A 131979-nucleotide genomic window follows, 5' to 3' on the forward strand; every position below is an offset into this window, starting at 1 on the left:
CAACGTAAATTCTAATTTGTCGTGATACGTGAATTGCCCTAATAGTGTCACGTGTCACAATTATAGAAAAAAATGAAATTGAGAAACTTTGAAATAATATAATATTGTTCTTCTTTAAAAAAATTCCAATTTCCCATAAGTAGAAATTGTTAAAAAAACAAAACTGAAATGCTATGAGGTTGGCTCAATTAGGAAGCTATTGTAAATAGCCCAATCTTCTTAAACACAAGCCCAATTTCTCTCCCGCTTGTTAACATACTACAATTTATTTTCATTTTTTAAATACTAACAAATAAGGTATCATCGTACTATTAGACTTGTTAAATTATCCAAAAACAAAGGGAAAAAACTATTCAACCAGTAACCCTATAAATAAACCGAACGCACACAAACGGATGTATGTTTATGTTCGTTTATTTAATAAATAAACGAATATAAATAAACACGAACATAACGAACAATTTTTTTTTGTTCATGTTCGTTCATTAAGGAATATAGCTTGTTCATGTTCGTTCATTTAATAAATAAACGAACATAAACGAACACGAACGAACGAATATAAACGAACACAATAAACGAACAACACAAACACACACAAAAAAAATTTATTCGACACAACAAACGAATGTAAAAAAGTAAACAACAAGAATAAAAATTTAAAATTCATTAATAACCTGTAATTTTAGAGTTAATTTGTTCGAATACGACAAAACATACATAAATCATAAATAAGCTATATGAACATAATAAAGTCTTAAAATTAATTTATTCAACAAAACAATATTCTCGAAATCCAAACAACTTCAATAATCTTCGTAATATATTCAACTTGCCCTCTGTTCGAACATAAATGAACGAACATAAACGAACATATAATCGAACGTTCACGAACATAAATGAATGAACGAGCCCTTTGTTCATGTTCGTTCATTTAATTAAACGAACGCAAAATCTTGTTCATGTTTGTTTATTTAATAAATAAACGAACTTCCCGCCGCACGATTCATGAACGGTTCACTGAACGTTCAGTTCATTTACAGGCCTATCAACTAGAAATTCTTTAATTCAATATTTTCCCAAAAACAAATGATTTTCATTTCATTTTTCTAAAAAAAATATTTTTTCCACTTTACCCTTTCTTGTGGGTTAGAATAGGTTGTAAATAAGACGAGATCGATCGTAAGTTACTCGAGCTCAAATTAGTTAAAATTGGTCAACAATCAATTTGACTGGACTTGATTTAAGTTCTTAACAAGTCGAAGTGAACTACATGATACTCGATTCTAAAAACTCTCAAGTAAATACAAAAAACAATATACTAATTTTTTAATATTTTCAACTAAATTATTAATAATATTAACATTTACTTTTTTTTAAATATAATATAATATTTTCATGTATTTAAGGTTTATGTTCGAGTTTGAGTTTGAACTTGAGTTTAAACTTCAATCGAACTAAGTTTGAGAATTTTTTGAGTTCAAGTTTTTTCGAACTCAAGTCAAGCTTCAATTTTAAGCTCAAGTCGAGTGGAATTCAGTTTTCAACCTTTTGAAGTTGAGTAAGCTCAACCAGCAATATAAAAATGGTAAAAGAAAAATGGGGAGGTAAGGTGGTGAGTATCGTGAGCCAGCAAGCTGGCCTCCACTGCCACTGCCTGTTGTATTGGAAGCCTTGGAATTTTATGTGCTTAAATTAGGTAGTAGTTTCAAACTGTTGGGCTGGTGATTAGTGTTGTTAACAACTGAATTGATGACAATTATAAGTAACTTGTTCTGGGCTTTGTTTGTTAATTACAGTGGATCAACGATGGGATTGGTAGCTATGACCCTTTTTGCCGAATTTGATAGGGCACATGCATCACACAACATTGTTGAAAAAGTTGCTCTTTTTGGTTACTGCTGATAGGATTTATCGAGAATGCTTTGCATATATTCAATGCAGCTTCTGTGAAATTAGAATTTCCCTATAAAATAAATAAAGCACGTTACACCTTTTACCAATATTATTTTTAATAGTTTGGGTGATTATAAGATAGTATCAACTTATATTTTTCTTAATCAATTGATAAAATATATACCTTGTTGGTGCAACTGTCCCAATTTGACTTAAAAAATAAATTCTTCACCTGCACTCGACCCAACTCGATCCTAGGAGCACTCCATACGACCCTAAATTTAATATGATCTTTGAGGTGAAAATCTACATCCAACTCGATCCGATCCAATACACACACATATATATAATTCTTATTTTTATTAAGTACAATAAGGACCTAAATGAAATATATATATATATATATGAGTATTATTGTAATTAATTCTAAATATATAAGAGATAATTATAATATTATATCATATTAGATTTTTCGCCCTAAACATTAAATTGAGCTGATCCCATCCATAATTAGTGAGCACACATCAGGGACCAATACTGAAGAAGAAATATAGCATGAATGGAATGCAGCTATGCTTGACTATCCCCATAATTATAAATCTTTGGATACAGCTTGGAAACTCCATTGGCAACTCAATATCTAGTTCTCTGCTTTCACATTTTTCTTTCTTTTCTGTATATATTGCTGGTAAGATCTAACAGCTTGAAGACCCAGCTGGCCACAGATTCTTGACATATATATAATACAGACCGTTGAATTTTGACCATTCCTACCCACCCATGCATGCAAATCCATTCATGGTTTTATCATATATCCTCACGTTTATTTAATATTTTGTTTAAAGATTGAGCGATAAATGCATGGAAACCTCGATTTAAAGTGTGATATGTAAAGCGATAAATGCACGAGGGTTGGCAAAGACCTAATTCCTCATTGATGAAACCATTCCCTTTGAATCCAATAAAAAAACATAAACAAAAATGTTCCAAGAAAGACATCTGCAGCTACCCTGTAGTTGAGCATGTGTGTATGTCGGCTCTGTCAGCCATGCATGGACATAACATTTGAATTTATGTGTGTATATAGATAAAGATGTAAATGAATCGAGTTTGAACGAATAAAGTTGTGTTTATGTTTGAAAGTGTATAAAGATAGGGGTGTAGATTCACCATTAGGCCTTATGTTTCCTAGACTTCATAGTTTGAACTTAAAAGTTTATCTTATGTTCAATTTAGTCTCTATCTTCACCAATATTAAAAATTTAAAAGAGTAAAAGGATAACTGAGTAAACGAGGTTATAAACGAGTCAATCAACTAACTTATAAAAGAGTCGATAAATGAGTTTGTTAATAAACATAAATGAACCGAATACACATCTATTTGTATTCGTTCGTTTATTAAATGAATCGGTACTTTTATTGTTTTTATTTTAAAGAGAGCTTATAATTGGTTTGTTTGTCAGTAATTTATTGGTTCAGTTAAGAAATAAGATTCTTAAAATAGACTGTCCAAACTCCCACGACAATTGCAGCTCATAATTTCGGACACAAACAAGAAGGCAAACGCAAAGACAAACTACTTAGTTTATTTTTCTATCGGTTTTTAAGTTAAATTATGGCATATATTTTTGATCCTTCAACATTTAAATTTGAGTTTTTTTATACGTGGATCTATATAAATTATTTTAGTTTTAAATTTATCTATTTGTGCTTTATAATTGTTGTTGAAAAAATACCTCTGATTTTATATATTATCAAATGTATACAGAATACATATATAGTATTAACACTAAGGTAACTGCTCCTAACTAATTTCTAACTAATCTCTAACAGCATAACAATATTTTTCAACTAATTTCCTATGCTCAACACTCCCCCTCAAGTTGGGTTGTAAAATACATCTTTTACTCCCAACTTGGATAAAAGATATTCATGCTGTGAAACTCCAAGGGCCTTCGTTAAGACATCTGCTTGTTGTTCTGAAGTTGGAATGAACTCTGTCCGAATCAGTCCCTTTTGAATCTTTTCCCTTATAAAGTGACAATCTATCTCTATGTGCTTTGTTCTTTCATGAAACACTGGATTGGCTGCAATCTGCAAAGCAGCCTTGTTGTCACTGTAAACTTTTGTTGGCTGATCATTGTTAATTCCAAGTTCTTTTAGCAGCCCTTTCAGCCAAACAAGCTCTGAAGTTGTCATGGCCATACTCATGTATTCAGCTTTTGCTGATGACCTTGCAATAGTGCTCTGTTTTTTTTTTTACTTCCATGACACCAATGATTCTCCTAGTTTAATACAGAGTCATGTTACTGACTTTCTTGTCATGGGACAAGTTGCCCAGTCTGAGTCACAACTTGCTATAAGCTGACAACTGCTCGAAGCCTTCAGCATAATCCCTAAACCAAGATTCTTCTTAATGTATCTCACCACTCTAAGAGCTGCTTCCATGTGCTCCCTTTTGGGTTGATGCATAAACTGACTTAAATGTTGAACTGAAAAAGTTATGTCTGGTCTTGTATGTGTTAAATACAACAACCTTCCAATAAGCCCCTAAAATTCTCCTTTATTAGCCAGCTGATCCTTTTATTGATTCTGATGTTGCTGAAATGAACTATCATAGTCAACTGTAGTAAGCTTGGTATTCTGCTCCAAAGGTGTTGCTGCAGGTTTTGCACCACTAATTCCAATATCTTGAATAAGCTCAAGAGCATATTTCCTCTGATTTGGAAGTATTCCTTCCTTTGATCTCAAAACTTCTAGACCAAGAAAGTACTTCAACTCACCCAAGTCTTTCATTTTGAAACTTCTATGCAAAACCTTCTTCAATTTTGCAATCATCTTTACATCATTTTCAGTAATCATCAACATAGACTAAAAGTACCACAATATTATACCCATGCTTCTTAGTAAACAAAGAATAATCATATCTACTCTGATCATATCCTGCTAAACTAAAAGTAGAGATTCTGTAAGTTTAGCATTCCACTGTCTTGAGGCTTGCTTTAAACCATGAAGGGACTTTTGTAGTCTACATACCATATTCTCCCCCTGACTACAAAACCCTTGAGGCAATTCCATATAAACTTCTTCATGTAAGTCCCCTTGCAGGAAGGCGTTATGAACGTCCATCTGCCATAAGGGCCAATAAAAAATGGCAGCAAGAGCAAGGACAAAACGAACAGTTGTAATTTTAGCAACATGTGAGAAGGTTTCTACAAAGTCAACCCCTTCTCTCTGATTATAACCCTTAGCCACAAGTCTTGCCTTGAACCTCTCAACTTCTTCTGAGGCTTTGAATTTCACTCTAAACACCCATTTACATCCAATGCACACTTTTCCTGGAGGAAAAGGAACAAGAGACCAGGTTTTATTTAATTCAAGAGCATGAATTTCCTCCTGCATTGTTTTAACCCATCGAGAGTCGGTTTGAGCTTCTTGAAAGTTTTTTGATTCAAGAGAATGAGAAACAAAAAGTATAAAGGATTGTGTATGAGATGGTAAATGAGAGTAAGAAACATGGTTAGATATAGGATACTGACCTGGAAGAGAAGTGGATTGGCAGGTATGAACAAAATCATTCAACCAAGATGGAGGTTTAGAAACTCTAGAAGACACCCTAGTAGAGACAGTACTAGGAACAGAAACAGGAGGAATAATGTCTGTAGCTATATATGCTGAAACATTAGGAAGATCTGCTGAACTAGAAGATAAATGAGCAACAGAAGATTCTGAAGAATGTTGTGATAGAATTGAATCTGAAGAAGAAGATGGACTAATTTGTGAAAGAAATGAAAGTTGTAAAAAATCAGAATCAGAATTGTAGGATTATGAGGGAAAAAGAATGATCAGAAGATGCAAACTTAAAAGGAAAGACATCTTCATGAAAAATAACATCCCGGTTAACAAAAAAGGTTTTTGATTCAAGATTAAAGAGAATGTAACCTTTTTGAGTAGCAGAATAACCAAAAAAGACAGAATGAATAGCTTTTGAAGAGAACTTGTCACTATAGTGTGGCTTAGTTGCATAACATAAACAACCAAATACTTTGAGATGAGATAGATTTGGGGGTTTTTGATAAAGCATTTCAAACGGTGTCTTCTATTGAATCACAGAAGATGGAAGTCTGTTGATGATGTAACAAACAGTAAGTACACACTCACCCCAAAACTTAAGAGGTACACTGTAACACCCCCAACCCGTACCCGACCCGGATATGAGTCCGAGGTGTCACATTAACTTTTCAAACTTTAACTCTTGACAAAATTCAAAGAAAATTTAAAACTTTCCTTAAAGTAAAAGCAGTTTAGTTACGTAATTTGACCACAATAACCAAAATCGATCAGAGCATATTTAACTCAATCAATTAGTACATGCCAACTATATTCAAAATAACAAAAATCATTTAACTCATCTATTTTCTGATCTGAAATATTGTAAGGGAGATGCTGACCTGTATTACTCTTCTTCTCTTCTCTTCTTGCTTCTGTACCCTACGTGTGAAACAATCACACGCTAAGTCGAAGACTTAGTGAGGCATAAAAACTTATAATGCACTTTATAACATATATCAATACATGCATGTTCTGTTCTATCATGTTATACCAAATTACATGATTTCCTCGTATCATATAAAATCATATCAGATTAATTACAGTAAATACATACATACACATAACTCATCATTAACAGTTCATCATGTAATCACATACTTTTATGCTTAGCCTTTTCAATCAAACACTACACACACACAACATCATATCATTTCTATGACATTTATCATATCACTAACATATATTTGTTTATATCTCTTGATTAGCCCATGTACATATGTGAGAACTATAGATATGTGAGTTTATGGAGGTTGTGCACTAATGCTGTCACCACAGCTCATATAAATGCACCGAAGTGCCACATAGAATTGCACCGTAGTGCCGCGTAGAATTGCACCGTAGTGCCATATAAAAATGTCCATAAGGACCACATATCATTCCTTAAGAATCATATACATATACTAGAGATCAAGTATGTGTCTCACCAGACTTCACACATGTTCCAAAGAATACATATATGTCCCGAAGGACCACATATCATTCCTTAAGAATCATATACATATGCCAAGGATCAAGTATGTGTCTCACCAGACTTCACACATATTCCAAAGAATACATATATGTCCCGAAGGACCACATATCATTCCTTAAGAATCATATACATATGCCAAGGATCAAGTATGTGTCTCACCAGACTTCACACATGTTCCAAAGAATACATATATGTCCCGAATGACCACATAGACCCTCGACTCTTGGCATGCCAACTATACCCCTAGCTCTCATGACACATAACATGGGCATTGTCATTTATATCATTTCACTTCACTTATTCATATCATTTCCTTTCTGTCACGTACCACATGTACGTGTAATCATTGATCTTACAATCACATATTTCATATAGTCACTTGGCTTATTTCATTTCACATTGGGCATGTCTCATAGCTATATCACATGCATATAATCATGTAACATATATAATAACCTATATCCATTTCATGTATCCATGCACATATCAAAATCATAAATCAAATAACATTGTATTATTACATACTTTGTTCCATAGCCATATATTTACATATCTTATACTTACCTAGTTTACTCTATTTCACACATAGTCACATAATCACGTAATTTACTTACGCATAGATCATTTTCATACCTAAATCATATAACACCCAATTCTTCCTCATAAAGTTATATATTATATTCATATAATATCATATTATCCTATAAGTAAATACTTATCTTATGGTTTGGTATCATCATTTATACTCAATTTCCTTCACTAATATATTATTCTCATATTACTCTATAGTCTAATCTTATTTAACTCATCACCTTTCTCATGTAGTCATATAAATCTATTATATTAATTCTTATAATTGATCATGTATACTATTAACATGTATGGTCACCTATCATATAACCTATTTCACATTCCCATGCAATCATATAGACCATTCATATTAATTCCTATACTTATCACAATACATGTATTCACACAATTATTTAACACATATTGTAATATATATCACATACCCAAATCAAACATATGCCTATGATCATAAATTAATGCATTCTAATATAGGAAATAGACTTGTCGCAAGTCTTATTTCCATTAAACATCATAAACTAACTTGTATGCACTCACCTGGCCTCACTAGTCCATTTCAATCTCTTATCTTCCCTTTTTATCGATCTTACTTGTCAATGATTCCGGAACTCGTTTAGGCTCTGAATCTATATAATTATACATTTTAAGACAATTATTAGATACCTACACCTTGTAATTTGATACTAGCAACTTAAACGAACTTATTAAACCAATATTTACAATTTTCTTTTAGGGGGAATCGGTTCCCTACTATGGGGGTATCGATTCCCTCATGACATTCTGGAATTTTTTGTTCGTTTGAAGGGGTATCGGTTCCCCTTGAATGGGTACCGATTCCCCTTGCCCAGAAATCATATTTTTGAGCTCGAAATTCACTTTATTTCAGCTTAAACCTTCATATTTTACTTCCTTTAATATTCCTAACTTCCATACACATTTAAACTCATTTCTATTCCATAATCACTTCTTTAAACCCAAATTTCCATCATTTACATGGCATTCAAGAATCACACTAAATTTTCAATGTATTCTAATTCCAATTCTAACTCTTCATACTTCTTAATTAGATTGATGACAAGTCAAATTCATCCATAAAACTTCAACAACCATACCATATCAAAATTTCATCTTAAAACTCATATTACTAATTCCTTCTTAATTCCTTTATCTTATTGTTTAAATCCCATATAAGCTTTCCTTAAGCTTATTTAATACCCAAAGAATCAAAACTAATTTATAAATTCAAGAATTAAGAAGCTGAAATTAAACTCACCCTTATGAAGTAAACCAACGGGAAGAAGAAAGAAGAAGAATAAAGCTTTCTAGATACTTCCTCACCCATAAGCTTCTCTCTTTAAATAAGAGATAAATATCTTTTACATAAAAAGACCATAATACCCTTTAAATTCTTCCATAATTACCATTTAATCCACTATCAAAATATTACACTTTAAATCCCTAAACTTTTCAATTTTTCATAAATTGATCACTAAATTCTGAAACTTTTCAATTTAGTCACTAATCTGGTATTACGGATGTTACATACACTAGATTGAAAACGTAAAGCACGGGTAACTTCTAGAATATGTCTATGTTTTCTTTCAACAACCCCATTTTGCTGAGGGGTGCCAACACAAGAACTTTGATGAACAAGTCCAAGAGAGGAAAAAAAATGAGAACACTCAGAGTTAAAAAATTCAGAACCATTGTCACTCCTAATTATTTTAACTGAAGCAGAGAACTGAGTTTTAACTAAAGAAAGAAATTGTTTAAGGGGTGAGATGGCATCATTATTATGCTTCAACAGATACAACCAAGTCATTCTAGAATGATCATCAACAATAGTTAAAAAGAAACGATGACCACTATATGTAGAAACCCTATATGTACCCCACAAATCAATATGAATAAGCTGAAATGGAATATATGACCTAGAAGTACTCACAGGGAAAGGCAACCTAGGTTGTTTAGCTAAAGGACAAATAGGACATTTGTGAACTAAATCTTGCTGAAATTTAACAGATTGCAGAAAACCTATTTTATTCATCTTAGAAAAGGCAGCATGCCCAATCTAGCATGCCAAATACAAGTATTTGATATGTAAGAAGCCATACAAGAAGCAGTAAAAGAAAGCTTATTCAAAGCAGAAGACAAACCAGAATCAAAAGAAGACTCAAAAAAATATAGGCCTCTAGATTCCCTACCAATCCCCTTCATCTTTCCAGTTGAGAGATCATGCAGAAGACAAAAGCCAGGATAAAAGGTGAGGCAACAACCAAGATCATGAGTAAGCAGAGACACTGAAAGTAAATTATGTTTAAATTATGGAACAAACAAGACATTTTCAAGTTTATAGTCTAGAGTAAGAAAATAGGAACCAAGGTGAGTAACAGGTACATGTTTACCATCAGGAAGATTTATGAAACGTGTGGAGGAATCACAAGGACTGGGACAATCCAAGCTCTTAAAATCATATAAAATATGGTATGTTGCCCCTGTGTCAATAATTCATTCAAGCGAAGCATTAGATTGCAAGTAATTGTTAGGAAGAATACCTGCAAGATTAACAGCAGAATCTGCAGAGGATGACTTGTTCAAGAGCTGCAGAATTTGATTATATTGCTCTTGAGTAAATACTGGAACAAAAGGAACATGAACAGAACGATTAGGCATAGAGTCAATAGAAACACTCGAATTTGCCTTAGTACTGGAAACCCCCTTCTTTTTTGTGAACTTGTAATTTGGAGGAAATCCGATCAATCGATAGCATTGATCATTCTTATGACCTTTAACTTTGTAGTAATCACATATTCCAGAAAACCGTTTGCGTTCAGAAGAAGCAGTAGAAATAAAAAACAAAGCTACCATATCATGCGCATCAACCACATATAAATGGGACCTTTGAGACTCTTCTTGAATCAGCATAGAATAGGCTTGATTCACTATTGGCAGAGGTTGCATGAGAAAAATCTGACTGCGAATCGCCGAATAGGAATCGTTTAAGCCCATCAAGAACTGAAATAGATTCTGCTGAACGAGATGTTTCATGTTCTGCTGGGAAACTTCACAATCACAGGCAGTGAAGGGAATCAAGGACTCGTACTCGTCCCATAGCATCTTCAAACGAGTGAAGAATCCAGAAACAAAGGATTCACCTTGACACATAGTGGCAATCTCGCGATGCAAAAAAAAGATACAAGAGCCATCTACCTTATCAAACCTTTCTTGTAGATCATTCCAAACAGAGGCCGCACTGGAAGCAAACACCAGCCCAGCCGATAAATCTTCGCTGACAGCATTCAGAATCCAAGACAAAACCACAGCATTGCATCAATCCCATTGCACATGTAAAGCATCGATGTAATCACTACGCTGACAAGAACCGTCAATAAACCCTAACTTGTTTTTGGCCAGCAATGCAATCTTTATCGAGCGACTCCATATGATGTAGTTATCTAATCCAACGAGAGGCTGAGAGACAAGAAGAAGCCCAGACATATCGGACGGATGGAGGTACAACAGATGAGTGAAATCGATCTCCTAGGCAGAAGGCATTTTGAGAGAAGAAAGAGGAAATGAAATTGGGAGAAAAAATGAAATAGATCGAGAGTGGGTAGAAAGAAAAGAGAATAACAAGAGCGTGCCCAAAAAAGAAAAAAGTAAAAGACGGAGGACCGAGATTAGGCTGATACCATGTTGAAAAAAATATCTCTGATTTTATATATTATCAAATGTATACAGAAAACATATATATAGTATTAACACTAAGATAACTGCTCCTAACTAATTTCTAACTAATCTCTAAAATCATAACAATATTCTTCAACTAATTTCCTATGCTCAACAATTGTTAATTTTAATTATTGTTACATAAATTGCATTGATTGTAATTCCATTTATATGTTGTATTTATTTTTGCAAAAATATATTTACAAATATACATTTAACCACTTTAGCAAAAATACATTTAATTTGAAGGTATGATTTTTAGTATAAAACCGAGATATTAGTTAAAATTTCATCAATTTATAAATTAATTTTTTAAAAAATATATAGATTGAATTAATTTTGCATACAAATATATTATTATTTTTATTCGACCAATCAAACTCCAGCCCAATCAATATTTTATTCAATGGTTTGGATACGTCAAACGACTAATACCATGAAGTGAAAGATTAATCATTTGTACATGCACGAGTTATTTTCATTAATAAATGTAAAACATACACAAAAAGATTACGATTTGACAAGCAACAAATGCGTAATTTGACTAAAGATATACAGTTTAAGAAATATAATTCTTATCAACAATCAGTTGATTTAGTGAATAAGACACTAAGTTCTTTAAGTAAGGTCAGGGGTTCGAATCCTAGCGTTTGTGAATGTAGCAAACTGGGTTGGAAGGGTTCATCGTCTCTGTAGTACCCAATCTGAACTAATCGGTCAATAGATCAAATACCAATGATTAATTTAAATATATATATATATATAAGCCTCATTCAACCAACATCTTTTTCCTAAATGTGTATAGTACTTTTTTAATATAAAATATTATATGTATTATATAATACATAAATGCTAGTGGTTTAAGACTTTAAGGGTAATTTTACTCTTATAGTCTATCAAAATTTTAAAAAATTATAATTTTTTTTAAAAACCGATAATTTAATTGATTATATAAAAAATTTGAGATTTTACTTAATTTTTTAAAATTTTAAAAATCTCAAAAATATGAATATTACAATATTACTAAAATTAAAATGCTATTAAAACTTCCAAATGCTAAATTAAAAAAATAAAAATAGAGAAGTTATAGAGAAATAAATTATTAAAAGTAAATTTTAAAATATTAAAAAATAAACATTTTTATATTAAAAAAAATCTCTGATGATCCCTTGTTAAACTGAGTCACTTGAAAATATATTTAAAGAATAGTAGTAAACTTAAGTTCTTGAGCATCAAAGATTTTTCCGTCGAAAGTGTTTAAATATTTTTTAAGTTTTGATTTTTTTGATAATTTTTAATCTACCATATCATTATGATATTTTGAAAATTTTGATATAATTTCACAAAATGTCCCCCAAAATATAGACCTATCTGAATTGGTCGTTAAATTTTAAAATATTTTGTACCAGTCTTCAAATTATGAAAATATTCTAAACTAGTCCTTAAACTTTAAAACATTTTGTACCAGACATCAAACTACCAATATCGTTCCATTTTGATCCTTTCGTTAACGTGCCATTGACTCTACGTGTTAAAACGATTTAATCTATTCTTGAACGTCCTAAGAATTAAACTTGTGATCTTCTAAAAAAATTGCAGTACTTTAAAAAACTTATTAATTTTTTAGGTCACATTTGGTTTTGAGGATGTTAATGGAATGGTCAAAGTAGAATGATACTGATAGTTTAAGGATTGATAAATAACATTTTAAAGTTTAGCGACCAATATAGAACGAGAGCATAGCTTTGAAGACCTCATGTATAATTAACTCTTTATTTTTCAAAAATTTTAAATTTGTTTTTATTTTTAATATCTTAACAATTTAAACTTTTAATAATTTCTTAATTTTATTTTTTTCTTAAAGATTAAATATTATCTCGAATTTTCTAAAGCAAACTACTTAAGCCTTCTAACTTTATAAGAAAATCTACTAAACCCCTATGCAAAACCATCAATCACATGAGGACCACAACGTCAACATTCTGGACCGTCTCGTAAGCATTTTGGATAATCACGTAAGCACAATTAACTGTTATATCAGTATCTTCCCATTACCATGCATCATCATTATTATAAAATATTTATCAAAAGAAAAGCATATTAATTATTGTAAAAGGCAAGGGGAAAACAATAAGAAAAACAAGTATTGTTTTACATCTATATAACTCCATGGCAGCCCAACCCAATTCTCCCCCTTCCTCTCTCTCTTTTCCCTTTGCGTTTGCTCTTCATTTCTTCACCAAATTTGTGTTCGGCCTTACCTTTCCTCTCTAACCACCTCTCTTTTATGAAAAAAAAAGGCAATCATTTTGATTCCACACTTCATCCATTCCCACTTATTTGACTTTTGGATTTATAAAGAATCCCAAGTTACAAAAAATATCAATCCGGAACTTCCTTTCTTTTGTTCTTCAAATTTCCCATTTTTTTAATTTGGATTTTCACGTTGAATTTAATAAATGGAGAACCAGTTTTTCATTAATGCGGGAATCCCACCGCACGCTCCGCCATTGCAGTTTGGGTCGTCTTTATCGTCGTCGCCGATGTCAGGTTGGCAATCTCTGTCTTCAGCCATGGAAATTCAGTCTCAAGATTGTTTCCCGAGTACAGATTATGGTTTACAGTACGAGTCAGCCTTGAGTTCCATGGTGTCTTCCTCGGCTGCTTCGAATTGCAATATCTCCGGTGAGAGCTTAATGATCAGGGAATTGATAGGGAAATTGGGGAGCATTGGTAACTCCGGTGAGATCCCCCAACATTCTCAGCCAATGTTGGCGGCTTCTTCTTGTTACGGCACTCCATTGAATTCACCTCCCAAATTGAACTTGCCATTGCCAACATCAATGGGGTTGAATTCCAGTGTGGCGGATTTCTCAGCTGATCCTGGATTTGCGGAGAGAGCGGCGAGATTCTCTTGCTTCGGAAGCAGGAGTTTCAATGGTCGAACGACTCAGTTTGGACCCAATGGTGAAATCGCTGCTTATAGATCTAATCCGTTGGCAGCAAATGCCAATCTACCGCGTGTTTCCAGTAGTCCTGCTTTAAAAGCAATGGTATCTCAAGTTGGCGGCAGCAAGAAGAATACCCCATTGCAGAATCGATCCGAGTTAGCCAATTCTCAAGAGGAATCCACCGTTTCCGATCAAAATCCTGAGCCTGGCTTGAAAGGTTCGAATTCCAGGAAAAGAAAAGCTGTTCACAAGGCAAAAACAAAGGAAACTTCACCGTCCCCATCACCAAATGCTTCAAAGGTATAGAATTTAAAAAGAGTTCCAAATTGCAACTTTCTTTGAAGAGAACATTCTCTTTTAACATTCTGTAATTATCCATTTCCAGGTGATTGAACCTAACGAAGCATCAAATGAAAAACGATGCAAGTTATCCGAAAGCAACGGAAACGAAAATGGCTCTGGTAAAGCAGAGGAAGATGGCAAAGGAATAAATACAAAGGCTCCTGAGCCTCCCAAGGACTATATTCATGTTAGAGCAAGAAGGGGTCAAGCTACTGACACCCATAGCTTAGCTGAAAGAGTGAGGATCATACGTTATTCGTTTTTTTTATAATCTGGGTTCTGTGGCATTAACACTGGTTATCAATATTTGTCACTTTGATCAGGTCCGTAGAGAGAAAATCAGTGAGAGAATGAAGCTTCTGCAAAATCTTGTTCCCGGCTGCAGCAAGGTCTGAAACAAAATCTGTTCTAAATCAAATAAAAAAATGATTGCTTTAATTCTTAAAAATAAAGGGTTGTTGAGGGGTTTCACATTGTAGGTTGCTGGAAAAGCCTTGATGCTGGACGAAATTATAAACTACGTTCAATCATTGCAACGACAAGTTGAGGTGAGTTTATTAAGTTTTTATTGATGAACGTGTGGTGATCAATTTCTTGGCATACAAGTTTTCATGGTTTTTTTATTGGCAGTTCCTGTCAATGAAGTTAGCTTCAGTAAATACCAGGCTGGACTACAACGTGGAGAGTTTAATGTCAAAGGAAGTAAGTCTAAACCTCTTATTTCAACAGTTCATTTTTTAGAATTAAATAATGTTTCAAATATTTGAAGTCTCGAGTTCCGATAACTGCGTCTGCATGATATCTGTTCATTCATTGTCAATTAACTAAAAAAATTACCATTTTTTCCAGGTATTTCAATCAAACAACACTCTGCAGCATCCAATGTTCCCGATGAATTCAGCAGCATCAGCCTTTTTAGGGCACCAAACCCAGCAAAATCCACCACTACAGGCCAATACTGCCATCTGCCCCAAGCTTAACACCCATTTGCCTCAAATTAACCAGTTTATTGAAACAGTATCTGGGGTGAATTTCTTTTCATATTTAATCTATCTTTTCCATATTCATAGACCTAAACATCTAAAAGTACGGGTTTCAAAATGTTTCAGTACCCAGCATTTTGTGAAGGAGACCTGGAAACCCTAGTTCAGATGGGGTTTGGCCAAAACCAGATCCAAGAAATGGCATTCCATTCACAAAACTTCCAGGGTAAGGAAAGAAAAAAGAATCAAAGAACTGCGAAATAAGAAACCAATTATATCTGACTGATTAATTAATGGTTGATTATTCTTGTAATTGCAGGGTTAAATCAAGTGTCTGACATGAAAGTTCGGCTCTAATAACACCATTCTTTGGTCCTGGATTAAAGGTTTAAAGCAGAGAATTGCTGCTGTATATACAAAAAAAAAATGAAATTATTAGACCATGCATGAACTACCCCATAACTAGGCTAATAGCCATTTATGCTTAGGTTTAAAGAGGGTGATTCTTTTCCCTTTTTCATAATATTTTTATATTAATTTTAGGGTTCTTTTTTTGAACTTGTAATATTTTCTTCTTCTTCTTTTCTTACCAATTAATCCAATGTAAAATCTGTGTATTCATGGTGCAAAGATCTTTATAGCAGAAGTGCACCAACATTTGTGAGATATAGTATTTTAATCAATTAATGCTAATTAAGCAGCTTTAATTTTCCACACCATTGGTCATTCAACTTCATTAATTTGAGACATAATCTTAATTTGAAAACAAAGATTTCCCATGATTCTCTTGAAGAAACTTTTGCATGGGGTCACCATCACATTAAGTTTTTTTAATGCGTTGCTAGATCTTGTAATCTGCTTGATTTGATCCTTACTAGTGTTTGTAAGTGTTAACTAGCTGTATTTGTTGGCTAAAAATTCTCTCTAAAAAACAGAAATGAAAGTGTAATTTAGAATGATTAAGACATTAATGATCTTGAGCTTAGCTGGCTTCAACCCCTGATTCACGGCAATTTTCCACTATTTTTTCAATTAAAACAAGGATAAACTACACGTTTAGTACACAACTATCACTTTTATTATATTTTGACCCCAACTATTTTTTTAAATCATATCTAACTTTCAGTTTTGATTTCATTTTGGCCGCAGTTAAAAAATTAACGTTGATGTTGATATACTACCATAAGGTAATATTATGTCATCATTGAAAAAAAATATGACATCGGTAATTCCGTTAATTTTATAATAGTAGTTGACAAAACGAAAACAAAATGTAACATCATGTACGATTTTAAAAAAAAATTATGTGATCAAAATGAAATAAAAATGATAATTTTAATTCTAAACGTGTAATTTACCCTTAAAACAAAGATAGATCCTCATGTCCCTTTCTTCTTCTTTTTTTAGTACACATAGGTAGAAAAGATCTAAGATAGTTTACTATGTTTCTTCTTCGATCATTCATCCGTAAGTTTCATATCTTTGTCGGAGGGTCTTTAAAGTTGTGGAGTCCGAATGAGAGATTCTGTGCCATCTTTACCAATCCGTTGGCAACTCCTTTTCGTTCTCTCGGAATATGTTCAAAATGTAACTACCATTTTTACTAAATTAACCAGACGACATGTGGTACCATCGGTGATACTCTATCTATCAATGCACCTTGTATCAAAAGTTTGAATACTTCTTTTTCTTTTTTATTGTGAAAACAAAAAATAAAAGGAAAAAAAGTAAATAATTCATTTAAGAATAAGCAAAAGATTAAAAAGTTATAACCACCCATTTGATTATATATAAGTTTTGTTTTTAATTGATTCTTTACCTTATATTATTTTATGCATCGAAAGAATCCCAGGTCGGCATTGCTGAGATTCTGACTACACCCAATGAATCATTCTCACCAACTTTCAAAATTATTACTATTTATTTTATTAAGAAGCATAAAAATTAGTTATTTATATTGGAAAGATGCTTTCACACAAATTTAAATTGATAATTTTTTTTATTTTCTATTTAATATTTTATTCAAGGGTCAATAATTGGGTTTGCAGATTAGACTCTGTTCAGTTACCGGAAAGATGCTCAAAGTAAAATAAAATAGCCATCAAAGTTGTTCACATGACCGTCTTTGTCACTGAAAAACCATTTTTAAACAAAATTAAAGCTAATAACCAATCATTTAGCGACATGTTGTATTGCTCTTTATTTTTTAAATGTAATCATATATGTATTAAGTATTAGCATTTATGGACCATCGAGGGGTATTAGATGATACAATCATATTTTTTTTTAAAAAAAATCAATCTTTATATAATTTAGATATTGTTTTTATATGTTTATTGATTATTTAATTTCGTAGTTTATGATATTCTATAACTTTACATTTTTTAAGCTTGTAACTTTAATATAAATTTCTTTGTTCATCGCGCTAATACTCAATTAGGTTAACTCTTTTAACGGGTCTACACTACTAGCCTTCTGCACGTATTGATCCGAGTTATTTATGGGAATTTGTTGGTGCATAGTCTAAATCAAATCCCCAAAGAGAAAATCGCCTCAGTGACAAAAAATGCCTTATAATATACGATTTTAACCAACTTTTTTTGGATTTGCCAAAATGACCAACAAAATCGCAACGCGAAATAAAAATCGCAACGCGATCCCCAGAATCGCAAATCAGTTTCCAAAATCGCAACGCGATTCTTGAAAATCGCAATGCGATAGTACAAATTCGCATTGCGATTTTCCAGAATCGCAACGCGAATATGAAAATCGCAACGCGAACACATAAATCGCAACGCGTATCCGTAAATCGCAACGTGTATCCGTAAATCGCAACGCGTATCCGTAAATCGCAATGCGTATCCGTATATCGCAACGCGTATCCGTAAATCGCAACGACAATACGTAAAATCGCAACGCGTATCCGTAAATCGCAACGCGATTTTTAAAGCGCCATTATAATCGCTACGCGTATTATATTTTCAAATTACAAAAACGAATATTAAGACAAAATCCCGTAATCGCAACTCATAACCTAAACCTAAAATCACAACTCAGTCCCATCTCCATCTCTCACTCTCTACGGCGAAATCCGTCCCCATCTCCGAAGATTTCCGTCCCCATCTCCGGCGAAATCCCTCACAACCATTCACGGTCAGAAATCCCTCACAATATTCAGAAATGGAAAATCAACCTCCGAGGGTTAGTTTTTTTAATTATTTTTATTTTGAAATTTTGCATTATTGTAGGTTTTTCATATTGAAACTGATGATAAGTTTACTGGTCATTTCAATAATAGATTAACCATTTCACTTAGATTTCATTTCGCGTTACGATTCTCTCGTTGCGATTTTCATTTCGCGTTGCTATTCTCTCGTTGCGATTTTCAAGTTAGTATTTGTCTTTGTCTTTGTTATGTCTTTTGGTTGAAGTAATGCAATCCATTCAAGTTTCAATTTGCAGAAGAGTCGCAACGAGATAAATGAAAATCGCAACGTGAAAATGACTATCTGCAACGAGAAAAATGAAAATCGCAACGAGAGAATCGCAACGCGAAATGAAAATCGCAACGAGAGAATCGCAACGCGAAACCAAAATCGCATTGCGATTTTCATTTCGCGTTGCGATTCTCTCGTTGCGATTTTCATTTCGCGTTGCGATTCTCTCGTTGCGATTTTCATTTCTCTCGTTGCGACAGTCATTCTCTCGTTGCGATTTTCATTTCAACCAAAAGACAAAACAGTGTTGCAAATTTTAGTTTCAAGAATAAACTACTACTTTTTATGTTTATTGTTTTTGGTATATCTTCACAGTGTAGTTTTTGGTATATCTAACTTGGTATGTTTATTGTTTTGTAGAAATTTTTTTCGGCTTCATTGACATTAAGGAATAAAGTTAGCCTAGCCACTACAATTGCTTCGAAGCTTTCACCTGCACAAAGACAATTGTTTGAGGAAACCTGCTTCGGGCCATGGCTGAGAGTACAGCATCCGGGTGGAGATGCTAATTTGACCCATTTGTGGCTTCAGACCATGACATCAAATCTACCCGACAGTATACAACGTGGTGAGGAAGAGATATGGTTTCATTTTCCACCAGCGTATACTTGTTTGGGCGGAAGGAGTTCTGCTTAATCACTGGTCTACGATTCGGACACGATGATGTAGGCCGGTACACTCGTCATATCGCCCGCCCATCATGGTTATCCCGGGTTTTTCCGGATGAGTCAATGGAGAAGCCGAACCTACACGTCGACGACCTGAAGAAATTGTTTAATAAGAAAGCTGGTTTCACTCGGATGGATGACGTTGATGTTGTCCGAGTATGCCTTCTACTACTTGTGTATGCCGGCTTTTTAGGCAGAGAGGCCAGACAACCTATTCCTCGGGAGCTAATAATATTGGTAGAGGACCTGAATGCATGGAATCTGTTTCCGTGGGGTTCGTATATGGAAAGCTACCTGGACTAAGTTGTCTACTGCCTTTGATGACCGCAAAAGTTTGCGTGCCGATGGGTCGAAATACACTTTGTCAGGCTTTGTTTGGGCCTTTAAGGTAAGAATTTCTATATAATGTTTCTAAAATTATAATTAATTATTTAAAAATTACTAATTTTGTTATTATATTGTTTGTAGATTTGGATATTCGAGGCTTTCCCCAGCATGCGTACATATGCAATAAAAACGTCAAATGATATTCCCAGGGCTATTTCCTGGAAGAGGAAAAATCTGTTGGATTGGGAAGACTTAATACCATATGCGACAATAAATAATGTAAGTTAACACAAATACTTTCATATAATATATAAACAAGTTATTAATAGTAGACGTTTAACTTTGTTTGAGTTTTTATATTGTTAGGAGGCCAACATTCCATTACAAAGACTGACACCCACGGAGGAAGAGCTTGCCACTGATTGGTGGCAAGCTAGTCAGAGTTTTTTTGATGGCACGGATGATGAGCAGCATCCACTTCCTCCAATTCGAGAGCCATCACCTCACCCAGAGCCATCACCCGATCGACCCGACTATACACCTCTAGAACGAGAGCCATCACCTATCCCGTCACATCATCGAGCCTCTTCTCCACCATCACCTCATGATAGGCGACCGGTAAAGAGGCCACGACATTTATCTCCTTGTTCTCCACCTCCACGGGATGAGTTACGTGATGAGGTCAATGCCTTGCGTGAGGAGATCGGTACTCTACGCGATAACGATGGTGCATGGCGTGTGGAGGTGTCAACTTTACGTGGTGAGGTTGCCGCTCTACGTGAGATGATAGTATCGTTGCAGAATGAGGTTCATACTCTACGCAACGAGGTAAGTTTAAGATTTTCCATATTTAACTTAATGATAAATTTACTCGTAATTTCACTTAGATTAGCCATTTCACTTAGATTGCTTAGTAAATTTATTTGGTTGCTGCCAATTCTGCTAAACTGTGTATTCTTTAACACTGTGAAATAGTATTTGTCTTTGTTTTGTCTTTTGGTTGAAAGTAAATTTGTTCGGTTGCTGCCAATTCTGCTAAACTGTGTATTCTTTAACACTGTGAAATAGTATTTGTCTTTGTTTTGTCTTTTGGTTGAAAGTAAATTTGTTCGGTTGCTGCCAATTCTGCTAAACTGTGTATTCTTTAACACTGTGAAATAGTATTTGTCTTTGTTTTGTCTTTTGGTTGAAAGTAAATTTGTTCGGTTGCTGCCAATTCTGCTAAACTAATACCCTGAAGTCAGTATTTGTCTTTGTTTTGTCTATTGGTTGAAGTAATGCAATCCATTCAAGTTTCAATTTGCAGAAGAAGAAATAGTTTACTTTCGCAACACGAAACTTAAAATCGCAACGAGAGAATCGCAACGCGAAATGAAAATCGCAACGACAGAATCGCAACGCGAAACCAAAATCGCAACGACAAAATCGCAACGCGAAACCAAAATCGCATTGCGATTTTCATTTCGCGTTGCGATTCTCTCGTTGCGATTTTCATTTCGCATTGCGATTCTGTCGTTGCGATTTTCATTTCGCGTTGCGATTTTGGTTTCGCGTTGCGATTTTGGTTTCTCGTTGCGATTCTCATTTCGCGTTGCGATTTTAAGTTTCGTGTTGCGAAAGTAAACTATTTCTTCTTCTGCAAATTGAAACTTGAATGGATTGCATTACTTCAACCAATAGACAAAACAAAGACAAATACTAACTTCAGGGTATTAGTTTGAAACATATTTTTCTTTGTTATCTGATGCATTTTGTGAACTATGATAGAATAATGACTTGGGTGAATACAATACAAGTTTGAAACATATTTGTCTTTGTTTTCACTGTTTAAATATCATGTCTGTTTATTTACTGATTTTTGTATTTAATTATTTAGCGGCCCGATAGAGTGGATGCTTTACGTCGGGTTATGCTTGCACGACGGAGTTCACGCATCAGACAGCGTGCACGTGCTATTAAGTCTCCGTACACCCCAATAGTGCGAAGACACCGCAAGAAGAAGCCCGACTCGCCTGTCATCCCTCAAGAGTCCACTCCTATCGTTGAAGAGGCCCCCCCTATCATTCCTCGAGAGTCCCCTCCCACCGTTCAAGAGGCCACTGTCATCATTGAAGAGGTCCCTCCCACCATTCAAGAGCCCGATTCACATGGCGTCATATGTAGGCTTCTTGAGAAACCCTCTGATGTGCCGGACATGATGGATTCAAGTTGGCTCTCGTATGAGTTACCGGCCAGTACCATACCGGTATCTGAAGAGGAGAGGAAACAACTACCGGACACAATTCTGGATAACACCCTTTGGGCTAAGACCGCAGTTGATTTTTATCTACATGAGCGGAGCCAGGGGTGTTTCACTGACATATGCAAGCTCACCGATGATATCTATTTGTTGCTTGATCGGTCTTGGTGGGGCGTATTATTAGGGGTCGAAGACAATGGCTATTTCGATGGGGGGGTAAGTCTTATATTTTTCTTATATTTCAATTTGATTAATTTTTTTTTTAAATTTATGTAAGTCACTAATATATGTCTTTTTTTGTAAAACAGCATATCGATGTGTGGGTGACACGTCTTCTAATAATAAGAAAACTTAAGAAAAATAAAAATATACGATATACAATTATGCCGACGTCTTTTAACGCCGTTCACTTGAAGAATGCACGAGATGAATCATTTGATTTGGGCAATGGACAAGCTAAACTTTATCCTGCATGGTGGGAGGTCGATAAGGTTAGTATTTATTTTAGATTGAGTTTAAAGGTTTTATGAAATAAGTGCGCAAATGAATGAATTATTACTTATGATTGTAGGTGTTTATCCCTGTTTTGGAACGTAAACATTGGATTCTCGTCGAGCTTTCCCATCCCTTAAGACAATAGTGTATGACAGCATGATAAATTACATATCATTGGCTGATTTAAGAGATATTATTAAGGGATGGAGCTCTCATTTGGCTAAATTCTTGGATGCGATCAATTATTGGACTCGTTCTGGAAACAAGAAGCCAAAGAAGCTCAATATTACAGTTATTAGAGACGAGACCGCGCCACAACAAACGGGAGGAGCCAGAGGAGATTGTGGTCCTCTCGTATGCTTGGCGTTGGAGCGTTTGACGACGGGAAGCACCAAGTATCTACCTCCCACTGATAGAGATAGAGCTGCAGTAGGCTTGTGGTTTCGGCATTATATGGCTAAATCGATATATACGAGACGCTGCCTACCTGCATCCGTGTTATAAAAATGTCCATAAACAATTGGTAAGTTTATAGACTTTTGGTTTGAAAATGTTTGGTTAAGTACCTAGAATAGAATAATTTACTGTTTGTAGGTTTTAGATGTGTAGAAAGTGTTGTTTGAGCAAATGTTTGGTTTCTGCAGGTTAATCTCAGAAGTGAACTGCGTGAAAATGATGTATGGCTGCAAAAGTTGATTCAATAGTTTAATTGATTGTTTTTTGATTGTTTAATTGATTTGTAAAAGTTGATTCAATAGTAGATGATTGGAAATAAGAATTATTGCTTATTTTTTTATTGTTTAATTGATTTGTAAAAGATGATTTGTAAAAGTTGATTTGTGTAATTGATGCGAACATAATTCTTATTTGTGCTTGTTTAATTGATTGAAATGTAATGGTTGATTTTGTTGATTTCAATCTGCATTATGTTGAAATGAAAATCGCAATGCGAAATGAAAATCGCAACGAGAGAATCGCAATGCGAAATGAAAATCGCAATGCGGAAATGAAAATCGCAACGAGAGAATCGCAATGCGATTTTCATTTCCGCATTACGATTCTCTCGTTGCGATTTTCATTTCGCATTGCGATTTTCATTTCGCATTGCGATTCTCTCGTTGCGATTTTCATTTCGCATTGCGATTTTCATTTCCGCATTGCGATTCTCTCGTTGGGATTTTCATTTCGCATTGCGATTCTCTCGTTACGATTGTAATTTCCGTGTTGCAATAGTCAAATGCATGCCTAATAAGTGATAACAACTGAATAACAAGAGTTGGTTAAGTCAAAATGGTTGGCCTGAGTCATTAATTCAACTGAAAATGTTAAAAGTTCACACATAAAATCCACATAATACAACGTTTGCATTTAAAAATCACCTAAGTTAACAGTCCCAAAAGGTGAAGCCAATTGTGATTGGGATTTTAAAGATGATTACCTTTTGCTTGACACCATATGAGCTTTGTATTTTGATGAGGATCCATATTTTGGTAGAGGAAAAGATGATTTTGATGGCACTGGTGATCCACATGTCAACCTTGTATGACCACTTTCCTTGCACCGACTACATGTCGATCTCTTCTTCTCTTCACCCTTAGAAAGTATACGATCGTGACTTTTTGGTCGGCCAGGTAGCCTTCTTTCAAACCCGACATCTTCTAGTGTTTGAGCACACTGAGGCAAAACACGTCTTAAACAATTTATATGCTTATTGAAATCCACTTCCCGATAAGCTTTTACAGCCTTCCAGTATGTCCATTTGTGCTTTTTTATACCAGCAGACCTTGATTTTAGATTTCTATACAAATGAACACTACAAAGTCCATGAAAAGCATCTGGGAAACACCTTCTAACAGCGTTGTCAATTGAGTTTGCCCTATCGGATATGATTGTCAGATTGCTAATAGGACCTATGCAATCCCTAAGATGCCCCATAAACCATGTCCATGAATCAGAGGTTTCAGATTTGCCAACCCCGTAAGCTATTGGCAATATCCCATTGTTAGCATCCATGGCTACTTCTAATAAGTTTACTCCAAGGTATCGACCTTTCAAATGTGCTCCGTCAACTATAATAACTGGGCGCATGCAAGTAATAAACGAACGAATCTACAAAATAATATACACAAGAAATATAATCATTTAAATGTGAAATGCATGTAACTAACAAAAATGAGTCAACAAAATTATATTGATTTACTAACCGTAGCACCAATGGCGATAAACAGCAACTCAAAGTGTCCATCTCTATCTGTTTTGATATGAGTTACCGACCCAGGATTTTTCAGCTTTAAATTGTGACAATAAGCCGGCAGTTGGGCAAACGATGCTTCTGGCGACCCCCTCAACAATTCCAAGGCATAACATTTGGCTCTCCAAGCTTGAGAATATGATATACTAATCTTGAATCGAGCATTCATGTCAGTCATAATTTCATGTCCCCGATATACCCTGCCATTCAAAAACATTAACTCAGCCAGAAAACCACCCAACACCTTTTTGTTTGCTTGTCTATGGTGAGGAAAAACTTGGGTTCTTGAACATGTATGTTTATCAATAAAAGTCCTAACTTGAAACATTTCGCAATCTTTTATTCTCTTTGCAATCATACGCCACGTACAGTTTTTGTCAATCATACACCTTGTTTCGAAACGATCTTTGCTTGATTTGTTAACTTTTAGTTGATAGCCATCTTCCACACATTTCGTATACAAAGCTATCTTCAAGTCTTCCTTTGTATCAAAACAATCATCTTTCTTGATACGAATAACTTTTGTGTAACAATCAACTGCTTTCTTTACCAACTCTTCTTCCGGTATCTGAAGTAATTCTGACATATTCCAGTTATACGCCCGTGGCATTTTCTTTTCTTCGGGGACTTTTTCTTCTTCTTTTTCTTCTTCAGGATTATATGAATTACAGAATGGATGTTCAACATGTTCATTCACAGTCGTAACTTCCTCCTCATTATCATCAACAATACATTCTTCGACAACGGCTGTTTCATCATCAAAATTCGGGTATTGACCAATATCAAAATCATTACACGCAGGGTCTGTTTCTTCTTCTGAACATCATCAAAATCCGTGTATTGACCAATATCAAAGTCCGGATATTGACCAAGACCAAATTTCAAATACTGACTAGTACTCACAATTTTTTCTGTTGGCTCATCATCGTCTAACTGGTCAATACGAAAACCGGAATTTGGTGCTGAAAGTTGATTGGGAAAAACTTAGTTGATTACTACCCGCTACTGACCCAACAATACTACTTCTAGGTTCAACAACATACAATGTAACATCATCTTGTGAAACACTAATGTAAGCAATGAATCGTTCAACATCTTCATTGTCGGTTAACAAATAAACTTTACCATTTCTCTGATAAGATAGCCTAAATCCACTTAGGGGCTCTAAATTCAATTTATTTGAAACACGTAGCATTAGAGTTTCATAAGTTAACTTTTGTAAAGACAATTTTAGTTGAAGATTCATGGGTAAAGGCATATATTGTAAAACACCATGAACATTATCCCATGACCCTCCAAAACACAAATCTATCCAAACATGATCAACATTAGATGATTTCATGGTTGTAAATTAATTTACTAAACAGACGAGCTGCGAAACTAAAACCTGTTGCCGGATTGGGAAGGATGTCGTTGGATATAGGAACGGATGTCGCCGGAGAGAGTGATAGATGGAGATGGAATGAGTTGCGATTTAGGGATTTAGTTTATGATTTGCTGCTGTTGCGTAGTTATATACCCAAAATTTCAGTGTTGTGATTTACAGATTCTCGTTGCGATTTACGGATTATCGTTGCGATTTACAGATTCTCGTTGCGATTTACGGATTATCGTTGCGATTTACGGATACGCGTTGCGATTTACGGATACACGTTGCGGTTTACGGATACGCGTTGCGATTTATGTGTTCGCGTTGCGATTTTCATATTCGCGTTGCGATTCTTTAAAATCGCAATGCGAATTTGTACTATCGCATTGCGATTTTCAAGAATCGCGTTGCGATTTTGGAAACTGATTTGCGATTCTGGGGATCGCGTTGCGATTTTTATTTCGCGTTGCGATTTTGTTGGTCATTTTGGCAAATCCAAAAAAAATTGGTTAAAATCGTATATTATAAGGCATTTTTGGTCACTGAGACGATTTTCTCATCCCCAAATCCATGTGCTCACCACACTAAGATAATGCCATTTCAGAGTCTTCCACAACACCTAATTAACTTTTTTTTAAAAAAATTAAGTGATTGGAATTAGGACAGATACTGCCTCGGGAGCCCATTTGGTTGCTATTTTAGGGTTTATTATATGGTTGATTAGGGTATGTCTCCCATTAACATAGTAATTATTCTTTCACTCGTTAGATAACTTTTTTAGTTTTATGATATATATATTTAAATAGTTTGAGTGATAATAAAATAATATTTATTCAGAATTTTTTTTAATTATTGATGACGTATATATATCAACTGTTTGAATCTAAGACCTCTACAACGCATAGTACTCTATTTTATAATATATATTTATATTTAATATTAAATGGTCACTAAATTAAAATAAGAAATTTTAAAAGAAAATAAATTAGTTGAGAAGAAAATTATTATTAATTGGGTGTGAAAAAGGAAGACTAGTAGTAGCATCCCTCCCTGCAATGATTTGTTTCACCAGCCAATGCATGATTTCATGCCCTCCACCTGTAGGCGTGTTTATGTTTTTCCTGCATTTCCTTTGCCTTCTTTTTGTGTGTATAAAGTTTTTAGCTCTTAAAATGAATAGAAACAAATAAAATCATTTAATAAGATCATTCCGTGTCCTACGCTTAATGCCTGTAGGAATAACTTTTAGATTTTGAAATTAATCGATAACTATCAACGGTGTTGAAAAAATTATCTTCAACTGTCCAAGAAACACGTCATTACTTCTAAACAACTCTGGAGCTCCATACCCGTTTGTAGGGGTGAATATTGAGTAAAAAAAAATTAGGTTATTCGAGTATTATTTTATAATTTAAATTTTATTTGAATTTTTTAGAGTTAAATCGAGTTTATAAAATTCAAATCAAGTTGAATTGAATTGTTTGAGTTTTTATTTAAATCTAATTATAAATTTTTATAATATTATGTTACTATTTGATTTTAAGTTAAACGATTTTCTATAATCATATAATATATATATATATATATATATATATATATATATATATATCTTCATATTTTTCTATATGTGATATTCATACATAATTGAAAAACTAAACTTAAATTTAATATATTTTCGAGTATTTTGAATTGATTTTTTAATCGAGTAAAATTAAAAAAAAAATCAAAATTTTCAAGTCGGACTAAATTTATTGACCTTTTTCCGTTTGTGGGAGATGGCCTCACTTGCTGACGACTTTGGGAGCCCTAAAAGCTCCCTAATTGGCAACCAATGCAGTAGGTGTGATGCTCGACTCCCATTGATGGCATTTGGATGGTCGAGCAGGTGAAAAGAAAATAAGAGGAAAAAAAAATCTGGGGGCACGATTGCTAATATATATACCAGCCATACTTGGAAAAAAAAAAGCTATCCTTCCTCAGATTTTATTTCAAACTTCTCTTAACCTTGAGGTCGTGGGATCGAGTCCCATGGAGGACATTTCATAATTTGGAGGTCTCCTACGGAAGCTGTTCTCAACCTAGTGTTGGGGGCAGCCTACTATCTTACCTCCCCCTTACCCCATACATATGGGAACAAGGGACAGCCATTTTCTTAAAACTAGTCTCAAAATACCTTTTTCAACCATTTTGTTATCATTACATTCAAGAAGACAATAAGATCTCTCAACATTTTTTACTCTATTGCTATTACAAATCTTTGTTTTTTTTTTCTCCTAATTTTAAGGTTTAACTTTGATTAATTCAGGCTGACCAACATCACACTCCTAATTTTGATGGGTGAATATCCCAATAGAGATTTTATTTAATTATTTAAAACTCGAACTTGAGACCTTACTTAAACGATATCTTACCACTTAAACCAATCTCTGTTGATAGAAATCTCTGCTTTTGATTTTGTTGAACTCACGAAAGTATTTATTTATTTATTATATGATTTTTAAATTTTGTCTTGTATTAAGTTGGCACTTAATTTTAAGTGGAGTTTATTGCCCTTTTAAGCTATAAATTATTACATTTATATTAAAGTTAGTTATTTTTCTTTCAAACTTTCTTATTTAACGTAAAAAAATTTATTAGAATTTATTTATACTGATGTAAAAGAACTTGATATATTTTTCATTTGAACCAGACACTGAAAAAAAATCTAAAATTATAATTACATCAAGATAAACACATCCTAAGTTGAAAAAATTAAAATTTTCAAAGTTTATCATTAAACCACCAAAACAAGTTATACTAGAGCATAACATTTCATATTTCAATTTAATATGTTCATAAATCATGCTCTGAACATAGATTATATGACAGCAAAAATGCTTATTTGATAAGTTTTCATACATTTGTGTGTAGGCATATGTTGCTTGCAACATACTAAGACAATCAATATAATTACTCAGAGTATTTAATTCAATAAATCAAGAATTATTATAAAATCTATATTCTTATGAAAATAAAATATATTTAATACCTCGTAAAATATTTTTATGAAAATATTCTTATGAAAATAAAATATATTTAATTTTCACCCCATCTTTCTTCTATATTCTTATGAAAATAAAATATATTTAATGCCTCGTAAAATATTTAACGACCGTCGTGACTCATTTATCTCCATCAACTGTTTATTTATGGGAAAACAAAAGTGACCAAAATTAAACTTTAAACTGATAATCAAGATCAAACATATCAAAAACATAGGACCAGGTGTTTACCCTCCTTCGAGGAGAGGAACGGTGGTTTGTTGTTCCTGCCATTCTTATGAAAATAAAATATATTTAATGCCTCATAAAACATTTAACGACGGTCATGACTAATTTATTTCCATCAACAGTTTATTTATGGGAAAAAATCAAACTACGAAAATATACCAAGTTCCAACGACTACCAATTTCACAATCTTGTTTTGGCCAGTGAACCAGAGTCAAATTTATAACATCAGCATACAACTACAAGCACAAAAGCAAGCCAAAAGTTTTCCCCCGTTGGGCAATCTCCTTGTATCGAATATGATTATTTTTTCAGCAATAAACATTTTTAACGTTAACAATTCTCAACCCCAAGACAGAAGAATCCGTTATAATCCAATTCTCACTTGTCAAAAACATGTTTGTCCTACAAAACAAAAGTAGGCATTAATTGTTGATGCCATCATCCAATTGTCCCGTGTCCACCACTTATGCCTTGCTATCTATGCTCGCTGATGCAGCTTCTTTGGCAGCTGATTTCTGCAGCAAGAACACACAAAATCAATGAATCAACCACTTCATCAGAGCAAGTATGGCCAAAATCCATACCGGCACTTCAACACCTACATTGGCAGGCTCCACTTTATTCATCTTGGAAAACATGTTGCCAAAGAATTTGGCTTCTTTCTTATTGTACTCCTTAATCTTCTCCTTCAAAACTTTGTATTCCATCTTTTTTTTAATAGAAGTTGGAGGTTTCATTAAAAACTCCCTTCGTATTCGTCTACATACTAAGAAGTATGTTAACGAACATAGGAAGAAAGAAAAGAGTACCTCATAATTCATTGAATAAAACACCTCATTACAATGAAAACACGAAATACCCTCAAACGAGGATAAACGCCATTACAAAATACATAATCACCTAAAACTCTCGCCTTCTCGACCACAAAAATCAAGAGGCAATCACCCTATACCTAAGATAAACCTCCATCAATAGGAAAACAACCCAACATTTAATGACATAACATACATGAAAACAACACCTAAAACCATTAAACCAAAAACATCCGCCTCTGAAGGGAACTTCACAAAATACCAACATGTATCAAAATCACCAAAAAAATCAGCTCGATAAATTATCTTAAATGAACCAAAACCACACTACCTTCCCTTCAATCAATGTTTCCTTGCCACTTAATTCATAACTCTTTTCTTTGTCTTGCATTTCTTCGCCACACGTTTAGTTCTTAATTTCGCAGGGATAGGGGACACCATTGGGGTATCTTCCTTTAATTGAAATGTGTCAGTAGATGAACCATGAAAAGTAATGAGACCCATCATAAAAGCATCTTTCGAGGTCTGAGGCTAACACCATCAAATTGATCAACTGATTTATCAGTTAGATGTTCCACGATATTTAATTTTGGATGATCTACATTCTCCATTATGTGCAACCCCAATTTGTTACTTGGATTCTTATCGCTTTTGACACTCTTTATGAGTGAAACCTTTTCTAAGTGGGGACCTTCAATTACAACATCTTCGACGGGGCAATTTAAACCTGGGGATGACACTGACGCTCCTGATAGAGAATTCTCTGACGTTACCACGAGAGAACAATTTCGATATGGAGAATCATCGACTTCCTCAGGGATCCAAGAGTTTGGTTTGAAAGAATACTCAACTTCATGCACCATGATTTCAAAAGAATTAAAACCAACCTTCAAACTCAAGGACTCATCAATCCTCACTTTAGTCTCTGTGAGGATTTGAAGTTTTGCACGATCAAAAGATGAAGGAAACTGAGAGCTTTCATCAATTGATACTAATTTGCCCCACCTAGCCGCAATGTTCTTGAAAGTACCCCAATTCCACGCATGAAAATGAATCCCTTCGCAAACTACCCATACTCAACGACATTCTACCACTAGACTCTCCGACCAAGCTTCAACTCTAGAAAACCACCCTACAAGAGTCTCTGATTGTTCATTCTTAACCCTTCTCAACGCAACAGAGTCCTTGAATATCATGAGAACTACATTCTCAGCAGCTCTCATTAACGATAAACCGTTGAGTCCTTTGTCAACAACACCATTTACTGTATAGAGATTATTGCTTGTAACATTTTCCCTCTCGGGCTTTTGGTGGACAACTGGCGAAGACTTTCTCCAAAAAGAATGTCTTGTGTTGTATTTAGAAAAAGACTCTAATTTTACTACCATCAATGCGAGCGACATTCATCTTTGAGATCGCTCTCCGAGCTTCTCTAATTGTAGCAAAGCGAATGAAACCGAAACGTACCCCCTTTGAATTTCTTTTAGTTGGAATATATGCGTCAATAACCTGACCATATGGGCAAAATAACGATCCAAACCGCTTCTGATGGATCTTCTCTGGTAAATTATCAATGTATAACATAAAGCAACCATTTCTAAACCCATTATTGATTCTTGGATAATATTTCTTCCTCCAGTAGTTAAAAACGTGGGAATCTTGTGGTAGGATTTCCGCCTCAGAAATCTGCGCAATGGCCCCTTCCACACTCCTTGCTTCAACCAACGAATCATCTCTATTCTTGTTTGTCACCAACACCATCCTCTCATATTCTTCCGCTGCCACTGTACTACTCAGCTTCTTCCTCGCCTCCTCTGATTTTTGCACAGTCTTTGTCTGCTGCCTATCTCTCTGATTTTGATGCTCCGCTTCAGTCACCTTCGATAGTATAGAATCCACCTATTTCACCTTAATATCTGGTTTTTTTCATAGGTTTTGCGTTCTTCTTTTCCTCTATCTCGGACTGACGATTATTCTTAGTCTGGCGAGCTGAGGTTTCAGCCCATTTCTCTGATGCTTCATCGCAATTCTTGAACGTCATTTTGAATACAGAGGCTTCCGAACTGTTTAATTTTGAATGAAAAAAACCAGAGATGTATAAGTTTATACCAACGAACGTGAAAACCCAGAACCAACAACAACGTTATGGAAATATAGCTCCTAAACAGTGACGTAATTTTACACACTAAAATTTCGGTGAACGGCAGTGGGTGTTCATAGTTTAATACTTGGGTTTTTGTCACGAGCTTCCGATGTGCACAGATGAAACAAACTTTGAAGACTGCTGGTGGAAAAATCGGTGAAGAAATACGTTTAGATTTGCTCCGATTGAATGGGAATCAATCAAAATAAACCAAGAAAAACGGCGTCAAAAGGAGGTCGGAGTACGGCGATGGACGATGGTCGGAGTACGGCAGACGGTAAGCTACGGACGGTAGATGGCTAGCGACGGATGATGATGTAGAAGGCTGTTAAACATCACTCACATTCTCTCTCTCCCTCTGCCCCTGGAAGTTTGAAATTTGAAATCTCCTGGGTTAGAGAGAAACTGGAGCTTCTCTCACTTACTTTTTTCACACGTGCTCTGTCCAAAGTTTTTTGTTTTGGTTTTTTACTTTGTATTCCATCTTAATCTCTCTGATAGCACACATCTAGAAAATGAGACATCCGACAATTCCAGACAGGGATAAACAACGTCAAGCAACCTATAAAAGAAAACTACCTATTATCAGGATCAAGTTCAAGAGCCTTCTTGATATCAAACTCTGCTAAATCTAAATCTATCAGATGAGTGTATGCTTGAGCCCTTCGATACAAGGCTTTCACATTCAAACATTCTAATTCCAAAACCTGTGTAGGTGCAACAGTTTATTTCACTACAAGATCTAGCTAATTGTTGTAACGACAATTGTGAAAGATAATTCAAATCTTGGTGCACAATTTCTCAGCTTCCTTGTAATCCTTTAGCTTCAACTTACAAGCAACATTGTTCAGATTGCAAGCAACCTTGAATGCCTTGACTTGTTTTTTCTCCTCTTCACTGAAAGAAGCATCGTAATCGATGCACTTTACAAACACCAATTAAATCACAAGATATTGGAAGACAAACTTTCACAAGCCAATATAATTGGCATTGTACTATATGTCTTTTCATATCTCTTAGAAGCTCTCACATATTTACCAGCCTTGAACAATACATTTCATTCTTTCTTCTTTTTACCTGCTGCTTCAATATTTTCTAGAGTATTCATATACCATGATTCTTTATCCTACAAAAGCAAATTATCAAAACCAGTTTTAATTCATTCCCAAATAGGTACCTTGCAGATACAAAAAGAACTATAATCACCCAAGCACACTGATCCACTAACCTTAACAAATGATACCATCTCAATTTCATAGTACACAGTTGAGTTAGGGGGTACAACAGCCAAGACATGTTTCGACTTGGATGACCGAAAAGCATACTCAGGTGCAATAGTCAGCAACAATACTTTACCCTTTTTCATTGTCATCACAGATTTATCAAGACCATCAATGATTTGGTCTGTAAAGAAAGTTCAATGAGACTGTTAAGCTAAAATCATTAATTTGAGTCTGAGGGAGGAGAATGATGGAATCTGTTACTTCGTTACCTTAATCTGTCTTGAATTCAAACAACTCTTCTCCTTCAGCTTGACATTTCTTTACGAAAACAGTACCATTTTGTAGTTTCTCAATCAATTTCACTGGAAAATGGTTTATACAAATCAGATTTTGAATGACAAGTTTCTAGCATACTGCATGCAGCGAATTGCAATTTCTTTTTCATAATATGACACCAACCTTTGACAACAGCCCCTCATTCGGGCGTTCATATCCCTCTTATTCCTTCAAGATCTTCTTTATAACCTTCTTGTCATCAGTGACCTCAGCAACAATTTTCCATGAAACCAACTCCAGTGTAATTTGGAGTGTAGCATTTGGAGGCACATCACCTTCAACGCCCGTGGCTGGCTTCCCCTTCTCACCAAAGCCAGCTTTATCATAGAAAATAAGGTTAACAACAAGAAGAAACCATATTTACCATAATTCTTTGGATGAAATAGATGAGAATAACTTACATTGTGGCTTCATTGTGAAAAGTACCTTCTCCCCTTTCTTCATATTTTTAACAACCTTAGACAATGCGGTACAGAAATAGCCTATTCAAAGAAGCAACCACGGGAACCAATGAATTAGACAAGACAAATAACAAACAAACTGAAGAAAAACAGCATCAACACTACGAACCATCCTTAATCGTGAACTCCTTACCGTCAATTTTTGCAACCACTGTTCCATCCTCAAGCTTAGCTTCATAGTTAACTGGATTCAAAATACAAACCTAGTTCAATCAAACAGCCCCTAATACAAAAATAATATTATTACAAATGTTAAAAGAAGGGAAAGAGTACAATACATAGCACTTCATCAATGTCATTTGGATTCTCCCACTTTTCTCCTTCAGACAGTATTTTCTTAAATAGCCCACCATCTTTGCAAATACCCTTGACGCTAGTCCAAAATAGCAATTCAACATCGAATTGAAGGGTTGGTGGTGAGCCAGACTCACCATAAGCCAGCTGGGGAGGGATGGTAAAAATATCAGTTTCTCCTTTCTTTATTGTCTTAATACCTTCTATTGCGGAAACGACTATCAGACAGAGCAAAATCGCAACTGATAATTTGAAAAAATAAAGATGATAAAGAAGACACAAATTTTAAGTGAAACCCCCCCTAAATAATATAAGGTAAAAACCACGGGCAACGATAGAAAAATTTCACTATAAGAAAATAGGAATTACAACTTCTCTTGATCTAACAAAGAGAAAACAATAACAATTCTTTCTTGATAAAAAGGAGAAAATAACTCTCAAGAAAACTCCCTAATTTCTCTAGTATTGGGAGGAAACTAGAATGATTTAGAATAGTTTTGAAGCTAAATGAGTTAGGATATTTATAATTGAAGCTTAAGAACTAATCTTATAAATACCATAAAGTATATTGACTAAATTTGCACTTTTCTTATTACCCAATTTCAACAATTGTTGCATCGAATTTAACCATTTCACATTTCTACCAAAATCATCGAAAGTGGCCAGCCAAGTTAGCCACTTGTTGACTTTTCAACAATCTCCCACTTGAAGATTTGATTGAGACAATCATATCTTCACATCTTTATTTCTACCTTATACCATCAAATTGCTTACGTTTCTGATAAGCCACAAGAGAATCAACACCGAGTAAATATATCAGCATTTACCGCATTTGTCATGAAATCTGCTATGTTATATTTGGTATGAATTTTTTGCATATCTATCGTCCTTCTTCTATCTTTTCACGAACGAAATGATATTGAACTCGTATGTGTTTTGTCTTTGAATGAAATGTTGAATTCCTTGCTAGATGTAAGGCGCTTTGACTGTCACAAAACAAATAAACATACTTTCGATTGTGCTCAAACTCCTCCAATAACATCGTCAACCAAATTGCTTCTTTACTAACTTGTGTAGCTGCTACATATTTTGCCTCTATTTTGTGGATGTACATAACTGAATGCAATTTTAAAACTCAGCTTACAGCTCCACCAACAACTTTGAACAAATATCTTGTAGTAGATTTACTTTTATTCAAATATTCTGCATAGTTAGAATCTACATACCCATTTGTTGTCATATTTGAAATCTATCGGTCTTTCACTGATAGCTATTAGACAACCGTCTTTCCTTAGGATGGTATTTATCTTTAATTTCCATAATGAGAAATTTCTCTCATTTAACTTTTCAATATCAAATTTCGTTGTCATAACTTCTATTACGGATAACTCTCACTATTTCACTATCGTGAATAGTTCTCTGGAACCTTCAAAGAATGAGTAATACATTCTTACTTTCTTATGTTAGATGATCTACCTTTTAATGGCAACCACAAAGACAATAAATATATATTAGACACTCTAATCTGACTTTAAATATCAATTGTTGCGTAATACGACTATCGAATAGAGTAAAATCGCTATTGATAATTTGCAAAAATAAAGATAAAGAAGACACAAATTTTACATAAAAACCCTTAAATAATATAAGGTAAAAATTACGAATAACGATAGAAGAATTTCACTATGAGAAAATAAGAATTACAACTCCTCTTAATTTAACAAGGAGAAAACAATAATTCTCTCTTAATAAAAAGGAAAAAATAACTTTCAAGAAAACTAGTTAATTTCTCTAGTTTTGGAAGAAAACTAGAATGATTTGGGATGATTTTGAAACTAAATGGGCTAAGATATTTATAGTTGAAACTTAAGGATTAATATTATAAATACCCTAAAGTGCATGAATTAAATTTATAATTTTCTCATTACCTAATTTCAACAATTGCTGCACCGAATTTGACAATTTCGCATTTCTACCGAAATCACCGAAAGTGGACAGCCAAGTTAGCCACTTGTTGACTTTTCAACAATCATTTTAGTTGTCTTCTTCTCCTCGATGCTTGACAATACTTCATCTGCTAATGCTAGATGAAAGTTTGTCATATCATTCCTGTCAAGTGGGATACTATTGAAAAGTCAACAAGTGACCAACTTAGCTGATCACTTTCGATGATTTCGGTGAAAATGTGAAATGATCAAATTCGATTAGGGATGATAGAATGACCCGAACTCAAAGGGAAAACCCGGTCAAGTTCGGGTCGGTTTGAATAATATCGGGTCGAGTCGGATATCAGGGGAAAATTCGGGGATTTTTTCGGGTTTGAGGAAAAATATCCCCGCCCCGCCTCGATATATATATATAATATTTTTTTTATTTTTTATTAATTATATATATAATATTTTATATATTTTATATTAATTATATATAATATATAATATATAATATATAATATATTTTTAATTTTTAATAAAAAATACGATTTTTCTCGGGATCGGGTCAGGTTTGGGTTCGGGTATAATATTTTGGGTCAGGTTTGAGTACGGGACAAAAAAAATCCCCGACGGGACGCCCTGATAAAAAACCCGACGGGAATCAACGCAGGGACGGAGATGGGGATTTATTTCGGGGATGGAGACGGGACAAACAAAACCCGCCCCGTTGACATTTCTAAATTCGGTGCAACAATTGTTGAAATTGAGTAATTAGAAAATTACAAATTTAACCACTCCACTTTAAAATATTTATAAGATTTATCCTTAAACTTAAACTATAAATACTCTAACACATCTAGTTTCAAAATCATCTTAAACCATTTTAACTTTCTCCCGATATTAAAAAATTTAGAGAGTTTTCTTAAAATTTGTTTTCTCTTTTTTATCACAATAGAATTGTTATTGTTTACTCATTGTTAGATTGAGAGAAATTTTAATTCCTATTTTCTTATAGTGAAGTTATTCTATCGTTGCTCGTGATTTTTATCCTATATTATTTAGAGATTTTTCACGTAAAATTTGTATTTTTTATCTTAATTTTTATTTTTTCAAATTATTAATTACGATTTTACTCTATCCCATAACCGTCTTTCATACCACTTCATCCCACCTGCAAACATTAAAGTAGAAAATTCATATTAATGCGGAATATCAATTAGAAGAGATTCTCACTAACAAAGTCCCTTAAAGTCCAATATAAGCAGAAACTTTGCAGTAAAGGTTTCAAATTTCAAATGCACCGCCCTTTTCATGCTCGAGATTTCTTGAACTTACGGAGATCTGGCCCTCAATCAACCATAAGTCCATAACAACTCGTTGAATCAACCAAGTTAACTACAATAAGAAAAATCTATGAAACTGATATTTCCATGCTACCGATATCGAAACGAAACAAACACGAAGATTCACTGAAACTCCTTTATTACAATCTAAATGAGCAAAATTCTCAACACTTGGCCATAATTAGAAACTAGATAAGCAGGAATACAAGTTTTACGTAAGAAATTCAAAATGGTTTTAGCATTAATCCCACATGTTACTCAAAACAAATGCTTTGGACTCATGTTAATTAATACTGCAAAACGATAAAATCAAATTTAAAATTTTCAGCTTCACCACTTTCCTTCCGAATTCAACATACACCAGATTAAAATTGATTTCAGAAATTTCAAAAAGCTAAAGTGAATATCTTCATTTACCTTGACCAAGAGTGAACTTGAAAGGAGTCCCCCTATCACGGCTCGAATCGAACTGAGTCCCATCCAGCAACGTCCCCGTATGATGAACTGCAATAACAACAACCAATGCATTTTCAGAAAATATTTTTTTTTCATTTTCATTTGTATTTGAGCTTCTTCCTCGTTTAGAAGTACAAAATATACCTTCAACTTCATCGCCGCTTTCAGGATTCTCCCAACCTTCACCTTCCTTAACAAGTTTCTTCTTCAATCCTTGCTTTCCGATCTCCTTCTCTTCTCCGACATTCATAATGGGAGCTTTGGCAGGTATATCCATGTCGTCGTTCATCATATCGTCCTCCGCCGGGATATCGAAATCCTCATCCATTTTGAGTAGAGGAATCTAGAGCTAGCTAGAGAATGAGCGCGTGGAAATTGAAAACGAGAGCCTGAATGAAAAGCTTTGAGAAGCGAAGAAACGAATTGCGATGAAAGGGAATTTAAGAGAGAGAGTAGGTTCTAGAGGCTTCCAAACTAAAGGCTTCCAGATTCTCCTTTTATTTAATTCAAAAACATTTTGTTTTTTCTTTTCTTTTTTGGGATAAAGCAACTTTAAGTGCCAAAACTCAACAACTTTTACTAATTCTATCCCTGAACCCACACAAATCCATGAAATTTATAACTTTTTCTCATTTCTAATCCATTTCATGACACATAACTCTCGCAGTATCGTAACATCAAAATAAAAAGAACCAAGTTTCAGAAACTCATGTGGACAAAAAGATTATGGACTAAGTTGGAAATTTCGTCACAGTTAGGGATTAAAAGTTGTTTTATCCCTTTCTTTTTTAATAATTTTAAGGGTAAATATGCATTTTTAGTACTTGTTCTTGGTTTCACAGTGTAATTTTATACTATTTTTTTGTCCAATTACATATCTAAACTTGACCTTTTGGTTCAAATTGATACACAAACTTTCTTTGTTCAAATTAGATTAATTTAGATTTAAGTTGATAGAACGAACTTAGGCAAATTCAAATAATTTTAAAATTTTATAAAAAAATATATTTTTTATTTCAAATGTAATAATTAATTGGGCCCAAAAACCTAATTACTAGTTGAACTAAGATACAGAATTAAAAATAATAATCAAATAATGAAGTTGTAGAAGTTAGGAAAATAACTTTTCCACTAATTTACCAAGAGAATCCCTTTTCATTATTTTGTAGGAAAACAACGGCCTAAGAAACGTAATAAACAAAATTGTAAAATCAATTTCTTGATTATAAAATAAAACAAAATTAATGGATTTTAATCAAATCATGCTCAATTTTTGTGAACCTTGGAAGTCGTTAGCGATTGAAACGGAAGCTTGTCATCGATAGGGATCGCCGACCCAACCCGAAAATTTTATTTTCTTCATCCGATCCAATCCAAAATAATAATAAAATATTATTTTTATTTAATAAAAATAGTGATTTAATTGAAAAAAATAATATATAGAAGGATATTATTGTAATTATTTATAAATATATAAGGTAAAATTATATTTTTTCAGGTCGGGTATTTGTCACATGAACCCGACCCGAATATCACTTTTAAAAACCTGACCTGAAACCAAAATTAAAAAAACGACCCAATCGGGTTAGGTCGGAATCCGTCGGATTCGGTCCCATGCCCATCCCTAGTCATCATCCTTTGAAAATGCCAATTATCAAAAATGCACAAGTTTGTGTTATTAATGTAATCGTTCATTTAAACTCATTCATCTCCAGCTAAGTATTTTCTACAATCTTGTGCAAATATTTAGTAAATCCTAGCCCGAAGATATAAAAACGTAGTAAGATGTAAAAAAGCTAATGACTAATCTATAGCTCATCGTCAGTTGTATCCCCACCACTCGATGGCTTCCCATTCACTGAAACAAGCTCTGTTTCAAATATTAGCGTTGCTCCACCTGGTCAGTTTGGCCCACAATCACAAATATGTCATTCTTTCCCATGGAAAAACAAGCAAAAGCAGACGTCAACTAAGCCCCAAGTTTACTAATGAGAGACATACTATAGTACCGGTTGACATTAAAGTCCAATGTTCGATCCCGAACAACCCCTTCTCTGCGATAAAAGAATACGAACAAAAATTAACTAATACCTGGGATGGTGGGTGGGGAACCCTGTTCACCATATCCAAGCTTTGCTGGTATTTTCAACTTGCGCTTCTCACCAACGCACATCCCCAGCAGTCCTTGGTCCCATCCTGCACACAGCATATTTTCAGGCATCAACGAACTCCATGCAATGTAATATAATCAACAATCTTTTTCAGAGTGATAGCAAAAGGCTGGGAAGTTGTTAAGGGGAGGGAATTAACCTTTGATGACTTGTCCGCTACCAAGCTCAAATTCAATGGGATCGCCCCTTTCAAAACTGGAATCAAAGACCGTTCCAGCAGTGAGCTTCCCCTGCAAAAAAGGAATGATATTTTATGTGAACCAAGAAACTCATGCAGTTAACGATTAAATCTGTAATAATGTAAGCAAGATAATAACAAATGAAAAACAATCAAAAAATAAAGAATACTAAGATTTAGTGTGAAAAAAAAATCATTTTGGGAAGAAAAGCACGGACATGAGAGAAAAATCACAATCTTGAAAAATAGTACAAGAAGATTTGCATCTAAACACGATTTAAGACTTAATTAACTTACTTTTAAACCTTAATCCCTAGTATCTATTTAAAGAAAACTTGTATAAAAAGAAATCTACTCTCAAACTGAATTTCTTACTCCACCCACCATCGCTGATTCCCATTTTAAGTGAATTTCTTCCTAATCATCTTGGGCTGATAAAAATGAATTTGGGTCACCAGCTCTAACAAAATCTAACCATAAAAGGTTTTGAGAGTAGTACATCCTTAACCCCAAAAAATACACAACAAATCATTTTCTTTTCATTTTTGTTCTTAAACCCTTTATGCAATGATTAGAAATAGAATGCACAACAAGGTGATATTCATAACAGGGATAAATCCATATGTATATATATCCCGATAAGTAAATCCCACAAAACTATACAAGTTAGTGGACCCTTATTATAATAAAAGTAAATAAAATTATTTAAACCGAGCTCTTATATCTAAAATCAAACGAAGGAACACGCTAGAGAGTTGAAACCAGTCGACATAAAGAAACCTCAATTGTTTGGCAGGTGGAAAAGGCACATTCAAATATTCGTCACTTATGCTTAAGGGTCAAGAAATATGATAGAAAACTCATGATCCTGCCGAAGCTATTAAAACATACCCGATAGTGTACTTAAACTCTATCACCTTTATGAGCTTGAAATTCACATGATGGGGGCTTATACTGTGAAGAAGAAAAACATATAATAAGATCACAAAAGCAAACAGAAAAGACATCCCAAATAAAGCACAAACAAGAAATGGCAGTCAACTAATTTATCTGTACAATAAATTTAACAACATGAGCGAACTATGAATTGACGCAAAAGGTTATGAAACGGCACTAAAATCATCAAACTTAAAGTTAAAAATTAAAACCTCATTCTGCATTTGAACTCTGCGTCTCCTTAGTTTTCTAACAAGGTCCAAATTTGTAGATAAACGGCCATGAAAAAACAGACATTCATATATATATATATATATATATATAGTGTAAAATTAAAAAGTTTTAAACTGATTTAGGATTATTAGGTGAGTGTTTATTAATTAATGAGATTAAAAATTGAAAATGAGTAGATTTTTATAATAAAAAAATTAATAAATCTCAATTATCAATTTACACTCATCCAATGATACCAAATCGGTGTAAAACTTTTTGGTATATTATCCACTTCTTTTTTTATCGATTTTTTTTTAATTTTCAACTTTTGATCTCAACCATCAATTTACGTCGATTCATTACATAGGGAGAGGATCCAATTACACAGTGTAAATTTTTTTAGCTTTACATAGATTTAAGACTATTAGATTAATGAAAATATATAGATGAGATAGTAAATGAGAATATATTCATTAGAAAATAAAAATAAAGAGTTAATCTCGTTTGTTTCTACTCATCCAAAGGTATTAAATTTGTGTGTAAAACTAAAAAAAACATTACATTGTATAAGTGAATCCTACCACTATACAGTTAACAAACAAATACTACCGCTCAGACCTAATGTAATATGTGATATTAAAGCTAATGAGGACGCATATCACAAAGTTTGATTTATCTCCAGTCTGTTAAGAGTAAAGAAAATGTTTGTACAGTTAGGGGTTAGTTAGAGAATTAGTTAGGCAGTTATATTGTAACTAATTCTATTATAAAAACTATATAAGTGGTGCATATGAAGTAAATTAATAATAGAGAGGCATTTCAGTAAACTTACAGTTTTAACATGGTATTAGCCAAAATTTCGATCCATTCCATTTCATTTCGTTTGACTTTCTCCTTGGGCCTCTCTGATATACTCCTTTTCCTTTTTTCATCTAAGTTTCTCTTTTTTTTTCTTCCTTTCTGGATTCACGATGCCTCTTGCCAATGAAATGCTTGGTTTCACTCATCCTTTATATTTGCATCCCTATGATATGCCGGGCTTATTGCTTGTTTCTCAACCACTAGTTGGATTAGCCAACTACAGTGTGTGGAGCCGCTCGATGAAAATTGATTTGCTTGCAAAAAACAAACTAGGGTTTATTGATGGTTCTTGTCATCGGAGTACATACGACGACGATTTGCAATTACAGTAGGATCGCTGCAACGCCGTTGTTTTGTCGTGGATTCTCAATGTAGTCAGCAAAGATTTATCAACTAGGTTTGTCTTCTCTTCCAACGCTGCTTCAGTTTGGAATGATTTACAAGAACGCTTCGATAAGATCGATGGGTCGCGCATCTATTTCTTACATCACGAAATTGTTACGCTCTGTCAGGGGGATTCCACGATTTCTGAATTTTTTACTCGCCTCAAAATGCTATGGGATGAGTATGAATCCCTAATTCCATTCACTGCTTACGAATGTGCAGTGTCTCATCAGAATATGAGGCATTTGGTTCAACAGAAATTATTTCATTTTTTGATGGGCTTGAATGATTCTTATTCAGCAATCCGAAGTCAAATCCTGATTATGCAACCTTTGCCAACGGTTAATCAAGCGTATTCAATGTTACTTCAAGAAGAGTTGCAGCGTTCCCATCTTTCTATAGTTGTTGTGCCAAACTCTATGGCTCTGTTTTCCAGTTCGGGTAGTTCATCTAATCGTAGGCATTTTGCTGGAACCTACGATTATTGCAACGTTAAGGGGCATAAAAGGGATCAATGTTATAGGTTGATCGGGTTTCCTCCAAATTATAAGTTCCAAAAGAAGAAAGGAGTGTCTGGTGATTCTGTTAATTCCAGCATGTCTTCTGTTTCTACAGTTCTACAAGCTTCTTCCCCTTCTGCTCTGGTTTTTACTCAAGAGCAGTATAACCAAATCCTGCAGCTGTTGAAGAAGCCACCTTCTGCTGAGTCTGCTATCAACCTTGCAGGTATCTTGGCTTCTGATTCTTTGTCTTCTAATAATACACTTCAATGGATTATTAACACAGGGGCTACATACCACATTTTATCCGATTCTAAGAGCTAGCATTGTCCTGTGTTTTATGATTCTCCTACGCGTTTAATTCACCTCCCTGATGGTAAAACAGTTCCTGTAACTCACCTTGGCTCTTATTTTCTTACCTCTGAATGTAAATTGGAAAATGTTCTATTTGTTCCTCAATTTCATCACAACCTACTTTCCATTTCTAAACTAACCCGTGACCTTAATTGTTTTCTCACTTTTTATCATGATTTTTGCCTTCTTCAGGATCTCTCTACTGGAAAGATGAAGGGGATTGGTAGGCAGTCTAAAGGATTGTATTTCTTTGAATCATCTTGCTTTAAGTCTGGTTTTTCTGTTCATTCTTTACCCAATGTAATGCATTCAACTAGTGACGTTTCTTGTATGTCTTCTATTAGTTCAGCAACTTGTCTTTGGCATGCTAGACTAGGACATGTTGCTTTTTCAAAGATGAATAAATTGAATTTTCTGAGTACTGTTAAGCTTCAGCAACATTGTGTTCATAAATGTTCTATTTGTCCGTTAGCTAAATAAACTAGGCTTCCTTTTCCCCGTAGTATATCTCGTTGTCCTGTACCATTTCAACTTATTCACATAGAACTTTGGGGTCCATATCGAGTATCTACACATAGTGGTCATCGTTTTTTTAACCATTGTTGATAACCATACCCGGATGACTTGGTTGTATCTGTTGAAGCATAAGAATGATGCCCTCTATAATCTTAAACAATTTCTTTCTATGGCCAAAACCCAATTTTATGCTTCAGTTCAAATCATTAGAAGCGATAATGGTTCTGAGTTCTTTAATTCAGTTTGTTCACCTTTTTTTCTTCCATTGGCCTTATACACCAAAGTTCATGTGTTGGTACTCCTCAGCAGAATGGGGTTGTCGAGAGAAAGCATAGACATGTGCTTGAAGTTGCTCGTGCCTTACGATTTCAGTCCAAAGTCCCTCTTAAATTTTGGGGTGAATGTGTCATTACTGCCTATTACATAATTAATAGATTGCCTTCCTCTGTTATTCAATGACAAACACCCTTTGAGAAACTTTATCATAAAACCCCTCATTTGTCTCACCTACGAGTTTTTGGTTACTTGTGCTATGCTACTAAACCTAAATACACTGATAAATTTTCCTACAATGTTATTCCCTCTGTGTTTGTTGGTTATTCATCTACTCAAAAAGGATACATACTTTTTGATCTTGAAGCCAAAACCTTTTTTGTCAACAGGGATATTGTTTTTCATGAAGATGTGTTTCCTTTCAAACTGGCTTCTCTTAATTCTGTTTCTTTTTCCCCCTCCAATCCTCATATTTCTGATTCAGATTTCTTGAATATTTCTTTTCCTGACTTGTCACCACAGCATCTCAAACTCTTTTTCCTGAACTTTCATCTGAGTCTCAACAATAACTTGTCCCTGATTCTTAACTTAATCCTCATTCTGCTTCCAGTGATCCTGTAGATAATCTTCTTAATGCTTCAACAGATGGTGTTACTATGGAGTCTGATCCTATGGTTTTTAGGTCTCAATCTAATAGAACTTCTTCTCGGGTTTCTAAACCTCCTTCTTGGTTGAGTGACTACATTTATACCTGCCAATCCAGTTCCTTTCCAGGTCAGTATCCCATATCTAGCCACATTTCTTATTCTCATCTGCCATGGCGTACACAATCTTTTCTTTTTTCTGTTACTAATTCTGTTGAACCTAAAACCTTTCTTGAAGCCAAGTCTGATCCTAGATGGGTTAAGGCAATGCAGGAAGAAAATCAAGCTCTTGAGTTGAATAATACATGGTCTCTTGTTCCTTTGCCTCCAAGAAAAGTGTGTATTGGTTGCAAATGGGTCTTTAAGGTTAAACTCAAAGCCTCTGGTAAAGTTGAAAGATTTAAGGCTCGACTGGTTGCTAAGGGTTATAATCAAAGGGAAGGAGTTGATTTCGTCGATACTTTTTCTCCTGTTGCCAAGCTTACCACAGTTAGGTTTGTTCTTGCACTTGTTGTAATCTTTGATTGGCCTCTGTGGCAAATGGATGTTCATAATGCTTTCTTGCAAGGTGATCTACTCGAGGAAGTTTACATGGAGTTGTCTCAAGGTTTTTGTAGTCAGGGGGAGAATGTTGTGTGTAGACTACAAAAGTCTCTCTATGGCTTAAAACAAGCCTCGAGACAGTGGAATGCTAAGCTCACAGAAGCTCTTATCTCAGCAGGTTATGATCAAAGTAAACATGACTATTCTATGTTTACTAGGATACAAGGGGATCATATTGTAGTACTTCTAGTTTATGTTGATGATCTGTTAATCACAAGGAATGATGCTAAGATGATTTCAGAATTAAAAGATGTACTATATAAGAACTTCAAGATGAAAGACTTGGGTGAACTGAAATATTTTCTTGGCTTGGAAGTTTTAAGAACTAAAGAAGGGATTTTGTTAAATCAGAGGAAGTATGCTCTTGAGCCCATTCAAGATACAGGAATAGGGGGTGCAAAATCTGTTGCAACACCCTTGGAACATAACACTAAGCTTACCACAGTGGAGTATGATCGTTTCTTGCAACAAAAAAAATAAAGGTGAAGATTATTTAGGTGACAAAGCAGAATTTCAGAGATTAATTGGTAGGCTGCTTTACTTAACACATACAAGGCCTAATATAGCCTTTTCAGTTCAGCATCTTAGTCAGTTTATGCATCAACCAAAGACAAGAAAATCAGTGACAGGTTTCTGTGTAAAGCTAGGAGATTCACTAGTTTCATGGAAATCAAAAAAACAAAGCACCATAGCGAGGTCTTCTGTAACATCCTCCATGCCGGGTTAGTGATTAATTTGCAAAGTTTCAATATTTAGTGATTTAAGTAAAATGATGGAAGAGTGTAATGATCTATTTGAGTTATTTGGTGTAGGATGTAATTATAAAGAAGGGGAATTAAGAGGGTAAAAGAGTAATTGAGTAAATGAAATAATTAAATATTCCTTGGGGATTATATTAGAAATCACGTGGGTATTAGGTTTCCAGAATACTCTCATTTCTTCTTTCTTATCTTCTTCTCTTCCTTCTCCAAACGTGGAGCTTGCAAGTAAAGGTAAGAAACTGAACCGTGGTAGTTTCTTTGATTTTTAAGATTGGAAATGAAAGTTTGTATGTTATATAAGCTAAAGGAAAGCTTATATGACATTAAAACTACAAGATAAGTGTTTTAGAGATAGATTTGGAAAATGAGTTTTTAGATGAAATTTTGATATGGATGAGTTTTTGATGTTTGAATCAGATTTTTGACTTGTCAATAAGCTAAGTAAGAAGTATGAAGTAATAGAATTGAAATTAGAACAAGTTGGAATTGGAGTAAGATTCTTCAATTCTATATGGATGAGTAGTTTTCTTAGTTTTAGAGGTATTGAATGGATAATAATTAGTTTAAGTAAGTGTATGAGAGCTAAGAGTATTAAAGGGATTGAAATATGTATGTTTGAGCTGAAATGAGATGATTTCCGGGCTCAAAATAGGATTTCTGGGTTAGGGGAATCGGTACCCATTCAAGGGGAACCGATACCCCCTCAACGAATATGAATTTCCAGAAGACTAGAGGGGAATCGATACCCCCGGGGGGAACCGATACCCCCTCATCGTATATGAAATTCCAGAATGCTTGAGGGGAATCGATACCCCCAGGGGGGGAACCGATTCCCCCATGAGAGAAAAAAAAAGAAAGAAAAGAAAGAAAGACTAAGCTATAAATTCCTTAAATTAGTAAGCTATTAAAGCTTAATTTCAAGACATAGACATCTGATGATCATCTTGAAAATTATGTTTATGTAGATACCGAGCCTACTCGAGTTCGGGAACAATCTACAAGTAGGATCGATCGAGGAAAAGGCAAAGAAGTATAGGTGAGTGCATATGCATAGCATGATTATAGAAATATCCTGCATTCTAGACTTGTGATAAGTCTAGATTTATATCTTGATACATGAGCATATTCTGTATTATGAGACATGACATGAATTCATATAAAATGCATTATATGACATGAATATGTGGGAAAAATTATGAGCTATGTGAAAAGGTAAGAAATTACATGTCTACGCGATATAGACTACGTGAAATGTAAAAGCCCATGTTATGTAGATGAGAACTATAGGTATAGTTGGCATGCCAAGGGTAGAGGGTCTGCGCGGTTCTTTAGGACATATGTATATCCTTTGGAACCTGTGTGAAGTCTTGAAAGACACATACTTGATCCATAGTATATGTATATGATTCTTAAGGAATTCTATGTGGTCCTTATGGACATCATTATATGGCACTACGGTGCAATTCTACACGATTCTTTAGGACATATGTATATCCTTTGGAACATGTGTGAAGTCTTGGAAGACACATACTTGATCCATAGTATATGTATATGATTCTTAAGGAATTCTATGTGGTCCTTATGGACATCATTATATGGAACTACGGTGCAATTCTACGGGGCACTTCGGTGCATTTATACGAGCTGTGGTGACAGCATAGTGCACAACCTCACATTACTCCGATACCTTAGGTTCTCAATATGCTATCATGGGCCAATAAACTTATTAATACAGATTCATGAATGTTACAGTCATACGCTTACAGGTATGGATATTGATGATGTATACTACATTGATTAAGTACATGTTTGCATCTCATCTCATATGATCCTGACATTTTCATTACATTACATTGCCTTGTTATTATTATTGCCTCACTAAGTCGATGACTTAGCGTGTGAGTGTTTCACACGTAGGATCCGAGGAATTAGACGAGACAGGTGAAGCAGCTTGACAGCATTACTCCTGCAACCACCAGATCAGAAGCAACTTAATCAGTAGGTCATTTTGTTATGTAAATAGCAGTTGGCATGTAATTAAAGGGTTAAGTTGTGTATGCTCTGAATATTTTGGTAAACTTATATTACAGTATGTATATTATTGTATTTTCTTAATATAAGTTCAAATATTTTACTATTATTTATTAAGAGTTGTGTTTTAAAGTCAATGTAGTATCTCTGACTCATATCCGGGTCGGGTATGGGTTGGGGTGTTATATTTAATGGTATCAGAGCTATGGTTTAGCCGATTCTAGGCATAAACCAGAGTCTATGGAGTCTTTAAATGGAATACATGCCAACAAATAGCGAGAACTTCTGATCTGGTGGAGTATGAGTATGTTGTTTTGCTAATAGAACAATGTGTTTATTCTTATTAGATGTCCGGACATAATAGCTCCCGAAGTGAAGCGGGAGAAGATAGGCATGCTGAAAGCAGTAATTCACCTGCCCTGGCCAGGCGGAGTGAAGAACAGGCATCTCAAGGAGTGCCTGTGCAAGATCAAGATACGTTCTTCAGAACGTTAGACGCTATTCTGACGCGTCTTCAACATCCTGCTCCACTAACTCCAAGAATTAATGTAGCAAAAGAGTTGAGAAGTTTAGGAGCTCCCGAATTTAAGGGAGAAGCTGAGGAAGGTCCAGTGTCAGCGGATCTTTGGTTGAATGATTTGAAAATCATGTTAGATGGTCTCCACTGTTCCGAAGTGGAGAAATTAGATGGAGCTGTGTCTTTATTGAGGGGTCAGGCGAGGATATGGTGGACGAACGTCACCATGAGGATGTCAACCGACCAGTTGACTTGGTCTTTGTTTTTAGAGGAATTTAAAAACAAGTATATTGGAGATCAGTTTATCCGACAAATGAAGCAGGAGTTTATGAATTTGAAGCAGATGAGCCGCTCTGTATATGAGTACGAATGTGAGTTTAATAAGCTGAGCAGGTTTGCAGCTGAGCTTGTGCCTACTGAAAAAGATGCTTCCGAATGGTTCGTGGAGGGCTTGCGCCCTAGACTTAAAGAAATGTTGATAGTATTAAACTTGTCCTCGTTCCAGGAGGTGATCAATCGTGCAAAAGCTCTTGAAAGGGCTCAGAATGAACGATTTGGGGACTCAAGAGTTCAGACATCAAAGAGGACGACTACTTCTTCTAGCTCAGTACCAACAAAAAGGGGAAGAGACTCAGGATTTCGATCACAAACTAGATCAGAATCAGTTGCATCGTCTGCTAGGGGAGCAAGTCAGGCAAGACCTAGACAGACGCAGTCAGTGGAATCTGGTGCTGGGAGATCTACTCCGGGTCAAGGGAGACAGTGTCAGCATTGTGGGAAAAACCATTATGGAGCTTGTCGTATGGCAGCTGGGACTTGTTTTCGATGCGGAGATGCCGGACATTTTGTCCGGGATTGTCCATTGATTGTTGGTGAGCCGGCACCATCTGGAAGAGCTGGTTCTTCCTCACAAAGAGGACGAGGAAGAGGCAGAGGAAGGAACCCGTCTGAATTCTCTGCTCAACCTGAAGTTCGATCCACTGCTCGAGTATACAACCTAAAGACAAGTGAAGACCGTGATGACCCTGATATTATAGCAGGTACTTTTCAATTGTATGATAAATTAGTATTGGTACTGATTGATCCGGGTTCTAATTATTCTTATATTACAAGTAAGTTAGTAAAGGAGTTGGGGATTCCCTTAGAAGCTACGAGTAATGAGATTATAGTAACGACTCCGTTAGGCCATAGTGCCCGGGTGAATAAAGTCTGTAAGGGGTGTCCCATAAAGGTTCAGGGAATTGAATTCCCTGCTAATCTGATGGAATTACCCTTTGACGAGTTTGAAGTGATTCTGGGAATGGATTGGTTGTTCCGTTATTATGGAGATGTTTGTTGCAGATTGAAAAAGGTAACTCTAAAAAGTCCAGAAGGAACAGAGATAAGTGTGAGCAGTGAAAAGTTTAATCCTTTAGCAAATGTAATATCAGTGATGTCTGCCAAGAAATTATTGCTACAAGGATGTCAGGGTTTTCTTGCAAATGTGATTGATTCAAGAGTTCAAGAGAAAATGTTAGAGGAAATTCCAATAGTTCGAGAGTTCCCTGATGTTTTTCCTGCTGAATTGCCAGGATTACCTCCGGATAGAGAGGTAGAATTCCAAATTGAAATAATGCCGGGAACAGCTCCGATTGCAATGGCACCTTATCGAATGGCTCCGAAAGAATTGCAAGAGTTAAAGAATCAATTACAAGAGTTGCTAGAGAAGGGATTTATCTGACCAAGTGTATCGCCTTGGGGAGCTCCGGTGTTATTTGTTAAAAAGAAGGATGGATCAATGCGTCTTTGTATTGACTATCGACAGCTCAATAAGGTGACCATCAAGAACAAGTATCCCCTTCCACGCATTGATGACTTGTTTGATCAACTAAAAGGAGCTTCGGTATTTTCGAAGATTGATCTACGTTCGGGTTATCATCAATTGAAGATCCAGGAGAAAGATATTCCGAAGACAGCTTTCAGAACGAGATATGGTCATTATGAATTCATAGTAATGCCATTCGGAGTAACGAATGCACCTGCTGCTTTCATGGATCTCATGAACAGGATTTTTCAGCCCTATCTGGACCAGTTTGTTGTTGTCTTTATTGATGACATACTGGTGTACTCGAAATCCCGTGAAGAGCATAGCACACATCTGAGGATCGTCTTGCAAATTTTAAGAGATAAAAAGTTGTATGCCAAATTGTCCAAATGTGAGTTCTGGTTAAAGGAAGTAATTTTCCTGGGGCATGTGATCTCAGCAGTTGGGATTAGAGTAGACCCTCAGAAAGTTAAAGCTATAATGGATTGGGAAGTTCCTAAGAATGTGTTTGAAGTTCGGAGTTTTCTTGGACTTGCCGGTTACTATCGAAGATTCGTTAAGAATTTTTCGATGATTGTGCTGCCTCTAACAAATCTAATGAGAAAGAACGTACCATTTGTTTGGACTTCTGAATGTCAAGAAAGCTTCGAAGCTTTAAAGAGAATTCTGACGGAAACTCCGATATTGGTTCAACCGGAATCTAGCAAGAATTTTGTAGTATACAGTGGCACATCCCATAACGGGTTGGGGTGTGTATTAATGCAAGAAGGAAAAGTGGTAGCGTATGCATCAAGACAGTTGAAACCACATGAAAGGAATTACCCCACTCATGATTTAGAAATGGCTGCTGTAGTATTCGCTCTTAGGATTTGGCGTCATTATCTTTATGGGGAGCGTTGTTACTTATATATGGATCATAAGAGCCTGAAGTACCTGATGACTCAAAAAGAATTGAATTTGAGGCAACGTAGATGGGTAGAGTTCTTAAAGGATTATGATGTGATAATTGACTATTATCCCAGAAAGGCTAATGTGGTAGCAGATGCTCTGAGTAGAAAGACGTTTGCAGCTTTACGAGCTATGGATGCAAGATTATCTTTAACGGGATACGGTGGTCTTTGTGCAGAATTAACCCTTAAACCAGTATGGTTGGAACGAATAGGAGAATTGCAAGGTAAAGATGAAATGTGTTTGAAAAGAATTGAACAAGTAAAGAACAAAGAGATTAAAGACTTTGAGATTAAGTCAGATGGAAATCTATATTGTAAAGGAAGAATTGTAATACCCGACAATGACGACTTGAAGAAAGAAATATTAACAGAGGCTCATTGCAGTCCGTTAACGATGCACCCGGGTGGAACCAAGATGTATATGGATTTGAAGAATCGATTTTGGTGGTCAGGGATGAAGCGAAGCGTCACCGAATTTGTGTCTAAGTGTTTGATATGTCAACAAGTCAAAGCCGAGCATCAAGTTCCATCAGGATTATTGCAACCGCTTTTCATTCCTCAATGGAAATGGGAAAATGTTATGATGGATTTTGTTTCGGGGTTACCCTTGACTCCGAACAAAAGAGAATCAATCTGGGTAATTGTTGATCGATTAACTAAGTCAGCGCATTTCCTCCCTGTTAGAACGGATTTCTCTATGGAAAAGTATGCAGAGCTGTATATTAGAGAAGTTATTAGATTGCATGGAGTACCTGTTTCCATAGTCTCTGATCGAGACCCTCGATTCACTTCTAGATTCTGGAAATCTTTGCATGGAGCGTTGGGGACTCGTTTAAACTTTAGTACGGCTTTTCATCCTCAGACTGATGGGCAATCAGAGAGAACTATTCAGATATTGGAAGATATGCTGAGAGCATGCGTAATGGAATTTAAAGGATCATGGGAAAAGTATTTACCGCTGGCAGAGTTCGCTTACAACAATAGTTATCAGTCGAGTATAAAGATGGCTCCCTATGAAGCTCTTTATGGAAGGAAATGTCGTACGCCTTTGAACTGGTATGAGCTTAAAGATAAAGAAGTGCTTGGTCCTGAGTTGATTCAGGAAGTAGAAGAAAAGGTCCGGATAATTCAGAGTAATCTCAAAGCTGCAGCAGACAGGCAGAAATCATATGCAGATCTAAAAAGGAAAGAAATTAAATTTCAAGTTGGAGATAAAGTGTTTTAAAAGTGTCTCCATGGAAGAAGGTGTTGAGATTTGGTCGAAAAGGAAAATTGAGTCCTCGGTTTATTGGACCATATGAGATTGTAAAGAGAGTAGGACCGGTAGCATATCAGCTAGCTTTACCACCTGAGATGGAAAAGATACATGATGTCTTTCACGTTTCAATGCTTCGAAGATATCGATCGGATCCCTCCCATATCATAAATCCAGAAGAGATCGAGGTACAACCGGATATGACTTATGAGGAAGAACCGATTCAAATTTTAGCCCATGAAGTTAAGCAATTGAGGAACAAGACTATTCCTTTGGTCAAAGTGTTGTGGAGAAATCACAAAGTAGAAGAAGCAACGTGGGAGCGTGAAGAGGATATGCGACATCAATACCCTCATTTGTTCGTACAATGAAAAAATTCGAGGACGAATTTTCTTAAGGGGGAGAGATTTGTAACATCCTCCATGCCGGGTTAGTGATTAATTTGCAAAGTTTCAATATTTGGTGATTTAAGTAAAATGATGAAAGAGTGTAATGATCTATTTGAGTTATTTGGTGTAGGATGTAATTATAAAGAAGGGGAATTAAGAGGGTAAAAGAGTAATTGAGTAAATGAAATAATTAAATATTCCTTGGGGATTATATTAGAAATCACGTAGGTATTAGGTTTCCAGAATACTCTCATTTCTTCTTTCTTATCTTCTTCTCTTCCTTCTCCAAACGTGGAGCTTGCAAGTAAAGGTAAGAAACTGAACCGTGGTAGTTTCTTTGATTTTTAAGATTGGAAATGAAAGTTTGTATGTTATATAAGCTAAAGGAAAGCTTATATGACATTAAAACTACAAGATAAGTGTTTTAGAGATAGATTTGGAAAATGAGTGTTTAGATGAAATTTTGATATGGATGAGTTTTTGATGTTTGAATCAGATTTTTGACTTGTCAATAAGCTAAGTAAGAAGTATGAAGTAATAGAATTGAAATTAGAACAAGTTGGAATTGGAGTAAGATTCTTCAATTCTATATGGATGAGTAGTTTTCTTTAGTTTTAGAGGTATTGAATGAATAATAATTAGTTTAAGTAAGTGTATGAGAGCTAAGAGTATTAAAGGGATTGAAATATGTATGTTTGAGCTGAAATGAGATGATTTCCGGTCTCAAAATAGGATTTCTGGGTTAGGGGAATCGGTACCCATTCAAGGGGAACCGATACCCCCTCAACGAATATGAATTTCCAGAAGGCTAGAGGGGAATCGATACCCCCGGGGGGGAACCGATACCCCCTCATCGTATATGAAATTCCAGAATGCTTGAGGGGAATCGATACCCCCAGGGGGGGGAACCGATTCCCCCATGAGAGAAAAAAAAAGAAAGAAAAGAAAGAAAGACTAAGCTATAAATTCCTTAAATTAGTAAGCTATTAAAGCTTAATTTCAAGACATAGACATCTGATGATCATCTTGAAAATTATGTTTATGTAGATACCGAGCCTACTCGAGTTCGGGAACAATCTACAAGTAGGATCGATCGAGGAAAAGGCAAAGAAGTATAGGTGAGTGCATATGCATAGCATGATTATAGAAATATCCTGCATTCTAGACTTGTGATAAGTCTAGATTTATATCTTGATACATGAGCATATTCTGTATTATGAGACATGACATGAATTCATATAAAATGTATTATATGACATGAATATGTGGGAAAAATTATGAGCTATGTGAAAAGGTAAGAAATTACATGTCTACGCGATATAGACTACGTGAAATGTAAAAGCCCATGTTATGTAGATGAGAACTATAGGTATAGTTGGCATGCCAAGGGTAGAGGGTCTACGCGGTTCTTTAGGACATATGTATATCCTTTGGAACCTGTGTGAAGTCTTGAAAGACACATACTTGATCCATAGTATATGTATATGATTCTTAAGGAATTCTATGTGGTCCTTATGGACATCATTATATGGCACTACGGTGCAATTCTACACGGTTCTTTAGGACATATGTATATCCTTTGGAACATGTGTGAAGTCTTGGAAGACACATACTTGATCCATAGTATATGTATATGATTCTTAAGGAATTCTATGTGGTCCTTATGGACATCATTATATGGCACTACGGTGCAATTCTACGGGGCACTTCGGTGCATTTATACGAGCTGTGGTGACAGCATAGTGCACAACCTCACATTACTCCGATACCTTAGGTTCTCAATATGCTATCATGGGCCAATAAACTTATTAATACAGATTCATGAATGTTACAGTCATACGCTTACAGGTATGGATATTGATGATGTATACTACATTGATTAAGTACATGTTTGCATCTCATCTCATATGATCCTGACATTTTCATTACATTACATTGCCTTGTTATTATTATTGCCTCACTAAGTCGATGACTTAGCGTGTGAGTGTTTCACACGTAGGATCCGAGGAATTAGACGAGACAGGTGAAGCAGCTTGACAGCATTACTCCTGCAACCACCAGATCAGAAGCAACTTAATCAGTAGGTCATTTTGTTATGTAAATAGCAGTTGGCATGTAATTAAAGGGTTAAGTTGTGTATGCTCTGAATATTTTGGTAAACTTATATTACAGTATGTATATTATTGTATTTTCTTAATATAAGTTCAAATATTTTACTATTATTTATTAAGAGTTGTGTTTTAAAGTCAATGTAGTATCTCTGACTCATATCCGGGTCGGGTATGGATTGGGGGTGTTACATCTTCAGCAGAAGCTGAGTATAGGAGCATGGCAGTGACAACATCAGAACTAGTTTGGTTGTAAGGATTGTTAAAGGAGCTTGGAGTTAACAACAATCAGCCTGCAAAGATTTTTAGCGACAGTAAAGCAGCCTTGCAAATTGCAGCAAATCCAGTGTTTCATGAGAGAACAAAACATATCGAGATAGGTTGTCATTTCATAAGAGAGAAAATTCAGCAGAGCTTGGTTCAAACCAACTTTGTACCAACTGCAGAGCAACAAGCTGATATTTTAACAAAAGCTCTTGGTATTGCACAACATAAGTATCTTTTATCCAAGTTGGGAGTTAAGGATGTATTTCACTTCCCAACTTGAGGGGGAGTGTTAAGAGTAAAGAAATTGTTTGTATAGTTAGGGGTTAGTTAAATAATTAGTTAGGCAGTTATATTATAACTAATTCTATTGTAAAAACTATATAAGTGGTGCATATGAAGTAAATTAATAATAGAGAAGCATTTCAGTAAACTTATTGTTTTAACACGGTCAAATAACTACGACAAGATATACAAAAAAATGTAATTGTATAGCGAGTAAAAAGGGGAAAAGAAATACTCTGACACCGATCTGCAGCTCCGTCACATCGCCAGACTTCTTGCCATTCACCGAGGAATTTTAAGTGTATAAAAATGAAACCAATGATTAATTAAAGCGTAAGGAAGCTACACTGCTAACAAATTAAAAAAAGGAAGAAAAAAGGAAGATTAAATCAAAAGACAAGAGACACTTCAACACTCGATCAGATCTGGAAATGATGAGATCGTATAATTAACGGACGAAAAATTTGATCGGATAAGGAACCTACCTATTGGAGCAGTTATCAGTCAAGATTGGTTAGGGAGGTTAGAGCTGTTAGCATGCAGTTAACATGTAGTTAAGGTAGTTGTATGTTGTTGCAAAACTAGTATAAAACCAGTGTACTTGATATGCTTAAGAAAAGAAGAGAAACATTCTATATTCTTGAACTTTACAAGCTATTCCTAGCTTGCTAACATGGTATCATTCGCTAGTCTTCTTGGGAAAATACGTTTTGTCTCTACTATGTAAACTCTTGTCCTTACAAAAGGTTGTGCTTTTGTTCATCATGCTGAGTAGTGGTGGATCTTCCCCGTTCGTGGATTTTGCTGCAAGAAATGCCAAAGCATTCTCCAACAAAAAGGTAAATATTGTTCTTGACGAAACCAATTTCCTTCTTTGGAAACAACAAGTGCTGCTAACGGTGCGTAATTATCGTCTTGAACGATTCTTGATGGGAACGGTAAGGACGCCGCCTCAAACTGTGGTCAGTGATGATGGCGAAGTGGTCCCAAATGAGTTGTATGAAGACTATATTACACAAGATAGTGCCCTTGCGTCGTGGTTATTCTCCACGATTAGTCCTCAGCTCTTACCTCAATTCGTAGGTGCAGAAATAGCCTCGGTGGTCTGGAGCACGGTGCTTCAGTTCTTTGGAAATAGATCCACGACTGTCGTTATAAGCCTGCACTACAAGTTGCAGTCTCTCAAGAAGGGTGATGACTCGATGAGGGTTTATGTCACGTATGTAAAAGAGGTATGTGACGCATTGGAGTCATGTGGCAGCGTGGTGTCTCAGGGTGAGCATGTTGCAAGTCTGTTAAAGGGCCTTCCTCATGAGTACCAACTGTTTGTGGCGGTTATAACGACCATTCGAGAATCGTTGAGTCTTGATGATGTGTGTACCATGCTGATGGATGCAGAAACACAGCTAGCTAGCTTTGGTGATCAGTCTGAGACACTGTCAATTAGTGTAAACGTTGCTCAAGGATCATGTATGAATAGATCTTCTACCTCTAATTACTCCTATGATCATAAATCTTCTCGACCACCAGTCAATTTTGGCGGTACGTCTGGAAGAAGAAGCAGAGGACGTGGTCGATACATGCAGTGTCAATTATGTGGGAAGAACAACCACCTTGTGGACAACTGCTGGTATCGCTTCGATCAAGACTTCCCTGGGGTTACAGCTGGCAGTAAAACGTACTCCAAAGATCAGTCTGGCAATGCATACTACTCCATGGGTGAATTCAAATTTGGCTTGTATCTACAGCAGCTCGTGAACGGTGGGTGGTAGACTCGGGTGTCACACACCATGTTACACCCGATGAAGCTGTGTTCAGTCATAAAGATGATTATAACAGACCAGGTAAGCTGGTAGTCGGTAATGGAATGGCCTTAGATGTTAAGGCAGTTGGTAATACTACCTTGTGTTCATCATCTCGAGCATTGTTATTGAATGATTTGTTACATGTACCAAGAATAACTAAGAATCTCTTATCTGTCTCAAAGCTTGCTAGGGACAATAATGTTTTCTTTGAGTTTCATGCACACGAGTGATGTGTTTGTGATGAAGATACTGGTGTGGTTTTGCTTCGTGGGAAAGAAGAAGACGGCTTGTACTCATTTGTTGTTGACCCTCAAATGACAACTCTAGTGGCTGCAGAGGCAAGTTCCATGGCTGCATCCCTTAACTCCTATGAGTTGTGGCATCGAAGATTGGGGCATCCATCTCACGATAGTTTAGTTAGAATTTGTAAACAATTGAATGTAAATATCTCAAATTCAATAAATAAAACGTGCATTGCTTGCTACATGGGGAAGAGTCACAAACTACCTTTTCATGGTTCAAATGTTGTGTATGACACCCCGTTTTAGCTCGTGTTTACAGATTTATGGGGACCTGCACCAGTTATCTCAAATGGCTTTAAGAACTATGTCACCTTCATTGATGCTTGTACTCGGCATTCCTGGCTTTATCTCTTGAAAGACAAGACTGAAGCTGTCACTACATTCAGGCTATTTCAACAACTAGTTAAAAATCAGTTTAGTCTCCCTATTAAAGCAGTCCAAAGTGACTAGGGAGGAGAATATAGACGTTTGTCAACTCTTCTGCTTAAGGAAGGCATCACACACCGTGTCACGTGTCCACACACGTCAGAACAGAACGGAGTGGTGGAACGCAAGCATCGTCACATTATCGAACTTGCACTTGTGCTTCTTGCACAAACATCTATGCCTATTCGTTTTTGGTCTTATGCAGTGGTTACTGCAATTCACCTAATTAACAGGTTACCAACCAAAATATTGCAAGGAATGTCGCCATTTGAGAATTTATTTTGCAAGACACCCGAGTATGAGGCATTAAAGGTGTTTGGCTGTCGATGCTTTCAACACTTGAGACCCTTCTTGAAGCATAAACTTCAGTTTCGATCACATCCATGCGTTTTTCTTGGCTGTCAACTCTTCTTCTTAAGGAATGCATCACACACTGTGTCACGTGTCTACACACGTCAGAACAGAACGGAGTGGTGGAACGTAAGCATCATCACATTATCGAACTTGCACTTGTGCTTCTTGCATAAGCATCTATGCCTATTCGTTTTTGGTCTTATGTAGTGGTTACTGCAATTCACCTAATTAATAGGTTACCAACCAAAATATTGCAAGGAATGTCGCCATTTGAGAAGTTATTTTGCAAGACACCCGAGTATGAGGCATTAAAGGTGTTTGGCTGTCGATGCTTTCCACACTTGAGACCATTCTTGAAGCATAAACTTCAGTTTTGATCACATTCATGCGTTTTTCTTGGATACAGCCCCCATCACAAAGGATTTCAATGCCTAGCACCTGATGGTCGCTTATATGTCTCGAGGCATGTTGTATTTGATGAGTTACATTTTCCTTTTGCAGGTACCACTCGTACAGAATCTTCACCTCACAAGACTGATCAGCAATCTCAGTCACTGAAGGTGGTCACTGATGTAGATAAATTCAGTACACGTGGAGCTTCCATGGAACGTGGATCCAGTACTGGAAGAGACATTTTAGTTGAAGTTGGCTTGCATACTGCACATGAGGATGTGTCGAGTGTAGCACGGTCTGCATCCAGTAATGGTAATAGTGAACTTTCTCCTCATCAACCTAATCCAGCTCGTTCATCTAATTCAGATCATATAGCTAGTCCAGTTAATTCATCTGGTCCAGCTCATGGTGACTCTAGTGATGCTGGTGTTAGCACATCAATCCCTATTCAACTACAACATGCTGATGATGAAGTTACTGGAAACAAGCACCCCATGCTCACACGCAACAAGTGCGGTGTTTTAAGCCAAAAGTATACACCAGTTTCTTTGATGACAGAATACCTACTAGTGTTCGAGCTGCTCTGCAATCGCCTAGTTGGAAATCAGCTATTGATGCAGAACTTGGGGCGTTACAGGAGAACAAGACTTGGTCTCTTGTTCCCTTGCCTAATGGGCGAGACGTTGTTGGCTGCAAATGGCTCTTTAAAATCAAAAAGAATCCAGACGGGTCTGTGCAACGATATAAAGCACGGCTGGTTGCCAAAGGGTACTCACAAGTACCTGGGTATGATTTCAAGGATACGTTCAGTCCCGTTGTGAAATTTGTCACGCTGAATGTTGTGTTGTCCCTTGCTGTCACTAAAAACTGGTCATTACGCCAAGTTGATGTAAATAATGCATTCTTGAATGGTGAGCTATCTGAGGAGGTGTTCATGCAGCAACCTCCAGGATTTGAAGAAGTTGTTGCTGATGGGTCACCGCTCGTGTGTAAGCTGCACAAGGCTCTATATGGGCTTCGCCAGGCACCCAGAAACTGGCATGATAAGCTGAAGGTAAGTCTTGAGCGAATGGGGTTTGTCGAATCCTTAGCTGACGTATCACTCTTTGTGAGGTATGTAGACAATTCTTATACATTTATGTTAGTTTATGTGGACGACATAATTATTACTGGGGACAGTGCGAATGATGTTGAAAGAGTGGTTCAACTCTTGCAAGGAGATTTCTCGCTCAAGGACTTGGGTGAACTAAGTTTTTTTCTTGGTATTAAGGTCAAGAGAAGTAGTGGTAAATTAGTTCTCTCACAGAAGAAGTACATTATGGAGCTACTAAAAAAGGCAAACATGCTAAATTCTAATTCGACAGCTACACCTATGGTTGGATAAACTAAATTGATTCATGAAGCAGAAACTTTACTCCCAGATGCTCGTGAATATAGAAGCTTAGTTGGTGCACTTCTCTATGTGTGTCACACTCGTCCCGATTTGCATTTAGCGTGAACAAGGCGGCTCAGCATATGCATGCACCTTGTGAGTCTCACATGGGAGCAGTCAGACGTATACTTCGTTATTTGGCTGGTACCTTGGATTATGGGTTCACGTTCTTAGCTGGTGAAGCAGGACTGAAGCTAGTAGCATTTGCAGATGCAGATTGGGGAGGTGATGCGAACGATCGGAGGTCCATATCTGGCCATGTTGTGTTTCTTGACAAATGTCCTGTGGTGTGGAGCTCGAAGAAGCAGAAGACCGTTTCCAGGTCAACCATGGAAGCGGAGTATCGTAGCGTAGCAGACGCAGCTGCAGAAGTAACCTGGATTAATGCGTTGTTACTCAGTCTAGGTGTGAAGCAGCGCGAGGAGCCAGTTATCTGGTGTGATAACACTAGTGCCATCTCAATGAGCATGAACCCGGTTTACCATGCTCAGTCAAAACACGTGGACATGGATGTCCATTTTATCAGGGAGAAGGTTGTAGCGAAAGCGTTGCTTGTTAGCTATGTTCCAGCTAACTATCAGGTGGCAGACGGCCTTACTAAACCTCTAACTAAAGCTGCATTTGAAGTATTTCGAACCAAGATGTGTGTACTGCCTTGTTGAAGTAGGAGGAGAAAGCAGAGAGAATATTGGAGCAGTTATCAGTCAAGATTGGTTATGGAGGTTAAAGTTGTTAGCGTGCAGTTAACATGTAGTTAAGGTAGTTGAAGTTGTTGTATGTTGTTGCAAAACTAGTATAAAACCAGTGTATGCTTAAGAAAAGAAGAGAAACATTCTGTATTCTTGAACTTTATAAGCTATTCCTAGCTTGCTAACACTACCTAATGTGAAAAGAACCAGCAGAAGCACAATCGGAGAAACCTTCAAGACGCAACTGATACTCATTCTGTTTCACTCTCAAATTCCAAACACTGAACTCGGATTATCTCTTCTGACTTGTATAAATTCCGGCGTTGTGATTTATATAAACAGAAACAATATGAAGAGACGTCCAATGGGCTGAGATGGTAAGAGATAGTTGTAGTGCCTTCCGTTTCAAGGCAAGGTTGAAGAAAGACAAAAAACCTTCTTCTTGGGCTCTTTGAAGGCCTCATTTTTATGTTTTGAATCTACATATAATAACATCGGCATTGAAGCTGGCTGCAAGTGAAACTTTACCTTTTTTTGGATCTTCTCCGAATGAATAATAGGTTCTATTCCAGAAATTGTACCAAGTCTACATTTTGCAGTGTCCGTCCATGAACAAAAGAATCAGTGTGACTTTCATTAAACAATAAATGGTATTCATTGTAAATACATATTCTTTAAGAAAATGAAGTTTACTATGTAAATGGTCGGCTAGTTTTACTTATATGTTATCGTTTTAGACTAGTTCATTAATGAAAATTGATTTATTTAATAATGCGTGTGATAAATAAATAATATTTTTCGGTTATAAGAGAAAGAAAAATAAATGAAAAGATCCACTATCAACATCTTATAAATTCGGGTGTTCATTGATGAAATTTCCTCTATCTTTAAGCTTTTGTTATCTCTTCTTTACTGTAGTATTGAGTTCAATCTACAGGTTAGTCAGAAGATCTAATATGGTGGAGGTATGGTTGTCTTACGGCCAGTAATCTTCTTCCCGATGACATGGAAGTTAGACCGAACAGTTTACAAAACTCTGGTGTGGGACTGTTTATTTTTAATAGTATAAGTGACTATAATACAGTATTTGTTCATACTTTTTTCTTAACTATTGACATACATACACCTATTGTAGATGTAATTGTTTAAACTTGAGATTTTAAAATAGAACAACACTCTCTTTAATCACCTTAACCACCGAAGTCACTCAATGGATTTTATAATAGATCATTTTTCTTTTTTAGTTTTGATTAATTTATTATGATTACAATATAATATTTGTTCTAAATAATTTCAATCATTTGACAATTAATATTTAACATTCTTGAAGATGTCATGCTAGAACCAGAAACCTCGAATAACAATCATCCATTTAACTACTAGATTTATTTGATTCGTGTTAATAATTTTTTTTCTAAAAGGAATTATAAAGATTTATTTTCATCTTTCTTATTCAAATATGAAAACTTTACCGTAATATCAGAGGTGATGTCTATCTCATGATTATACCAATAAAAATAAAATCATTTTAAAAGAATAATTTTATCATGATATAATAAAATTTATTTATTATTTATTATTCATAATTTATTTATTATAATCATAGTTGATATTTTGTTTTGATATATGTTCGTTGTAACATTTTTAGCCATTCTAATTATTGAAATTTGTGACGTTTAAGAAAATAAATAAATAAATGGTATGCAGAACTAAGTAGAATTAGTGAAATATTGTTAGCAGAAGATTATTTAGCCCAGTAGGTAAACTCTATTTTTATTTTGGGATCTATGACAAAAGTTATAGTGTAGTTGGAACTAGTCATTATTGCGTGACGAGTTCCATGAGATATAAATTTTTAATAGGTTATGAGACGTGGGTTCCAGGAGGCCGAATATATTTAACATATTTTCAGGACTCGACACGCGGACATGACGAGTCCGAATAAAAATTAATTTTTTTAGAATTTTAAAAAACGTTGTAATATATATATATATTAATGGTCATGGAACTCGTCACGTCGGCGCGACAAGTTTCAAATGATAAAAATTTGAAAGTTTGACTGTTCGGTGGACCGTTGGCCAACGACCAATTTTTTTTTAATTCAACTGAACTCGTCACCCCGATGTGACGAGTTTCAACGACTATTTTGGGAGATAGTTTTAGTATAAATAGAGGTTTATGGTGAAGGTTTTGATGTATGAGAAATGAGAACAAATTGAGATTATCAAACAATGTGGTCGTGGGAAAATTTTGGGTATGATTTGGCGAACGGTGTTTATGAGTTTGACAACACTGACTCAGATATCGACGATTCAGATTCAAACTCTTCTTCAGATAAAGTGGGAAAAGGAGGCAATAAAGTACATAGTTGAGGAGCATAAGATGAAGATGATAAAAATGGAAGATAATAAGAAGAAAAATAAATATGAAGATTTACCGAAGCGGTGTAGCAAGCGACTCGTTGAGAGAGAAGAAAAAATTAAAAAAATTAGTATAGAAATTGAGAAGAAGAAGACGACGAAAGAAAAATATGAAGCATCTTAATCCGACATACTAAACAAATTGAAGAGATATATAAAAAAATAGAAAATAAAATATGTACAAATATTGATTTGTATGATTTTAATTTATGTATGGAGTTGTCTTTATTAATTAAGTAAGTATTGGATTAAGTAAACTTATTTAGTAATAGTTTGCAATTATATAAGAATTTAAGTGAAAGTTTGAAGTAATGATGTTCAACTAAGAAAACTCATAAACATAGTTAGAGTAAAAGTAAAAACATAGTTAGATCACAAACTAAAAATATAGTCAAAAACATAGTTAAAAGAGTAAAATTAAAAAGATAACATAATAGTTTTTAACGGTTATTTTAGCGTCCTGCCCGATATTTAAGAAGATAAGGACAATGTTTTCTGTTATGCCTTTTATCTCTGTAGTGACCACAAAATTTTGGTAGACCTGTCTCTCTTTGAGGATCATCCATATCAGCATGAATTTGGTTAGATTCAGGTCGACCTCTTAACTTCCTACGCAATTCAGGATTTGACAATCATTCTTCAGAAATAGTTGATGTAGGCCAATATGTTTCATTTGGAAGGTGTTTAAATTCACAACTGTAAATGTTACACATAGTGTACAAGCTATAACAATCATCAGCATAGAAGTATTGGTCAACATTAGTGTGCATACATGCAATAACATCGTGAGCGCATGAGAATCTAAAAGCTTGAAATCGATCACAATCACACTATCTTCTATTCATATTACTAGTGTACGTTGTAGAATTACCTCCCTCAAGTGGTCGAACTAGTGTTTGGACAACAAAATCAAAATCAAGTCTGGCAAAATTATGAACAAACATTGATGTCGCATGTGTTTGATTCTTTTGCATTTTCTTATTGTCTTCTCTAAATCTGGAGCCCAATTTCTCTCATCGCTGATCATGGAATCTATTTGTGCACTTTTGTCTTCCCATACTTTGCCCAACCTAAAGTAAGTCTCCCTAACAATACTTGCTATCGGGAGATGTTGAGTCCCTTTTAGCACTGAGTTGATACATTTAGTAAGGTTGATAGTCATATGGTCGTAACGTCGACCCTCAACATCATATGCTTGTGACCATCTCTCTCTAGAGATTTCAGTAGCGAATTCATACACATCATCTTTGTATCTTCTCAAATTTTCTAGTCATGCACGAAAGTTTGATTGTAGTAAAGCATACCCTAAGAAGCAGTAAAATAAATGTTATTGAAAATACAAAAAAATGAACATAAATGAAGCATAAATAATTAATGAGAAATGACATAATAGTTACCCATGTTGATAATCTCTTTTTTGATATTTTTCTTCTTAAACCTCTTCATAACATTAGATGTAATATGGCGTATACAATATGTCAGATATGCATGAGGAGGCGTCCATCTACTTTTCGGTCTATAAATTGTGCTTAACAACCCAGATGATCGATCTAAGATTATGCAAACCCCATCTTGAATGACAACATGGGAACATAAGTAGGAGAGAAATAAATTTCAAGTTTCCTCCAATTCATTTTTAACAATGGCGAAGGCAATGAGAAAAATATTTATGTCTCCATCTTGTGCAACGACTATCATCAAGACATGTCTGTAGAGCCCATACAGAAAAGTCCCATCGACTTAAATCATTTGTTTACAAAATTGAAACCATTCAATAGCTGACTTAAACACCCAGAACAAGCCACCAAAAACTATCTTTTCAGGGATAACGTCTCCCTGAAGCGCGACTGCATGAAGAGTATAATATCTAACAATGGTTCCAGGGATAAAAAATTTCATTGCTTTAGCAGACGTGGTAGCTCATTATATGACTGATTTCAATCACCATACAACAAATTCATTGCTTTCTTTTTAGCCATCCATGCCTTGTAATAAGTCGAAATATAACCAATGTATTCCGAATGGATGCCACTAACACAAAAACGAGTACTCTCGAATTTTTTCCCACCAATAACTAGACATATGAGCATATGACGTATGAATCTAAATGTTTGTGGTCTTGTGTCAACGAGCTCATTGTACATGCGTGTTGTGCATTGAACCTTGTGACTTCCCACAACATCTTCTGTTGTAAGTATGATATTTGTATTTACGAAATATGTCTTTTGATCAGACTCCGCGACATAGAATTGAAGATGAGCTTTGATGCAATACTCATTGATTGCTAATTGTGCCTATTTTTTTGTTGAAACATCAATTGAAATCTCATTTCTCAATAAGTCAGAAATAACTACATCTCGCGCATAATTGTTGTGAAACACCAATGACATACCATTAATCGGAACGCCAAGTTGATATGCAACATCTTCCAATGTTATCATCACTTCACTAGAAAGAAAATGAAACGTATGGGTTTCGGGCCTCCATCGCTCAATCAACGCCGATATCAATGTTGGCATCACCTTAAAATCACGAAGAAATATCGTTGGATATAATCCGGATTGTTGAATATATATCACAATCTACTGATGTAACTATTCATTCGTCATTTCTCGATGACGAATGTCTCGTTCTTCTTGCTACAATTTGAAAATAAATTGATTAATAAAATTATATAAATAATTTTTATTAATACTATACTTTTTTCAAAAGTAAAATAAAATAAAACAAATTAAATTTACGTTAGTCAACTCGGTCGACGAAATATGAGCATCATCAAGACATAACATTTCTTCTCTTGAGGCATTTTCATCACAAAATCTTCAACAAAAAAAGTTTTTACTCTCAATAGAATGTTTGATTTCCAATGAAAAACCAATCCAACACAAACATCTATTTATAATACTCTATCCAACGGCTATAAACGACTAATTTTTCAAATTGAAAATAGCCGTTGGAACTCATCACACCGACGTGACGAGTTCCATTGAATTTTTAAAAAATTGTCCGTTGGCCAACAGTCCTCCCAACGATCGAAAATTTCAAATTTTTATCTTTGAAAATACTCACACCAGCGTGACAAGTCCCGTTGCCATTAAAATAATGTATATATATTTTTCAACCTTTATTTAAATTCAAGAAAATAAATTATTTTTAATAGGAATCGTCATATTTATTAAATATATTTAATCCGTAAGACCGACGTCCCAAGAACTATTTAAAAATAATTTCTCAAAAAACTTATCACGTATGTACGATGAGTTCCGGTGTTTTTCCAGAAAAATTACCGGTGACCGGTATATTTACTGATCTAATACCGGTCAAATTATATTTCTCGATCTAACACCCGTAGCAATAAAGCGCGCTCCCTGTACCGCGCTATATGCCACGTAGGGGTATAGCGCCGCCCCTGCTCAGCGCTATACCTGGGTATCTGATAGAATTATATTTAGCGCGAACCCTGGTCTGCGCTATACCTTTTATATAAATTATTACATATAGCGCGGTGCATGTATCATGTCTTATACGGTTATAAATACCCTTCACTCCCAGTTAAGTTTCTCACATCTCTCCTCTCAACTTATAAATTAATACAACAATTCTGTCAATTAGTAATAATTTTGGTAATTTTCTCATATTTGATTTAGAAGTTCGTACGATTTTTCGTTATAAATTTCGTTATAAATTTTTTATTATACTTTTTGTTTATTATGATTATTTGAAAAAAATATTATATTAATTATTTTCAATTAATTTTTGTGTTTGTAAAATTGAAAAGCATGAGCATACGTTAAAATAGTTTTGCGGTGCATATAATAATATAAAATTATATTATTTAAATTATTTACGTTGATGTGTAAAAAATTTATTGTGTTATATTTTTGTTCATATATAATTTATTTAATTAGATTTGTTTCAGATATTTTTTTACAGATATAATATTGACACATTTTTTTGCAGATAAAATATTAAATAAAGTAAAATGCTTAAATAAATTAAATACATAATATTAAAAATATTATAAAATATACCTTAAACAGAGAGATAATTTGAGAGAATTTGAAAAAATGTGGTGTGATGAAAGTAATAGAGGATGGAGGTATTTATAGGGAGGATTGGAGGTAATTAAAGGTATAGCGTGCCCCCTATACCGCGCTATACTCCACGTGTCAGATAAACAGCTATAGCGCGGATCAGAGGGCGCACTATACTCACGTGTAAGCCATGTCAGCGTATAGCGCGGTACAAGTGGCGTGCGGTACCCCACGTGACGCCAAATCAACATATAGCGCGGGACAGGGAGCACGTTTTATTGCTACGAGTGTTAGATCAAAAAATATAATCTAACCAATGTTAGATCAATAAATATATCAATCACCGATGATTTTTCGAAAAAAATACCGTATGTTCCCGCTATATTATAACTTTTACCGTATATCTCAAAATAATGTTAGAATTGGCCTATTGAACTAAATAATGTACCCGATACCAATATTTTCCTAATTCTGCCGCAGAACTATTAACTATCGCTAAAAGACAACATGAATAGCATAGCCTAACTGAACAGTACTTATCAAAACAACCTAAAACGATATTTCAAATATTTTAATACAAAGGGGAATCAAACTTAATTAACTGTAAAAAAATAAATACAAATACTATCGGTGCTGATTAAATATATACATAAAAACTATGGGTGCTGTGCTGGTTTGTCTTCCTGACCATAACTGTGTAAAGTCTTATCCTTTTTTGTTCTTTGCATCTCTCTCTTCACTGTTCTTATCTTATCCCATAAATTCACTCAATTTCTTTTTTATATTTTACTTCATCAATATTCATAAATCTAGAAAATATGATTGAATCTCAATTTTATTTTTAAATTTTTGGATTAAAAAATATCATAATATCATCTTTAACTTCTTCTCTTTTTGGGACCATTATCCAGTCATTGGACACTGTTCTCCCGTTCACAAAAAAATATCTTTTATCGACTACTGGTTCATTTGGTGATAACCCTTTTCTCCATGTGTCAAGTTGCACAAACATCATCCACATCAAGCAACTCTAATAATTTCTCCAACCTCTCTTTTTATTTTATAAATTTGTCTATGGAAAAAAGTTGATTGCTTTAGACCTACAAAGTCATCAAAACCCTATCCAAATGGCATCTTCTTATGCAAACACCATAATAATAGCAGGATAAGCAACAATCCCTCTCGCTCTCCACTCTTACATCTCATTTCTCCCATAATTTCTGTATTTTTCTCATTTTTTGACAGTTGATGGACCGTTCTTTCTCTCTCCACAGAGCTCCTTTTCTCTCTTCCTTTTTACCATCGTCTGTAAAAATATCTCGGGATCCCCACGATTTTAACCTTATGAATTCACCTTCCAACCGCCGATCACTTAGGACTGGCTTTACTTCGACTGCTTTCAATGACCGGAAGGTGCCCTCCGTCAGAGCTAGCGCCGGGGCTAGTCACTGTGACTTTAGCAGCTTGAACGCGCCTCTTGAGCCGAGGTCGGCTCCTGGGAAGTTTTTAAGCGGCGTCCTTCAGTACCAACGACAGGTCTTCCACTTTGCCGCCGCTGATGAACTTAAGCGGCTCGCAGATGATCGTGATGCAACCGTCGCTCGTGTTTCTGTTAGCTCGGATTCTGATGAATCATGTCTTCACAGGTTTGTAAAACAGTTCTGTTGCTTTAGTATACTACAAGGGAAGATTTTTTCTTTTGATAACTAGAAGTCTATTAACTTTCATTTGTTATTTGAAGGTGGTGTTTTTTTATATTGATAAGCTGCGATCATTATGTTTTCGGTTTGGTTAAGTTTTTCTTTCTGGCTATTTTCTCTTACGTTTTTCCTTTTTATTTGTATTGAGAAAATTAACCAAACGAATCTTAATTTTTTATAATGGTGACTGACATGTTTGATTTCATGGAAGAGGTTTTATCGTGTAGCGAGTCTAGTTCAGTAGATCTTGTGTGGTAAAAAAGTCAGCTTTTATACCAACTCGATTTCAGTTAAATTCAAATCCCTTAGACCTTGTCAGTCCAAGAATAGTTTGAAGTGAAGTGAAGTGAATTCAAACTTTGTCATAGTAATTATGACTTGCAATCAGGGAAGTATCTAATATTTTACGTCACGCAAACATCTAAAACCTGAATGGGAAGATTATTAATATAAAATACAAAGAAAATGTCTAAAATATACTGCAACAATTTTCAGGTGCGATTTTCCCAGTGTCCATTCCTGCTTTCAATGTTACATGTTATATTCAGATAGAACTTTGCCTATCTTACAACTATCAACTGGGCTTTCTTCATTCTGTGATTAGTCCCGAGGCAGAAGAAATTACCTTTCGAGGCTTTGTTTTGAGTTCTTTACCTTGGTTCATTAATTGTGATCATTCTATTCACTTTTAATTCTAAGCTACCAAAAGCTCGAGAATCATATGCTATTTATAAACAGATAGGAACCACTCATTTCTGAGTGGTTCATGAATGTCGCCTAATAATATGTTGTAAAAAGTGCTAAGTTGCCTTCAGTCTAATGCAACTAAATCTCGTTCAGTAATCGAATGGAAATACATAAAGGTGTATTTCATGCTTTTAGGATACTTCTTCCCCTGTTTATAATGTTGATTTCATATTTCTTCTGATATATATGTAATTGGCAATCGGTATACCTATAATTTCTTTTGTTCTTTGGGTTTTAAAGTTCATATGTGATCATACGTTAACTTGTTTGCACTTGTTAGTTTTTGGAATCTTCTCTTGGCTTGGATTAGAAAAGATGTTTATTGTATTGTATTGTATTTTATAGTGATATCAATTAGACATTGTGGCACAAAGGCATTTGTCTTCTGCTGAAAGGGGGCTCTCTAAAATCCCTGGCTTGGCATGTTTTGCGATGCTTCCAGGCGATGGTTGTAATGTTATTTTAACCACCAATGAAGTAGGTGCTATTTTAACTGCCATTATTATCTCTCTATTAAATGAGTTGCCATTGGAATACCTCAAAATTTGCATGTTGAATCCTTCGACTCTTTTGATCGATATAATAATCATTTTCTTTTCTATTTTTTTGACATAATTACATTTTTTGTAAATCGTAGAAGGATTGCTCAACTGAAAGAACAGGAGTGCCAAGCTGCTGTGGAAGATGTGATGTACATGTTAATCTTCTATAAATTCTCCGAATACAGAGTACCATTGGTTCCAAAGCTCTCCAGGTGCATTTACAATTGTAGACTCGAGATATTGCCTTCAAAAGACTGGGAGCTGGAGTCGATCCATAGCGTTGAGGTTTTGGAGATGGTTAGGGAACATGTCAGTGCTGTTATTGGCTTGAGAACAAACTCCAGTGTCACAGACAACTGGGCTACCACCGATATCCAACGGCCCCGTCTTGGTCGACTTTATGCAGCCTCCATCTTGTATGGCTATTTTCTGAAGTCTGCCTCCTCTAGACACCAACTGGAACAATGCTTAACTTTGGTTCATCAAAAGCATCTGAACGATAGGAACTTCCTTCAGTTTCTTGATCTTCTACCTTGTGGAATTAAGAGTCTGGTATTTGGCCATGCTAAGGACATGCAATCTGTTCCATTCGGTCAAGGGTCGGATAGACAGGAAATGAATCTCAAAGAGTTAAGGTGTTACGTTATGGGATTCGACCCTGAGACACTGCAGCGATGTGCCAAACTGAGATCCAAAGAGGCTGCAAATTTGATCGAGAGACACAGCTGTGCACTCATTGGTGACGAGCAGACGGATGTGACGGATGTGGTGATTAAGACATCTTTTTCAAGCCTGAAGAGATTAGTTCTGGAAGCTGTAGCCTTTGGTTCTTTCCTTTGGGACATTGAAGAATATGTCAACACCGTGTATAGGCTGAAGGACAACTAATTTGAGGTAAAGGGGAAGTTATAGCTGTTGAGTGAAGTCCATTTGTATAGAGGAATCCAGTTATGTGTTTCCTACGTTATTGCTTTGGTTTGAAGGAAGGAGGCATTCACATTGTATAGTTATAAGTTGATATAATGGAATAATGTACAGTGGTCAATTAACTTGTTTGGTATTTGGTTGCTCATCAACGAGATCAATTCACTTGTTTGGTATTTGGTTGATAACAGAATTCAAGAAATGTCAAACCAGAGGCAGTTAATGTGCATGCTGAATGTCGTAAGCATAATCAAGAGAGTTTTAACCTTTGATTAAGAATATTACATGGGTACCCAACTCCAATAATTTTGGAAGAATTTGAACGAATGAAACTCCAAAGATATGGAACATTCAAAAGCAAGCTTGTACTATACATGGATTCCATTAACTAATTTGGAGTTGATAATAAGCACAGCTAGTTTTACAAGATTGGTACTCCTGGGATACAGCAAGGCTTTTTTTTGTTGTTTTATTAGTATGTAGTAAATACAAGTTAAAATATGTTCAAAGATTCTTAATCATTTGATATTGAACGTTTATATCTTGTATATATGGTGTTCGAATCCGAAACCTCAAAAGACAACAATAATTTATTAACCACTGAATTAATGTAATTTGGTTCATACATTTGATTCAATGGTTTAAGTCCTTCCGTGCTTTTCAATTGATATGGATATGAATAAGTCCTCACTTGGCTCTTTCTTTTTTACATTAACTACAATATTATATATATAATAATTTGATTTGCTGGTTAGGATTTTTCCAACCCTTTTCTCCAGACCTAACTTCGATATCTCTTAACATTACTCTCCTTCAATTTTATTAGTTATAATGTCAGTTTTTTGTTGTTGTTAAATATTAATAATAGAGAGTTTGATTAAAAAAATAATGATGAGATTAATGTCTTTCACAATTAAATGATTATGACTCTTCGCTAGTTTTTTAATGTATTATTTCACTCGCTTCATATATTTCTCATTTCATTATAGTAATTTAATTTTAACGCTAACTATTCGATAAAAAATTAAAATATTCTACTTTTAGTATAAATTATGCATATTCATATTCACAAATGGAATATTCCTTGTGAACTTTGATCATGCTTTATTCTTTCCTACTTTATTCTCACGAATCTTCTATTTACTTGAAATACATTTTAGAATTTCAATTTCTCCCTCTTCCGATCATTTATAACCATGGATTGATATAATCTTAAACGATCAAGGTAATATTTATTTATTATCATGTTGATTTTTTTTTTTTTGGATTTTTGGATTAGAGTTGGATACACTATTTGTATGTGTAGATAATTTTCTTATGAAACTCGATTTTGATTTATAGTTGTCGTTGGTCTTCAATAGTTTGATATCTTTTTGTACTTTGTTTTACGATATTATCATATCTCTTTGTATTTTTTTATTGAAACTTTTTTGGATGCTTTTTAAGGTAAATTATATGGGTGACCACTCAACTATTGACTCCTTTCATTTTGACCATTGATGTTTCGGTTCCATCAATTAGATCATCCAACTATTTAAATACTTCAATCAAGCCACTAATTGTTACCGTTTAACGAAAATGATGATGCGACAGTTAATAAAATTAGTATAATAATAATATATTTATTCCTCAATACTTATATATTCTATCAATTTAATCTTAATTATAATTTAATTTAAAAATGGACCCTCCAATACGAAGGTGCCACGTGCACCACATGATTGGATAGTTTTTAAAGTTAATTAAAATATTTTAATTAAATAATATTTTAATCCTTAATGCTTACAAATTTTTAAAAAATGCCACCTACCAACCACATGTTATTTAACTATCACATCATAGTCTCTATTAAATATTAATGAATAGTGGTATGATTGAAACATCTAAATAATTATGTGGTTTGATTGACAATATCAAAACATCGATGGCCATAATAAAATTGGATAATAGTTGAGTGTTCACCTGTGTAGTTTACCATTTTTCAGTATTTTCTTTGTTTGGTTTGTATATGATCTCAAATGACTAGTTTTTGTATCAATGGTTATAAAAAAATATCATAATTATATGTTCAATTTACGCTTATATTATAAAACTTTTATTGTAATTTTAGATATTTATTTTTTTAATAAAACTAATTGAGTCTATAAAAAAATGTAATGGTTATATATATCTTATACACTCTTTCACGTGATGAATAAGAATATGAGATCTTAAGTAGAGATATTTATCTTTATTTTAATAAACTTAAATATTTTCTGTAATTTATTTGGGTAAAGTCGTGAGCTTAAAGTTTACTTTTTTTTGTTTTAGATTATTTTTATTTTAAATTAGATTAACTATTGTATTATATGATTCTCTAATGAAAATTTGTACATACAGAAGGAAGAATTAGTCTCATTTAATTTATTTCAAAAAGATAATCTTATTTAATTAGTAGACTTGTTCAAGCGTTACTCATTGACCTGGGCGGACCAGACCCAGTCCGTATTGATTCCAAGGATATTATTTTTTCTAAAAATATTTTCTAAAACATATTCAATAGAAACAAATTATTTATTAGACGCATTTTTTTTATAAATATGAATTTAAAATAGTATATGTTTGAAATTTTCAATTCTTTAATAATGAATACTCATTTTCATGCATATATGATGCTCAAACTCAATAGTCAATACCGTAAAAATAACAATTGATGAAAGAATTTGATGTAAAATTCTTATTTTCAATAAACAAAAAATATAATATTTCAGTTGACGTATAAAATAAATTAACTTTTAAATAAAGTTTATATTAAAATATTAAAAGTAAAATTAACACCATCATAAAAAAACACCTTTTTATAAACTATTATGTATTGATTTTTTAATTTTGACGTCATAATCTATTTTTTAACTCCACCACTAACTACAAGTTAAAATCATCAACATAAAAATCTTCACAAATATATCTATTTTAAATATATATTTTTTAAATTAATATTATTAAATAGTTTTTAACATAGAATTAAGAATATTTATATTTATCTAAATGAATAAATAATATTTTTAAAATCATTTATTAGATAAAATATGTTTTATTTATTTATATCTTTTATGTTGATTTCAAACTCGTTTATGTTTGTGTAATTCCTTATATAAATCATTTAAAGTTTGTTTTTATTTAATTATTATATAACTAATAAATTGTTCTTGTTAACGTATTTTTTATTTATATAATATAATTATTAATATTTCTATTTAATTATTTTTATGAACATATTTTAAATTATTCATGGATATATTTAATTATATGTCTATTGACAAATTTACTGATATGTTTATTTAATGTTTATAATTCATTTTCAAACATTAAATGAATAAATATATATATACATATACATATTTGTAAATAATTAAATATATATAATTTTAAATTTTTTAAAAAATATGAATTAAATAAATTGATTTAAAAAAATAATTAGTCATAAATTCTTTTTATTTATTTAGATTAGATTCATTAACAAAACTAAAAAAAAAATAATTAAGGAAATGTACAGTGATTGGTTAAAAAATTAAACTACAAATTGGAATTCGGTACGTATCTTTCTGAATACAATTTCAGTCTTTTTGATAAGATTAAGGGTAAGATACATAAATGGTTATCGACTATAAGATATTATTTTGTTAAGTCATTTAATTATTAAAAGTTATAAAATAATCTTATAAAATGTTGTTTTGTTGAATTCTTTGGTTATTAAAAAAGTTATAAAATAGACATCCGATTATTCATATATTACAAACTCGTCTTTTTTCTTTAAAAAAAGGGTAATCTGAGTTGAACGTTAACTTGTTGATTGATATATGATAAAATCTGATATCATAATCTGAAATGACTATCATATCTCAGTCAATATTTTAATGTCCATATCAGATGACTGTTAATTTGTTATTGAAAAATGATGAGTTTGGAATATAATGAATAATTGAGTGACTATTTTGTAACTTTTAATAGTTGAGGGACTTAACAAAATAACATCTTATAATTGAACGATAATTTTATAAATTTTAATAGTTTAAGACTCAATAAAATAATATCTTATAAGTGAGGAATCATTTATGTACTTTACCCTAAATTAAAATGAAAATGTTAGAGTCTCTTCTACAAGTTTTTATGACATCTACGTGTCGGCTGTTAACCACAATAGCACGAATAGCACTACGCAGCTAAGTGGATGTAATTCCAAATTCCACCCCCCAAGAGGAACCGATCCTTAATTTAGACCTGAAACACGCAAAGAGACAAGCCGAATCCGAACCGTATCAATCACACGCTAAACCTGCACTTCAAAATTTTCCCTCGGACAATAACACCCATATACTTTTCCTTTAATGACGATTAAGTCCAGCACTCGACGCGCACGTTTAAGTTGCGTCCACGTCACTCCTTATTCATCAATTTAGGGCAATTCGTCAAAACAAAAAAAATGCAATTCCGTAATATATCAAGATCTGTAGGGACAATCCAGTAATCCAACAAATAAATAATATTATATTATCGCTGGACCACATCCCTTCCCCACCACAACCAAGCATTGTTCTTCGTTTCAACTTTCATTTTTTTTTCAAAAGAAAAGAAAGGAAAAAATATAATATATGTTTTAAAAATAATAATATTTTATTACTATTATATTTTTCTTTGGTTTCTTCTCCTTCGCTTCTTCTGCGGAATTCTCTCTCATATAGCTTCTACAGTAATCTAAATCTATCTCTGAAATTCTTCACTTTTCATTGTTTTAAACAACATCCAATATACATTGGCGATCTGTTTCTTTTTCTTTCTTCCTTAGATATTTTTCTTCCCTCGTGTTTTAGGTGAGTTTAATCAATTTATTTCTCCTTATCTGTCTTCTTCTATTATGCTTTGCCTTCAAAAAAGGAAATTGTGATTTTTTTAATTTATAATCGTCGTTCCGAAAAAAATATAAATATTTTTTTTCTGAGCTATGTTTTTCTTTCACATTGGAATGCAATTGGAGTTTTCATTTTACTTCATGTTTGTTTTCCGAGAAAAAAAAGAGGTAAAAGGTTTCTGAAAGCTCTCGATTATTTTCATTTAATTTTGCATTTTTTAAAATAATTAAAGTTGTAGAAAAGAGGAGACTAATTTAAATTTGGCCATTGCCTATGCGATTGAATTAAGCATAACTGAGTTCCAGTGTTCGTTGGATAATAAATTCATAGTTTTAGATTTATACATTTAATTTTTTTCTATGACGAACTGCGTGCCTTTTTTCTCGGTGAAGAAATAGAACGTACGGCTGTTTGGTTTTAGTCGCTGTTTGCGCCTTTGTAATTCTTGTTTCAATTTTCGATTCTGGAGATTTTTTCTTTTATTAAGGGAAAGGTTCTTCCATCTACTCTTTTGATGATTTATTTATTTTTTCAATTCAATTTGATTGGTCTATCGTCTTCAGCTTTGGAAAATCGGCGACTTCCAGCAAGCTCATTTCCTCCTCTCTTTTTTAATTATTTATATATATATATAAATTTATTTTGTTTGTGTGTTATTTGTGTTAGATTTTATGAACTTTTTATGGATAAGATGTGAATAATTAATCGTATCAGTGTCTTTACATGTAGGAGATCTGATTGAATTTGCTGGTGTATTTCTTGCAAAAATCCCTTTGATTGAAACCCAGAGATTTCATTTGTTACAGAACACTTTGTTTGATTAATTACTAAAAGCGGGTAAGGAGGGAAAAACTGATACTGCTTTGTTTGTTTCTGACCCCCCCTAAAATTTGAAACATGACCCTCAGTTAACGTTTGTTACTATTTCTAGACCACCGTGTTACAATCTCCTTGGACAGAATTTTGTTTTGTATTTTTGTTATACAAGCCCTACAGGACCAAGTCTAATATTGATGTCTGTCTAGCATGTTGGTCAGTTTCTTTCTTTTGATTATGGTTTATGTCGAGCAATTTAGTCTTGCAAAGTTATGCTGATTTTCCGTGATTGTTTACAGCCCAACCCTGGTTTTGATATATGGGGCATCAGTTAAGCTGAGTGTAAAGAAAATGGATCAACGGATGAAGTTTTACACTTGTTCTGGAGTTCCTTTTGAGGTCTCGTAGATTCATTGAGTTTAGATGATAAGTGGCCGCAGCTTGTAGAAGCTGCAGTTGAGGATGTTGATAAATTTCTGGCTGATATTCTATCACTCTTACGATGAAAAGTCTTTTCCTTTCAGTATCTTACATTTCATGCTACAGTTTAGCAGTAAACCATATATGCAAGCTAGTGATCAAGCCTATGTCAATACTGTAAATACCTCTATCTGGAGGTTTCTAGAACTGCATTGACAAATTGTTGATTGTCATCTGGTACAACTGCAAGAATGGAAAGGTTTGTTTCTTGCCACTGCATTTGATATCAGTAAAATTTGTCAAGTTTCATTTGAAGTTTGCATCACTTTGGTACTATAGCTTTCTATTTCCTTTTTTCTCACTTAGATATAAAATTTCCGAGGAGCTTGGAGATGGTACCTGTGGTAGTGTGTTCAAAGCCTTCAATATAGAAACATTTGAGATTGTAAGTAACTTTCTCTTGTAATTTCTTTTTTACCTTGCAGTTTATATAACTTCACTAATTCTTTTTATTTGTCAATAAGATATATTCTTCTGCTCATTGTTCCTCACTTGTGGTTGAAGTTAATTCAATGATTAATGTTATACACTTTGCTGCACTTAAAAACATGTTGCGAAGTCGATGTAAGTTGCTGCTAGTTGTGATTGTCACAAGCAGGATATTTGTACATCGGTCTTATGTGATGATTGAAATGTCCTCAATATCTTGGAGATGGAAAATGATAAATATGGGATCAATTCTGAAGCCACTTTGTGAGCTTGAGTCATTAAGTGAATTATTTGTTTTTAATTGATCAATCTTATATCTACGAGCTGCTAATTTTGGTGTGTTATTTAGGGTGTCCGAACCACAGTTTAGGATGTCTGTTGATGGTGTCTCTCTCTTTACGCACCTCACTGTATACTACTACTCCCATCACTACCCCCTTCCTTGTACCAGGATGGTTAACAAGCACTTTGAGGTGTCTATTACTAGAAAAGTTTCAAAGTTCTAAATCCTTATGAACATGCAATGTCTGAGATGAAGCTCTTTGCTTAAAAACTTTACAGAACTAGAAAGTTGGGTGGTTGTATATCTGCATGGCATGAGATATTAGATATTAGAGCTTATATAGATATTAGCAGCCCTTCCAAGTATATATTTGGAGCATGTATATATTATATGTATGTACATATATATATATATATGCAAACAAGGTTAGAATAACTTGGGAGTTGAAAGGTTCGCTTTGGAAAATGATTCTGGTGTATCTCGCCTCAATGAGGATGTGACAATGGTGATTAGGAAGACCTTGGACTAGAAAACTTACCTCAATCTATTACGGGTAGCTGCTTGAAATGTCCCCCCGCCCCCTATTATACACTTTCTTTAGTTAAACAAGAAAATAGTGAATTTGCAATGTGGAACTTCCTTGTATTGTTGCTCCTCATGCTTTTTGTAAATGTTCTCGATCTAGGTTGCTGTGAAGAAAATGAAACGAAAGTTCTACTTTTGGGAAGAGTGTATGAATCTAAGAGAAGTTAAGGTAAGCTGTAATATTTCCTTGAATGTTAAGAGTCCTTTGCTTTTTACATAACCCTTAATCATAAGAGCTTGTTCCATTTATCATCTGCAGGCCCTTCGTAAACTAAATCACCCTAATATTGTAAAGCTAAAGGAGGTTGTCAGAGAAAACAATGAACTATTCTTCATTTTTGAGTACATGGTAAGGGTGCTTTACCAACTTCTTATTATTCTACAAAAGCACGGTGCTCTATGATTTTATCTGCCACTTAACTATTGCATCTGTTCTCCCTGTAATTACCATTTAAGTTGCTTTATTTTCATTATTTTTTGTCAACACAAAGCTTGGGAACATGACTATGATTAGGCTGGAGGTAGGAACATGGAGTGTAATTACCATTGCCTTGGTTACAAATACCATTTTGTAATCATTTTCTCTGCTAGTGCTAGAGTACCAGGGATGTGCTCAATTAATTACATGTTTGAACTTGTAAAATTTCAAAGGGGGGCCTATATTAACCAAATATATGCATGGTTCATTTTTGAATAATTCTATAATTAATTTTAGTGAAAGAGTTGTGCTGACACTGGCTACCTACTCCCCTATGAACCAAAGACAGCAAAAATTCTTCAATTTTGTATCTGTTTCAACAGAATTTCATAGTTTCTTTTAGTGATAAAGGTTTCAAGTGATTGTGATTACTACAACTGGGATTCATTGTGTGTTAAATTATTTATTGTAGCCAAGCATTAAGTTGAATGAAACCCTTTTCAGTTCGATTGTAAGAGGTTTAACATTTCTTTCTAGGAACATAATCTTTACCAAATCATGAGGGAGCGACAAAGCCCTTTCTCTGAATGGGAGATACGTAGCTTCATGTCTCAGATGCTGCAAGGACTTGCTCACATGCACAGAAACGGATATTTTCATCGAGATCTGAAACCTGGTAAATCTTCCTTTCATCTATGTGCATGTCCTTATCGTGTATTTATTATAGTGAAATATCTCTTTTTTTCCAGAAAACTTGCTGGTGACAAAGGATGTTCTGAAAGTTGCTGATTTTGGACTGGCGAGAGAAGTATCATCAATGCCTCCTTATACGGAATATGTTTCTACTCGATGGTGAGTAATTGTGTGATGGATATCATCTCATTTACTTAGGAATCGTGTTTCTTTACATTAACTCAATGTCAGTGCAGTCTCGCTGATTACTTCGTAATTTATATCTTGTTCAAACAGTATTATTCCCCTTCTAATGATTCATGGGATAAATTTGTCAGGTACCGTGCTCCAGAAGTTTTGTTGCAGTCTTCCACCTACACTCCTGCTATTGGTACGTGGATATTACTTGATCTATTTATCTTTGTGTGTGTATGTGTGCATGTACATATCTGCATCATTTTCTAGTAGCTTTATGGTACTGTTGTATGAATCCAAAACTTCACTTGCATCCGATAATGTATTTTCCATGTCAATTTGATTTATACATTTTTTCTTTCAGTTAAATGTTACTTTGAGGTTTATCTATATATCAATTCTTTCTTTATTTGGGCTTGAATGATGCCTAATAATAATAACATTGACAGATATGTGGGCTGTTGGTGCTATATTAGCAGAGCTTTTTACTTCATCTCCTATTTTTCCCGGGGAAAGGTGATTTATTATTCTGCCCTTTTCTTCTTTTAATTTTGGTGGATGATGATGTAAATTAAGGCAATTCTTTTGTTTTGAAAAATATATCATTTTCCAGATTATAAATGCAAACAACAATGAAAATACTTTGATTTCCAACTTGTCTTCCTTGACCATGTTGTCCCAACATGCATTATACGCATAGTATATGCTAACTTCAATATGTTCCTCAAGAGTGCATTCAAGTTTGATAAAGTTTCCTGTAACATATAGTTGGAATGTCTTTTGACGGTTGACTCTGGTAATTGTTGGGTCTGTAATTATGATTGCTAGTGTACTTTCAATGGCTTAAAGTTACTAGTTTATTGACTGTATGTAACTGGGAATTCAACATTGTATTCCTATAAAAATGAACACAGCTTGGTTGTTCTTTGTTTCTTCTAATGTTGTTCTGTTCTACTTTGTATTTGTTTGTGCTTTATGCACTTTAAGTTTTCACCCTAACCAAATTGATCTTACATGCATATGTAGGACCTTTTTTGCTTATGCGCAAAATATTCTATGTGAATTTACTCATAGCATCCTCAGTCTATACCTCTTTTGCCGCTTTATACATACTATTCTGTGTTTGTACATGAATGTGTGCACATGCGTTCATGGCTACAGGATTCATAACTGTAGTTATTGAGGAAGGAATATTTGTTATCCTTCTATAAAATAGTCTTGGCAGTTCCATGACCCTAAGATATTTGAGGATACTGTTATGTCTATGTACATGAATGTGCGTGCGTGCGTCGGTGGGAGGGATGCATAAATATAAATACGTATAATGTGTTACAATCTTTGCAGTGCTGTTATTTTAAGAACAATTCTTTACTTGCTGCCGAAGTATAAGAATATTTGTAGGTGTTGTGTATCTAGTTTTGTCATCTAGCATTTGCCACTTAAGTAAAAGACATATATGCCAGAGCTTATCATGGTTTTTCCTTCTTACCGTAATATTCTCACCACTTTGCAGTGAAATAGATCAACTGTACAAGGTATGCTGTGTTTTGGGTGCACCGGATTGGACTTCTTTTCCCGAAGCAACAAACATCACTCGTTTAATCAATATTAGTTATTCAGAGGTAGTTTTATTTATTTATTAGTTATATTTTATCGGCTACGTTTTGATGTTTACTTTGATTCTATCATCTATCATCATTACTTTTGGGCAGATTTTACCTACCAACCTGTCGGATATCATTCCCAGTGCTAGCCCTGAGGCTATTGATTTAATTATGGTATGTATTGTGGTCCACTAGAATTTAGCAAAGTGACATTTGCTCTACTATAATATCTAACACCCCTTGCTTTGAATGCCCAGCAACTTTGTTTGTGGGACCCGTTAAGGAGGCCAACTGCAGATCAGGCATTGCAGCATCCCTTTTTTAATGTAATACAGATGTTCTCAAGTTATTTTTCTGGTTTGTATTATTGTTACTTCAATTGTCCTAAACAATCCTGGACAGGGGGATGCTCGTGTTCCACGTCCACTGCTGCACGATCCACTTGAGCTGAGTTTAAACATGGGTGAGTCTTGAAGATCACTATAGTACCTGTGCAAAGACTATTAGATAACATTTTATATTCTCATTTTTTTTCTGGTTCAACCAATTAACGCTTTCTTGTACTATTCTGCAGGGTCAAAGCCAAATCTTGAGTTGAATCTATGGGATTTTGACACACAACCTGATGATTGTTTTCTGGGCCTGACATTAGCTGTAAAACCTAGTGTTTCAAAACTAGGTATTATAATCATATATGTCCAACATTTATAGTTCAGACTTATGTAGACTGTTTGCTCTTGTTAGCTAATGTTGCCTCTCAAAGTTTAGTCAGCAACTGCATAAATATGCATGTGGCATGGACGGACATCCTTTTTCATCTTCTGGTTGATTTTAGTGGAATAGTGGCTGGTGTCTGTGAAGTTAGAATGTCGTTCCTACCTCAAGTATTTGGGGATGCTGAGGGTTTTAGATGTTCATGGAGATATGAAAGTAGATAAACCTAGAAATAACGTCTACTGCTTTCCACTAGGGAAGCAATATTCTGCAAGCTGTGTAGTTCTCTATTGACTGAATATGTTTTTCATTGTTATGGTTTAAAACTATGTCAACATTTCTCATGTAACATCTTTCTTTGTATCCTTTTCTTTTGGGTCTATGTTAAATTGTTTACCTTTTCAAAAGCAAGAATCTGACTCATTTATTTCTGCAGAGGCGGTCCATAATGTCTCTCAACGTATGGAAGAGGTGAGTTATGCAGTATTACACTCAACAACATTGCTCTTGGCTATTATATATCTTTGGTGTGGATCCCACCAATTAACATTCAAGAAATATGGCTAACTACTGAGCTTCGTAATGCAGGAGATACTGTTTTGTCCTAGTCTGAATGATCATCCAGAGCAATCAGGTACAATAGTGATTCATAAAACACTTGTTTTGAACGTTAATCTGAATACAATGCTTCATTTGAGTTTATTCTACCTTTTTATTGGTCTTTCCGCAAACAACAGTGTTCTCCAGTTATTTCGTTTTCTCTCTTTTTCTTTCTTAGAATTTAGTGTTAAGCACTAATTGTCTGGGTTCTTTTCATTATCAGTTTTTTGGTCATTGCTTACTCCTGATCAAAATAGAATTCGCACACCAGTTGAATCCTCCTTCTCTCTCTCATTCAGGTAAGTTCTTTCTTTTTGCCTCATCTTAGGTTTTTGGTGTATGCGGTGAGCCGGTGACTTTAGCAGTAGTGGCTGAGTGTATTGATACTTTAACTGGACATCTGTGATGGTCCCTGGATTTTTCATGTTATAAAATTTACCTTTTTGTTTGAAGTAGGTCTTCCCCACTAATCGTCACTAATAGTGAAACCCCTTCAGTAGTTCTAGCAGTTTATACATAAACTACTTCTGTGCAATGGTGTATCGATTTGGTTTCTAGTCTCTTTACGGTATTTTTGTGTGTGTCACCTCTTTTGTGCATTATGTTCATCACTCATCCTATCATGACATCCGATATTCCACCGTTGCAGTTCAATTCAGCATCCACCGATTGGAGTCCCACAATCCACTGGGTTCGCAATAGCATCATTGCAGCCTAACCTCCCTGTTGGTCAAAACTATTGGGTGTGGCCTCCCCCTTCTGGCAAGGTTATCCCCTGATTGAGTGTGTTGGATAGCCTAATAAGGGCCTGTAGAGGAATTTGTAATTTATTTCATTTCCCTTTGTAAAGCCAGGATCCATTTAGTACCCCCCATAGCTTTCTATTGTAGTCGAATCTATAAGCTTTCGCCATTATTCGTCCGCAAAATCGTTGTCCCAAGAAAGTTCCCGGGCAGTTTTTCAGATTTCATCACTCAGTTAGGAAATTTCACCTTTACAGTAAACGTTGGCTGGAATACGCATCTTGGTTAATACATCTTCCATACAAATCTCTCCTCACTGCGTGCGGTGTGCCGATGATGTGCAGGTAATGAAAAATGTCTGATTCTCAACCCAATACAAAGTTAGTTATAATGAGCAGTCTTCATCTCCATGTATTTCATTTCCATATCATCGACCATTGATGAATTTTTATCGAGTTGAACCTAATAATATTTGTACATTAGTATTTTAATATGTTTAACCGGGTGATTTTTTAAAACAATATATTTTATTGATATAATTCCATACAGCTGTTGGGTTCTGACTATTTTTAAAATAATGTTATTATCTCGGATTATTGTTTTATCCTGTTTGGGATCAGGATTTTTATTTTTAATTTGTCCTCTTTTATTTTCCAAGTCAAACAACTAAATTTGGATTATTTAAACGCCGCGTTTCCATAGCATTAACGTGAGATTGAGATTTTCTACGAAAATAAATTTATACATTGAGAACGAATCATGTGGTGCGTTCACACGATTTCAGATACTGATTTCGTATAGTGAATCATTGAATGTAATTTATTAAAAAAATGTGATATTATGTTCAATTTAAAATATTTTTATTGATGCAATAGGAACTTAACCTAAGTACTGTCAATATCTAAGACCTTGGTTTACAGCTTTCTTTTTCTGATCAAAGCATTGTTTTCATTTCTTGAACTAGATAAGAAATGAACTTGCTCTGTATCTCAGTAGTCGCAGAAATTCCTTCCATTTCATATGGTTCTCTCTTATAGACATTCCTGTTTCGTGGTATATATCAATCATTACAGTCTCGATAGCTTCCTTAATGCTTACTTCGGAGAAACACCCTAAACATTGAGTGGCAAACGTAACAACCCACATGAAAGGTTTCTGTTAATTGCCTCCATGAACCCTTTGGGCAAGACCCGGTCGAGCTCAGCCTGGGCTTCAGGGGAAGTTCAAGACCAGAAAAAATGACAATCCCGTAAGTTCTAAACATGTAGCCAGTTTTAATTGATCGCCTTGGATAAAGGTTTCAGTTTGCACTACCAAAGGAGCAAAAAACGGCAGACTTGGGTGGATGTTGTGTCAACCAATTTGCCCATTTCTCGTCGAGCACTCCGCACGGTGGTTCCGGAGTTAGTGGACCACTTAAAAGAACTAGCTTTTGAAAATGGGTCTTCATGAAATCAAGGTAAGGACCTTCCATTCCGTTACAGGTGTGCTTTAAGAGAAGTAACCGAGGTTTCTGGGAACCCGCATGCAGGCTTCTTTAGGTCTTCAACCGTGGGCTCCTCTCCTCGGTTTCAACTCCAATAAGCCTAGCGCGGACGGTAAGGTAAGCACCAGATATGGCGGCAGCGAAGACCGAGAAGCAAAAAGTCTAGATGACGAGTTGAGAGGAGAGTTTCGGAAGCCAGCGTTGTAAGAAATCAAAGAAGGCAAATTGGGGTTTGAGATCTGATAGTAGAGCTTCGATTTGAAGCTGCATGAGATCCAAGGCTTGCTTGAGCAGCTCATGCAAGTTGGCAAAGTCTGTATATCTGCTAGCAATGGTGCTGGGGATTGCCTTAGCAGTGGCTTACCTTGGAAGTTGGAGCAGGAGGCATGCTCAGGAACCAGAACCTGGCATAGATTGGTACGCTATCCGGCACATATAAGGTAAAGGACCAAGTAATGTCCGCTTCTTTTGTCTGGTTTGATACTGTTCATAAACAACATGAATGCATTCTATAAAAAATGTATATGTAAATGGTTTTCGAATTTCACTCTATTGGAATAACAGAGGGGAAAAAAGGATAAAACAATGAAGAAAAAAAGGAAATAAGAATCGAGATGTTTACTGCGATCTGATAAATACCTCTTTGTTTGATTCAGATCTCAATAAGTGAAAAAACTAATTCTTAAGGAAGCTGAACGAGTGTGGATATTTGCGAAGAAATTCGACTTTCAAATTAAAGGTGATAAGCGATAAGTTATTATGAATTTCGCAAGGTTAGATGGATATTAAATTTTGAGTTTCAGTTATGAATTCTATAATAAATAAAATATTTGTTGTTGCAGAAAAATATTGGGAAGTTGACTGTACAGCTTCGGAGCAGTATCGAATATCAGATACGATGTTATGTTTGTAGTATTTAACAGTCGAGTTAGATTAAATATTCAGACATATCTAAATTTGGAAAAAAAAAGTAAATGACGTTATAAATACAATTTCAAACCATCAAACAATACGATAATCTCAATTAAATGTAAATTAATGAACACTTGTAAATGGGTTAGGATTCAGTTATTACAAGTGTACAAATTCCGAATATGATATAATCCAAAAATTTAGATATTTGAAATTTCGGATAATTAAAACATGTATTCATATTTGACCCAAAAAAAACAAATATCCGAATTTAAATATAAAATTTAATTTGATACAAAATAATTTTATATTCTGTGACTTTATGCAACTTATTCGATAATTTTACTATATATTATATATATATATATATTATATTTAATTATTCATACACAATAAGTAAATATCTTAATTTTTATTGGGCTAGAGTTTTAATATGTTAGTGGGTTTCTTATTTATTGGGCTAAAAACTATCTAAAATTTAAATACCCATTTTTTTTTTCAAATTTTGGGATAATCCAAAATTGGAATTTATTCTATTTGTATTTGATCCGATTATCCAATTTGTTTGGATATCAGATCCGAAAATAAAAAAAACAAATTAGGTATTCGAATTTTCAAATCTCGGGTCAACGGATTGGACCGGTTAGATCTTTTTGCAAACCCCTACTAGTTACATATTATGAAACTCTTTTAGTTTTACATTAAATTAGGACCGTTAATGAGTGAGAATAGAAGATTAAGATTAACTCTTTGTTTCTTTTTTCTAGTGAATATTTTCTCATTTACTACCGTTAATCTCAACTTTCTATTTTTCACTCATCCAACGGTCTTAGTTTAGTGTAAAACTAAAAGAATTTTACATAATATAATTAGATCGTATCCCTTTAAATTTTATAGTTAAAAGTCATGCAGTACATAAAAAGAAAATTAATGTCGCATATTAATGCATGTATAACTTTGATAATAGATTTTTCCTTAAAATAGAACGTGAATAATGATAACACAAATTCCCACGTTTTCTAGGGGGGGTTTATTTATTTTACTAAGAACAACATAAGAAGACCTCGATGTCGATCTTCTGAGACAAACAATCAAGTGGGACATACGCAGGCTGGTACAATTTAGCAATTCAGGAAGAAATTATACACAATACAAATAAGACCACGTTTCTACACACTGAAAAAAGCATGAAAATGAGGCAGACTGACATGATGTATTAGCCCTGGCAAAGAACTTCAGGTTTTAACTGCAATTCCAGATGTTGCAATGTTTGGAATGATGTCCAGAAACATAGCCCTAGCAGCTGGGTCGGTTGAAAATCGACCCGTCACAGCAACAGTGGCCGTGTTACTTCCAAACTTCTCGATCCCTCTAGAAATCATGCAAGTGTGGTAAGCCTCCACAACTACCATGGCATCACCACCTGTGATTGATGAAACCGTCTCTGCTATTTGCCTACTCAGTCTTTCTTGCACCTGTAGCTTGAATCCATAATAATGTACTATTGACTGCACAACTGACTTTTCAATGGGTTTAGATCCTTCAGGACACAGGTATCCTACATGGACCACACCATGGAAAGGAAGCAAGTGATGCTCACATTGAGACCAAAATGATAAGTTCAACTCTGAATGCATCTGTTGATGATTGTGGGAGCATTCGCCACAAGTGAAGCCATTCAACGCCATCTCCAACTTCGTGTTCTGAAAGTTCATCAACCAGTTCACGAAATGGCATGGAGTTTCAACAAGCTCCTTCCTTGATGGATCCTCACCTAAAGATCTGAGTATTGAAGCTACTGCAGCAACCATTCCGGGGTTGGCTGCTACAATCTCAGAAGAACCATAGGAAGGGCACCAACTTTTTGTCATAGAGTCCCTTGTTGGAAATTTCTCCACAGCTACACCTCTGAATTTCAAGAGTCCCATAAAGTCACCCCAAGCATGGGAGTTTTCGTTTTCGAAAACCCCTGAACCTGAAGAGACATGAACTTTTATCCATCCTTGATGCTTTGAGTCATGGCAGACTGAGTCCAGATTTGGGAAATGAATGTGCAAACACTGGAGTATTACAGCAACCCCTGCTGGATTGATTCCAAGGTGCAGAGCTGAACATATTTCATCTGCTAGACGCTGTGGATCTTGCAGTCGTTTTGCAAATACACCGGCTACCCTAGACAGTTTGCTTAACCCGACGACACGCTCACCCGATGGCACGTAACCTACATGACATTTGACTTGAAACGGGAGCAAGCACGACTCACAATACGAGAAGAAATCGAGATCTCGAACAATCACAAGCCCACCTGCTCCCCCGGCATGACCAACTCCATCATGCAAACCCACTTCAGGGAATAAAGCTCCCTGAACGATATCCTTCACTTTTTGTTTGTAACCTGGAAAAAAGTAATGGAAAATCCTTGATCAAACACAAAACATTTATAAATGCACATGCATGATGCATGTGTGTGAGATGAACAAGAAAGTGTACAATTTCTCGTACAAATGTATCACTATATGAACATCAAAAACTTCATATGCAGCAAAATATAAACAGTAAAACAGATCAAACCCATCACCATCGAAGATGGTGACAAGTTTTAGCTGAAAACAAAATCTTACTCCACTTTAAAGTTGCATCACCAAACGCCTAAGTTGTAGTAAAATTTAACAGCATAAAATCATGGGCAATTAGTATACTGTAAAACTATATGATCGAGAAAAACGAAAGCACATGAAACGCACCTATTGTCCCTTCTCGAAGTGCCTTGGCGACACGAAGAGGAGTTTTCTTAATGCCTTCTCGGTTGATATCTTCACCCAAGCCCTGCAACAGAACTTTAACAGCGTCTTCAATGGCTATAGTTTGTGTCTCCTTCTCCAAACCAAAGTCATTTCCACCCATTTCCGTTCCATTCTCGAGCTCAATACAGAAATGACACTCACCCACGCCCATTGACAGAACCAGAGAATAAAACAAAGAAAACAAACTTAATTCAAAATAAAAGGAGGAACTAATGAAAACCCAAAGCTGGAAACAAGCCGAAAATCAACCAGAAAATCAGAGTGTTAATCCAATTTTTTTACGCGAAACTAATAAAATCAGAGGAACTCAGACGCTAAAAAGAAGGAAAAAGAAAGATAATAACAGAGAAAGAAGTAAAACCAAGGAAATAAAGGAAGAGGTACGTAGGATTGCCGTTGGTCTATGAAATATATGGATCTTCTCCAATGGTTTTTATAATGAAAAATTTAATAAAAAAATGCCGAAATTATTTCTTTTTCTGGGAATTCGAAATCTATTAGGCCTGACTGCCTCAACCACCACCTCCACAAGGAGCCAACGCCAAGAAAAAGACAACGGCGGTGGCACACCGACAATTGGAGGGGGTTAATAGAAATAAATTTTAGGTTTTTCTGGCAGTTGATATTGTTATTATTTTACGAAGAAAATGGAGTTGAGACAAAAGTAAAATTCTATATTTTTATCTTTACGTAAAGATTAATATCATCAACTTTTTTTTTTTTTACTAAATATTTAACAGTAATGTATTTCAAAGACTCGTCATTTTAATCATCGTGTTCTATAAAGATTGATTTTTGGTTTTTATCTTACGGGACCAAAATATTATTTTATTAACGAAATAAACATATATACATATATATATATATCTTATTTAATATATTTTGAAGATTTTTAGAAAACATCAAAGTTGACACAAAATATCATTATAAACGAAAACAACGACTACACTTAGCTATAGAGAAACTCCCCACTCAAAATATAAATTCAAATTAATATTATCAGACCAATCAATACACTTATCACTTAGCTTAGCCTGGATCATCTCCTTAACTGATCACACCACAGCCTCCCTGTTCTCGAGACTGATTTCAGAACTGTCTGCAATTCCTCTCCTATCATATGCAGTAAATGACTATTTCTATTTTCATATTGTTTAGGTCTTTAGGATTTGTTTTTTCTTCTTCGATTCTTTTAAGATTAATTTAGATTAGCTCGTGTTATATACTTAGTTTTGGTAGGTGAATTTCTCGACGTAAATTTTTTATATACATAGAAATTAAAACTTCAGTCTTACTTAAACGATATCAAAATGCTTACCACTTGAATCAATCTTATTAATAATTGTGTTTTGACATGAACACTTATTCTTTTAGAAGTATAAAATCTTTGTACTTCAATTTTATCTAATCATTTTTTATAATTTTGGTTTATGTTTCAAATCTGATGATTTAAATTTTAAATAAAAAATGTTAACTTAAAAATGTATTTTATAAATCCTTAATGTGTATTTCCTGTCCCACTAAATGTGTCTATTATTGACTTTTTAAAAATTAAAGTTTTTAAACTTTAGCCATGATTATTTTAAATATTTAAAACAATTGACTTTTATAAAAATATATATTTAAAAATTACTTGATTTAAAGTTTTTAAAATATATTTTTTTCAGTAATAAATTTTAAATAATAATGAGTCAAAATTAAAAAAAATTGACAAAAATCAATTATTAATAAATTTAATGAAATAAAAGAGTATTTTTTAAAACATACTTTTTATTTTAGTAATAAAAAACATTTTAATATTAATTATTTATGCCACGTAAAATAAAATATATTCAATTTATTACACTTTTAGGAACCAAAGTTTTTTTTTATTTATAAAAAAAGCCATATAATTTTATTTTATATATATTGCAATATAAGATGAAAGTTTTGGTCCGGTACAGGCATTCACGTAGAAAACGACACACTGAAAATTACGATATCCAAGAAAATATTTGTAACTTGTAAGCATATTTTAAATTTTACGAATCTAAATAATGTATATATTTTAGACTAAATTATGATAAAAATAACAACAACAACAAAATCATATTCTCATATGCAATGGGGTAAGAGGGAGGTAGGGTAGTAGCTTGCCCCCAACGTCAGGTTGAGAGCAACTTCCGTGGAAGACCTCCGGCAGTTAGGAAATTAAAAATAAAGCTAAAATGTAATGCATGTATAAATAAATAAATAAATAAATACATCGTTGAACAGTCTTCATATGCAATCTCTGCATATAGACAGAAACGTAAGACCCAGATAAATTTAAAAAGAGGAAACCTAAAGAGAATGATACACAGAAGTCAACGATAGCAAGCTACGAGAAGGTATAAAGTCAAATGGGTTAAAAACTAAACTAAGGCAACACTACTTCGCTACCCTACTTCTAAGCCCTCATAAATTCCAATGAGAGAAACTTATAAAAAATAGAAGTCATGAAAATTACTACAAAGGCATTAGAAAGAAGACAGAGATGTTACACCCTATGGCTGTGACTCGCACTACTCGGCTACCCTGGTCTTAAGTCTCCATACTTTCCTATCAGAGGTCATGTCCTCGGTAAGGGCTAGATCCTTCAAATCAGATCTCAAGCAGTCTTCCCACTTCCGCCTTGGTTGTCCTCTCCTTCTGACACCGTCGACTGTAATCGACTCTACCCTTCTGATCGCATAATATGGTTTTTGCCTAAGGACATGCCCAAACCATCGTAGTCTTCCCTCCCTCAATTTTTCGGATACAGGCACCACTCCAAGGACATCCTAATAGCAGAGTTTGGTGTCATGTCCCACAAAGTCTTACCACATGCCCATCGAAACATTCTCATTTATGCGGCCTCCATCCTCCTTACGTGATCTTTCTTGATTGCCCAACATTCTGATCCATACAGCAACGCTGGTCTTATTGCCATTCTATAAAATTTTCCCTCAAGTTTTAGAGGCACCTTTTTGCACACAAAACTCCAGTAGCAGCCCTCCATTTTAGCCATCCCGCCTTTATACGGTGTGTAACGTCATCATCTACACCTCTATCTTTATGTATCATAGACCCTAGGTACTTGAAACAATCCTTTGATGGAAGAATGTGTCCTTCGATGCATACTTCTACACCTTCATCGTTTTGGTTCCCACTGAAGTTTGAACATAAATACTCTATCTTTTTAATATTGATCCTTAGACCTTTTTCTTTCAAAACAGTCTTCCAGGTAACCAGTCTATTATTCAGCTCAGTTTTTGTTTTAGCAACTAGGACAATGTCGTCAGCGAAAAGCATACACCATGGGACACCGTCTGGTGTCGCACAATAGATGTCGTCCATAATCAAGGAGAAGATGTAAGGGCTAAGAGCCGACCCTTGGTGGAGTTCGATTTCCACCGGGAAAGCCTTGATGTCGCCAAGTGTAGTCCTGACATATGTAGTAGATCTACAGTACATATCACGAATCGCCCGGATATAAGCAGTTGGAATCCGTCTCGTTTCCAAGGTCTTCCATATCGTTTCGCGGGGAACGCTATCATACGTCTTCTCAAGGTCAATGAACGCCATGTGAAGATCTATATTTTTTCCCTATATTTTTCCATAAGCCGTCGAAGTATATGAATTGCCTCTGTAGTATACCTGCATGGCATAAAGCCAAATTGATTTTTTGAAACCCTAGTAACCTGTCTCAACCTAGCCTCTATCACCCTTTCCTATAGCTTCATGGTATGGTTGAGTAGTTTAATACCTCTGTAGTTGACACAACGTTGGGGATCTCCTTTATTCTTATAGATTAGAATCACCGTAGACTCTCTCCACTCCTCTGGCATCTTGGCAGTCTCTAAAATAATATTAAAGATGTTGGTCGACCACTTAACTCCCTCATCTCCTAGTGCCAACCACACAATGATAGGAATTTGATTTGTACCGACAGCTTTGTCCCTCCCCATCTTTCTAAGAGCCATTTTGACTTCCTCAAACTCAATCTTACTTGTAGGGCAGTAATTGGTCGTAGTATGATGGTCGGCTGACCCATCAACGGTACTATCTCTACAGGGAGAGGCACCATCATTAAATAAGCCAAAGAAGTAACTACCCCAAACCCTCTTAATATAATGATCTTTCACTAAAAAAATACCATTGTTGTCCCTAATAAACCTAATGCTACCTAGATCCTTTTTCCAATTTTCCCTGGATTTTGCAAACCTAAAGATGACGTTTTGTCCTTCTTTGGTGTCTAATCTCTTGTACATTTCCTCGTATGATTTATCCTTTGCTTTAGCCACTATTTTCTTGGCTTCCCGCTTTGCCTCCTTGTATCTTTGTTTAGTTCTCGATCTTTCTTCGTCGTCATTGCATTGTAGAAACTCCTTGAAGCAAGTTTTCTTTGTCTTCACCTTAGTTTGGACTTCGTCATTCCACCACCATGGTTCTTTATGTTCCTTGACCTTCCCTGTCGACAACCCAAGGGTGTTTTTCCCACATCTCTGATGAAATTTGCCATATTTTTCCATAACATATCTGCATTATTTGAGTTTGTAGTTCTAGAACCTCTAATAGACAAAACCTTACTCCTAAAGTCATCAGCTGTCGCTCCATGTAAGTTCTTCCAAAAGATCTTAGGTTTACCAAGTTTAGCCCTCCTATGAGTGCTCCACCCGTGGTGTACACGGAACACCAAAACCAACAATATGTGTTGTGATGCACATACCTCTTCGGGGAACACCTTACAGTCAATGCAAGCTAATCGATCCCGATTTTGAACCAGGATGTAGTCGATTTGGGTACAATGTCCCCCGCTATGGAACGTAATCAAGTTCACATCTCTCTTGTTAAAGAAGGAGTTAGTGACCACCATATCGTGTGTAGTAGCAAATTCAAGCAACGTTCGACCCTTCTCGTTCCTACTACCAAAACTGAAACCCCCATGAACACCGTCATACCCGTCGGTTGCACTACCTATATGGTCATTGAAGTCTCCCCCTATGAAAACTCTTTGGTCCTCCGGAATGCTCCTAAGTACATCATCTAACTGATCTCAAAAGCAACGTTTCTCCCCCTCCCCTAGGCCAATGTGAGGGGCGTACACTGAAAGGATATTCACCACTTCCGCTTCTATAATAACCTTAATCATCATGATCCTATCCCGATATCTACAAACTTCAACTACATTTTCCTTGAGCCTAGAGGATACCCACCCCATTTCTAGCATTATCTACGCCTGAATACCACAACTTGTACCCATTACACTCTTTGGGGCGAGCCCCTTTCCACCTAGTCTCCTGAATACAAGCAAAATCTATTTTCCTATTACTAAGTACGTCGGTCAGCTCCAGCAGCCTAGCATTTAATGTGCCTACATTCAACGAACAAACTCTAAGTCTAGTCTCATTTACACCACTCTGTCGAGCCCTCCCCCTATACGCCTTGTGGGATCTAAAAGAAGGACATGACCTCAAGTAATCATCTATAGCCGAAGCTATGGGGAACTATGAAAAAAGAATCCAAAGAAGACAAAAGATGCACCAATAAAAACGCTAGAGAATTGAGGGGTACTAAGAAGCCTAGTTGGTTACTTAATAGGATTTTAAGACAAATTAACACTATCTTACTTAACTTTAGGCCAACAACTAGAAACCAATGATTGGTTTTATATCTTACTTAAATATGTAAAAGTCAAGAAAACCCTCGAATTTTTTCAACAATCGAATAGCAGTTTCCAATCCAATGTTGAAACTTTAGTTATTTTGCAAATAACCCACCAGCTAACTCAAAATCCCAATCTTCGTTTTTTTTAACTTTCTTATTGTTCTATTATTCAATAACATTATGATAATAATATATTATAGTTTAATTTTGAAAGTTAAACTTATTTAATATATCTAATAGAATGATAATTTAATAAAATATATCTTTTAAAAAATATAGTATTTAATTATTTAATTAATATAATTTTATATTTCTTCTAAACAAGCAAATCAAGAAAATATATTTTTTAAAAACATATCAAATATTTTAATCTTACTCTAAAAATAATTTAATATTTTGTAAATCAAACAACAACAACAAATTATATCAAATAGGCCTGCCAGCTACATGTGACAAATTCAAAATAAAACTAGGGATGGCAACGGGGCAGATTCAGGGGATTGGTCCCCCGTCCCCATTTAAAAATCTCGTACCCGTCCCCGCTTAAAAAACCGCAGGGATTTAAACGGAGATCCCCATCGGGTAATAGGGAAAAACCGCGGGGAAACCTTAAATATTTTTTAATATTTTTAATAGGGCAAACAAATAGAATTTAGAACGATAGAAAATTCAGAAAATTCTTTGGGTCTGTTTGTTTGCCGTAAAATGAATTACGGAATTGGTTTTCCCCGAAATCCCATGTTTGTTTCATGTAATTCGTTTTCCGGAAAATGTTTTCCAGTGTTTAGTTGGAGGAAAACTGGTTGGTCAACGTAATTCATTTTCCTGATCAACATAATTTCCTTTGTGTTTTCTGGAAAATGACTTACGGTATGATTTTCCGTAAGTCATTTTCCGAACTTTTCATTTTAAAGAATAAATACTCAAAATAAATTTATTTTATGAATTTAATATTAATAAAATATTTTAATATCATTTTCATCAAAATATTAATTATTAAAATATTTAAAATATATATTTATTAATATTTATAATAATATAATATTATTTTTTTAATATTATAATAAAATAATCAATTATATTATAATAATATAAGATATTATATTTTTATTTTTATTTTAATAAATATATAATATTTTTTATATATTTAATAATGAAATATTATTTATATATTTAATATTAATATAATAATATAATAATATTTTAATAAAGATATTTAAAATATACTAATTAATATTTTTAAAATATAATATAACACGATTACTTTAATAAATAATTAATATAATTTATAATATTTTTATTTCACTAAAATATATCAATATTAATATTTTTTTTAATAAAATTATAAAAATAATATTTAATAATAAATAAAATAATTTTAATATATTAAAATAATAATATTAAGTTTTATGATAAATAATATTATTTATTGTATTTAATATTTGTAATAAATAATTTTTTAAAAACTCATCAACTAGTAAAAAAAATGTTTAAATAGTATATTCCAAACATCAGAAAACGTTTTCTAGAAATATTTTTCAGATATTTTTCAGAAAAATGTAATTCATTTTACGGAAAACATTTTTCGGAAAACGTTTTCCAGAAATGTAATTCATTTTCCAGAATTCAAATTCCAGTAATTCATTTTTCCAGTAATTCAATTTCCAGTAATTCAATTCTAGTAGTTCAAATTCCAGAAAACCAATTCCAGCTAAACAAATAGACCCTTAATTTTTTTTAAAAATACGACTTCTCAAACTTTTTTTTGAATCTTTGATTTTTTAATATTTTTCTTTTTCCTTTATTTTTAAATTTTATGATTTTTTAAATATTATAGTTTTCAAAAACTTAAAAAATTGAAGGAAAAAACTGCTATATGAAAATGATTTTTTTTTATTTATTAGATGTTTTATGATTTTTCCTAATTTTTTAATGAATTTACCAAATATGACCATTAATCCACTTAACTACTATTTCATCACTCAAAATATACGCCATTGCATTCATTACTCATGCAATTTACCTATAACATGCCAAGCTAAATCTACGGAAATTTTTACCACACAAACTTAAAATTTATATATGAACAATAATATTAGTATAACAACCAAAAATCTTTAACATGACAAAGCATAACTAGTTTAGCATAAAGACCAAATAACCTAAGATTACATTCTATCATCTTAGGAGTTTGAAAACAAAAAAAAATTTACAGTGATGAGAGCCGGGAATTGACTTGTAAGTCCTGAAATGCAATCTAAACTTTACAACAATAGAACTCCTACACAAATTGAATAAACTTCAAAAAGCACAGTGATAGTCAAAACTTAAATGGAACACATCATAATATACTTAACCATAATATAATATTCATTGGTACATATAATAATATCACATGCAACATAGCTATAATCAAAATAAGATATTTTAGATATGGTTTATTAGGTTTACCCTGATAGTAGTTCATGGATATTTGGATCTAACCTTCTTGTCGAATATTGATACGATATAAATATAAAAGCATCTCTCATCATCCCGAGCTTATTATATCATTTCATATCCCGAGCTTTTTAACTCATAATAGAAACTATCATTTCACCAGTCAAAAGAACGTTTATTTGATGGGATATTCTAAATAAAATTCAAATAAGTGTTTTCATTATTTGGATTTGTTTTGTTTAGAAGCAAAATGCCACGTTGCTTCATCTTTGGCCGGTGATGAATATTTTCATTTTGTATCATTGCTATTTCTTTAATCATGCATGTCTACATCATTGGCACATGTACTAATGATCATTTATATGGCAGTGATTATTTTTATCATGTAAGAAACGAAAGAAAATTTAGAGAGTAAATTGCATCTTTTTTACTTATACCAATTCTATTACAAAATAAGAAAAGAGTTCATATTATAGACTATAGTCTTTTTGGATTATTAATCTTACTAAAAAAATAAAGATAAAATTTTAATAAAAGTGTCACACCCCCAATTTTTCAGTTTAAATTTTATAGAATTAATTAATTGATTTATGGACTAAATTGTGAGTTTCTGAAACTTTTGGGCCAGTTTTGGAAATTCAAGAAGTCTTTTCTCAACCAAAACCCCTCTGGTAATTCACCGAATCATCACCATTGTTAAAGTCCCTTCCCTCATTAGACCAAACCCCAATCATCACCGTTATACAAAACGACATCGTTCGTCCGGTTGAGGCGTCAGAAAACATAAAAAATATCCTCATCGTTGTTCATCGTTTTCACGCTGATCCCAAGCTCGGTTGGCCTCACCGCCACTCCTGTCGAGTTCCCCTTATCGGTCCGACGAAAATCCAATCGGGTTCATCGTCCACCGTCGTTGTTCTCACCGTCTGTCGTGGTTAAGCTTCCAAACGCTTTTATTTGGTTATTTATTACGATTCTTGGCTAATTTTCGAGTTGTTAGTGTTGTAAATGATGATTGGTTGCTCGTGGAATGCTCGGTCGACCAAATGGACCTCGCCGCCGCCGCCAAGCACCACCACGCATCGCCGCGTACGCGTGGGGCTCGTCCTCGCTCTAGAAATCTTCTAGAACAGTCCAGGTGGATCGAACCGACCCGAATCGGTTTGAACCGGTCTGAGTCAATCAAACCGACCCGAGTCAACTCGAAACGATCTAACCGTTGACCTTGACTCAAACTGTTGACTTTCACCTGACTGTTGATATTCCCGTTGGCCGTTAACCAGACCCGTTGACTTTGACATTTGACTGTTGACTTTGACCAAAAAGTCATTTTTTTGAAAAGTAATATTTTATGTTTTTCGACGACCTGAGTTTGAATCCAAAGTCTGTTTCACCAAATTCGAACATGGTAATCTATTTTCAGCGTTTTATCTTGCGATTCGATCTATTTTTCCAGATTAAGATCTGTTTTTTATGTAATTTATTTTTGCATGCATCCGAGACATTATGGGACATGAAATTAAAGTTTGAGAGTGATAGAATGGAATTAAAATGATAGACTAGTGTGCTTCTAAAATCGAGGTAATACTTTACTACCCTATGCATGTTTTATGGTACATGTTGGTGATTTGTTAATCCATGATTAGAGTTATAGGTCAATTAAATAGAGTTAATTATTGATGAAATAGAATTGAATAGGGTATAAAGACAACAAACCCAATAAGACTCAATTGACTTGTGTAAGGAACTAGAAGATCAATAAGAGATAAATCTAAGTTCAGCGATTTAATCAGTAAATCAATTAATCTCAGGACTCGTAAATTCTGATTAATCTTGTTAAAGGTTAAATGTCGTAAATACTTAGATAAGAAATTACGAAAATACCCGTATGATGTAAAAGACAAGGATTTTCCCTAAAAGTGAAAGTAACCATGTTAATCAATATTAACCTCTGAGATGGTAAAAGACTTGGAATTTTGATTTTTGAGTAAACTCCTAAAGACCAATTTTCTAGAAGTAATGTATATGTCAAAATTAAATGAAATGATTGAAATATCCTCGAAATGGGAAAACGACCTAGAATTCCTAATTCCTAAGCGAACACCCGGAGGCTAAATTAGCGAAAGTACTTTTCACATCTGAATTGCTCGAAATGACTATATTATATGACAAAGTTGAACTAAATGGAGGTATTGTATGTATTTGAATTGTTGAAACGATCGAATTAATCTTGAAACTCTAAAATAACCGAGATAAACTTGAATACTAAATTACCTAAGTACCCTCAATGACCTAGAATTAAGTGGATGATTGAGATAAGTCTGGAAACACTTATGAACTTATATGTTGTATTGTTCATAAGTATAACACCCCCAAAATTTAATTAAAAGAAAGTTGAGGACCGAATTGCAAGTTTCTAAAGTTTTCAACTCGGTTTTGGAACCTGTAGGAAGTTTAGGAACTTAAACCTGAAATATCCTATTTTTTTGTTAGTAGAAAAAATAGAGTTGGTGGCCTAGGGGTTTGAACCCCTGTCTCCCTAGTATGGTCGCTCATGCCCTAACCGTCTAGGCTAGGCTTCTATTTATGTTTAAATTAATAAAATATATGTTTTATTATAATTTTGTTGGGTGCTAACCCATTAAAAAACTCATTCGTAAATCAACCCCAAAATCCACCCATCTCCTTCACCAACTCGAATCGTCTACGTCGCCCTTTGATCAATCACCTCTGGTCGTCGTTGGAGTACACCGTCATCGCCATCAGACTTGGCAGCAATCGATGACCCATCCCTGACCCTCATATAACCCGAATCAGCCACCGTTAAACTCGAATAAGTGAAAAACCATCCATAATCGCCCTCCTCAACTTGAAGCCACCGTCCGTCAGTGAGTGTCACCACCTAGCCCAAATGAAGCGCCATCAAGCTCTGAACCCACCCCAGCCGATCACTCATCGAAATACCTAACCGTCCGCCATCTAGGAGTATTGAGAAGTTAACTGAAAACCTATTTTTCTCCCTTCAGTTTCTCATAATTTTTATCGTTCCAGCCACCGGTTAGCCTCACACCAACCACCGTTGTGCTCCTCAGGAGATTCCGACAAAACCCAACCAGGTTCATCGTCTGAAACCATCCCGTCGATGATTGTCGTGAGTATGTTTCTCATCGCCTTTATTTAATGGTTTTCTCATGTTGTGGTTGTTAAATTAAGTTGTTTTGATTATGTTTGAATATGGTTATGCTCCCGGAAAAATCGACCGTCTGAAATCAGCTTGTCGCCGTCTTCACGCGTCAACAGCGCATGGAGCTTGTTCGTTGTCCAGTGGGCTTTCTAAAATCGGTTCGAGTCAACTCAAATCAGTATGAGTCAACCCAAACCGAATTAAGTCAACTCAGACCAATCTAAGTCAACCAAAACTGGTCTGACCCGTTGATTTTGACTTTGACCAAAAAGTTAATTTTTTTGAAAAGTCATATTTTATGTTTTTCGAAGTCCTGAGTCTGAATCCGAAGTCTGTTTTTTCAAATTCGAACTTGGCAAGCTATGTTCGGTATTTTATCTCTCGATTCAATACAAATTTTCATGTTTAAGTTTTGTTTCTAATGTAATTGGTCTTGCCATGTATCTGAGACATTATAGGACGTGGAATTAAAGTTTGAGGGTGATCAAATATAGTTTAATTGGTTAACTGATGTGGCTTGTAAATAGAGGTAATACTCTACTACATTTTGTATGTTTTTCGGAACTCATTGATAATTGGCAAATGCATGAATGAAAATGGTTGATCAATTAGGTGTATTTAATTATCATTGGACTCAATCTGAATATGAAATAAAGGCAGAACACTATATGAGACTTAGACGGCTCACAAAAAAAATTGATAGACTGATCGTAAATAATTCTAAGTTTAGGGATTAGTTAGTAAATAAATTGACCTCATGATCCAAAATTATGATTAATTTCTTTAAAGGTTAAATGTCGGGAATACTTGATTAAGAAATTATGAGATTACTCCTATAAGGTAAAAATCGTCCGGACTGACCTTGGCAGTGAATGTACAATGTGAATTTGTATTTAATTCGATAAACTAATAAATCACCTTTTAAATTCATGATTTGTTCAAAAAATCACTGATAATTAGATTTTAGAATCCTATAAGGTACAAGATCTAGAATTATTGATTTATCAGCAAATACCTAAAGGCTAAAACATTGGAAGTGTTATTTATGTTTGAATTGTTCAGAAAATTGAATTAAATGGAAATAATGGACTGAAGGAAATAACCAAAATACCCTTGAAGTGTAAAATGACCAAAAGTACCTCCAAGAACTGGAATGACTAAATACCCTCAAGCTTCGAAATGAATAAATCAATCTCGAATACCAAAATGACCTAAATACCCTCATAACTTGGATTGAGCAAATGTTTTTGATCAATTATGAAGATACCATTGAAGCTTTAAATGCGGTAACACTCTTAAGGTTTATAGAGTACGACCTAAGTAGGTCAATTAGCCTTAATATTGTTACAATACAGGAAGTAATTAAATACGGCTTAAATACCTGCTCGTATCCTCATGATCAATCCAAAGATGGTTCTGAATGTGATTAGTTCGATTCTACAGTGTAGTCAGTTTTAAGAAATAAACATTCATGAAGTTTTCTCTACTTACATACTTGATAAGTATTATTTTTTCTGGGATTTGTACAATGCGATTGGAACTGGAAACCTATTAAAATTTTTGAAATCTGGAATTCTATAAATTGTTGCATACCCGTATTAAACTGATTTATCAAATTTCTGAGGAATCAAATGACTATAATGTCGTTGTAAATCTGATTGACTGAATTACCCCTGGAATATATGAATCTTAAGTAATTCTGATCAATAGTTCTTAAATACCCTTCAGATATATCCAAACACAGGATGACCCTGATATATCTCTTTATGAATGATTGATTAATCTGTTAGCGACCGAACTCTTTTTAATAGGGATCTCATTTATGAAATTTTATTAAATTATAAAATTTTTGTGGTTCCCTACCAGATAAATACCAAGTACCTCCAGAGAATAAATGGATCCTCTAGTGTGTTCCCTATATGTTATATGATTATTTTATCTGTCATGAAATATGATTTACTGAAATTACTGTTTTACTGAATCTTTTAATTGTTTGATTTTATGATTTATTGATGTATTGATTTACTATTTATGAATTATGGATGCCTGATATGTGTTCTCTGGTTACATGTTTTCACTGGAAAATATAATTGTTCTTAATTTATGGATCATGGAATCTACTGGTTACTACTTGAACTATTTTATTGGGACACTATCTGTGTAGGCTGGAGTATGGAGGTTCAACCATGATCAAGCTGGTAATTCCTTATGGACCTAAGGTATTCCTTGGGTAGGCTCTAAGGCCCCAAGGCACTCCCTTAGTATGAGATTGTATTTTGGTATACGGTTGGAAGGAATTCATGTGATTCAAATAACTACATTGTCAGTTTTACAACATTTTATTGGATCATGATTTTGATATTAAAGTTACTGCTCAATCTGATTTCTATTGGATATTGTATAGGTATGAGTATGAAGTACAGAGGTTCAGCTCTAATCAAGCTGGTAAATTCTTATGGAACTAAGAAGACCCTTAGGGTGGCTCATTTGCTGTGTGCATAGGGTAAGTCCTTATAGATGCAGTTCTGGGGAAACTGCATATCGGTGTTCAGTTGGAGGGTATTATTGTGGTTTTAAAATATGTTTTAAATTACTAATATTTTTAAAGGATCTATACACATTTCTATAATTTGTTGGAACACACTAGACTTATCAATTTAATATCCCGAGTCTCTCTCTGTGAGTATTTCCTTCAGCTTTTTTATTTTCTGATGTTACTTAAAGAAATGATTATTGAAACCTGAGCTCGTTGGTAGAACCTGATCATGTTTGTACCGTTAAGAAAATTCATGATTTACTTATACCTGATGACCTATTGCATATATATATGGTAGTTTAGTATTATTGAGCTTCCCAAATCTCACTCTATTACTTACCATTTCAGGTTAAAAAGTTTGATATTGTGCTTATAACGACATCAGTAAAAGAGTCTTACCGGTATTGCTTGCGGAGTACAGTGCATGTAGGTTGAATTCTATTTTTAATATATATATATATATATATATATATATATATATGATTTTCTGAACTTGTATTTTATATATAAATTATTATACGTTTTAAATGGATTAACGAAAAAATTTAAATTTTTCTTGGATTTTTACTGTAGGTCACTCTGGTGGCTCTAATGTGACACCTCAGATCAGATCGGGTCACCCACATCGGTCGGATGGTTTTACAATAAGGATTATGAACCACGAATCAAGCACATCGATATTTATTGATACCTTTGCAATACAAAAATGAAATGAATACCATTGAAATACATGTTCGTCTCCTTAAGATACATTCAACGATGATTATGAAGGTGATCAGTTCAACTAGACCAATCAGTATTAAGAAGTGAATAATGTTGAAGTATCTCGGTCTGAATGATTGGAAAGTATCGTAGTGTTGGAATTGGTTAGTTTAATTTGACTCGAAATCTTGATAATTAGATATAAATCCTAAATTATATAAATTTTTGTTTTACTCTCATTGGGTTAAATTACTAAGAATTCTTCGAGAAACCAAAATGTCTAAAATGCCTCTGATTGCCTGAATAATGGAATCACTATTGTCATATCTGAAATCTCAAGTAACTCTGATGTAAAAGATTCTGAATACCTTTCTGATTACTTAATGCCTCTGAAAAATATATGAATACTATGATCTTGATAAATCACTTCCTGAATGACTGTTGAATCCACTAGCTATCAAACTTCCTTTTTATAAGGACATCGTTTCTGAAATTCAATCAATTTGTAGAAGTTTCATGTTTCCCCTGCTTGATAATTGCTAAGTACCTCCAAAAAATAATTGGATCATGTAGTGTGTTCCTTATATGTCATATAATTGTTTTACCTGTTTAGAATGTGATTTTTTTAAATTACGGATTTATTAAAGTATTGATTTGATGTTTATGAACTATGGTTATATGATATGTGTTCTCTAGTTATTGTTTTTACTGATAAATAAATATGTCTGAACTCTTATTTCTGCTACCATTGATTACTGTCTGAAAATTTTTTTTCTTCGGGTACTCTGGATCTGGTATGAAGTCTCTGCAGGTTCAGTTCTGATCAAGCTGACAATTCCTTATATTGGTTCAATATCGATCAGTTGGTAATTCCTTATTGCATGTTCAATTATGATCAAACTGGTAATTCCTTATATAGGTTCAGCACCGATCAGCTGATAATTCCTTATGGACCTAAGGTGGCCCTTGGGTGGGCTTCTAGGTCCAATGGGCCTAGTGGTAAGACCTTATGGACTCTAAGGTACTCCCTTAGGGTGACTCCTATATTGGGTACATTGGGTAAGTCCTTATGGGCCTGAGGGCATACCCCTCAGGAGGGCACCTACTATTCGGCTAGGGTAATACCTTATGGACCCAAGGTACTCCCTTAGGTTGGCACCTACGCCTTGGGTAAGTCCTTATGGATGCAGTTCTATGGAACCGCATATCGGTGTTCGGTTGGAGGGTATTACTGTGGTTTTAAAATATGTTTTAAACTACTAATGTTTTTTAAAGGATCTGTACACATTTCTCTGTTTTGTTGGAACACACTAGACTCCCCAATTTAATCTTTTGAATCTGTCTCTCACTGAATATTTCCTTAATACCGTAAATTTCTATTTGTAACTGAAGATTTAGCTAATGGAATCTAAATTCACAGCTAGAATCTAATGATAGATATCTTGCTAAGGAATTTATGGTTTACCTTATACCCGATGACCTATTGCATTCATCTGGTAGTTATGTATTACTGCGTTTTCCAAAGCTCACTGTGTTACTTACTATTTCAGGTTAAAGAGTTTGATCTTGTGTTTTTACTGACATTAGTAAAGGAGTTCCACCAGTGTTGCTTGCGGAGTACGGTGCATATAATTAGGGAGGGGCATGTAGGTTGTATTATGCTTTTATATTTGAGTTTGAAACTTGTTTTACTACTGGATATTGAAGGATTTTATTTTAATATTTAAATGATTTTCTGAAATTGTATTTTTATCTATAAATTATTTTACGGTTTTAAATGAATTAACAAAAAAATTAAATTTTTCCTGGATTTTTACTGTGAGTCGCTCTGGTAGCATTAATGTGAAACTTATGATTGGATTAGGTCACCCGCTTCGGTCGAGGATGTTACAAAAAGTAAATATGTCATTTGTCTTTTATTCTTTAAGTGTCTAAATTTCATCAAAATCTTTAATTCTAGTTTTAATATGCGCCAAACACTTGTTTTAACTTGTAAAACACAAACTCTAAAACATATAGACTTATAGATAATTTAGTTCATGAAAACATAGGATAATTTATATATATATATGCCCGTATTCAACGAGTTTCGACCCGGCCTGACCCTTTCAGATTGTTTTTTTTAATCGGGTTCGAGTTGGGCTGAGACAGGTTTAGGGTGAAAAATATGTACTCAACCTAAAAATAATATAATTCTATCATATATATTTAGAGATAATTGTAATAATACTCTTCTCTATTTTTTTTTCAATTAGAGCTCTATTTTTATTGAATAAAATTAATATTTTTATAAATATATTTATTTCTGGTCGGATCTTATTTAGGTTTTATATCAAAAAGACGGATTGAATTTAGATCGCGTGAAATTACCCTAAACTTGGGTCAAGTCGAGTTTTAGGTAGATGGAGCATAATTTTTGGGTTTGGTCGTGTTGACCGAAAATCCGACCCAACTCGACCCATGTTCATCCCTACTTATCAGTATTACTCCCATAATTATTATATGATAGGATAATAAATAAATCAAGTTTAAAAAACAAATGTTTATTTATGTTACTAATCTGTCAGAGCTTGTTAAGTATTTTAAAAGTATACTAGTATTCATTTATTTATAGTTATCTTATGTTTGTTAGTTTAACATTCACCAACATATTTATGAATTTGTTGATGAATACACGATTGAAAATTTTATAAATAACTAAAAATATATTCATAAATAATATATAATAGAATTATAAATGAATATAATAATTATATTATAAATAAAATTAACATAAATATTTTTAAATATCATTTATAGAAAAAAATATTAATATTAATAAACCAATTAATAATCGAGCCTAAAAATGAATTAATACACAAGTGTATAAACAAATTTATTCGTGAATATAAACTAACCAAACACACATTTCTTCAAACTCATTCGATTAATTAAATAGACAAATTTTTTATTCGTGCTCATATTTTTATAAACAAATAATATATGAATGATTTACGAATAATTTGCCAAACACTCTGTTTATTTAATATCTTATCCTATGATTATTATCACAATTTAATAACTTATTCTATGATTATTATCACAATATGATTATCGTTAATATATTTATAGAAATTGTCATTTTCCTTTAATGATGATTTGGAGCAGGTTAGATATTGTGCCTTATCTATTATTGTCCTTTTTTCCTTTAATGATTTTGTTGAGGCAGGTTAGATATTGTGTCTTCGTGAAAGTGACAAACAAAGGGATAAATATTCGATGGGAAAACAAAAAAACAAAATTAGAGATCTAACCACGTATTTCAGGTGATTTTGTGTATTATATTTTAATCAAATTAAAAACGTTTTTGATTAACTAATTAATTATATATATTCGGTTTGATTTATCTTTTAATGCATATTTTATTACTATTTAAGAAACTTCCATGCAAACTCAGATTTAGCATGAAAAATTTATATTCAAGTCTTCCAATAATTTGCAGAGCCTATTTTAATATTATGTAGATCAATCAATTTATGCAGAGTTTGAAGTTTATTACTTATAGAGCTAATTGCATCATATGTCCCCAAATTATAATCTTCATTTTAAATTGGTCGTGTTTAATGTCATCCCCAAACTATGACTATCATTATAAATTAGTCATTAAACTTTTGAACATTTCATTTTCATCCCTAAACCATGACCCTCTTTATAACTTAGTCCCCAAACTTTTTGAACATTTCAATTTCATGACAAATTCATCCAAGCATGTAATTAGTTTCAACCCTAATTTAACCTAAATTTTATTTTTTTTTCAAACATATAATAATATAACTCGGCCTTCAGGTTTTATTAACAATGGATGTGATTAGTATATATGTATAGTTTGGAATGAAATTGGAATGTTCAGAAAGTTTGGGGACTAATTTTGAATGAAGGTCATAGTTTGGGGATGGAATGAAATGTTCAAAAGTTTAAGGACTAATTTATAATGATAATCATAGTTTGAGGATGAAATTAGAATATTTAAAAGTTTAGGGACTAACTTAAAATGATGGGCATACTTTGAGGACATATGATGCAATTAACTCTTACTTATACATCACTAAACTTTAAGAAATACATGAAATGCACTATTGTAATTTCGCATTTAGTATCAATCATTACCCTCCGCAAGGTTTTCTTAAAAGCACCATTTTAGCATATGGTGCAACACTTCGAACTCATTTCGAACGAGCAATGAGTTAATACATTATTTTTTCCCAATTTTAATCAATCAAAAACTCATAAAATATTATAAAAATGTTATAAATCATAACGAACCAAGTTTTCATATAGGGTAATATAACCCCGAGTTCCATTTGATAAATCAAAGTATAAAATAAAATATATCGATGAAGTTTATAGACCAAATTTTAGTAAGAGTCCTACATTATGGATACTTGGTAAAGGAAATTTAGATGCTGTACTCTGATTTAGAAGTGCTAAAAATTCCTCGTGGATGCTATCGCCCCGACTCAAACTTGAAAGCCTACTATCCCTCGCATGAAAAAATAATTTTGACCGTTGAGTTTTACGAAGATCAATGGTACAAATTTACTCTACTATATCACTTGAAATAGATAAATCTAAACAAGTTAATCATAGAATGAACAATAAGCAATTAAAGTATTAAATACATTTAAGAAACTTAGCTTGAGCATAAACAATTGTTGGTATCTAGTCTAGCAAAAATTTGCAGACCCCTTTTCAATGCGCTGTAGATCAATCAATTTATGAAGAGTTCGAGGTTTATTCCTTACAAATTACTTAACTTTAAGAAATACATGAAATACATTATTGTTATTAGGCGTTTAGTTTTCTTAAAAGCACCACTTTAGTATATCATACGAATAGGCTAATTTTCTGATACATCATTACCTGTTTCGTTGCTTTTAGCAGACGAGAAAATAATATCGAGACATGTAGCTGTGGATGCCGGTATTCTCAGGTTCCGGCTTCAATCAACCATCTAAGGCTTACGAGCAAGTTTGATGAAAGCAGTACTTGGTCTCTCATCTGCAATCATTTTGCTCTCATAGAAGTCTAGAATCTCCATGGAGATGTTTTTTACCTGCCAGTCTCAATAAAATTTTAAATGTTAAACAAATAAAGACAGTTGTGAAAGTGTAATTTCAATTGTGATATGAAGGGAGGAAATTGCAGAGAACTCGAACTTCAGAGCAACGCTCGATAGAAGGTGATCGGTAAATACCATGCAATTTACAGTAGAAAGAAAATGCATGTATTTCTTCCCAGTTAAAAATAGGTGGTAAAAAGTGCCTCGCCAGACAAATGGAAAAGTAAATTTCCAAAAGGCAGCCACTTCTTGGTATTACATATGGATTTTAATTAAGAAGCGAGATTTTATGTCTCGAAAGAAACCACAATGCTTGGTATCAAATTTAGCTTTAGAAAACTAACCACATTCATATCGACACGAAGTTCTTCGAACCAAGTGGTGATATCTTTCTCCCTGTATGCACTAGCGATGTATATGCAAGCTAAGGCAATCAAATACGGTGGATGTGTGAGAATAAGGTCCATCTTGTATGTATCATTTAGAAGTCCCCCGTGTTTCAAAATGCCATGTGTAGTATATTTATTCAGTTAACTAGAACTTTTTTCTTGTGGTATGTTTGTGTTGTGAAATTGTATTGTATCCAAAGTTATCAAGTCTCATGTGTGGTAGCGATGGAATTGACAGGTAGCTACAAATATTCAAAACAAAAGAGTTTTCACAGATACAAGTATCCAAAACTTCTACCTCCACCAACTTTCATTCTCAGTTTCTCAATAAATACTGCCGAATAGTCACCACAAGATAATCTACATGGACTATAGCACAAATATGATCCTATTTAATTCCATAGGTCAGGTTAAAGGCAACATTGTCCACACATAGTCGGCAAAGCCAAAGGCAAAATACTTTCAGCAGCTCCTTTTCAAGTTCAAGACTTGTGGGAAAAAATCGAACTTTTTTTGGCATTTTTCAGACACGCATTAAATATTTTAACTTCAAAAGGTACAGATGATGGAGTTTTGATACTTACCAAGATATCTGAGTCATATTCGTATCATTCATGCCAGCATCCTGCAACAACCTGCCAAGGTAACAGGCACAAGATACATTCCAGGTGAAAAAAAATCCTGATGATAATTAGCAGAAAGCACAATGTTGAAATAATCTAAAGTAGCTTAGTTCCACTGTATTTGGTATTGGGAAAGACAAGTATGTCTTAAAGTCGCATATCAACTGTAGATTACCAGATAAGGCTGCATTTAATTTACGTTCATTAGAAATGTTTAATAGGGAGTCTATCATAAATTTGCATCTCTATAATATAAAAACAAGTATTTACTAAATGCTAACCTAATTATATGAAAAAAAAATGCATTACTATCAAATAATAGACAAAATCATTTCAGAGGGAAATGTGAAAGATTTTAAAGAGCAATAGCAAAAAATGGGAAAAACAAGACGTGCACTAGATGTAGAGCTTGACAAAATAATAGATAGAATGACCTTACAGGTTTGGATCTCCACAGTAATCTAACTTATTAAGGCAAAAGTTACTGTTTCGTTATTCCCCTATTTGTTCCTTCCTTATTCCAACAATAAATTGGTAACCATGCACAAGATCATTGGTGCAAATAAAATACAAATACAAGTGCATAAAAATTATGGGAAAGAAGATAAAAATTTACAGGGACAATGTGCGGTAAGGATGAAATACAACTAAATAATAGTTAAATGCTTCAAAGATCTTCATTTCCATTTCAAGTATGTCTTTGATTTCACATCTATACTTTTCATCAGCAGCTTCAAAGCAAATATGGCAGAAATTGCAGTAAACAAACAAATTCAAGAAATTTAAAGGATAATCAACCAGATTAGTTACAAGTAATTACATAATTTTTTAATGTAAAATACAAGAAGTCATGCCTACACTGTGCTTTCTTCTGCCTTGGATGCCAAATATAAGCAACTAGGACAACAAGATGTGGATCTATTCAGTCATGCTCTGTCTGTAAGACAAATTAGAAACCATGATCAGTGATTCATAACCCATTGTATGGAGGAAAACCAAAGCTTCTACAGATTTACATTCAATACATCTCTTCCCATCTAATAATTCATGGTTGCGGGGTAGGAAAAATAATTATAAGTGTCTAAATTTACATGGGAAAATTAATTATCAAGATGTGACTATGAAGAATGGCTTATAAGAGGTAGCAGATCATTTCAGCTTAAGGATGGAATCATGGAAAGATATAGAGAATAATGCATAAAGTAGGAAACACCAAGTCACTTCTGATATATTTGTAACATGTTAAATAACTGGAACTTTCTAGTTGAAAAATCGAAAGAAATTCATAGTTTGAGTAGAAAAGAAAAACAAGTATAAGACAAATAAACTAGGCAAAATACCTAGTATAGACACGTCTCATATAAGTAACTGTAGTTGCCACAACCCTGAAATATCTACCGTCTTAACGCTTATAGCAATGTGAAAACTGAACCAGTAAAGTAATTTTGTGCATCGTGCTCGTGATGATGGCGATTTATACTCGATTCATTGAGCAAAGAAACGAGCTAGATTCGATGCTTTTTTAGGAAACAATTGACTCAAAAACGAAAGAAACTAGCTCTGTTTACGCATATTATGATATAAAGCATACAAATCTTAAGAACTCCTTGCAGTTAGCACACTTTGAGTGATTACTTGCTACAATTTCCCAGACAATTTGTAACCAACTATTTTCAGAAGCTATTGTGTTAGAATGACAGTTACAGCAAACAAAGTGCTTATACATGGATTAATAATTTGATTAACTAATATAAGAAGTTTCAGGCTGAATGTCCATGCACGTGCATGTGATAATCAGTTTTCAGCTAAAATCAGCAATAGAACTCAAACAGATATACATGGCACATAATGAGAAGCTTCCATTTTTCTATTTTTAAGCTTCCCAGCAGAATTACAGTAAGTGATCGAAAAGAGATGCCCCACCCTTAGATAGTCCAGTTCAGAATGGGGTATCACTATGAAACAGGGATAAACATACTAAATCAGCCTAATGAAACAGGGATATTAGTCACATCAGCAGTCAAATTAGTTCATATTCACCAAAAACTGCTACAATTTACATTGTTAGCATGAAAAACCACAGGAGTATACACAATTTTGAAAGGAAATGTGAAGATAAAAAATTTGATGGCATCACTGAAATCATTCAAGTAAACAGCAAGGTGTTTCTTAAAAACAAAGAGAGAAGATCAAACCTTTGCCTCACTTTAACATGTTGAGCCAGTTTCATTATATCTAGGAAAGGGGAAAAAGCACAAAATCACAATCTTCAATACGGAAGTAAATTAGAACAAAGCTAATAGGTTTGTTCAATCAAATTAAGCAAGGCACGTGTCTGCATGCAAAATGCATTCTAAAACACCACAGATTTCCTTTTAAATTCCGTCTCTAACTACAATAATAAGCCCAGAGAGAACAGGCCTCAAAGTAAATTTCAGAAAAGAAAATATGGAATTACAAATTTTCTTCTATTGACGAACTTGTTTGACAGCCATGATAGAAGCAACCATTAAAGCTAATATTCTAAACTGAAGGACCCTCTTATTCATGAAACAATCCCATGGTGACAATTTGAAGCAACCAAATCTAAAGTTCTCATTTCATTATAATACGAGCACTTACAATGATTATATGCTCGTGATTTTGAATACCCAAGATGCAAAAATTACAAATTCCCATCGATTGTAACATGCAGGTTGAAGATGAAGAAGATGAAGAAAACCCCAAAACCAAACTCAACTTTATAAGCAAAAAAAAAACCGATATTACCAATAAATAATAAATACCCAGATTATAAAATTCACAGAGAAAAAGCCAAAATTTACAACAACAACAACAAAAAGAGTAAGAGTAAGAGAGAAAGGAAACATACAATTCGCCATATGGATCTTAATGAGCTTAAATTCTTCAAGAGTGATGTCTTTATCTTTATCTTGTTGATGTACCACATCCACCTCTTCCGGGTCCAAAAGCTATTTACTGCTCAAACAAAATCAAATCAAATACGACGAAGAAGACATCAAAAACGCAAATATTGAAACAATCTAAACCCATGAGATGGATTGCAATTCAGTGAAAGGAGTTTGGTATCGGTAGTTACAATCTAAACCCATGAGAAGAAGTCCAGAAATTGGCCGCCATTTTTCTTCTTTTCGTTGATCGTGTAGGTGAATTGGTGTTTATATTAGCTGTTTAGTTAGACATCATAATATTTGAGTTTTGCAGGAGCCATGATTACGGATTAACGTTCTGAATTTTACACTTACGAATTTTCTTTCTGTGGTCAGGAGCTAGGGAAATCAGACTTTATAGGCCCACGATTATGGAATTTGGGCTACATTTTTTTAAAGTAGGTTGTTATTGTCTATAGGAAATAAATAAATAAAATTTCCCTCTTTCTATTTTGGCGAAAAGGCACTAAAAGCTCTTGTACTTTTCAAAACAATTTAATGTAGCCATCAAACTATTTTTACACTTAATTTGGCCCTCCAACTTAAAAAATAATCAATGTGGCCCTTTCACCAACGGTTTCTATAGTTGATCGTTACGATACTGACTTGGGGCTTGACGATGCTGACATGGCAATTTATGATATTGACGTGGTGATTCATGGTGGTTAATGACGTGGTAGATAGATTAAATTGATTTTTTTTTTAGTTTGAGGGTCAAATTAGTTTTCTTAAAAGTTCAGGGGCTTATTTAATTTTTTAAAAAATATTTAAATTTTAAAACTTAAAATATACAAATATAAAAAATAAATATAAAAATTAAATTACTAAAAGATTAATATATATATATATTAACCATAACGATTGAAAGTGTTATTGTTAAATGATTATTGAATTTAGAGAAAATTATTTATAAACACATGTTGTGTATCTAAATCTAATTCGAGAGTTCAAAACATTGAAAGATCAACAAAATAATAAATTAGTGTTATCTTAATTAGTCGCGACGACGTCAAATCTAATCTTGAGAAGTATAAATAAAAGGACGACTGTAGACCCCATATTTTGTCCTCATCCCAGCAGCCCATACCTCACCCAGCCTGGCCACCAAGCCTCCACTAGTCCTTGTCTGCCTCCACTAGTCCTTGTCTCCCTCCACTCACAGTAAAAAAATTGCATATGATATTGTATTTAAATCAACAAGTGTATGATTAGTTTATTATGTTAAATCTGTAAATGGCTATAAATAGCCGGATGAAGTTGTACATCAGGGAGGAGGAGGGATTCCATACGTTTTTTTAGAAGCAATAAACTACTAGATTGAAGGTTATTTTCTATTTTTTATTACAATTTCTTTATTTTTATTATTATTTTTTATTGATTTTCTGTTTTGAATTTTTAATAGTTTTTATTTATTTATTTTCAATAGTTTTTTATTATTATTTTCGAAATAGTATGTCATTTTAGGTGTTATAAATACTAATATATTCACACATATCTGAAATTAAAAAGTAATCGAATGTTTTTATTTATTTATTTTAAACCTAATCGACTCAACTAATAGCATAAAATAATATATAAAAAATAAAAAGAGAGTCAAAAACTTACCTTTGTCGAAGGAGTGTCGTCAGGTGGGAAGATTCGAACTAAATTGTAAGGGATTTTCTCCCTATTTTTCTCAATAAAATCAAGGCAACTAAACGAATTTCAGATATGAAAACAAAAATAAAGAAATAAGGAAGAGATGGGGGTTCTGGAGATCCACGGGAAAAATAGAATTTAGGGGAAGGAGTTGCTTTTATTTTAATTTTGGGAAAACCACAAGTTAACTCCTCCTTATTTCATAGCTTTTTGTGTTCTAGTCACTAATTTTAGTTTAATACTATTTAGATCCCTTTCTTTTCCATGTGTTACATTTAAATCATTATATAGGGTCAAATCACTCCTAAGTCCCCCTAGTCTAACCATATTTTAATATTATGGTCATTATGCTTTCGAATACTTTATTTTAGTCATTATTTTACATTTGGCTTAATTATTGTTTGGTCTTTTAATTTTTTTTTTTCGCTATTTTAATATTTTAAATTTCTATTTTTATTTAATTTTTTTTTGCAGCTTATTCCTAGAATTAATTTGATCCATGAATTTTAATCCTTTCCAATTTAATTTTTTTTTATTCGAATTTTCCTTTATTCTTTTTTATTTACTCTTTTTTATTTCGATTTTAATACTAACTCTTTGTGTTTGTTTGTTTTAGTTTTTTACTTTATTTATGATCTTTTTAGGATAATTTTAATCAATCAAAGGTAAGTAATTTGAATCGAATTTTTAAATTTTAATTTTTGCAATTAAGACAACCGATAAATTAAATGGTACCGAAAGGACAGTTCAAGGGTGCTAATCCTTCCTTGACTGTAACCGACTCCCGAGCCCTACATATTTCTGGTAAAATGCAGATCAGGTAATATGGTATCCGATCAACCTAAATATTTTGTTTAAATGATCGGTGGCGACTCCTAATATTTTATTTAAGTCGAAGCCCAATTCCGGGCCCAACCCGAAAGGCGGTCGAGACAGCTTGGCGACTCCGCTGGGGACAATAAGTGAGTCAGACCATAATTAATTTTCGGTTGTCTTTTTATGCGAAAATGGTAAATTTAAATTTTAATTTATTTATTCGATTCCAATTATTTATCTTTGAATATTTTTCAAATAAATAGTTGTACTAACGTTTTTTAATGTTTTCAGATTTTTCAAAATTGTCATCTCATGCTCTATACCCGAGCTCTGAACCCTATTTAAGTGGGGGTGAAAGCGACGCCTTCGTGAGGATTTATTCTCCGTGCGGGCCTAGCAAGTAACCTTCGGGATTCATATACCTTATGTCTTCGTGTGAATTTATTCACCGTGCGGGCATAAGGGAATGTGTCCTCTCGAGTTTAACTTGGTCCATACAAACCTGTGATGGGTTTAGGACTAAGGGTCTGGTAAGCCCAAGGGGGCACCAGCAAGGAGAACTCGGGTACCATTTTAGAACTTAAACCGAGAGACCATGGAGAATTAGAGCCTACCCCGAAACCAAATTCCAAAACCTAGGATATTTTTTACCCTAACCATGTTTTTTGTATTTTTTTTCTTTCGTTATTTTTTTATTTGTTTATTTTTTTACTAACTTTTTTGCCTTTGTGTTTGTTTTCTAGCATTTGCATCATAACAAGAGGCTATTGATCCCTAAAAATAGTTTGTTACACACGAAATAATCTGAATTAATGGACAAAGGTGTTGTAATACAAGAGATTAAAAACGCCGAGGCACGACTATGGTCCGAGAAGACGCAGAAAGAGAAGGGAGATAGTCTTCAGAGTAACTATGTGTCAGAGCTGGTTAGCTACGCATCTGTCAGCCTGAAACAGAATAATGTCCAAGAGCTGCGGAACATTTGGGACAGTTGGAAGAATGACAGAAAGCAGAAGTTTAGCCAACGATATGGTGATATTGCCCTCTTACTACATGTCAAGACTGATGAGCCCCTGCTCCGAGCATTGATTCAATTCTGGAACCCAGGATATAGTTGTTTCACCTTTAACCGGGAGGATATGGTGCCCACCATCGAAGAGTATACTACCCTACTGCACTGTGAAAGTATCAGACTAGAGAGGGTATATATCAAACACATCAAGAGTCAACCTTTCAAGAACGGACTGGCTAAGATTGCAGGGGTTGATGAAAAATGGGTAACTGATCGACTCCGACACAAAGGTAATGGGGAAGGAATCGAGTGGATCCACATAAAGCAACTAATGAAGAACCACCCTGATGAATGGAAGACTATAGACCTTTTTGCACTGGGTCTGTATGGTTTGATTATATTTCCAAAGATCCTTGGGTGCATTGACGCAACCGTTGTAGAACTATTTAAACAACTTCCAAGGCGAGTCAACCCAGCACCGACCATTTTGGCCGAGACCTTTCGGTCTCTTAATCATTGCAGAAGAATTGGTGGAGGAAGGTTCATTGGGTGTGTTCAGCTTCTTCAAGTTTGGATTCACAGCCATTTCTGGAAGACTAACGGGGTCGCCTACCGCCGATTTAGCACCACCTATTCACCTTTGGGAGAGTTCATCACTATAAAATGGCATGAAGGTGCTACCAAGGAAAAGTGGATGAAGGTATTCTGATACTATGACCTTACTTGGACTTTGGGGCGCAGTTGGGTATGCTCCGTCGTTAGCACTTAGACAATATGGGGCACGTCAGTTCATCCCGGCCACATACGGATTATCTATATCAGAGTTTGTGTACCACGGTGATAACTATAAAAAGATGATCAAGAAGTAGCTGACTCATGGAAAAAATTGTTCCGAATGGATATTGTAGCTGCAAGAGACATGCTTACTCCGGATTATGTAGAATGGAGAAGATTGAGAAAAAATGACAACATCCCGGTGCCAGACTGTGAAGACACCCGGACCATGGAGGAACATCTCAGGTATGTCCCTTCCGAACTGGAGATAGCCAAGACCGAGTTTGAAGCTGTGAATAATGAGCTGAAGCAGAAGGTAAGGGAACTTGAAGTTGAACGATACCAATGGAAGTTAGACGCCGATACTCAGAAAGATCGAGCAGACAAACTGGGGAAAGAACAGAAGAAAATCCATTTCGAGCTTGAAGACTTGAGAAAGGGGTATCAAGATAAAGTCAAGGATAACTCCAATTTGAAAAGAACTTCTGAATACTGGAAAGATGAAGCTCATATCCTAAAAAGGAAGTTTGAGGGGTATGATGAGCAGCTGAAGACTACTCAGAGGCGCTTAGCAGGTAGTCAACATCATAACCAATGCTTGAGAATCCAGGTGGCTGATCTGGAGAAACAACATGAGAAAGATGGCAAAACAATAGCTGAGTTAGAAGCCATTCTTGATGAACTCAAGAAGCAAGCAAGCGAACTTCAGATAGTGCCTTTCGACGGAGGTTTACAGTGGCGTTTCCGTTGGGAGCAAGCTCAGCAAAGGGTGAAGACTAGAGACGTAGTCATCCGAGATTTCCTGGATCAAGTACAGAAGGCAGCCTGTCATCTACATGGCTTGGCAAGGGAAGCCGGAGTGGTTCGACAGAACATTCAACCAGTAACAGATGAAGGAAGAAGACTTGTCAATCTTTTAGAAGATGTTCGGGGTCTGGAGGATTTAGTCCGGATATACCTTTGATTGTTTTTATGTCTCTTATAAGATAAAACGCTTTTGTTTAAATAAGGATTATTTATAATAACAGACACTTTTCTGGATCAATGCCTCTAAATTGCATACATCATGCATTGCATACTTTGCATTTTATATTTCATGTTTATTTTTTATATTTTCCATGTTTTTACATTCGTATTAACTAACAGAACATGTCTCAGAAAGAACAAATACCAAGAGCTCAAGACACACATCATCCGCACAATACTCGAACAAAAAAGAGACAGATGGAGGCCAGAATGGAAAAACTCGAGGAGAACATGTCAAGATTGCAAAAAGAACTGGAAGATAAGATGGCCCAGAACAATCAAAGTACCCTAGAATCCATCAAGAAAAACCAGGAGTCCTTGGTTGATCAAATCGTGGCCAAGTTATCAGGCTTACAGCAGGCCAGTGCGCCAAGGGCAGGTTCATTTGAGGGGTTAACTATACCGCCAACCTCACAGGTGGTTATCTCACCCGGAGTATTACCCGAGGACTCATCCGCTACTAAAGGGAAAGTTGCATTACCCGGTGACTCATCCTCTACCAAAGGGAAAGCTGCATCTACTGTTAAGATACAAACTTTTGCAACCATCCCTGACAATCATCCGGATAATTACCATGTCCCGGATTTTGATGAGGAGGATAAAGCTAAAAAGATGGAAGAGAAAATCAGGATGTTAGAAGACCAGATGAAAATGGTCAAAGGGGACCAGGACTATTATGGGGTAGATGCAATGGAGTTGAGTCTAGTTCCAGATTTGGTACTTCCACCAAAATTCAAGGTCCCTGAGTTTGAGAAGTTTAATGGGAACAACTGCCCCTCAGCACACATCACTATGTTCTGTCGGAAAATGACAGGATATGTGGGAAATGACCAACTCCTGATCCATTGCTTCCAGGAGAGCCTGTCCGGTTCAGCTATCCGGTGGTACAACCAGCTCAACCGAACTCATATCAAGACATGGAAAGACTTAGCCAAGTCTTTCTTGGAGCAGTACAAGCATATCAACGATATGAGACCAGACCGGGTTATGCTCCAAAGCTTGGAGAAAAAGCATAACGAGAGTTTCCGACAATACGCACAGCGTTGGAGGGATTTGGCTGTGCAAGTTCATCCATCCTTGGATGAAAAGGAAACTAGAAAGTTGTTTGTACAGACCCTGAAGGCACCTTACTTCGGGCACCTAGTGGCAATCACATCAGGAAGTTTCTCAGATCTAGTTATGGCCGGTGAAATGATCGAATTAGCCATAAAACAAGGAAAAATTGAGGGAGGTGACTCCAGTAAGAAGTCTCTCGTGAAGAACAAAGAACGAGAGATCAATAATGTCAACACCTACAACCCAAACAAGGGTGTTACGATCTCAAGTTCAAATACCACTGCAGCTGTACCATCTGGTACTTCTAAACAGAACCAGAGAGAACCAAGAAAGGAAAGGGAAAGAGAGCAATTCGATCCCATTCCCATGACATACAAAGAGTTATACCAACAGCTCTTTGATACTCACGTTGTGTCGCCTTATCCTATGGATCCAATAAAGCCCCCTTACCCGAGATGGTTCGACGAGAATGTTAACTGCGAATATCATGGTGGTGTACAGGGGCATTCAATCGAAAATTGTCTCACATTCAAGAGGCTTGTACAACGAATGCGAAATAAGAATTGGATCACTTTCAACTCCGGAACACCAAACGTCGCCCAGAATCCCTTGCCAAATCATCAAGAGACTGGAATTAACGCAGTCACCATCGAGAAGGGCAAGAGAGTCAAATTGAGTGTTTCAGAAGTTAAAGCTCCTTTGGTTTGGGTATGGAGCCAAATGGTAAAAGCAGGGCTTCTTGCACTATATCCAGATACAGCAGGAAATGAATACGGTAACCATTGTTGTTACCACAATGAAGAAGGGCATAAAGTGCAATATTGCCCAGAGTTCAAGACATTAGTCCAACTCATGATGGACAGAAAAGAGCTGGAGTTTTACGAAGAAGTTCAGGATTCCCCGGAAGCAGACGTTTGCGCTACCGGAGAATCATCAGAAAGAAGATTTGGTAGGGGAAGTCCATTGGTAATTACCCCTAAAGCAAAGACGACGACAACAACTCAAGCAAAGGTGGTGATCACAGCACCTCGGCCTTTTCAGTACAAGGACAGTCGACAAGTGCCATGGAAGTACGAATGCCAGGTGAGTACTTCCAAAGAATGTGATAGCAAAGTGGGGCAGAGACCACTTGAGCCTTTCAAAGAAGATGTATTGGCTATCAATGAACCTATAAAGGAGGAAGAAGTTAAAGAATTTCTCAAATTCTTGAAACATAGCGAGTACAGTGTTGTAGAACAGCTTCACAACTTGCCAACGCGCACTTCAATGTTGGCACTTTTGTTAAACTCAGAGGCACATCGGGAGGCACTGTTGAAAGTCCTAAATCAAACGTTCGTGCCACAAAACATACCAGTCAGCAAGATGGATCGACTGGTGAACAATATTCAAGCTGATAATCTCATCTCATTTTCAGATGATGAGATTCCATCCGGAGGAAGAGGCCGAACAAAGGCATTACACATCACTACGTATTGCAAAGGGCATGCCCTACCAAGTGTATTGATCGATAACGGATCGGCCCTAAATGTGATGCCTTTGATTACATTGAAGAGGCTGCCAATGGATACCTCTCATATGAGAGCCTGTCAGAACGTGGTCCGAGCATTTGATGGGACCAAAAGAGAGGTAATTGGCAAGATTGAGGTGCCGCTAACGATCGGACCGGCCACCTACAATGTTGAGTTTCTAGTGATGGATATCATATCTTCCTATAACTGTCTTTTGGGAAGGCCATGGATTCATCAAGCAGGTGCAGTACCATCCACTCTGCATCAAAAAGTTAAGTTTGTTATCGACGGGGCCTTAGTAATCATTAATGCTGAGGAAGATATCGTGGCAAGTGTGACCACGGATGCCCCGTATATTGAAGTAAACGATGAAGGTGTAGAATGCTCATTTCGCTCCTTAGAATTCGTGAATGCCACATTCGTAGCAGAAGGAAAAATGATTCCTAAACCCCGACTATCCAAGTGCACCAAAATGGAGGTCAAGCAAACCTTAGGACGAGGCGCTAAGACTGGAAGAGGGTTTGGGAAGCATTTACAAGGAAAGATTAATCCAGTCATTCTTATTTCAAAATTAGAGCAGTTTGGGCTTGGTTTTCAGCCCAATTATCATGAAAAGAGGAAGGAAATCCAGAAGAAACGAGAAAGAAGATTAGCCAGGTTGACTGGAAGCGAGTTTCAACGGGAACCAATGGTATTCCCACCTCTGTATCACACATTCAAGTCAGGTGGTTATATGTTTGAGACCACCTCATCCGATTTAGAAGTGGCTTTGAAAGATTTGAATATCAATGTCGTGACTACAGAAGATGCGGACAACACCAATAAATCTGAAATCTACCCTCTGCCACCTGGGTTTGTGCCTAGCAACTGGTCGGTGGAAGAACTACCTGTGGTTTACAAGAGTCTTTCAGAGTAATATTCGAACTATCCCTATTTGCCTATACCCGGGGCAATAGGTTATCTTTTGTAAGGGTGAATAAACATTGTTTTAAATTCAATAAAAGATGCGAATTTTCTTCATGTCAAACATTTTTCTTATTTCATTTCTTCTGAAACCATTTTTTCAATACTCCATTATATTCTCTTTCAAATTTAATTTTTGATTGTTTCGTGTGGGATATTTTCCTCTCACACATACACATTTTCTTTCCTTCAGGTCCCCAGATAACGATAATGTAGGCACTGATGATCCTGATCCGGAGGTGGATTTTGAATCAGCCATTTGTCTTGGGGAATTCGATGAATGCGACAATGAGGAAAAGTGCAACTTACCTACCGAATTATTGAGAATGGTAGAAAGAGAAGAGAACCAAATACTGCCACATGAGGAAAAGATCGAAATCTTCAATCTGGGCACTAACGAGGATAGAAAGGAGGTTAAAATCGGTACAATTCTTTCAGATGAAGCAAGACAAAACTTGATAGTCTTACTTCAAGAGTACAGAGATGTGTTCGCTTGGTCATATCAAGACATGCCGGGACTAGACACAGATATGGTAGTCCACAAACTGCCTATCAAACTAGGATGCAAACCCGTGCAGCAAAAGCTGAGGAGAATGCGACCAAAAATGCTCCTTAAGATCAAGGAAGAAGTCAAGAAGCAATTTGATGCTGGTTTCCTCCAAGTGGCCAAATATCCGGAATGGGTGGCCAACATCGTGCCTGTGCCAAAGAAAGACGGGAAAGTACGCATGTGTGTCGATTACCGGGACCTTAACAAGGCAAGTCCCAAAGACAACTTCCCTCTGCCACACATTGACACATTGGTGGACAATACAGCCGGGAACGCTTTCTTTTCATTCATGGATGGATTCTCAGGATATAATCAGATCAAGATGCATCTTGAAGATATGGAGAAGACCACATTCGTCACAATGTGGGGAACTTTCTGTTATAAGGTGATGCCCTTTGGATTGAAGAATGCTGGTGCAACATATCAGAGAGCTATGGTGACCCTGTTCCACGATATGATGCACAAAGAAATCGAGGTTTACGTCGATGACATGATTGTCAAGGCACAGACCGAGAATGAACATGTCGAGAATTTAAGAAAACTCTTCCAAAGATTGAGGAAGTTCCAGCTGCGACTGAACCCGAGCAAGTGTACCTTCGGGGTAACATCTGGGAAGTTGTTAGGATTCGTAGTCAGCAGGAAAGGGATTGAGGTTGATCCTGATAAAGTTAAGGTTATCCAAAATCTACCTCCACCACGAACACAGAAAGAGGTCCGAGGTTTTCTGGGCAGATTGAACTACATAGCACGGTTCATATCTCAGTTAACCGAAAAATGTGACCCAATCTTCAGACTTCTTCGAAAAAATAACCCCGGAGCATGGGATGAAAATTGCCATATTGCATTTGAAAAAGTAAAGGAGTATTTATCTCACGCTCCAATCCTGATGTCCCCTATCCCAGGCAAACACATGTTCTTATATCTATCTGTATTCGAGAACTCAATGGGGTGTGTCCTGGGTCAACATGATGAGTCTGGAAAGAAGGAAAAAGCCATATATTATTTAAGCAAGAAGTTCACCGATTGCGAGGTCAGATATCCTCCTATCGAGAAGGTTTGCTGTGCTCTAGTCTGGGCTACAAAGAGACTCAGACAATACATGTTGTATCACACTACATGGCTGATATCTAAGTTAGATCCTCTAAAATACATGATGGGTGTACCTGCTCTATCTGGAAGGTTAGCCCGATGGCAGATGCTATTGTCTGAATTTGATATCGAGTACGTAAGCCAAAAAGCAATAAAGGGAAGTGCCATATCAGATTTTTTGGCAAGCAGAACCGATGAGAACTATGAGCCGCTAAGCTTTGACTTCCCAGACGAAGACTTGATGGCTATCACCTTAGAAGAGGCAAGTACTTCTACCTACAGTTCCTGGAGAATGCATTTTGATGGTGCATCAAATGCATTAGGACATGGCATCGGGGCAATACTGATTTCCCCAGAAGAGAATCATTACCCATTCACTAGCAAATTGAATTTCGATTGCACCAACAACATGGCAGAATATGAGGCTTGTGTTTTGGGAATTCGAGCTGCAATGGGGCAAAATATCAAGACCTTACGGGTATATGGAGATTCAGCCTTAGTAATCTATCAGCTCCGTGGAGAATGGGAAACCAAGGATGTAAAGCTGGTAGAGTATCGGAAGCTAATAATGGATCTACTCGAAGAGTTTGATGAAGTCACATTCCACTATGTGCCGAGAGAAGAAAATCAAATGGCTGATGCCTTAGCTACCTTGGCAGCCGTATTCAAGGCTGGTGGGGAGTCTGAAATGATGCCAATTGACATGCAATCGTATATGTACCCGGCTCATTGTTACCAAGTCGAAGAGGTGAAAGACATTAAGCCTTGGTACCATGACATTCTGCAATACATCAAGAATCGGAGTTATCCAGAGGAAGCCACCGAGACTGACAAAAGAACCATTAGAAGGATGGCAGCTGGATATGTCCTTGACGGGGATGTCTTGTATAAGAAAAGCCATGACCAAGTCCTATTAAGGTGTGTAGATGCAGAAGAGGCAAAAATGATAGTGGAAGAAGTACATAACGGAGTTTGTGGAACACATGCAAATGGGCACATGATGTCAAGACAAATAATGAGATGCGGATATTTTTGGTCAACACTGGAAAGTGATTGCATCAACTACGCTAAAAGATGTCATAAGTGTCAGATTTGCGGAGATAAAATAAATGTTCCACCTCATCCACTTCATGTGATGACATCACCATGGCCTTTTTCTATGTGGGGCATGGATGTTATCGGGCAAATCCATCCGAAGGCTTCGAATGGCCACCGTTTCATTCTCGTGGCAATTGATTATTTCACCAAGTGGGTAGAGGCTGCTTCCTACGCTAGTGTTACTCAGTCCACTATTTGCAAGTTTTTGAAGAAAGAAATCATATGTCGGTATGGTTTACCTGAAAGAATCATTACTGATAATGCTACAAACTTGAACAACAAAATGATGAAAGCTGTTTGTGAGCAATTCAACATAAAGCATCACAATTCTACTACCTACAGACCAAAGATGAACGGAGCAGTAGAAGCAGCAAACAAAAACATTAAAAAGATAGTGGAGAAAACGACTGAGACCTACAAAGACTGGCATGAGAAATTGCCTTTTGCTTTGTTCGCTTACCGAACCTCGGTACGAACCTCGACTGGGGCAACTCCATTTTCACTAGCTTATGGAATAGAAGCAGTACTACCCATTGAAGTAGAAATTTCGTCATTACGGGTCTTGACAGAGGTCAAACTGGATGATGCAGAATGGGTACAATCTCGATACGATCAGCTGAACCTGATAGATGAAAAGAGACTGAAAGCCATTCATCACGGTCAAATCTATCAGAAACGAATGATTCGGGCACATGACAAGAAGGTGCGCCCGAGAATATTTCGTGAAGGAGACCTAGTGCTAAAGAGAATTTGGCCAATCCATAAAGATTACAGAGGAAAATGGATGCCAAATTGGGAAGGACCTTATGTCGTAAAAAAGGCCTTTTCCGGAGGAGCCCTTGTCCTTGCTGAAATGGACGGACCAGAACTGCCACATCCTATCAATTCGGATGCAGTCAAAAAATACTTCGCTTAGGATGAAAACTCGAGATGGCATCCTAAGTCGAAAAAGAAAAAGAAAAAAAAGAACAAAAAAGAGAAAAATGTTTAGGGTGAAAACCCGAAAGGGCACACTAAATAGAAAAAAGAGAAGAAAAAAACAAAAAAAAAATAAGGTGGGTTCAAGATGAAAACCTGTAAAGGGCGTCTTGCAACCAAGGATGGGTCCAAGTTGAAAACCCGAAAGGGCGATTTGGATATTAATTCAAGAAATCCAGACATCCCGGCATCTGAATCCTCTACAAGATTAACGAGTCGGAGAAAGGTTGCACTTTCCTGAACATTGTCGCATCTTCAAAGATCCCTTGGCAAAGGTTGCGTTCAAGGTCACTTAACGGCTTATCAGTTCAACAGTACCCACATTATCAAGATCTAAGACATTCATTCACACTTCATCATATATTCATTTTCCAAAATGTTTGTCATTTGTTCTTTTTCCCTTATGAATAAAGACAATCTTTTCTCTAAATCAATTCCTTTTGAGCATCTTGGGTTGAATTTAAACCTAATGATTTATTTACTTTTGCAAAAGATAATTGTATATTACTGTACAAAGACTCTTTGAAAAGTACAGGTACTCGGAAAGTCGATCAAGGCTCATGTACATAATTGAGATGGTCGATAACCATTTTCCAAATCAAGGATAAAAAATATCAGATTTAAATATTTGAAGAATTCAAGATCGGGAATTAGAACTTCAAGATTCCAGAATCAAGACACAACAAGACAGGCAATCGGAGATCGAGATTTCTCTCCAGAACCCAAAATAGCATATGTTGCATATGCATTTTAGGCATACCTAAGAGCATTGCATCCATAGCATCGCATATATGCATAACTTTGCAGGTTCTAGCTAGAGTCAATTTCAACTTCACAACGAAGGATATTGGACTCGAAACATCCACGATTTCAACTTCACGACGAAGGATATCGTGCTCACAAACAACATTGGATTTCAACTTTACAGCGAAGGATATCCAATTCAAAGCTCAACTCCACAGCGAAGGGGCTTCCCAGTTTCATTCAGAGCCAATTTCAACTTCACGACGAAGGATATTGGACTCGAAACATCCACGATTTCAACTTCACGACGAAGGATATCGTGCTCACAAACAACATTGGATTTCAACTTTACAGCGAAGGATATCCAATTTAAAGCTCAACTCCACAGCGAAGGGGCTTCCCAGTTTCATTCAGAGCCAATTTCAACTTCACGACGAAGGATATTGGACTCAAAACATCCACGATTTCAACTTCACGACGAAGGATATCGTGCTCACAAACAACATTGGATTTCAACTTTACAGCGAAGGATATCCAATTCAAAGCTCAACTCCACAGCGAAGGGGCTTCCCAATTTCATTCAGAGCCAATTTCAACTTCATGACGAAGGATATTGGACTCGAAACATCCACGATTTTAACTTCACGACGAAGGATATCGTGTCCACCAGCAACATTCATCTTTTGATTGGATTTTAACGTCACGACGAATGATATCCAATTAGATGCTCAACTTCACAACGAAGGGGTCATCCACGATTTCAACTTCACAGCGAAGAATATCGTGTCCACCAGCAGTAATGCAACCCACGATTTCAACTTCACGACAAATGATATCGTGCTCAACTGATTGACTTGATTTCACAACAAATGAGTCATCGACAACAAAAGGGATTCATTCCTCAGCCCAGTTACAGCATAACTCAAGGCGATATGAGCTATATGTCATCAAAGACCTTCGAGTTCGATTTCATTCAGCTCATAGGCATATCAAACGCATGGTAGCAACAAGGAACTACCTTCTGGAAGAATTTTCAAGCCGAAATCTTCAAACCAAGAAGAAGACCAAGGCCCAATTCTAGGCTCAGGCTAAAGCCCAATTACAGTTACTCCCCAACAAATGTATCAAGTCTCAAAACAAAAAAAAGTATCGGACAAAAACTGGTTGTCTTTTTCGTCTTTGCCTATTCTTGTTAACACAAGAATGTGCAAAGAGGGGCAGCTGTAGACCCCATATTTTGTCCTCATCCCAGCAGCCCATACCTCACCCAGCCTGGCCACCAAGCCTCCACTAGTCCTTGTCTGCCTCCACTAGTCCTTGTCTCCCTCCACTCACAATAAAAAAATTGCATATGATATTGTATTTAAATCAACAAGTGTATGATTAGTTTATTATGTTAAATCTGTAAATGGCTATAAATAGCCGGATGAAGTTGTACATCAGGGAGGAGGAGGGATTCCAGACGTTTTTTTAGAAGCAATAAACTACTAGATTGAAGGTTGTTTTCTATTTTTTATTACAGTTTCTTTATTTTTATTATTATTTTTTATTGATTTTCTGTTTTGAATTTTTAATAGTTTTTATTTATTTATTTTCAATAGTTTTTTATTATTATTTTCGAAATAGTATGTCATTTTAGGTGTTATAAATACTAATATATTCACACATATCTGAAATTAAAAAGTAATCGAATGTTTTTATTTATTTATTTTAAACCTAATCGACTCAACTAATAGCATAAAATAATATATAAAAAATAAAAAGAGAGTCAAAAACTTACCTTTGTCGAAGGAGTGTCGTCAGGTGGGAAGATTCGAACTAAATTGTAAGGGATTTTCTCCCTATTTTTCTCAATAAAATCAAGGCAACTAAACGAATTTCAGATATGAAAACAAAAATAAAGAAATAAGGAAGAGATGGGGGTTCTGGAGATCCACGGGAAAAATAGAATTTAGGGGAAGGAGTTGCCTTTATTTTAATTTTGGGAAAACCACAAGTTAACTCCTCCTTATTTCATAGCTTTTTGTGTTCTAGTCACTAATTTTAGTTTAATACTATTTAGATCCCTTTCTTTTCCATGTGTTACATTTAAATCATTATATATAGGGTCAAATCACTCCTAAGTCCCCCTAGTCTAACCATATTTTAATATTATGGTCATTATGCTTTCGAATACTTTATTTTAGTCATTATTTTACATTTGGCTTAATTATTGTTTGGTCTTTTAATTTTTTTTTCGCTATTTTAATATTTTAAATTTCTATTTTTATTTAATTTTTTTTTGCAACTTATTCCTAGAATTAATTTGATCCATGAATTTCAATCCTTTCCAATTTAATTTTTTTTATTCGAATTTTCCTTTATTCTTTTTTATTTACTCTTTTTTATTTCGATTTTAATACTAACTCTTTGTGTTTGTTTGTTTTAGTTTTTTACTTTATTTATGATCTTTTTAGGATAATTTTAATCAATCAAAGGTAAGTAATTTGAATCGAATTTTTAAATTTTAATTTTTGCAATTAAGACAACCGATAAATTAAATGGTACCGAAAGGACAGTTCAAGGGTGCTAATCCTTCCTTGACTGTAACCGACTCCCGAGCCCTACATATTTCTGGTAAAATGCAGATCAGGTAATATGGTATCCGATCAACCTAAATATTTTGTTTAAATGATCGGTGGCGACTCCTAATATTTTATTTAAGTCGAAGCCCAATTCCGGGCCCAACCCGAAAGGCGGTCGAGACAGCTTGGCGACTCCGCTGGGGACAATAAGTGAGTCAGACCATAATTAATTTTCGGTTGTCTTTTTATGCGAAAATGGTAAATTTAAATTTAAATTTATTTATTCGATTCCAATTATTTATCTTTGAATATTTTTCAAATAAATAGTTGTACTAACGTTTTTTAATGTTTTCAGATTTTTCAAAATTGTCATCTCATGCTCTATACCCGAGCTCTGAACCCTATTTAAGTGGGGGTGAAAGCGACGCCTTCGTGAGAATTTATTCTCCGTGCGGGCCTAGCAAGTAACCTTCGGGATTCATATACCTTATGTCTTCGTGTGAATTTATTCACCGTGCGGGCATAAGGGAATGTGTCCTCTCGAGTTTAACTTGGTCCATACAAACCTGTGATGGGTTTAGGACTAAGGGTCTGGTAAGCCCAAGGGGGCACCAGCAAGGAGAACTCGGGTACCATTTTAGAACTTAAACCGAGAGACCATGGAGAATTAGAGCCTACCCCGAAACCAAATTCCAAAACCTAGGATATTTTTTACCCTAACCATGTTTTTTGTATTTTTTTTCTTTCGTCATTTTTTTATTTGTTTATTTTTTACTAACTTTTTTGCCTTTGTGTTTGTTTTCTAGCATTTGCATCATAACAAGAGGCTATTGATCCCTAAAAATAGTTTGTTACACACGAAATAATCTGAATTAATGGACAAAGGTGTTGTAATACAAGAGATTAAAAACGCCGAGGCACGACTATGGTCCGAGAAGACGCAGAAAGAGAAGGGAGATAGTCTTCAGAGTAACTATGTGTCAGAGCTGGTTAGCTACGCATCTGTCAGCCTGAAACAGAATAATGTCCAAGAGCTGCGGAACATTTGGGACAGTTGGAAGAATGACAGAAAGCAGAAGTTTAGCCAACGATATGGTGATATTGCCCTCTTACTACATGTCAAGACTGATGAGCCCCTGCTCCGAGCATTGATTCAATTCTGGAACCCAGGATATAGTTGTTTCACCTTTAACCGGGAGGATATGGTGCCCACCATCGAAGAGTATACTACCCTACTGCACTGTGAAAGTATCAGACTAGAGAGGGTATATATCAAACACATCAAGAGTCAACCTTTCAAGAACGGACTGGCTAAGATTGCAGGGGTTGATGAAAAATGGGTAACTGATCGACTCCGACACAAAGGTAATGGGGAAGGAATCGAGTGGATCCACATAAAGCAACTAATGAAGAACCACCCTGATGAATGGAAGACTATAGACCTTTTTGCACTGGGTCTGTATGGTTTGATTATATTTCCAAAGATCCTTGGGTGCATTGACGCAACCGTTGTAGAACTATTTAAACAACTTCCAAGGCGAGTCAACCCAGCACCGACCATTTTGGCCGAGACCTTTCGGTCTCTTAATCATTGCATAAGAATTGGTGGAGGAAGGTTCATTGGGTGTGTTCAGCTTCTTCAAGTTTGGATTCACAGCCATTTCTGGAAGACTAACGGGGTCGCCTACCGCCGATTTAGCACCACCTATTCACCTTTGGGAGAGTTCATCACTATAAAATGGCATGAAGGTGCTACCAAGGAAAAGTGGATGAAGGTATTCTGATACTATGACCTTACTTGGACTTTGGGGCGCAGTTGGGTATGCTCCGTCGTTAGCACTTAGACAATATGGGGCACGTCAGTTCATCCCGGCCACATACGGATTATCTATATCAGAGTTTGTGTACCACGGTGATAACTATAAAAAGATGATCAAAGAAGTAGCTGACTCATGGAAAAAATTGTTCCGAATGGATATTGTAGCTGCAAGAGACATGCTTACTCCGGATTATGTAGAATGGAGAAGATTGAGAAAAAATGACAACATCCCGGTGCCAGACTGTGAAGACACCCGGACCATGGAGGAACATCTCAGGTATGTCCCTTCCGAACTGGAGATAGCCAAGACCGAGTTTGAAGCTGTGAATAATGAGCTGAAGTAGAAGGTAAGGGAACTTGAAGTTGAACGATACCAATGGAAGTTAGACGCCGATACTCAGAAAGATCGAGCAGACAAACTGGGGAAAGAACAGAAGAAAATCCATTTCGAGCTTGAAGACTTGAGAAAGGGGTATCAAGATAAGTCAAGGATAACTCCAATTTGAAAAGAACTTCTGAATACTGGAAAGATGAAGCTCATATCCTAAAAAGGAAGTTTGAGGGGTATGATGAGCAGCTGAAGACTACTCAGAGGCGCTTAGCAGGTAGTCAACATCATAACCAATGCTTGAGAATCCAGGTGGCTGATCTGGAGAAACAACATGAGAAAGATGGC

At 35.0% G+C, this 131979-nt stretch overlaps 5 protein-coding genes and 3 pseudogenes across 7 annotated transcripts; 3 read left to right on the forward strand and 5 right to left on the reverse strand.

Moving 5' to 3' along the window:
- The first annotated feature begins 13480 nt into the window (after positions 1 to 13480).
- Positions 13481 to 16283, forward strand: LOC120143482 (transcription factor bHLH62-like). Its single transcript, XM_039157792.1, has 8 exons — positions 13481 to 14544; positions 14630 to 14824; positions 14910 to 14975; positions 15066 to 15134; positions 15217 to 15288; positions 15436 to 15612; positions 15696 to 15795; positions 15889 to 16283. Exons 1-8 carry the CDS (start codon positions 13753 to 13755, stop codon positions 15924 to 15926), a joined length of 1509 nt encoding a protein of 502 aa, XP_039013723.1. The 5' UTR covers positions 13481 to 13752; the 3' UTR covers positions 15927 to 16283.
- Positions 14485 to 39159, reverse strand: LOC120143585 (annotated as a pseudogene).
- Positions 39160 to 40492: 1333 nt separating this feature from the next.
- LOC120143573 lies at positions 40493 to 62365 on the reverse strand (annotated as a pseudogene).
- Positions 62366 to 69689: 7324 nt separating this feature from the next.
- On the forward strand, positions 69690 to 72570 carry LOC120143572 (UV-B-induced protein At3g17800, chloroplastic-like). The gene is made up of 2 exons (XM_039157883.1): positions 69690 to 70182; positions 71621 to 72570. The coding sequence occupies exons 1-2, from the start codon at positions 69785 to 69787 to the stop codon at positions 72411 to 72413; spliced, it is 1191 nt and encodes a 396-aa protein (XP_039013814.1). The 5' UTR covers positions 69690 to 69784; the 3' UTR covers positions 72414 to 72570.
- Positions 72571 to 77452: 4882 nt separating this feature from the next.
- Positions 77453 to 85356, forward strand: LOC120143571 (serine/threonine-protein kinase MHK-like). 3 transcript variants are annotated; one of them, XR_005517954.1, is made up of 18 exons: positions 77453 to 77505; positions 78454 to 78833; positions 78941 to 79019; positions 80032 to 80100; positions 80191 to 80280; positions 80887 to 81025; positions 81099 to 81201; positions 81360 to 81412; positions 81666 to 81732; positions 82730 to 82838; positions 82929 to 82994; positions 83078 to 83146; positions 83223 to 83283; positions 83395 to 83499; positions 83971 to 84005; positions 84123 to 84168; positions 84358 to 84489; positions 84520 to 84686. XR_005517954.1 is itself a non-coding variant. In XM_039157881.1 (18 exons), the coding sequence occupies exons 2-18, from the start codon at positions 78826 to 78828 to the stop codon at positions 84911 to 84913; spliced, it is 1305 nt and encodes a 434-aa protein (XP_039013812.1). In that variant the 5' UTR covers positions 77453 to 77505; positions 78454 to 78825; the 3' UTR covers positions 84914 to 85356. The 3 variants fall into 3 exon arrangements, 2 of the variants coding, with proteins under 2 accessions (XP_039013812.1, XP_039013813.1); XM_039157881.1 differs by lacking the exon at positions 84520 to 84686 and adding an exon at positions 84784 to 85356 and having other exon boundaries at positions 84358 to 84433; XM_039157882.1 differs by lacking the exons at positions 77453 to 77505; positions 78454 to 78833; positions 78941 to 79019; positions 84520 to 84686 and adding exons at positions 79744 to 79838; positions 84784 to 85356 and having other exon boundaries at positions 80000 to 80100; positions 84358 to 84433.
- A 2934-nt stretch (positions 85357 to 88290) lies between these two features.
- LOC120143549 (GTP cyclohydrolase 1-like) lies at positions 88291 to 90557 on the reverse strand. The gene is made up of 2 exons (XM_039157849.1): positions 90020 to 90557; positions 88291 to 89670 (listed from the first exon to the last, which is right to left on the reverse strand). Exons 1-2 carry the CDS (start codon positions 90228 to 90230, stop codon positions 88511 to 88513), a joined length of 1371 nt encoding a protein of 456 aa, XP_039013780.1. The 5' UTR covers positions 90231 to 90557; the 3' UTR covers positions 88291 to 88510.
- An 18901-nt stretch (positions 90558 to 109458) lies between these two features.
- On the reverse strand, positions 109459 to 111429 carry LOC120143519 (cyclin-C1-1-like). Its single transcript, XM_039157824.1, has 4 exons — positions 111334 to 111429; positions 110679 to 110729; positions 110050 to 110197; positions 109459 to 109699 (listed from the first exon to the last, which is right to left on the reverse strand). The coding sequence occupies exons 1-4, from the start codon at positions 111402 to 111404 to the stop codon at positions 109598 to 109600; spliced, it is 372 nt and encodes a 123-aa protein (XP_039013755.1). The 5' UTR covers positions 111405 to 111429; the 3' UTR covers positions 109459 to 109597.
- Positions 111430 to 111676: 247 nt separating this feature from the next.
- Positions 111677 to 113978, reverse strand: LOC120143520 (annotated as a pseudogene).
- Between the last annotated feature and the right edge of the window lie 18001 nt (positions 113979 to 131979).

Source organism: Hibiscus syriacus, unplaced genomic scaffold (assembly GCF_006381635.1).
Source record: "Hibiscus syriacus cultivar Baekdansim isolate YM2019G1 unplaced genomic scaffold, ASM638163v2 tig00110858_pilon, whole genome shotgun sequence".
In the NCBI taxonomy this organism is placed as follows: domain Eukaryota; kingdom Viridiplantae; phylum Streptophyta; class Magnoliopsida; order Malvales; family Malvaceae; genus Hibiscus; species Hibiscus syriacus.

What these genes read in the sequence shown, in the direction of transcription:
- LOC120143571 (XM_039157881.1), top strand. An exon ending in TGAATCTAAGAGAAGTTAAG is followed by an intron (nt 80,101 to 80,190) that starts GTAAGCTGTAAT and finishes TATCATCTGCAG; the next exon opens with GCCCTTCGTAAACTAAATCA. An exon ending in TCCTTCTCTCTCTCATTCAG is followed by an intron (nt 84,434 to 84,783) that starts GTAAGTTCTTTC and finishes CCACCGTTGCAG; the next exon opens with TTCAATTCAGCATCCACCGA.
- LOC120143549 (XM_039157849.1), bottom strand. Translation starts at nt 90,230, where the DNA reads ATGGGCGTGGGTGAGTGTCATTTCTGTATTGAGCTCGAGAATGGAACG. An exon ending in ACTTCGAGAAGGGACAATAG is followed by an intron (nt 89,671 to 90,019) that starts GTGCGTTTCATG and finishes ACTTTTTTCCAG; the next exon opens with GTTACAAACAAAAAGTGAAG.
- LOC120143519 (XM_039157824.1), bottom strand. Translation starts at nt 111,404, where the DNA reads ATGGAAATGAAGATCTTTGAAGCATTTAACTATTATTTAGTTGTATTT. An exon ending in AATATGACTCAGATATCTTG is followed by an intron (nt 110,198 to 110,678) that starts GTAAGTATCAAA and finishes TTTGAAACACGG; the next exon opens with GGGACTTCTAAATGATACAT. An exon ending in TTCGTGTCGATATGAATGTG is followed by an intron (nt 109,700 to 110,049) that starts GTTAGTTTTCTA and finishes TGAGACTGGCAG; the next exon opens with GTAAAAAACATCTCCATGGA.
- LOC120143572 (XM_039157883.1), top strand. Translation starts at nt 69,785, where the DNA reads ATGGACCGTTCTTTCTCTCTCCACAGAGCTCCTTTTCTCTCTTCCTTT. An exon ending in GATGAATCATGTCTTCACAG is followed by an intron (nt 70,183 to 71,620) that starts GTTTGTAAAACA and finishes TGTAAATCGTAG; the next exon opens with AAGGATTGCTCAACTGAAAG.
- LOC120143482 (XM_039157792.1), top strand. Translation starts at nt 13,753, where the DNA reads ATGGAGAACCAGTTTTTCATTAATGCGGGAATCCCACCGCACGCTCCG. An exon ending in AGAGTTTAATGTCAAAGGAA is followed by an intron (nt 15,289 to 15,435) that starts GTAAGTCTAAAC and finishes CATTTTTTCCAG; the next exon opens with GTATTTCAATCAAACAACAC. An exon ending in CCATTCACAAAACTTCCAGG is followed by an intron (nt 15,796 to 15,888) that starts GTAAGGAAAGAA and finishes TTGTAATTGCAG; the next exon opens with GGTTAAATCAAGTGTCTGAC.